Here is a 144,179-nt window from a genome sequence, read left to right as displayed (position 1 = left end):
CTGACAACTAAAAAACATTAAAAAAGAAAAAGAAAGAGAGAGAGAGAGAGAGAGAGAGAGAGAGAGAGAGAGAGAGAGAGAGCGAGCATAAAACTTAAAAATAAAAAATTTGACATAAAAAATCCCACACATTTGAGTCAAAACACAATGACCTAGAGCCATGCATGGCACAGTTGTCAGCCCAGAAAATCAGGTCAACCAAGCAAACGACTTGGACCAATTCTTCTTATCACAGATGCAACAGAACAGAAGTCCAAAGATTCAGGTTCTAGTCCTATTTTGCCACTGCAAGTTTAGAGTCAGAGACCTGAGAGGTCAAGTACAGTTCTACCATTTACTGACTTTGAGACTTAATTTTTCTGAGATTCATTTCTTCCTCAGTTTCTTCAAAGGGGGAGTATGTCATCTCATAAAATCATTTTTTAAGAATTTAAAAAGTATCTTTAAAGCATTTATGACAGGGATTTTTTGCCTACTTCTTTTCCTCTGTGATGGAAATAATGCTTGCCCTGGGTTCCTCATAGTATACTGAGAAAAGTCAAATGAGAAAGTTGGAATTATGTAACATGAAAATTATAAAGAACCAAGTCCTGTAAATTTTAACCTTTAAATCTTTTTCTTGCCCTTCTACTTCTTACCTTCTCTCCTAGCACACCCTAGTATAGGCTATTTCTCATCCTACTATAATGACCTCCTAGTCAACCTCCAAATCTTCTCTTACCTTTCCAGCCTCTCCCTACTCTACTACTACACAGCAACAAGACACATGTGCACTCAGAATAAAATCCAAACTTCACAATGGCCTTCAAGATAAAAAATGGCCTGAAAGGCTCAAATTAACATTTGCCTCTTTCTCTCTTGCTCACTTCAAGAGGTTCATTTTTCACATTTGGTAGTCACCCTCCTTTTTGCCTCTGGACTTTCACATGCACTGTTCCTTCTATTAGTTAATTCTTTTTTTTTTTTTTTTTTTTTTTTTTTTTTTTTTTTTTTTAGTTGTAGATGAACGCAATACCTTTATTTTTATGTGGTGCTGAGGATCAAATCCACTGCCTCACGCATGCTAGGCAAGTACTTTACCACTGAGCTACAACCCCATCCCATAATTCTTAACTCTTTTTTTCAAAGCTCAGTTAAAATATCACTTGCTCAAGGACCAAAGTAAGTCAGGCCCCTCTGTTAATGCTGTCCCAGGCACTAGTACGTCTTCATAAAACTTATAACCACTGTAGTTTAATACTGAGGTTTCTAGTTAGTTGTTTAATGTCTGTCTCTTCTATTAGTACGCATGTTAGTTCCATAAGGCCAGGATCATGTTCTCCACCATAACCTCAGATCCTGGGATAGTGCCTGACACATGCAAGTACTCAATAAATATCAGCTGAGGAGTAAATAAAGGGTTATCTGGTCCAAATGCCTCATTTTGCAGATTAGGAAGCTATGGTTAGGACACGTCAAGTGACTTTTGCCTAAGGCTTAAGAACCAAGAGTTCTTACTCCTAGGACAATGTTCTTCTCACTACACTTAACTCTGAAGTTCCTACCAGCTCTAGCATTCGGTTACCTCTGAAAATTCAATAAAGGAGGTGAAAACATTTTACAGATGGAAGACAGTTCACTGCTCAACTTTCTGCTTCCATCCAGGGCACCTTCAGGGCACTTTTATTATACTGTTTCTCTCCTTCCATTAAACTCAACATGCGTTTATTGAATAATGGAGCAGGTGAGGCAGATAATTCCTGTAAACAAGGAATTATATTTAATAAGGTAAATGCAATGGTGAGATGGATGAGGTACAGAGAATATACAATTTAGCAATAATTATTGTTGTCAGGGAGTAGTAAAGAAGAGTATCACAGAATTTATCCTTGAGATAGGTTTAAAACCAAAAAGGAGTTTGCCAAGTGAAGAAAACAGTCCAGGCAAAAGGAACAGTACATGTACAGAGGTTCTGCATCCACTAACACATATTTAGTGTGCCTACCAGTACCAGGAGCTACAAGTCAGCTTCCCTACATACTTAAAAGTGCACGATTCACTTCACTCTACAAACGATATTGTTGGGGTAGCAAAAGAGAAAAAGGGAGCTGGAAATATAGTGGAAAAAAAGGTCATTTCAGAGAATTTTGTAAGCCATGCTAAATGGCACGTACTGTGATCTGTGAATGTGGAACGCCATGGAAGACTTAAACGAGTGATAACCTCAGACTAACATTTGTTTATAAATACCCACACAGTTGAGATCACCCCCCAGACCCAAGAAAAAAACAACAGCAAAAGTGCCTCCAAAATCCGTATAGGTCAAACCAAACTCTTGTGACTCTATTCTACATATCCAAAAGTCGCGGAAATGGTCAAACAAGACTCACTATCCAACTGCTAAAGAGAGCTTGCAAGACAGCTCCGCGAAAAATGTCTGGCGCTTAGGCCTGGCGCCATCGGGCTCGCAGACACCGCCCCAGGCCTCCCACCCTCCGACAAGGGCCCGCTCACCTCTGCAAGTTCTCGATCTCGGCCGGGATGCTCTGCAGTTGGTTGCCGCCCAGACTGAGGGTCTGCAGCGCACGCAGCTCCAGCAGCGAGGCAGGCACCTCCTGGAAGCAGTTGCCGCTGAGATTGAGCACCTGGAGGCTGCGGCAGAGCGGCGACTGGGCCAGGCCCTTGGGTAGAGCGCCCGGCCCGCTGAGTCTGTTGTTCCTGGCCAGCAGCGTGCGCAGACCAGTCAGCGCAAGCAGTTCTGGTCCCAGCGCGGTCAACGCGTTTCCGCTCACGTCCAGCAACTGGAGATGCTGGAAGCCACTGCCCAGAGCCCGTGGCAGCGACACCAGACGGTTGTGGGGCAGCAGCAGCCTCAGCAGCGCCTCTCGAGAGCCGCGCCGCTCCTCGCCTCGCGCCTCCAGTTCCGACTCAAGCGTCTCGGCGGACACGCTGAGGCGGGACCAGTTTAGTTCAGCCTCTCCGGCCGTGGCCACCGCCGCTCCGGCCTCCTCCATCCGGGCCGCCGCACGGCGCCTGGCTGGCGCGGACTTCCGCACAGCGCTGCGCGCGATCCACAGGCCTGGAGTTCGGCGGCGACCCGGAACCTGAACCCAGCGCTGAGTCGGAAGTGGCGAGGCGGGCGCTAACCCTGCGCGCCCAGAAGGAGTCACGCGGCACGAGGCGTCGGGTGCGCGCGCTGCTCGGGGACGAGCTCAGCCTCACGTGGCGCATGGCGCGGAAGGTCTACTACGCTCAGTTGTGGGAGACCCCGGGCGGGGTTTGAGCGAAAGGGCTTTATAATCAGTGGAGTCCAGTGATCTGTACCCGATTCCAGGACTACCTGGGTAAACAACCCAAGAACTGCTTATCTGGGCTTGAAAGGTTTGCGCGTCACGGTGCAACGCCCTGTCATTTCTCGGTTTAGAAGTGGGGCCTCTAGCCTAGGATTCCGTGAGAACACGGCCATGACAGCAAACCCTGGTAATTTAAAGTGGAGAAGAACAAAGTCCTCTTCGAAGGGTGCAGACAGATGGACTAGAAATCAGAACCTCTGGATCATCAAATTCTGTCCTTGGACAGGAATTTGATTGATTTCAATTGCCCCGACCTTCAAGAATGGATAATACTTGACTCTACTTGCTGTTCAGTATTTTGTTGCTTGTGGTGCTGTTTTGTGTAACTAGGAATGCATTTAGGAAATCAGTAGAGGCGTGTTCTTGATTTGAGATAGCTCAAATTAATTAATCAAGAATTCAGAAAGTATTGAGATTTTACTTCAAGTTTAAACTACAGTTTAACTGGGAAAATCCTGACTCTGGCATTAACTTAGTAGTTCCAACTATCACGTTTTCATCCTTGTCCCAAATTCAATCTTTTCTGAAATTACACTTTGTAATTTACAGAAATGAGAAAAAAGTTTTTTTTTTTTTAACAATTGTTAGGCATATGAAAATTAAGTGGTTATGTGTAATCAATACCATTAAGTTGCTTTCCTCTTGAAACTGAAATTAGTATTTTTTTTTTTTTTTTTTTTTTTTGGTACCAGATTGAACCCAGGGGTGCTTAACCACTGAGCCACATCCCCAGCTCTTTATTTTGAGACAGGGGCTCCCTAAGTTGCTTAGGGCCTCACTAAGTTGGCTGAGGCTGCCCTCCAAATTGCAATTCTCCTGCCTTATCCTCAGAGTTGCTGGGATTACTGGTGTGTAATACCATGCCCGATGAAGATAACTTTTTTTTCTTGTCAGTCATTTGTATAATAAACTAATCCTCCTGCTCCATAGCCAAACTTTTAATTTCCAATCGAGTTGTAGTCATGGGAAACTATACTTTGCCAACACTCCATTGATGTAATGTTTTTAAAAACCCCTAAGTGCACTACAGGTAATCTTTTTTGTAAGTGTTCTTTAAAGAATGTACCTTTTTTGGGGTCAGACTCACATTCTTGTACGAACCCTAAAGTATGAAATTGAAAATATTTCAAATAATAGTTTTGTGCTTAAAAATAATAAAATTACATCTCAAGTATTTCATAAATTTGATATAATTTATAAAAAGGAACTTGTATCCCCATTTTACAAGGAAGGGAACTCATTAGAAATTATGATGCCTTGTATCACACAGAGTGACAAGCAAAGTAGAAATTCACTCTTAGGTGTATGTGACTCCAAAGTTCATGACCTTTACATTACACCACACTGGTCTCTTGCACCTAGTTTATTCTTTATTTGAAGCAATAAGATCTTACAAAAATGTGTAGGTAGTATTACAAATGGCATTTATCCATTCGTGGTACTTAAAAATAATGTCATCATTAGAATCATAGAGCACTTGCTTTGGGGATTGGGAATTTTGTGGACTTGGGACACAGAACCGAGATAGAAGCACTAGTTGAAAGGCACTTGAACCAAACAGAATTTGGGGCGCCATGTTTGCACCACATGACCCTATTTTAGGACCACAGTTGATTAAAGCCCTGGTGGGCATCTGATCAAGGTGAGCCCATCAACTGACTTCCTGGTGGCCTACTACTTATAAGACAATGCCCAAATGAAGAGAAGCAAAAGTGTGTGTTTCTCATTCTTTCCCAGGAATGTAATTCAGGGAACCCACAGGGAAATTGCAGTTGATAGCAGACCAGGAAGAGACAGATGTGTGGAATATGACTAGTTTTTGTCAATTGTGGAACATAAGTATAAAAGATTCATAAAATACAGCTGCTAAGGTCTAGGACTGCCTTAAATCCAGAATGACCTTCAGGTTCAGCTTCATTTGAGACCAGTTCTGATAACAGCTGGATTAATGTGAGAATCTCCTAATCGCTTATTTTAATAACCCTCTCTTTCTGAGCTACCATGTTTGTTTCTCTCTTCAGTGCAGCCAGATATGTCTACATTAAACGAAATTCCCATGCCTACAGTGTACCTTGAAACATCCAGTCAGCCTAGATACTGCTAAAAACTCTTAGGGGAGGTGAAAGAACTTTGGTTGCTTGTGGGCCCTCACAGTGTCAGGTGGGTGGCTAGCTGAAGGAAATATGAGGGAGGGAAGTGGGAGGGTTGGAGAGTGTGAAGGACCAATGGGACAACATAATGCATTACCTAGGGTTAAAGTTTAAAACCCATCACTGCAAATCCTATTTCTTTTACTTAATCTTGATTTTGTCAATCTCTAACCCTTGATTTCATCATCTGTATTATGCAGTATATTATGTTTTATAGGGTCATTTTAAGGCTTAAATCTAAAGTGCTTAGCATACTACCTAGCACAAAATACCCCATAAGTAGTGACATTATTATTATTAGCTGTAATAGTAGTCAGTGTTTTTTTTGTTTGTTTGTTTGTTTTGGTTTTGTTTGGTGGTGCTGGGGATCGAACCCAAGCACTCTAACGACTGAGCTATCTCCCCAGCCCAGTAGTCATTGTTTTAACAGTTACTCTTTCCTACGCATTAGATCATGATCAGGTTAAAGAGAAAGTTGAAATAATCTTTACTTATGATTCCACAATTTCTTAAATAAACCATAGCTCTCTTCTCCTTATTATTCCATGCTTTAGGGTTAAGGATTTGAGAGGTTGGTACAAACCATCCTTGCCCCAGATTTATTGTCCTCTCTGTCTCCAAGTTATAGCAAGACCTCATACCTCCTAGACTAGACTCCTCCCTCTCTTCTAGCCACTTCCGATTCTGATTAGCTTTCTAAAGCACTGCTTTTTTTTTTTTTTTTTTATTTCAGTCAATCTCTTTCCCTTCTGCTTTGACCCCGTATCTCTTCATTGCTTATCAAATGAAGGCCAGTTGTTTAGCCTGGCACAAAAAAATTTTGAATTATTTCTATTGCTCTCTCACTCTGACTTATTCATATTTCTTGAGGATGGTTTAAAGTTCTTCTGTGTTCCTACCATAGTAGGAAAAAGAATATTGATTTTTTTAGTTCAAATCTCAAAAACAAAACAAAAACAATAATTATCTGTTAAGGCAGCATTGAAGGCAGAGGGAGCTCTAGGCTTTCAGTCTATCATGAGGAGTCATCTTTTGTGTTATAGAGGCCTAAGTTAAGTTTTCAACCCATTCGTTAAGATCTACCAGTTTGGTTACCAGCAGTTCCTTCCTTTATCACATTTTGCTCTTATAGAATTGATAGATTAAGATGGCTTCCTGACTATTTTTATCCAAATCAGGCTTCTTTTGAAGTTTGGACTCTCTCTATTTTGAAGACTCAAATAATAATGATATTTTTTGGATCTGAGTGTCTTTAAGTATATGTTAGAGCTGTAAAACCATCCTCATGACTACTCCTATTAAGTTCCTTTCATTTAGGGACTTTTCTAAGACATGGTGAAGTCTGGTTTTGGGTGTTGGAGTGACTGTGTGTCTTAATTTTATCCCCTTGCTCAATTTATGTTCATAATTAGGTTGTCTGACTTTTCGTAAAAAGCTAGTCATAACTATAGCAATAAATTACTAAAAAATTTAGTCCCTAGCTTTGTTCACACTAAATACCTAAATACTATACTAATATACTTTTATATATTATATATAATATTTATATATTTTATACATTAACATAAATTTATATTATAATAAATGCATATTATAAATTCATAATAAAATTTTAATTGTATTTTGATTATAATGTATTATAATTTATATAAATATTAAATACTAAGTTCTCACTAAATACCTATCGTCTAAGAAACTGAACTAGGGGGGTTTCAAGATGGCGGACTAGAGGGCGGCTGCATTTCATGTTGCTCCAGGACGTAGGATTCAAAAGAGGAGATAGTGAGAGACGTGGGACCAACTCAAAGCCGCCGGGTGGGGCGGTAGCCCCGGAACGCAGAGAACTTTGTGAAGTAGAGTAGCTCGGCGAGATGCCCCTCCCCCCACAGGAGCGGTAAACACGGACCACTGGGATCATCGTAGAGGAGGCAGCTCAGCACAGTGCTTGGACTCAGAGCAACTACTGGGGCCCCGGGCGGCTGCCTGAGGAGGAGCAGCGTGGCGAGCTGTTTAGACTCAGAGTGATTGATTCTGAACACGGGGGGGGGGGGGGGGGGGGGGGGGGTTGCCCGGAGGAAGAGGAGGAGCGCGGCGGGTCACTTGGTCTAGGAGTGACTGCATCAGAGCCACAGGCGGTTGCCAGAGGAGGAGGTGAGTGGTGAGTTGTTTGGACTCAAAGCGACCACTCCTGAACACCTGGGGGCTACCCCGAGGAGGAGGAGGAACAGGGTGGGTCACTTGGACTTGGAGTGACTGCCTAGGGCTACGGGCGGTTGGCGGGAGGAGGAGACACGAAGTGAGTTGCTTGAACTCCTAGTGACTGCGTCGGAAACCGGGTGGCTGTCCAGAGGAGGAGGTGTGTGGTGGGTCTCTGGGTCTCGGAGCTATTGTACGGGGCTCCAGGTGGCGGCTCAGAGGAGGGGCCACATAGCCAGGCGATTGGGTGCAGAGCAGGGTCCCAGGACCGGCTTCTTTGGGGAAGAGCCGCACAGAGACACGCCTAGGGGCGGAGCGAAGTTTCCAGGACTGCGGGCAGATTCTCTGAGGAGAGGCAACCTAAGGAGACTCATCTGCAAAGGGTGAGGCTCCCAGGCCCAGGAGGTAGGTCCGGGCCCATGGGAACATTGCAGAGGAAGACAGCCCAGCCCAGGCGGTAGTTGTAAATCGAGGGGAACCTCTAGGAGGGGAACTGACCAGCGAGACCTCCCCACTGGGTGAGTCTTCCCTGCCGGGTGAGGTTTCCCCACAAGGACGGTAAAACCAGAGACACAGGCACAAACAGACCTTGCCTCAGTCTGCAGCCTAGTTCCCCTTTGGATGACCATTGGTCAACAAGTGGAGGCACCTCTGCCCACTATCAGGGAATATACCCCACCTGAGGGTCACCATCCCTAGAGAGGCAGCTTCCTTGTGGAGCACCGCATTATCAACTTCCTCCAAGACTTCAGGCTACTGAAGGATAAGAGGGGATATACTAGCAATCTTCAGGGACATTATAAGTCAATAGAGGAAATCTGCAATATCTTAAGGACCCACTGATTCCTGAACAATATGAGAAAACAAGGGAAGAAAATGCCCCAAACAAATCTAGATGTTACATCAATAAAATCCAATGACAGCATGGCAGAAGAAATGACAGAAAGGGAGTTCAGAATGTACATAATTAAAATGATCAAGGAAGCAAACAATGAGATGAAAGAGCAAATGCAGGCATTGAACGATGAGATGAAAGAGCAAATGCAGGCATTGAATGATAGCACCAATCGACAGTTAAAAGAGCAAATACAGGAAGCAAAAGATCATTTCAATAAAGAGTTAGAGATATTGAAAAAAAAAAAAAACCAGAAATCCTTGAAATGAAGGAAACAATAAACCAAATTAAGAACTCCATAGAAAGCACAACCAATAGGATAGAACACCTGGAAGACAGAACCTCAGATATTGAAGACAAAATATTTAACCTTGAAAACAAAGTTGAACAAACAGAGAAGATGGTAAGAAATCATGAACAGAATCTCCAAGAACTATGGGATATCATGAAAAGGCCAAATTTAAGAATTATTGGGATTGAGGAAGGCTTAGAGAAACAAACCAAAGGAATGAACAATCTATTCAATGAAATAATATCAGAAAATTTCCCAAATCTGAAGAATGAAATGGAAAATCAAGTTCAAGAGGCTTATAGGACTCCAAATACACAAATTACAACAGACCCACACCAAGGCACATTATAATGAAAATACCTAACATACAAAATAAAGACAGAATTTTAAAGGCTGTGAGAGAAGAGAACCAAATTACATTCAGGGGGAAACCAATACGGATATCAGCAGATTTTTCAATCCAGACCCTAAAAGCTAGAAGGGTCTGGAACAACATTTTTCAAGCTCTGAAAGAAATGGATGCCAACCAAGAATCTTATACCCAGCAAAACTTACCTTCAGATTTGACGATGAAATAAAATCATTCCATGATAAACAAAAGCTAAAAGAATTTACAAAAAGAAAACCAGCATTACAGAACATTCTCAGCAAAATATTCCATGAGGAAGAGATAAAACACAAAGAAGCAAATCAGCAAAGGCAGGAATTATCCTAAAGGAACTGTCAAATAAAGGAGGAACCAAGTTGTGTAAAAAAAATAAATAAATAAATAAAATTTTAAAAATGAACCAAATGACCGGGAATACAAATCATATCTCAATAATAACCCTGAATGTTAATGGCCTGAATACATCAATCAAAATACATAGACTGGCAGATTGGATTAAAAAGAAAGATCCAACAATATGTTGCCTGCAAGAGACTCACCTCATAGAAAGAGATACCCATAGACTAATGGTGAAAGGATGGGGAATAACATACCATGCACATGGACTCAGCAAAAAAGCTGGAGTATCCATCCTCATTTCAGATAATGTGGACTTCAAGCCAAAGTTAGTCAGAAGGGATAAAGAAGGACATTTCATACTGCTTAAGGGAAGCATAAATCAGCAAGATATAACAATCATAAACATCTATGCCCAAACAGTGGCTCATCCATGTATGTCAAACAAATCCTTCTCAATTTTAGAAACCAAATAGACTGTAACACAATAATACTAGATGATTTTCACACGCCTCTCTCACCACTGGACAGATCTTCCAAACAAAAATTGAACAAAGAAACCATAGATCTCAATAACACAATCAATAATTTAGACTTAACAGACATTTATAGAATATACCATCCAACCAAGAGCGAATACACTTTCTTCTCAGCAGCACATGAATCCTTCTCTAAAATAGACCATATATTATGCCACAAAGCTAATGTTAGCAAATACAAGAAGATAGAGACACTACCTTGTAGTCTATCAGATCATAATGGATTGAAGTTAGAAATAAATGAGAGTAAAAAACAGAAACTACTCCAACACCTGGAGATTAAACAATATGCTATTATATGATGAATGGATAACAGAAGATATTAGGAAGGAAATTAAAAAATTCTTAGAGGTAAATGAGAACAAAGAAACATCATATCAAAATCTCTTGGACACTATGAAAGCAGTACTTAGAGGAAAATTTATTTCATGGAGCGCATTTAATAAAAGAAGTAAAACTCAACAAATCAACAACCTAACACTACAGCTCAAAGCCCTAGAAAAAGAAGAACAGACCAACACCAAAAGTAGTAGAAGACAGGAAATAGTTAAACTCAGAGCTGAAATCAACGAAATTGAAACAAAAGAAACAATACAAAAAATTGACAAAATAAATAGTTGGTTCTTCGAAAAAATAAACAAAATTGATAAACCTTTAGCCACACTAACAAAGTGAAGATGAGAGAAAACCCAAATCACTAAAATTCAGAATGAACAAGGAAATATCACAACAGACACGACTGAAATACAAAACATAATTAGAAGCTATCTTGAAAATCTATACTCCAAAAAAATAGAAAATCTCGAAGACATCAACAGGATTCTAGAGACATATGAATTGCCTAAACTGAACGAGGAGGACATACACAATTTAAATAGACCAATTTCAAGTAATGAAATAGATGAAGTCATCAAAAGCCTACCAACAAAGAAAAGTCCAGGACCAGATGGGTTTTCAGCCGAGTTCTACAAAACCTTTAAAGAAGAGCTCATTCCAATACTTCTCAAAGTATTCCATAAAATAGAAGAGGAGGGAACCCTCCCAAACTCATTCTATGAAGCCAATATCACCCTGATACCTAAACCAGACAGAGACACATCGAGGAAAGAAAATTTCAGACCAATATCCTTAATGAACATCGACGCAAAAATTCTCAACAAAATTTTAGCAAATTGCATACAAAAACATATTAAAAAGATAGTGCACCATGATCAAGTGGGTTTCATCCCAGGGATGCAAGGTTGGTTCAACATCAGGAAATCAATAAATGTAATTCACCATATCAATAGATTTAAAGTCAAGAATCACATGATTATTTCGATAGATGCAGAAAAAGCATTTGATAAAATACAGCACCCCTTCATGCTCAAAACACTAGAAAAAATAGGGATAGTGGGAACATTCCTTAACATTGTAAAGGCCATCTATGCTAAGCCCATGGCTAATATCATTCTAAATGGTGAAAAACTGAAAGCATTCCCCCCTTAAAACTGGAACAAGGCAGGGATGCCCTCTTTCACCACTTCTATTCAGTATCGTCCTTGAAACTCTAGCCAGAGCAATTAGACAGACCAAAGAAATTAAAGGGATACGAATAGGAAAGAAGAACTCAAACTATCCCTGTTTGCTGATGATATGATTATATACTTAGAGGAACCAGGAAATTCCACCAGAAAACTTTTAGATCTCATAAGTGAATTCAGTAAAGTAGCGGGATATAAGATCAATGCACATAAATCTAAGGCATTTTTATACATAAGCGATGAATCTTCAGAAAGAGAAATTAGGAAAACTACCCCATTCACAATAGCATCGAAAAAAATAAAATACTTGGGAATCAATCTCACAAAAGAGATGAAAGACCTCTACAGTGAGAACTACAGAACACTAAAGAAAGAAATTAAAGAAAACCTCAGAAGATGGAAAGATCTCCCATGTTCTTGGATAGGAAGAATTAATATTGTCAAAATGGCCATACTACCAAAAGTGCTATACAGATTCAATGCAATTCCAATTAAAATCCCAATGATATACCTTACAGAAATAGAGCAAGAAATTATGAAATTCATCTGGAAGAATAAAAAACCCAGAATATCTAAAGCAATCCTCAGTAGAAAGAGTGAAGCAGGGGGTATCGCAATACCAGATCTTCAACTCTACTACAAAGCAATAGTAACAAAAACGGCATGGTATTGGTACCAAAATAGAAAGGTGGATCAATGGTACAGAATAGAGGACACGGACACAAACCCAAATAAATACAATTTTCTCATACTAGACAAAGGAGCCAAAAATATGCAATGGAGAAAAGATAGCCTCTTCAACAAATGGTGCTGGGAGAATTGGAAATCCATATGCAACAGAATGAAACTAAACCCATATCTCTCATCATGCACGAAACTAAACTCAAAATGGATTAAGGACCTCGGAATCAGACCAGAGACCGTGCATCTTATAGAAGAAAAAGTAGGTCCAGCGCTTCAACAGACCAGACTTCCTCAACAGGACTCCCATAGCACAAGAAATAAAAGCAAGAATCAATAACTGGGATAGATTCAAACTAAAAAGCTTTCTCTCAGCAAAGGAAACTATCAGCAATGCAAAGAAAGAGCCTACAGAGTGGGAGAAAATCTTTGCCAATCATACTTCAGATAGAGCACTAATCTCCAGAATCTATAAAGAACTCAAAAACTCTACACCAAGAATGCAAATAATCCAATCGACAAATGGGCTAAGGAAATGAATAGACACTTCACAGAAGAAGATCTACAAGCAATCAACAAACATATGGAAAAATGTTCAACATCTCTAGTAATAAGAGAAATGCAAATCAAAACCACCCTAAGATTCCATCTCACCCCAATTAGAATGGTGATTATCAAGAACACAAGCAACAATAGGTGTTGGCGAGGATGTGGGGAAAAAGGTACACTCATACATTGCTGGTGGGGTTGCAAATTAGTGCAGGCACTCTGGAAAGCAGTATGGAGATTCCTCAGAAAGCTTGGAATGGAACCACCATTTGACCCAGCTATCCCACTCCTTGGCCTATACCCAAAGGACTTAAAATCAGCATACTACAGAGATACAGCCACATCAATGTTCATAGCTGCTCAGTTCACAATAGCCAGATTGTGGAACCAACCTAGATGTCCTTCAATTGATGAATGGATAAAGAAACTGTGGTATATATATATACAATGGAATATTACTCCGCCATAAAGAATGATAAAATTATGGCATTTGCAGGCAAATGGATGAAATTGGAGAATATCATGCTAAGTGAGATAAGCCAATCTCAAAAAAACAAAGGACGAATGATATCACTAATAAGTGGATGATGACACATAATGGGGGGTGGGAGGGGTTAGTGTTAGGGTTAGAGTTAGGGTTAGGGAGGGGGGCAAGAATGGAGGAAGGAAGGACTGTAGAGAGGGAAAAGAGGGGTGGGAGGGGTAGGGGGGAAGGGAAAAAATAACAAAATGAATCAAACAGCATTACCCTATGTAAATTTATGATTACACTAATGGTATGCCTTTACGCCATGTACAAACAGAGAAACAACATGTATCCCATTTGTTTACAATAAAAAAAAAAAGAAACTGAACTATACATTAGAAGGTGTAAGTATTACAAAAAGTAATAGATAATACCTATTATTTTATTTTCTAAATACCAAATACTGTGCTAGGAGCTTTATAGTCATTATTTTATTTAATCCTCACATTCATTCTATAAAGTAGGTATTATTATCCCCATTTTACAGACAAGAACACCAAGGTATGGGAAAATTAATTAACTTACCAACTCAGCTATTGATGGAGTTGGATACCAACATAGTACAATATAATAGTGTTTATGGTTTTATACAGATAAAAATATGCCTTCATGAGATTCACTGTGTAAGAACAGAGCAAACATGAAAACATTGAGGAAAAAATACAGTTTTGAAAAGGAAAAGGAACTGAATGGACATTTTTCAAAAGAAGATAATACAATTCAGCAATGATCACATAAAAAGATAATCAGCATCTTTAACCATCAGGAAAATGCAAATAAAAATGCCAGTATGGTACCACTCATACCCACTAAGAGGGCTGAAATAAAATGGGTCAGGAATGCTTGTGCAGATGTGAAGAAATCACAACCCTTGTGAACTGATGGTGAGATGAAAAGTGGAATAGTCACTTTGGAAAACAATATGGCTGATCTGAAAATGTTTAAATAATGGAGTTGCCATATAACCCAGCAGTTCTATTCCAAGATACAGACCCAAGAAAAATGAAAATTGTCATCATGAAAATTTGTGCATGAATGTTCAGAATATCAGCTTTTTCATAGCAAAAAAATGGAATCAACCCAAATACCCATCACCTGATAAAGGATAGATGAGATGTAAATATTCATACAATGGAACATTATTCAACAATAAAAATAAAATACTGACACATGTTACAACATGGATGAATCTTGAACACATTATGCTAACATACAAGTGAAAGAGACCAGTTATTAAAGAACTCATACTGTGAACTTGGCTTGTGGCTCAGTGGTAGAGCACTTGCCTAGCACATGTGATGCACTGTGTTCTATCCTCAGCACCACATAAAAATAAATAAATAAAAAATAAAGGTATTGTGTCTATCTACAACTTACATTTTTTAAAAATGAGCTCATATTGTATGATTCTATTGATATGAACTACCAAAACAGGAAAATCTGTGGAGACACAAAGTAGGTTAGTGGTAGTCAAGGGCTAGAGTGAAGGGAAATTGGGGATTGAATGCCAGTAGGTGCAGGGTTTCTTTTGGGGGTAGTGACATTGATCTTGTATATTTTGGTGGTGATTATACTATTACACCAAAACCCACTGAATTTTGCACATTAGGTAAATTGTATGGTATATTAATTGTTATTTTGAAAATTAACCCTAAGTAACTAAAATATAAAGTAGCATTTGTAACTGTCATACAGCGTCAAAACCAAATACTATCAAAGTTCAGAGAAAAAGAACCATTTGGACTGCTACAATTAAGAAGGCCTTCAGGGGATGGTGGGACTTGTGTAGAGGTAGGATGAGGCATGCAGAAATGAAGGAAAGAAGAAAGGCATTTCTTTTTCCTTTTCTTTGTAAACAAAAAAATAATTCAATTTAGTAAAACACTCATAATGGAAAATTTCTCCCAACACACACACACACACCTATCACTCCCCCTCTTTTTCCTCCAAAAACTACATCCGTGAAACATGAAGGTCCTTAGTGTCTGATCTGCAGTTACCTCTTGGAAAAGAAAGGGGAAAGGTAAGTAAAAAATGTTGGAAATCACTTTTGTGCTGCAGTAGTGTGAGCAGAAGGGTCAACTGTAGTGGCTGCAGAGTAGCACCACAGCGAGGTCTTGCCCAGTCTCTCTCTCTCTCTTTCTCTCTCTCTCTCTCTCTCTCTCTCTCTCTCTCTCTCTCTCTCTCTCTCTCCTCTCTCTCTTTCTCTCTCTCTCTCTCCCTCTCTCTCTCTTTCGTTTGTTCTATTTAGTTATACATGATAGCAGAATGCATTTTGACTCAGTGTACACAGATGGAGCACAACTTTTCATTTCTCTGGTTGTACACGATGTAGAGTCACACCATTTTCTATAAGCCCCCTAACCAATGAGAGAGGCTATCCCAGAAAGGCATTTCTTGAGAAAGAGTGGCCAAGGGAGAAAATTATATGTCTGAGAAAGGGTGAGGGATCTGAATTGGCAGCCATACTTAGTACTGGTGATTATAACCACTAAGTTTTGTTACTCTTGGGAGAATGCAAGAAAATATTTAAAATTGTAATTTTGCCCCCAAATCTGAAGTATACTGGTATGATGTGGTATTGAAGAGCAATAGTAGTAAACTTTGAGACAATAGGTTTGTATAAGCCATGGAGAGAGGTACGAGTTCCAGGTGAGGGATCACCTCCAATTCTTTTCCTAGGAGCGCCAAATCCCATCTCCGTATTAGCTCATGTAGACATTGCATGGAAAGATTTGGGGGAGTCTGAGGAATGTGGCTCCTATAGAAATAAACTTATATGTCTGCACAAAGTATTCTTCACAGTTTCTCAATACTGTTTGAATCATGATGTTCCTCTTGTGCCTCAGGGTAAGAGTCAAATGTATATCAAGCTTCCAGTCCTGTAGCAGGAATTTGAGAAGTGACACATATTGATTGCAATTATTTTCGTTTCACTCTTTTCTGCAGTTATTTTGGTAGAAAATGTACTGGATGCTTTAGGAGCTAGACAAAACCAAAACATCCTGATGCCAATTCCCAGTATTCTTGCCAATTCCAATTCCCTATTATTCTTGTCTCCATTTTATTTGCCCTATTCTAATAAGTTGATTTACCAAGAACAGTGTTCCCTCAAACCCTTATCTATAGTTAACCTGGTCTGTGCTAAGTGTCAGAACTATGCCAACCTGTTAAGATCCAGATAGTAATCTATGTGCTGTGGGAGTGAGAGAGGGAAAGATACCCTAATGTACAACTGCCCACTACTGAAATTGAGCCTCAAAGTTAATAGGGCCTCCAACAGGAGACACAAACCATACTTATCAATAAGAGAAAGAGAATAAAGAATAAATCTTGTTTGCTCACTCCTTCCTCTACCCTCAGTCTCTGTATCGTATAAGGTCTGTCTTTTCCATTACTTTATTTCTCCAATTATAAATTATTTATTATAATTAAATGTATAGAGTTGCTGTAGAAAATTCAGAGATATGTAATAAGAACACTAAAATCACACACAATCTCACTTTTCAGAAATAACCACTATTAACATTTTGGTGTATTTTCTTCCTTTCCTATGCACATATTTTTCCACAAAGTTGAAATCATACATATATGTACAAATATATTTATATTGTGATTTTTTTCAAAAATTGTATAACAAGCATTTTCCCATGTTATTTAGCTATTCCTCAAGAATGTGATTTTTTAAAAAATGGATGCAGAAAGATTTCCCAGCATTGAATATTATGTTGTTCTTCTAGTTCCCGTCTTCTGGAGCAGTAATACCTTGTAAGCACTTTTTTTTCACCTACAAATACAGCTGTAGACATATTGTCTCATCGAGCTCTTTGCTAACGGTTTGAGCAACAGCTTGGTAATCACATTATCTCCAAGGCTTGTCCCTGAGGACTGTCACACAACTGTCCCTTCAAAGACATACTGACTCCACCTCACTTGCTTCTCACCTGACTGAATCAGAGGGACAAGCTGTGATACAGGTAATTTCTTTCCATAAAGGGAATATTTGTTTGGGAGATATTGATGGCCATGATTGTGAACAGGAGAGTCAAATGACTGACAATATGACAGAAGTGTTGAGGTACCTAACCGTACCTGGTTCTTTATGCTTATGTCACCTCATAGAGCTAGTACTTAGACTAGCCATTGTTTTTCTGCAAGCCAAAGATGAAAAGGGTTTAAGCCCTAGAGGCAAGGGCAGGAATTTTCTGAGTTTACATAATTTATACTCGTCTTGAATAGTGTATGAAATTCTTTTATGTTTTTGACTTTTGTTGTTTTTCTTTTGCCTGTTATATAGAGAAACTTTTTGAGAATCTTTTACAAGATTCATTTTAATTCAGTTAATTCAAGAAACACTTAATGGACTTACAATCTATGGAACACCATGATGGATATATGAAAGACGAGGAGGACCTACCCCTGCCTTAGGAAACTTATATCTTCATTGGGGTGATAAGTTGTGCAAACAAATAACCATAAGACAGAGTATATCATGTTATAACAATATTTAATATGGAGAAATACTCATCAAATAGTGTTGAGGAAAATTAATCTGAACACTAAACTGTATATACAAACTGATTTGTTTTAAAAGGTACTGATTTGAAAGCCTGAAAGGATATTCCAAAATGGTAATAGTGGTTTTTTGTATGATGATTAAAAGTGATCTTAATAGTCGTTTGTATATTTTTCTATTTTTTCAAAAGAATTTGTAATAAACCTGTTTTACTATTAGGATCATTATATGTAAAATTTATTAAATGAGTGAGAATATTATATAGCAGTAAAAATGCAGTAGAAGTATAGAGGAGCAAAGATTATATCTGACTGTGATGGGGGAATCTGAAAGGACTTTGGATTTCTGTCTTTTACAATGATGAAATTTTTTCATATCTTAGAAATAATGAAATTTTATTGAGTTGAAATTCATATTTCTACAACTTGTTTTTCTCTATGACTTTGTAGTCCTCTCAATTAAGTTTCTGTAACTCTAGTAACTGCTATCTGCCATATTTCCTTTTACATTTGTATTATTTTAGATAAATCTTTAAAATATTTTAGTATACCTGCCATGGAGAAGTATTCTCTAAATAAATAGATGACATCAAACGGTAGTCATATTCCTAGTTAGAGTATGTAGACTTGCTAATAAATCTTTCCACTTGTACCACTGACCCTAGAAATGCTTTTTTTGGTCATTGCCTGTCAAGGGCTGCTCCTTTATTCTCCTGTTCTGAGATTTCTGTATTTGTTTATATTCAACCCACAGAGCACATATTTTCCAGGGTAGGAAAAAGACTTACTGTAATATTCCAAAAAATCATCTGCTGAATCAGCCCGTGAACTTCCTGTTCTCCTGGTGGTCACCCTGGGAGAGGGGGCTCCTTGCAGTGTATGGCAGAGGTTTGTCAGGACAGAGCTTAGGGAGAATGTACACATTTTAGCTAAAGTGTGAGAGTCTTATCTCTGTGTGCCCCTACATGAAAATGTTATGCTCAAAGCCTTAGTTTCCTCAAGTATAAAATGGAGATAGTAGTACTTTACAGTCTTATTTTGAAGATTAAACTTGGCATGAGTAAGCATTTGACATACAGTTGCTGTTATTATGATGTACCCTAAGTAGACTTGGAGGATTGTGGTGGAAATTTTCCCCCTCCATAATAGATAATAGGAAGAAGAGGAGGCAAGAAGATATGCTGAGAAGGTATGACTATCTCACCTTTCTTTCTTTGAGGTGACAATGGACAAAAGAACATGTAAAGCAATCATTGGTGTGTATTGCTAATCATGCAACAATAAAAGTATGTTCAAGGTAAAAAAGGAATGATTAACCGCGTATGGGATTGGAAGGGCTTTGAGAGGGTGACTTAATCAGAGTTTTTGAATAAGTAAGTAGTGGTGATGCAGGATGTACCTGGCCTGAAGGGTCTGGACTGCACTGTGACATTGGAATGTACTGGAGGAACGTACAGTGTGGGAGATGAGGCTGTAGAGGGAGGCTGGTTTCAGCCTGCAGGTATCAGTGGCTTTACCTCCATGTAGCTGTGCATTTGGGTTAGAGCTTCTCAAAGGAGTTGAGTGTTCCCTGCTTTTTTTCTCCCACCCCATTTCAGAGCTGTCCTAGGCCCCTTAATATCATTCCCATTAAAGTGCAGCCTTGGCTGAGCAGTCTCGTTTAGTGTTGTCACATGTTTTTTGTTTGTTTGTTTGTTTTTCCTGTTTGGGAAACATTGATCCCTAACTTCCCAGATACACCTGTGTATCTACTAGCTGTTGCTCCTCCACCTCCACTTGCCCCAGCAACATCCAGAGAGACCAGTGACCATTGCTTGGGATGCTGTCAATGGTCCCTCAAATATCATCTTCAGGGCTGATCTTGGGTCCAAATAATTCAACGTGACACATCTATAGAGACAGAGTTACATATTATAGAAATAAAGTTCCAGGTTCATATAGCAAAACAAAGTTGCACAGGATCAGCTGGAGTGAACTTAGGTGACATTCCCACATGGAACACTGAGGTGCTGGAAGTGTCTGTTTGCTGGGTGTGCCCCTGGTGGGCATGGGGTCTGGAAGTAGTGCCTAGGAGGGCCTTCCACCCACCCAGCAACATGTGGCTCTGCTTATGGTGGTCCACACTCTTAGCTGAAGCAAATGTTTTGCCTCTCTCTCTCTGTCTCTCTTTTTTTTTTTTCCAGAATGTCTTTCTTTTTGATGTCTGTCAACCTACTTCTACATCTTCATGGTGCAGGTGAGTCTTTTTTTTAAAAAATGGTGTGGGTATGTTTGAAATACCTTTGAGGATAATGAGGAAAACGGTGGTTTGGAGATAATAAATCAAACAAATCACTTATTCACTTCAAACATCCAACTTTTGTTTGTGAAATGCAAATAACTTGCTATGCAGGACAGGAGAAGAGCAGATGGGAGAATAACAGACACATATTTTAAAGCATTATTGTTGGTTCTTCCTTCCTCCCCCACCTTCTTTTGTAGATTTGGAAATTGAACCCCTGAGCTACATACCCAGTCTACTTCTTTTTTTTCTAAGAGAAAAGTTGCCAACTCCCACCCCAATTTGATTTGTCCATTTCAGGCCATATCTGCATGACTATCTTTATTCACACCTATACTGTGATCCTCCCAACCAAAAAGAAAAACATATCTACCTCCCTCTTCATCACCTTCAAGTGACTCTGACAAGTACCAATTAATATAGTATCCAGATCAGGTCTGATCTGAAAAATCAAAATGAAGAGTCAGCACTGGGTTTATGTAACTCTTACTTTTTTTTTTTTTTTTTTTTTGGTACCAGGGATTGAACCCAGGGATGATTTATCACTGAGCCACATCCCCAGCCCTTTTTATATTTTGTTTTGAGACAAGTTCTTGCTAAATTGCTTAGGGCCTCGCTAGGTTGCTGAGACTGGGTTTTTTTTTTTTTAATTTTTAGTTGTAGATGGACACAATACCTTTATTTTATTAATTTATGTGGTGCTGAGGATTGAACCCAGTGCCTCATGCATGTAAGGCAAGTGCTGTATCACTGAGCTACAACTCCAGCCCTATGTAACTCTTTGTACTCAATTCTTCAAAAATGTTGATAATGAACAAGATAGAGATGTGAGAAATGGCAACATAATTCAGCTAACCAAAAGTCTATAAGCAAAAGTTTCTAAAACTTTACTAGGTCTCCAAACCCTGCAATATAACTGCTCTACACAGTATCAAACATATTTACAGTCTTCAGGCTTGGGCCTCCTCTCAGGAACCTTCGGCAGTTCCCATCTTTACAGGTGGCAACAGCTTGAAGACATCCTCAGGTTTGAGATAATTCAGGAGTTAGTGCAAGACCTGCCCAGCTAGGCTACCCTTACTGGCTTTTCTCCTTTTGCTCAGTTAGTGTGTGTGTGTGTGTGTATGTGTGTGTGTGTGTGTAAGGGGGCAGTAAGGTAAGATGAGTTGGTAATCATTCATCATCAGGAAGAACCCAACCAAACGAATAAAAGGAATGGGTGTATATGTAGGTGAGAATGAGAAAGGTGTGTTGGTTTGTTCTAATAGCATTATATTTTATAGCAACATCATCCACCTAATAATATGTGCTAGGTACTATAGCAGGTGTTTTAGACACCAAGTTTTCTTTCTATGATTTTCAAAGTGTTTTCCTACATTATTAGATTTTTGTTGAGCTTTTGCCTCAGACTCTTAGGCCTTGGGAAGCTAAGGACACAATGGTCTAGAAATAACAGAATGAAATTGACAAAGGTGTTATTTAGATTGAGGTAGGCCCATCTGCAGCTACAGCCCTCAGAAGCTGGCTTTTGTATTGCCTGTTACAACCTTCATAGATCATGTTTCATTATTCATTGACTAGCATCTTTGGATTCCTGAATCTGAGACTCTTTTCCCTGGGGCCAGAAAGGGTACAGCTGCAGCAAGACCTGCTGGGTAGAACCTGAGAAGTTATAATTGAGGAGCTCTCATGAATAAACTATATATTCTTGTGAGAGAGATTGGATACTAAGTATTCACCCATCTGCTCTCTTCCTTCTGTCCCTCTGGGAAAATGATTGAGCCCTGTCATATAAAAGCAGTTCCTAAGATCCCAAGGTATTTCATAGCAATCCCGAGGCAGGTTCTATTATTCTAATTTCATATGAGGAAACTAATCCAGAGAGATTAAGTACCTTGCCTGATGCCAAATGATTAGTAAGTGGTTACTTGGAACTAGAATTTGAATTCATAACTCTTTAGACCGAATTTTCATTAAAGTTAAAGTCAAATCAAATCAATTTTTATTTAAGTTTTTTGGTATTGGGGCTGGAACTTGGGGGTGCTCTACTGCCGAGCTACATCCCTAGCCCTTTCTTATTCTTTATTTTGAGAAGACAGAGTCTTGCTAAGTTGCTGAGGGTGGCCTCAAACTTGCAATCCTCCTGCCTCAACCTCCAGAGTCACTGATATTACAGGTATGTGCCATGGTGCCCAGCTAGTCCAGAATTTTTAAAACACCATTTTTTTTATTATGACTGCAGCAGAAAAAATTAATAATTTGAGCAAGAAAGCACTTGGTTTTTTAATTTGCAAATTTATCCTTATAAAGGATAGGTTATAACCTAATAAAGATTATGCAACCTGTTTCTCTTGGCCTCCTTTTTTTCCATCCTGCCTTCCTTTATATTCATTCATTAGTCATTGATTTGTTCATCAAACAAGCAAACTTGGAATTAGTGCCTACTTCAGGAGATGAAATGCATGTTTCAGATGGAGAGTCTTGGAGTCAGACTCTAGGGTTTCAGTCACAGTCTACTTCTCACAAGCTGTGCTCCCTTGAGCAATTTATTTCACCTCAGGTGCCTTGGTTTTCTCAGTGGTAAATTGGGGTTAATAATAGTACCTACCTCAATGTAGTATATAGATTAAAAGAATTAAGACCAGAAAAGCTCTTAGCATATGTTTAGCATATTGTAAACTCTCAAAAAATATTGCCCAATGTAGTCAGGATGAGAGAAAGAGAAAAATTATAAGAAACTGACGTATTCAACTATGGAGGCTGATAAGTCCCCAGATCTGTAGTTGGCAGGCTAGAGACCCAGAAAAGTCAGTGATAACAGTTATAGGCTGAGCCAAGGGCTGGAGACCCAAGAAGAGCCTGAGTTGCACTCCAAGCCTGAAGGCAGAAAAGGATCTCTTGGATGTTCAGGCAGGAAGGCTTCCCTCTCATAGGAGGGTCAACATTTTTTGGTTCTCTTCAGAAATTGAATTGACTAGGGCCACCCACATGAGGAAGGGCAACTGCTTTACTCAGTCTATCCATTTAAATGTTATTCTCATCCCAAAACATTCAGAGACAAACCCAGAATGAAATCTCACCAATTATGTGGGTGACCCCAGCAACAGTCATGTGACTGCTGCTAAGGAACTGTGTTATTCAGCTGCAATCCTTTGCTGGGTATCTTTCCCCCTGCTCTTTTCTGGGCTGGTGTTTTGGACGCATCCTTGCTCACTAACTTTGATCATTTGGATTTGCTCTTAGTACTTCACTTGTTTTTAAATTCTATTTCTTTCATTTCATTGTATCAAACAACATCCTTAGGCTCACACCGACCAACTCTTTCTCCTTCCTGCTGCTTGTCACCTGCACAATGTCTCTAGGAGGAAAAAAGAATATTCTTCTCACTGGAGTACCTACTTTCATAATGCTTAAGCCTTTTTATTCTCTCACTGAAGTTGGGAATTTAATTAGTCATATAGGCTTAAAAGTTTGGTAATAGCTTGGAGATGTAACTCAGTGGTAAAGCACTTGCCTAACACTTGTGAGGGATCTGGGTTTGATCTCCAGCATGATTTAAAAAAAAAAAAAATGCCAGATAACCACAACCCTAAAGGTCTTTTTTTTTTTTTTTTTGGTACCAGGCATTGAACACAGGGGCACCTAACCACTGAACCACATCCCCATCCCTTTTTTATTTATTTATTTTGAGACAGGGTCTCTCTAAGTTGCCTAGGGTCTAAGTTGCTGAGTGCTGGCCTTAAACTTTCAATCCTGCCTCAGGCTCCCAAGCCAGTGGCATTATAGGTATGTGCCCTAACGGTCATTTTTAACTCTGTAACTGAGAGAGCTTGTTTCCTTCTGCAGTGCTACTGATATCTTTTTTTTTTTTTCTTTTGGTTGTAGATGGACAACTAAATTTTTTTTAGTTGTAAATGGACACAATACCTTTTTTTATTTATTTAATTTTTATGTGGTGCTGAGGATGGAACTCAGTGCCTCACACATGATAGGTAAGCACTCTACCACTGAGCTACAACCCCAACCGTTACTGATATCTTAATATGTGACCTTGAGCAACTTTGCTTCCTGGGAATCAATTTTGTTTTTTAATAGCAGAGACATCTGATAGAATTCTGATTTGGAAGTCTTAATTTATAAGTAAATTAGACAGGGATTGTTCTGGTTGAAGAGGTAAAGGAGTAGAGATCCCACTGATTTAGCCTTTACCTGGCCATTGGTAGCAAACTCTGAGATGAATTCTGGGGAAAATAGTTTGAGAACATTGAACTAGGTGGCCTCTAAACTTTCTTCAGCTATAACATACCAGGATTCTAATCCATATTATGATTCTATGCATGTACACGGTGTATGGCTATATTCCGAATAGCTTTTAGATTTATTTACTGAACATCTGTCTCTACTTTCCAGAGTGCCTTTTTGGATTACTGAAGCTGGAGGGGAAAAAATTGCAACATTTCCATGATTGCTTTACCCTAGAGTTTTGGGAGTGAGTTGAGCTCTGCCAATCAGCTACATTTGTGCAAGGATTAAACTGGCACCTGATCGAAGTGGGGAGAAAGGTTATAGTGCATGGGGCATCCTTTCTTTTGCCAGTGTGAATCTGGCAGGTGTAGCTTGACTCTGAAGCCACCACCTGCAGTGACATTTTCCTCATTCACCAACTTCCTGATAAGGCAGAGGCAGCACCAACTGTGGCAGACCAACTGTGCTGTGTCATTCTGAGCAAAGCATGATGCCAGGGAGGACAGAACAAACATGTTGCAAGTCTCAACATCCATGCCCTTCTTTAGCCTCTTTCCTCCAGCCTTCCAGTAATTTTGTAAACATCTAGTTCCCTGTACTGAATCCTTTTCTGCTAGAAACAGCAGGAGTGATTTCTTGATTTTGGAGGCTTACCTGATGGTGTGGTCATCAGTCTTTACTAACCCCATTTCTTCTTTGACATTCTCAGTGTCCACAGAAGAGTTACGGGCCCACCCCTTCACTGATGTGACCCTCTCCTGCCATTTCTCCTTTGTGGAAGGCACAGAAAATCTTGAGTTTTCTTGGGAAAGAGAAGATATCACAGAGGAATATGAGGTAGAGACTGATGAGGAATATTACCGCTTTTTCAGATACTATGATTTCTTTGGAATTTACTCCAAATTGGTTTACCAGTTTCACAATAACAGAGAGCAACTAGAAGAGCAAAACTCCTTGTATGAGGGAAGAGTCTCTGTAGATTGGGCTGAAATTTCTGAGGGGTCTCTGTCACTTCTTCTAAGAAACGTGGATTTCATGGATGAAGCTATCTACAAGTGCTCAGCCATCACACCAGATGGAAGAGGCGAAAGTACAATTAAGCTAATAGTAGAAGGTAAAGGAATTTAACAAATGAACTTCATTTTAAGCTCTGTCTCTGTTCATAAATATAATCTATAAGTTTTCTCTTCCAATGTTCTCCCTTTCCTTCTTCAATTCAAATGGATTCTGGTTCATTTTATTTCTATCATGGGAGCCAGGGGCTTGGAATGTCAATTTAGCTAAGCTAAAAATGTTGCTCTGAACAAAAAGTGCTGTGTCTGTACCTGTGTGCATCATTCATTCATTAGTACAAATGAAACAGTAAAGGTAATAAGAGCACTGGTCCAATCCCAAACTCTCCAAACAAATTGTGACACTAAAACCCCCCACATTTGATAGGACATAATAGTCCTTCATGAACCCTCTGATATCTGATACGTGGTTTAGTGAGAATAGGTCTGCACTAGGAGGCAGAAGGCCCAAGTTCTTGAACTTGGGCAACTCTACTTTGAGCAGCTCATTTAACTTCTCTAGGCTTTACTTCTCTCCCTAGTAAATGTAAATTGGACTGAATCATGGATCGCCATTGTGCCCCAGGTGTCAGTACCCTTCACAAGACTACATGGACAGCTGTCTCTTTCTTACCAGTGACCTATGGGGATTGGCAGTTCTGCATGGCAGAATTCCTCCAGGATTAAAGTTGGAAGAGGTGGGAAGGTGGTGGGTGGTGAGAATCATTTGTTATCTTCTGTGATTCTCAGAATCTGAGGTCAATGGAGAGTGGAATAAACCCACACAAGAAGGGAAGATTTCAGCATTAAAGAGAGCAGCGGGTAGGCGAGCCCTGGAAGGCAAGAGCGTGATGTATCTTGTTCTTCTCTTCCTATGCTTGGACTAAAATTTTACCTCAGTAAACCTTAAGATGTGTTGCCTTCATAAGGGGTTAATGTAAAAACTGAGGGTAAGAGGCTCGAGGTGACAGCCTCTTGGGGATGAAATAAAAAAGAAACTAATTGTTTTGTTATTTTTTTCCAACTAGACTCTGAAATGCCCCAGGTGCAGTTTGACAAGATTGATGATGAGGATGTAGTCACATGCGTCTCTAAGGGCTGGTACCTCACACCCAATGTGACTTGGTTGGACAGAGCAGAGAGGGACCTGAGCAACCATAGTACTGTGGAGGTCCTGGAGGAGCAGATGAATGGCTTCCACAGGGTGTTCTCTGTCTTGAGATACCCAGTCAAGTTAAACGATAAATATGTCTGCCAAATAACAGAGACGGATGTGAATAATCAGCCCTTTAGAGTTATCCACAAGTACCCAAGTAAGTGCAAATTCAAGAAGAGTGAAAGCTGGGTGCATTTCACCATAAAGAAGTCATAATTCACTAATATTTGCTGAATGCCAAATGTTTCAGATACTCCTGGTACTTTGGAGATTTAAGGAAGAATCAGGAACATAAGCTTGTAGCCTGGGGCAAAAGAGGGAAGTGCAGTGGAGTCTCTGTGGGTTCAAAAAAAGACCATACTTCAGGGACTGACAGCTTTTACTCTGATAGATGTGACTGTTACCATTTATAAGACTTCTATTCCTCTACTAAGAGCATCAGCTTTATGATGTGACAGGCTGAGTAATCACAGCAACCATTTATCAGCCTCTTAGCGTATGCCTGGTACTTCACACATCATTTTAAGTCCTTTGCTCAACCTTGCAAAGTAATTGTTATTACCATCCCCCTTTTATAGAAGGAAATCAAGAAGGTAAATGATTTGACTAAGAACATAGCTAACAAGTACACAATTTGAATTTCAGATAAGCAACAAGTAATATCATATGTATGCTAAATAATTGTTACTTACTGGAAATTCATATGTAACTGGGTGGCCTAAATTTTACCTGCCAACCCTGTGGGTGGTAAAGCTCAGGAGCATTTAAACCTCTCTGGAAGAACAGAAAGAAGAAACTAAAAAACGTCTTGCCTGGTTAGGAAGCTAGCATCGTGCAAGAGAGTGGTTTTTCACATACTGTCCCCAGACCAGCAATACTGATACCACCTGGGAGGTTGTTTGGAAATGCAAATTCTCAGGTTCCCCTAAACCCTACTGAATAAAAAACTCCAGTTTGCTTCAACAAGGCCTCCAGGTCATTTTGACACACATTCAAGTTTGAGAACCATGTGAGCTCTTAGTGAAGACACCCAGAACATTTCTATCCTATACCTCCCTGTCAGGTTGGGGTGCCATCTCTTCTGACCCATGTCCAGCAGGTAAGGAAAACAGAGCTCCTGGCTCCTTGCCCTAATACAGTAAAACAAGAATAACCAGGCAGACTCATAACTTTAAATTTCACACTTTAGTTGTCTTTCCTTCAAAGAGGGGCTTACTTTTTCTCCCAGACTTTTAAGTCTTTCCCACATATTCAGGAGTTGTTAGAGTTCTTTGAACATTACAGTGGGCCTCAGAATCTCCTGAGAACACCCAGGGTATGTTATTAATGAATTGACTTCAAAGAAATCCTGTATTTTTATCACCTTGGATTTCAACACCTTGAAAAAAAAGTCCCAGAAATACTTAAAAGACCCCTGTATTTTACTTTTCTTCACCTCTTTTTATGTTCTTATTTATATAAGGCCTTTGAGATCTGGCATCTGCTTGTTTTTCTAGCCATGTAGCAACTGTTTCTCAGCACGAGGCCATTGCTTATTGCTCTGAACTTGCTGATGCCTATTATTTCTAGATCACGATAAGTTTTCCATATTGCCTTTATACAGATTCCACCACTCTTAGAAAGTCTTTGTTTTCTTGATCTGCCTCATGAGCTCCTCCTGCCTTCAAGATTTGGCTCAGACTTTAAACTCTTATTAACCCTCTTACTTTCATTTTTATTTGTTCAATATCTTATTCATTCATGGGTCAGATATTTGTTGGGCTTCTATGCATTGAAGATGCAACAGTGGACAAAATCAAACCTCTGCCCTTGTGAAACTTAAATACTAGTTGTGGGGAGAAATAGGAAGTAAATAAACAGTTTATTAAAATATATAGTATGTCACTGTATGAGTCTATTTATGTGAAATACAAAAAAAGAAAAAGGAAAACTTAACCTATGCTGTAAGAAGACAGGGTAGGTTATCCTTGAGATGTGGGAGAGAGAATAACTGGAAAAGAACACTGGAGGTTCCTGGGGTGTTGGTAACATTCTGTTTCTTGGTCTGGGTGCTGGTTGTATGGTTGTACTCAGTTTTTGAAAGTTAATTAGGTTGGAAAAAATTAATTGGGTTGCGTGTACTTTTATGTATCTATGTTATATTTCAATATAAAGAAAACATTTATGTAATGTATCAGATGGAGAATAGTTGTGTCAGATGGAGAATAGTCATATAGAGAAAAACTAAGCAGGGAAATCAGATTAGAAAGAAGAGTGAGGGGAGAGTTGTAATTTTAAATAGGTTGTCCAGACAAAGTCTCATTGAGATGTTAAACTTAACAAAGACTTGAGGGAGGTAAGGGAAATAGGCCTATAGATGGGACTGGTGGATTGGAGGAAAACCAAGGAGACCAATGACTGGAATAGAGAGAGTTCATCAGAGAGTGTAGGAGTTAAGATCAAAAGATAACAGGGGGCTAGATTGTGTGGTGCCTTGTAGGCCATTGTAAGGGTTTTGGATTTTGCTCTGACTATGGGAATAGATGCAAGGCTATTAGAGGGTCTTGAAAAAAGGAGTGAAATGATCTGACATGTTTTATAGGGATTTTTCTGGCTACACTTGAGAACAGACTCAAGAAATGCAAGGGTGGGAACAGAATAACCAGTGAGGAGAAAGATGGTGGTTTGATCCAAGGGGTTAGAAGGTTAGTAGTAGAAATGGTGAAAATGGTGAAAAGGGATTGGGTTATAGATGGACACAATACCTTTATTTTATTTATTTATTTTTATGTGTTCCTGAGGATGGAACCCAGTGCCTCACACATGGTAGGCAAGCCCTGTACCACTGAGCTACAACCCCAGCCCTATGTATACATTTTTGAAGGTAGAACAAATTGGATTCCCTGAAAGATTAGATGATGGATGTGAAGGAAAGAGGAGTCAATGATGATTAAGCCTTTTTCCTTGAGTAAATGAAAGAGTAGAATCACCATTTATTGTGATTAAGAAATTCCGGAGTTTGTTTTAGGACATCTTGAATGTAGAGATACCCATGTGAGACATTTGAGGGATAATGCTGAATATGTGGTTTGATATGAAATTAGAGTTTAGGAGAGAGTTCCAGAGTTGAAAAATAAACCTGGGAGTTCTCAACCTATGGATGATATTTCAAATTATGAGACTAAGATGGACTCTCTAAGCGAGTAGACATTAATAGAGAAGAGGCGGCCCAGGAACTGAACCCTGGACCCTCTCAACATTTATAGGTTAGAGAGATGGAGTGAAACCAGCGAAGGAGAATAATAAGAAGGGACAGTAAAGTAGACAGGAAACTAGGAGAGTGTTATGACCTAGAAGCTGAAGAGAGAAAGAATTTCAGGGAGGAAGGAGTGTTCAACTGTGTTGAAAGCTACTGGTGAATAGCAAGTAAGATGAGGATTGAGACTAGATCATTTGAGAGAAGAAATATGAATAACTTTTGGAGCCAAGAATAGATCACTGGAGTGCTAACATGGAGGACAGTTTGCTTCACAGAACAGCAGTGGGGAAATGTACACTAACTGGAAAAGCTCTAGAGTCTCACTTTTCATTTTCTTTTGGATATCTGTTTGTTGATAATGAATAGGTAGAAAGAGTAAACTGAGGATGCAGAAAAACGGGGAGAAGACTGAGTAATGTCTTATGTTAGATAGAGGGATGAGGTGTAATATACAAGTAGAAGGGTTTGTGTTAGATAAGATTATTTAAAAGAAGATAAGACAGTATGTGGGACAGGATGCAGAAAGGTGGGTAGTATGGTAGTGTGAACGTGTAAAAATTCTCTTATGTTGCTTCCTATTTTCTTAGTGAGATAGGGTGTAAGTCATCAGTTGAGCATAAGATTAGGGATGGCAATGTTGAGGAGAAAGAATGAAATACTCATCTAAGAGAGTAACTGAAAGCTATAACAGGCTTCTTGGGTAGTATTAAAGGCACTTCTGAGGTCCATGGTCATGAAATTAAACGCACACATGGTTGTGTGTTTTTCTGCAGCCTCACTTAACTGCTTGAGCATGGACACATAATGGGAAGAAAGTTGGGTTAACCAGATGTTGGAATTTTGCAATGCGTGCATGACAAAGGAGATAGTTGTGAGTTAAATAGTGCTTATAATGATCAACCCTGGAATCCGAGCTGGGTTAGGGAAGATGAAGGATGCAAAGTGGAAGAAGGACAATGAAAACATGAGAGGAGAGCTGGGGGTGTAGCTCGGTGGTAGAGCATTTGCTTAGCATTTGTGAGACATTTGTTTAGTCCCTAAAACCAGGAAAAAGTGTAGAATCACTGGATTTTAAGTACTGATTACAGTTAAAAAAAAAAAAAAGAAAAAAGTTACAATTGGGATACTGGAGAGAGTGTTAGAAAGCTAGAAGGGCAGGTTCATGGTTGTAGAGTAAGATGCTTGCAATTGAGATAAGGGGGAGGTTGTTATTATTATTTTTTAAAAATTTTTTAGATGTTGATGGACCTTTATTTTATTCATTTGTTTATATGCAGTACTGAGAATTAAACCCAGTGCCTCACACATGCAGGCAAGCGCTCTACCACTGAGCCACAACCCCAGCCCTGGAGGTTGTTATTATTGCTAATGATATAACCTAAGTTCTAGCCATGGGGAGGTGACTATGATATAGAAAAACATCCCTGGAGAAGAGGTCAAGGAACAAAGGAGATCAAGGGATGGATCATACATGAGATAGTGACATCAAGAATTAAGAAGTAGTGATAGAGATCTTGCCAGAGCCAGCAGCTAAAATCATGGAATGGTGAAGGAGCAAGAGGGACAAAAGAAGACTGTAACATTGAAGGATAGTGGATGGTGGATTTCAATGACATTCAATTTTAAGCTAGAGGTTTTGTAGACAGGAAGGAGGGAGAATGATCTGGAAGCCATAATGAGAAGCAAGAACTTTACCTACCCCCAGTGTATGAAAGATGCTGGAAAGAAAAACAGCACATTTGAAAAGACTACAGAGGATGAAGTGTCCTTGGAAGAGATCCAGGTTTCAGTTAGAGCAAGAAGATAAAGGAAATGTTAATGGAAGGCAGAATAGAAGGGATTTACTGGTGATTGATAGCAGATTCCAGAGGTGTAGTAGAAGACTTTCAGAAGTTGGGAATGTTGGAGGTTGGGGTCAGAAAAGGAAAGGTTCAGAGCCATATGGGGCTCAGGATCCATGAGATGAAAGTAAACAAGGGGGCTTAGGATGCTTGTGGTTAAACGTGTAAAGGGAAAAGAATACACGTGATAAAAAACACAGAGGTCTAAAGACAGACTGTGATGGCAAAGTTGTCAGTGTTGTAGGGGGAAGGGATGAGGGTATGGATGGGGTCACACAGAGTTCTGAGCTTCCCTCTTCACTTTTGGTGATGGAGGTGCGGAGGCCATGGTGAAGTGAAATTCCCTGTGGTAAGTGGTCTTACTCCCTTGTGATTCTTCTGGGATATAGAATGGAAACCAGAAAAAAAAGAAGCAGGTCAGCCACATAGAGCAGCTCAGGTTGTATTACAATTCAGGGGTGCTCTATTTCTGTAGGATCTCATAAGACTGGCATCCTGGAGGAGAGCAATGTGACTACCTTGGAAAAACACTTTCCATAGCACCTTGAACACATCTTCAAATTTATTGCATTGCTAGAATTCATTATTATTCATCTTGTCACAGAACTGTGACTCTCTCACTAGCAAGGACTAAGTTCTCCTATTTCTCTTCTGTGGCTCCTGTGGCTCCTCACATACAATACGCTCCTGGAATAGGTATTAGTTCTTAACTCCTGAGTCTTATCATCATTGCCTGAGAGATGCAACATGACTTAGAACCTTGAAATGGAAATGTCCAATCTCTTGATTCCTTTTAAGGAACATCAGTAATATTCTCCTAACTCCCACCCCATTGGGCTCACAAGCTAACAAGCAGACTCTGCAGTCTTTCCTTGGCTGGAGATGATTTTCTTCCAGAGCAAATTGGAATCTGGTGGGATTTTCTGAACTAAAGTCAGCTCCTCCTTTGAGTGGCTCAGCCCCACAGGCCTAACAGACACCTGCTAAGGCCCTGGGCTTGTACCACTTCTGTTTTCCTTTCCTCTCTTTTTGTAGGATATTCCAGTCAGTCCCTTTCCTTTTCTATTCTCTAATGGTTCTCCAAACAATATCTATAGAATGAGTGAATGGATAAATCAGAATTTCCTTTCACAAATGAAGGAGGATTGTGGAATAATGAATAAGTTCCCCTAAGGGAATTAACCTTAGAGGGTTCTTAGCCTTAGAGGACTACCACTCTTCCTAAGAACAAAGAACTCATTGTTTACAACTATTCTTTCTTGTGTGACTTTAAGGAATGCATTACAGCTGACTGCAGGATTGCCTTTAACACAAACCTCCTATTTTTCATGTTTCTTTTATTTCTCCCTTTTCTTCTTTGCAGAGAGAAAGTATCCTCCAGCATATGACTTCTATTAAGAGATTTGAATAACATCTGCCCAAGGACCCGTCTTGCCTTTTAGCCACTGACGCACCTGGTTTCTCTTGTGAATGACACTCTTTTTCTGTCCAGGACACCTACCTATCATAAGCAGAAAAAAGTAAAAAGCAGGTCCAGAGTGTTGCATATTGATTAAACCTATGGGAGCTCACATATTTTACCTCTCGCAGGTCCATATGTTGAAGTCTTGTTTGTCTCAATTTCTCTGTTTTATTAAGATTTGCTTTTATTTGATCTCATGCCTCTCATGTGTTAACATATGAGTATAATTAAAACATCTTAAGTGCAAAATGAAAGAGGATTAAAAACTTGGCGAACTGTCTACTTTGTGTATATTTCATGGTGTGTGCTTCAGTGATGGAAGACTTATTGGAGAGTTCAGAGCACAGAAAATCTGCTCTGTGTCTTCTCTAAGTCAGATTTTGTTTTGTTTTTGCTGATGATGTTACACGGGCACTTTGCTGACACAAAGGAGAACCTGAGAAAGAGGCATCTTCCTAACAATTACTATGGATAAAGATTATTATATTTGTTAAAGTATTCTTTGGGCATTATTGGAGAAAGGATATAGAAATCTTGGAAATTCAAAAAGATGAGCCTAGCCCTTGAAATTTTGTGATTTGTCCAGTTGATTTTAGAGTCTATATTATTCTTGTATCTCATCTTCAACATTACTCCCATCTCTATGCTTTGTATCCACCTATATTGTGTCTCCCCAAATTCATTTGTTGAAATCCTAACCCCCACAGTGATGGTATTAGGAGGTTGAGCCTTTGGGAGGTGATTAGGTCATTAGGTTAGAGTTCTCGTGAATGGAATTAATACTCTTGGAAAAGAGGCTCAACAAAGAGCCCTCTTTCTTTTCACTATGTGAGCATGCAACTGAGAAGATGCATCTTTATACCAGAAAGGAGGCTCTTACCAGACACCAAATTCATCAGCATCTCAATCCTGGACTTCCTGTCCTTTAGAACTGTGAGCAATATATTTCTGCTATTTATAAGCCATCTAGTCTATGACATTTTATTACAGCAGCACAAACAGGCTAGGCATTCTGCTTCGTTCCTTTTTGGAGTAAGGGGGTAGGATATCTTTCCTAATGATTTGGCATGTAGGAATCAAGCCTGGGTTACGGAAAAGAGGAGAAAAGGATCATGGGATAGTAAGGGAAAAGAAAACAATCTAGGAACCAGAAATTTTAATTGGTTCGAAACCCAAGATTTTTGAATCATTGGATTCACTAGGGCAAAGCATATGTCTGCTTCAAAAACCTTCACATAAGATGTTACAGGAAGAAGGCATACCAGGGAGATTTGTGTAATTGTACATATCTGATGTCTACATTCTTAAAGTAAGTTTTCACCAGGCCAAAACTTTGAGGTGTGCACTAAAGTTCATAGGGGAATCCACATGGGCTGGCATGGCTCCCAGATGTAGCATCTCTGGGGAGACCAAATTGAGTTGGGGATCCTTTTGCCGGGAACTTCAGAGTACTGGTCTGAGTTCCACTCACATATCTACTTAAACCAAAGTGAGAGGAGGTGCAGTTGTTAGAATTACATAAAGGAATTTGTAAATTAATTATATATGCTCAGCAATTACATTATAGAGTACAGTGATTAGAAATTAAGGGTTCATGTTAATGTGACAAACTTTAAGGAAAAATATTGTGGAAAGGTAGAATGGGCACACTTGGAATTGAATCCTTTGTTCCTTGCTAGTTGTGTAGCCTTGGACAAGTTCCTAAACTTTATGAACTGCATGTTCCTTATCTGTAAAATATCTTTTCACAGGGTCATTGTGAGCATTAAGAGAATCAGTGAAAAAAATTGGGAAAATTAATGATGCTTGACACACAGCACTTTCTATGTATCAGAAACTACTTAAAAAGTTAATATACATTAGCTTATTTCATCCTTAAAAAGGGAACGAATGAGGTAGTTACTATAATTATGCCACTCTGAAGAGAGTGACTTACAGAGAGGCTAAATAACTTTGAGAAACATGAAAAGGTAGAAGAGCCAGGGTGTAAGTGGAGGAAGCCTGGTTGTGTAGTACTGTTATATTCCCTCTCGCTGTTTTAACAATCACAATAAAAATCATGTTCTGATGTAGGTCCATTATGAAGATGTTGAAACATGAAATTCAGAATGACTGACATTTATGAAAGACAAAGAATTTATAAAGATATAAAAATTACTTGAGCAGTCACTGTATATGAGGGCCTTTACATATGCATTTCATTTAGTGTGTACAGCAGTGTCATGAAGTATTATTATTATCTTCAGTTTGTAGAAAAGGATAGCAACAACAAAGGCTTAGTGCTTAGTATATCAGGCACTTTAAAAACTTTTAAAATACTTTAATACTAATTTATAAATTTATTTCATTTAATTCTCATAAGAGCCCTCTGACATTTGATTCTATTTTTTGAGATTCATATTTTTTTCTATGTTGCCTAGACTGGCCTTGAACCCCTAGGCTCAAGTAATCCTCCTGTCCCAGTATCTTTAGTAGCTGGGACTATAGGCATATGCCTGGTTCCAAATTATTATCATCTCCATTTTTATAAATGAGGAAACTTAATCAGAGAGAATCTGATTTTCCCAAAGTGGTACAACAGTAAGTAACAGAGTGGGATTCAGACCCCAGGTCTGGATCTAAAGCTCTTATTGACTCTTCTACATCCCTGAATCTCTACATTTGCTGCTCCCACTGAATGTACTTTAGGGAAATTCTACTTGTTCAGATTTCGGGTTAGAAAATTCTTCCACAGTCACTGATTCCACAGCACTGATCTTTTCTTATAATATGTGCTGTGTTCTTATCTTATGGTCACAAACACCCACACAGACTACTGACCTATTTCCCTGAGAGAAGTTTGACTATGCTTGTAATCCTAGTCCCCTTCCCAGGGCCTGGCACAGAGGATACAAAAAAAGTTTGTTCAATTCCATATGTTCCCTTCATCTATTTGGGCTTCCCAAGTCTCGCCTGTTAACCATGTGTGCATCCATATTTCTTTTTTACATATTTGACTGGTATTTACACACCTAAAGTTCTTCCACAACATGAATTTAATGGTGTTTGCTTTTGCTTATTATGAATCAGAATCTTGATAGGGTCCACCTGGTAGGTAGCTAAATGAACCATTGCATAAGGAATGGCATAATCAGGTTTTCATAAGGTATTAGTTTTTGAGAATGATTGGGCACACATGCAGATAGAATCACCTATGGTTTACCCTACTTATTTTTCATATAATAACTTGTAAAGGCTTTTATTTCACTCAGTAAAAGCCAAAGTCCCTATGTAGCCTTTTAGGACTACAGGATATACCTTCCTCCTCTCCCAGTCCCTTAACCTGCTCTATCACTTCTTTGTCCTTGTTTCTACCACTCCCACCTTCTTCACTTTAGCCCTGAAGTGACACTCCAGCACTGTGTCCCTGTTGTTCAGACATCACCCATCTAATTCCACTTAAAGTCTCTGTTGATTTTTTCAGTGGGGCCTGTTCTGACTACTCTTTTTAAAATTGCAAACTGAGGCATTTCCTCATCCACACTCTCTCAATTTCCCTTATCTGAAGGCTCCTTATCACCTTATCACCTTCTAACATACCATAAACTTTACCTACTTATTTTGTCTATTATCTATCTGTCCCTGTTAGCATATGAGCTCCACAAGGCAGAAATCATTATCTCTTTTCACTGGTCACAGATGAGTTCAAGTACTCAGAATAAACTCTTAGAAAATGCCTGGAACAGGGCTGGAGTTGTAGCTCAGTGGGAGAGCACGTGTGAGGCACTGGGTTCGAACCTCAGCACCACATAGAAACAAATGAACAAAATAAAGGTATTGTGTCCATCTATAACTAAAAAAATTTTTTTTTGAAAAAGAAAATGCCTGGAACACAGTGGAGACACAAAATATTTGCTAAATGAACATAAATGGTGTTGATCTCCACTTTGCCTTCACTGAAGAAATAGAAATCGCCCTTAACAAATCATAGAACAGAGCATAGAAAAATTGTAGTTCAGTTTGGATCCACCTCTGTACTATTCTTGTTGCAGTTGGAATACTCTGTTCTGGAATACTCCCTGAATTGTGACCTTAGATTTAATTTATATACTCCCTAATGCTGGCAATGACTACAACATACCACTCTTGGACCCTTGAGTACACATTTTCTGTGTTCTTTGTGAGGCCCTTGAAGTTCTGCACTGGCTATTTTCTGTCCTTAGGCTTCAATAATGACAGAGTTTAAAGTTCTTTTGTCTTAAAGACAGAAAGAAAAGATGGATAAATTAGGTTATATAAATAGTGAAGCTTTCAATAAGACAAAGAATACTATAAATAAAGTCAAAAAGGGGAAAATAATTGCCACACTCTTAACAAAAGGCTAGTGACATGAATCATCTTAAATCAATAAGAAAAAGGCCAACAACAAACAGACAAAATGAGCAAAGGAAATGATAGGGTGAGAACTATCATTATATTAATGGAAAGGTGCTCAATCTTACAAAAGAAATAATACAATCAATAAATTAAATGCAACAAGGGCCAGGTGTGGTGGCGCACGCCTGCAATGCCAGCGGCTCAGGAGGCTGAGATAGGAGGATCGCAAGTTTAAAGCCAGCCTCAGCAAAAGTGAGGTACTAAGCAATTCAGTAAGACACTGTCTCTAAATAAAATAGGACTGGGGATGTGGCTCAGTGGTCCAATGCCCCTGAGTTCAATCCCTGGTAATAAATAAGTAAATAAATAAAACAACAAGGAATTCCATTTTTCTAGTTGCCAAAAAGAACTGTGTTTGTGAAAATGTAGGGAAATAGAGACACTTAATGTAGGTACTTTTGGTGGGAATGTATATTGATACAACCTCTTTGAAGGACAACTGGCAATTATAAGCACATTCATGAATGTATACACCCTCTAAGAGGATGATTTTGTTATATTTTCTTTGATACAACTTGGGATTTTTATTGCCAGGTGTGCATATTACTTTTTCAAGTATAACATGTTAAATAATTAGAAAAAATTTCCTTCTAATTGACAGGAAAACTATTTAGATGGCAACATTTTCTTCCTATACCATGCCATGAAACAGTCCCCAGGAGTAGTAGCCCATGAATATGTGCTCCAGGACTCTGAGAGCATCTGCTTAGATCTACTCATTCATATTCTATTTTTCTCTCTCCCCACCCTTATTTCAGAAATAACTGGAGGACTGATGGAATGTGATACTGCTGCTCTAAAACTAAAGCTAATCAAACTAATTTATACTTATATTATTATTATGCTAGTCTAAATCATAATATTAAGATTTTAATTATAGGAAACATCTTCTGAAGTATGTTGTTTTGGCTATTTCAATAAATTACTTTCTGAACTCATATATGCTTTAACAGTAGGAAAAATGTTCACAGAGCCTGGTGGGAGGTTGGGAGAAGACAGCCAAACATGGTCATGACCAGGCATGGTGACACCCATCTGTGATCCTGCATTTGAGTAATTCCCCAAATCCAGTCAAGTTTACCTGGTTATAATTTTACAGAAGCAAGGTTTATACAGATATGATGATATTAAGAACTTTAAACCTTATCAAATGTGTTCTTTGAGAAATACAGAATCAGTGGATCTGGGGGATGCATCATATCCACGAAAATGGCAAGTTGGAAAGCAAGTACTGCTCATGTGTTTTAAAGGAGGAGCAGAAAGAAGTCTTAACCACTTAAGATTCAACCAACCAACATTTGGTCCACTTGGAAATGTTGATCCCAATTGAAGTATGCATGAAGGAAGTCATTAGGGTTATGCAACCCATTTCTAGCAACGATTCCATGCTCCTTGTTTCACCTTCCCAAGTTTTTTGGTTTCTCATACAGTTTTACCAGTAGTCAGCCTCATTGGATGCCATTCCAGTCTCAGAAGACCCACAGGGCCTTTGGGAGTCTTTAGTTTAACCTCTTCCCAATATAGGAATGCTTCCTGCCAAGTTCTGAATGTTTGTGTGTCCCCGCCACCAACTTTCATAGATGGCAATCGACTGTCCAGTGCAGTAGCATTAGGAGGTAGGGGCCTTTGGGAGATGATTAGGTCACGAAAGCTCCATCATCAGGAATGGGATTAGTGCCTTAAAAAAGGCACTCCTTCTGCCATGTGAGGATGCAACAAGAAGGCACCATCTGAAGCAGAGGACAAGCCATCATCAGACACCTAATCTGCTGTGCTTTGATTTTAGACTTACCAGCCTCCAGAATGTGAACTACAAATTATTTACCCAGTCTAAGCTATCTTGTCATAGTGGTCTGAATGGACCAAGCCACTCCTTGACTTCTCATCACACTTTACCCCAGATCCACCATCCTATTAGCCCAAGTAAACTTTCCCTTCCAATGGCATTCCCAAAATGCCTTTTTTCAATTTATTTATTTAATCGGTATATGATAGTTATATATAAAATTAGAATGAATTGTCACATATTCATACATGCATATAGCATAATTTGGTCAACTTCATTCCCCAATTCTTCCCCTTTGCCCTATCCTTGGTCCTATGCTTCTACTCTACTGATTTCCCCTCTATTTTTGTGAGATCCCCCTTTTAATGCCTTTTTCTCTCTAGTTTATGCACGATAGAAAATATCTGACCCTTGATTTTGAGTCTGGCTTATTTCATTATATACTCAAGATATCTTTATGACAAACTCTTCAGCTCCTTTCAAAAGGTTCCTGAAACTCAAATTTACTTTTGTGAGGTAAGTGGTTATTGTTTGTTTGCACAATTTTATTTGGCCTTAACTGAAGGGAAGGAAACCAATAAAATTATTTTATTTTCTTTATTTATCAATAGTAACCAAAAAAAAAAAAAAATCAGGAGTTACAAAAACAAGTTAAATGCAATATGGAAGCATACTAAATACAAATACATTTTCACAAACACACAGGCAACAAACCTGTTAATTGTTTCCTGAAGTGTGACTATTTAAATCATAGGCTAAAGGAAAGACATTCAGACTGGTTCATATGGGCTTATTAGCAGGTGGAGGAGCCCTGCTTTCCAAAAACAGTGAGCGTCCAGAGTCATGGCATGTGGGAAGGTTTCCATGGACACTGGATCTTAGCAGACACTGTTTATAAAATCACACACACACACACACACACACACACACACACACACACAGAGAAAGCCCAAGAAGCTTGCAGCCTATGCCTCATATGCTTTTAGAGGGCTGAAAGAACTGAACCTGATTTGATCCTGCATGTTTGCTCCATGCGAAGCTCTATGCAAGACTCCCCAAACTAGGCTATTTAGCAGCTTTCCATGAATGGTCCTCAGATCATGTGATCCCATGGAGCAGACAACAGCTGCCCTATTTACACAGAAGCAGCAGAACTCAAGAGGAATGTGGATTTGCTCTTGGGAATTCAATGTTGCAGGGTGGAGTAGAGTCTTGGATGGTAACCATGGTTCTAAATGTGACCAGTGGAATAGACACTGTGGCTTCTTGCTTTTAAACCAACTGGGACTCCTGCCCTCTCCCATCGTGTCCAAGAACTGGCAAAACTTCTTTTAATTAAGGCATGCTTCTGTGAGTTCTCCAAGGCACTTGGACAGGGAGTTGAATTTCAGACTGTACAAGGGGGGTTCAAAGTGTTTTTAGATGGGATGGTACATAAAAGCTCAGAATTTGAAGCAAAGTGGAATTTTGTCCTTTCAAATGAGAACAAGGAAAACCATTTAAAAGGAATTCTGGCAGACTTTCTCACAGTTGCTAGTGTAGTACAAACTACATCATATGTAATTTAATTTTTGCAAATGAGTTCTTCGAATGTTTGATCCTTGTTTTGACAAATGCATCTAAAACAGGGTAATGAGGGGGTATAATAATCTGAGGTCAAAAGACACAGGACTATGAACAACAACGGACTTGTCCCCAAGGTTCAGTTTAAAAATTCCAACTCCATTTTTCACCCCTCACATCTGAAACCTTCTTTTGTTCTCATCTCTAAAGGGAAGTCTTTCTGACTCCAACAAGAAATTGCACATGCACAGTTGAAGACAGAGGCGGGGTGGTTCTCTCTCTTGTACTCTCCTCCTGGGCATGCTTTCCCATGGAGGCCTGCAAGGGTCATTCAGCTGAGGTCAAACTTGGTCATCATATTTTTGGCTGTCTGACTTTTCTTGTCAATAAAGTTTCATTTACTGCAAGAAGAAGGAAAATCACAGGAACCTGCCTGGCTCTGGACTAATTACCAGAACCACAAAATTTGTCAAATCAAAAGGCTAAAGCATTCTTATTAGCTCACTGAGGAAACTGAGGCCCGGGAACAGGAGACAGGGCCATATCACTCTGCTAGTTAGTGGGATAATGAGCATGTTGGAGGCATTGTAAACCTCCAGTCTTTCAAACACTGATTTGTCTGAACTTCTCAGAATAAACGAAAACAAATAAACTTTTTGGATCTTGAAAGCTTTATATGAGGATGCTTCTTTCCCTGGCTTCTGTCTGAGGAATGTTCTGCCCCTTGTGGTACCCAGTTGACCTGCTAGAAGCCAGAGGTGCCAACTGTGGGGTACATCTAGTATGCGGTAGGGTGGGGGTGTCGGGTTACAGAAGTTCCTGTACCAAGAATCCCAAACTCCTTTCACCTCTGAAATGGTAGTACTGGAAAATTATTACAAAAGCTTAATATCTAGTCAAGAAAATAAAATATTATAAAACAACAACAATAATATAATGATAATAATCAAAGAATGAAGTCAACTTGCCAAAAAAAAAAGTGTTTTACAGAGATATAGCACCTTTGGTAAAAAGTATTTGAAAATTTTGGTTAGATCTCTATGGGGCTTGAAGTCTACAAGTATCTGCATCATTTGGGTCTACCCTCCCAGAAACTCCATCCAAGCCTGCAGGACACAGGTAACTAACAGGGTGGCTGTGTAGCTAAAGGCAGGGTTGAGACCAAGAGGAGAAGCAGAGATGCTGGAGGTCTGTCATGCTGACAACAGAAACAGCATGGGCTGAAAGCAGAATGCATTCCTCTCCACTGTCCTCCTGCAGGGACGGCCTGCTCAGTCTTCTCTGGCACTGCATGCTCTCCCTGCAGCCTGCACACAGCTGCGGTGGACTCAGAAAGGCTTCCCATCTAGGTCTGCTCCCTCCCACCCTGATGCAGTTTCTTTACTTGCCTCTAGCCCCAGAGCACTGTTTACAGTTTCTCGCAAAGCACTCCTAGAAATGAAGGCTATGGCCCTTCCCCTACTAGCCAGCCACCTCCATTTCCTTTATTGCAAAACAAATAAACGAAATAAAATTCATTGCTATATAAGCAAATACTGGTGATTTGGCGATTGTAGCAGACACTTGCGTATACTGGACTCAGCGTTGAAGTGGAAGAGAAGGTGCTGGGTTCCAGACACTGTGTCTAAGTGTCTCTTCTTAGATCTCTTTAGTGCTCACCCTCTTGGTCTTTTCAGCTGTTTCCTTTGAGATGCAAGAGAAAATAACCATCAGGGAAGTATGACAAAATCATTGGCATTTATCTAGGTCTCAAAACTTTATATTGCTGTCATTGATAGATACATTCTTATGCTGAATTTGAATTCTGGCAAGGACCATGCCCTATTCATGACATGGTCATGAAGGGGTTATTTACTGATTCACAGCTGACTCCATCTGTACTCCTCTGAAACAAGATCAGACCTTATTATTCCCATTTTAAGAATAAATAAAAAGGATACTAAAGGGAAGTGCTGCAAGATATTCTGAATCCCACAAGTCCCAGAGAAGTGGTAAGAGCAACACAGGTTCTGGAGGTAGACTGTCTGAGCTTGAATTTGTGCTACTTTCTTGGTGACCTTGGGCATATTGTGAAACCTGTGCCTCAATGTCTTCCAGCAGTAGAATGAGAATAAGAAAGTACTGGTTTTCACAATAGTGCCTGGCATTTTTCTCCAAAGAAAATACACAAATGGCCAATACAGACTTAAGAAAATGTCCAATATCATTAGTCATTAGGGAAATACAAATCAGAATCACGAGATACCACTTCACATTCACTAGGGAAGCTAAAATAAAAACAATAACAGCTATGTGTGGTGGTACACACCTCTATCCCCAGCTAGCAGAAGAGTTACAAGTGTAAGGCCAGCCTGCACAATTTAGCAAGGCTGTCTCAAAATAAAAGAAAAAAGATTGGGGATATAGCATAGAGGTAGAGCACTTGCCTAGCATATCCATGGCCCTGAGTTTGATCCCTAATAACAACAACAACAACAACAACAACAAAAAAAAAACACAAAAAACAAACCAAACTACACAAACAAGCAAAAAAATCAATAGCAAATACTGACAAGGATGTGAAGAAATTAGGACACTGTTGATGAGGATGTATAGTGGCGTGGCCACTTTGGAAAATAGTCTGGCAAGTTCTTCAAAGGTTAAATATAGAGTTACCATATGACCCAACAATTCCACTCTCAGGTAAACAGATGAATTAAAAATATATGTTTATGGAAAAACTTGAAAACATACACCCACATAAAAGCTTGTACAATTAATATTCACAATAGCATCATTGATTAGGATCAAAAATTAAAATGACTTAAATGTCCATCAACTGATGAATGGATGTACAAAATGTGGTAGTTGTGCAATGGTAAGCAGCCACAAAGAGGAATGAAGTACTGATTCGTGCTGTTAAGAATGAACCTTAAAACACCAACCCAAGTTAGAGAATTAGACAAAAAATGCCATGTAGTGTACAATTTCATTCTTATGAAATATTCAGAATAGGCAAATCTATAGAGTCAGAAAGTAGATTTGTGGTTGCCAGGGACAGAGGGAGAAGAGAATGTAGAATGACTTTTAATGGGTATGCGGTTTCTTTTTGGATACTGAAAGCATTCTGGAATTAGTGGTGAGAACTGAATAGACTAAAACCCACTAAAATGCATATTTTTTAGGGGTGAATTTTATGGCATGTGAATTATACCTCAATTTTAAAAGAATTAATTAGGAAAAACCATTGGTCATAGTGCTTAGTATTGGCAGACACAGCTGGTCTCCATCTCCAGGCCCTTGCTTCAACTGTTTTGGTGGACACTGGCATTGCTTCTTACTGCCACACCCGCACCTCTGCCTGGAGGCTTTCTCTACCTTTGGAAGCCTAAACTGCCTGCATGTGCTGGTAGCCAGGAATGCCAGGGAATTAATGAATACTGGTAGTCCTCGGTCAAGGGCTAATGCAAGTTTTTGTTGAAACACCCCAGCTCCTGTCTCAGGCACAATAACTCTGCTCCCAGAGTTCCCCAAAAGGATTAAGTTTTGTGTGCCCCTGGTGGTGCCATGCTGAATATTCTTCTTCTTCTCCTCCTCCTCCTCTTCTTGTTCTTCTCTTTCTTCTCTCCCCCCCCACCCCTCCTCCTCCTCCATTTTGGTCTCCCTAAGTTGTTCAGACTGGCCTCAAATTTGCAATCCTCCTGCCAAGTAGGTGTGTGTTTCCATGCCTGATTTGAATATACTCTTGATTGCTTCCTTCCTGGGTGCATTTCCCTGTATCTCTTCTGCTGTTTTATGGGATTGCCTCCCACATAAATGCTCTACTTGAGTCCTTGCTTCTGTGTCTGCTTCTGAAGAAACTCCCATAAGACAGAGAAAAGTAAAAATTTTAGCTACTGTAATTCACTCCGCACCACCTGTCCCTCCACTGTAACTTGTTCACACTAGATGAAAAGAATTCCTGTGAAGTTTATTCTCTACCCCCACCCCTTTAATGGGGCTGAACTCATTTGGGCACTCAAGACTGGTGAAATTAGGAACAGCAAGACTAGAAGCTTCTGCTTAAACAATAGACAAAGGATTTCAACACAATCGGTGACAATAAGTCGAAATGCATGTAAAGAATGATCAATAAATATGAACAAAAGTATTTTTTTTTTTTTTTTTTTTTTTACTCATGTTAAACATTTCATCTCAGTAGTACAGCAGCCATTATATTCCTTAAAAACTCAAACGTCAGGGAGAAGGCTTGTATTATTAGATCAGGTCTACAGACAGGTAACGTAAGGAGCAATATCCTGTTAAGACTACACGACATGGTGGTAGAAGGATGGGCCCAGGACCCAACACTGCCACAGTACATCAGTGAATCACTACTCTGCTAAGAACATTTTCCTTAAAGAAGTTTTCAACATAATGACATACAGTCAACTAATCTACTATCTTCTTGAATCTCCAGGAAGGAGAATTTTCATCAATCACACATTTTTCTCTGACCAGATGGGTATTTAACTTAAATCCTTTTTATTGTGGTATGAATCCACTCATTTCTCTCTCACTGAGTGTCTGCTGCATACCAGGCCCATTGCCAGACGTAAGGGTACAATGACAAGCCAGTTATGGAAGCTGCTCTCCAGGAGCAGTTTTCAAACTGGGGCTGGGCACTGCATGGAATCACTAATGCTTCTTTAGACCATGCTCACTTACTAACAGCCATCTAGCCAATTCTTACTTACATAGTCACTCACCAAGTTGTAACTCACATCTGCAGGGTCTTGCTGGACTCTTAGAGGACTTTACCAGAAAACTGTGTCACAGTTTGATAGTGCAGGTGAAATGCTATTATGCAGGATCTACTGTATTGAACAAAGTGTGTCTCCTTGGTCTCCTGGGGCACTGGGCAGTGACTGAGTGGTGTAAGGGTCTGGAGGCCAACACAGTGGCCACCACTCACCTGGTGCTTTTGGAGCTCCTGGACGTATCTGGTCACTTCCTCCTCTGTCTGGGTCTGGGTCCCCTTCTGATTCTTTCCTGCAAGAAGAACCAAAACTCAGACAGTGGCATCTGGGGTACACCTGTGAGGAACCCATTAAGATCTACCGTATGTGTTTCGACTTATTGCCCATTTAACCTGTGGAGGGAGAGTAGATCGTTCACATTTTTCTGAGTAGGAAGCCATAAAGGATCTTGTGCAACTGACACCTCCAACACACTACAACCAGTAATCTACCAACTATTCTCTGGCCTCTGTTCCTACTGTCTCCTTCAACTGCTCAGCACATCATGCCAGGGGCTAACCCAGCAGAAAAGCTATGGTGAGAACCTGGGTCCTGGCTAAGGAAATTCCTCTGAGGCAGTGATTCTGAACCACTTACACACCCTCAAAATGCTCTGAAGAACATTTAGATATGTCATTGTTGGAAGAGGGAGAGCTCAGTGGTAAAGCACTTGCCTAGTATGTGTAAGGCCCCACATTTGTTTTTGATCCCTTGCACCGCAAAAGAAAAAAAATGCCTAGCTCTTACCTTCAGAGATTCAGGTTTAATTTATGTGAGGTTAGGCCTCGACACCAGTATTTTTTTAAAAAGGCACTTGTGGTAAGCAGCCAGGGTTGTAAGTACCGCATACAGTAATGTTTCCCAATCTTGCACAGCAATAAACAAAACCAGAAACTATACAGGTTCCCAGGCTGTTCTTTTTGCAGATTCTAATTCAGTACTATGGGATGGCACTCAGGAATCTGTGTATCAATCACAATGTTTACTATTAGGAAACACCAGGCAGTGGCATCAGTCTGCCTCCCAGCAGTTTCACTTGGCCCTAGCTCCATGGGTCTACATCGTCTTGATGACCCTGCTTGCTTTCCCTTTGGGATTTGTGACCCAAGACCAGCTTGCTAACTTTCGGTACTACCCTAGAAATGCCTCTGAATATTGCCTCTACGATTTCCTCTTAGACCAGGGCCTACACAACAAGACATGCCAAGACCCCTGGGGTACCACCAATGGGATTGCTCTTTGTTTTCTGTGGTGCTGGGGACTGAACCCAGGGCTTCAGACATGCTGGGCAAATGCCCTACCACTGAATTACACTCTGGGTCCCTGAATTGTTTATTTTATACCCACAGAAATCTGAATGGGGACTTCCTGGGAGGGAGAGCAAGCAGTCCAGACCTGTGTGGCTATGGAAATGGGCAAATGATGGAGGTGATCATTTGGATTTTATCTGATACATGTGATGGGGCTTGATGTTTAGGGTTCTTTACACCAGCTGCATGCTGACTCCTGCATCTTAGAAAAGGAGGGCTAACTTTAAAAATCCAGAATGAAAGCAGTTAGGTATAGAGGTATACTGGAGGTGTTGGGGGCAGACAAGCATAGGGCCAGGTTGAGGCAGGCTGGGTCACTGTTTTAAGATGTTCTCTGCTGGCTTTAGTAGCTACTGTGTGTGTGTGTGTTCTGGCAGTCCCAGCTCGGTCTTGACTTCCAGCAACTTCTAGAAATTGCTAGTCTTTATACTTTCCAAGCCTTCTTACCCTATGTAGAATTAGGTTGGCCTCCTGCCCTCCCAGAGTGGAAGTGGACTTGGTCCGGCAGAGGTAGGCTAGTGATCCAATGGGTAACACGAGCCTGTTTCTACTGTTGGTGCTCCATAGGCTCCTTGTCCAGGAGAACCTCTTCCTAGGCCCTTGAGCTCTTCTTCCAGTCACTATTTTACCTGATCTTCCTGATACAGTTTTAGTTACTAGCCCACTTCTTCTTGCCTCAGGTTCACTTTTTAAAATATAATTTTAGGTTCACCTTCTCTGGTGGGACTTTTAGGTCTGGTTCCAACTGACCTTTCTACTCAAATCCAATGTGACTCAATTCCATTCAAGACCTGGTTTCAGCACCCTTCTCTCCAAACTGAATGGTCCCTGATTCTTTGCTAGGGCTTGGCTTTAAGTCTCTCCTGATTTCTGCCATCACTGTAGCCCAGGACTGCAATGGGACCCTATTGGTTCCAACACATCCTTTAGTCTCTGCTCTGTCCCCTAAGCTCTTTCTGACATCTTAATCTCCCCAATCCTCCCTGCCTATATCTCAACTACTTCAACATTATTTAAAAAATGTCTTTTTTTAGATTATTCAATTCTGTAGTTCAGTGAAGGTCTATAGATATTTTTCTTTCTTTCTTTTTTTTTCCCCCTGCTGAATATTTTCCATAATAGGAGTTAAAATGAGGAGTTATTTTGTCTTCTAATCACCTCAGTCTTTTATATACAGTATTTCCTAAAGCGTCACGAGGATTAGGTGCTTAGAAGAATGCCTGGCAGATGATCCTAAGTTGGCATTTGCTTTCATTATGATCAGTCCAGCCTGATATCAACATCCACACATGGCCTTGGTCCCAGTCGTCTCTTGTTTGAAGGTGCTGCTGATTTTCAAACTAATGCATTTGGGCCAAGTGCTTCACCTACAATGCTGCCCCTACAAGTAGCACCTACATTGCAACTTGTAATGTCACCCTAACTCCACAAGTTCGGGTCTGTTACTTGCTGCCTGGGCTCCTTGTTCCCATTCACTGTTCTCTTTCCCATGTCTCCTCCTGCTCCTTCTTTCCACCAGGGACACAGCTCACCATCACAGGTCATGGCTGTGCAGACCCAGTTCCCACAGGCACAGACACAGCGGTTACAATCCACCTCGGTCTCGGCTCCATCTGCATACCTTTCATCCTCCAGGGCGCACTCTATTGGACAGGAAATAAGACCACAGTTTGGTTGTGAAGGTCCTTGTTGTAGTCTGCACCTTCCCCTTTTCCCAGACAAGGCCTGCCTGTCCTTCAGAGGCACCATGGCTGAGCAGACACCCCCAGTCAACAGCGACCCTTTTGGACCTTTACAGCATCATGGAAATGACAAGCTGGGGCTCAGCCCAGAATCGTGGAGAGGGATTTCCTTGGCTAGCTCTAGAGAATTCCACCGACCCTCTCTATCTTGGCTCCCCCCAAATGCCTCCATCCCCAGGAGCTCTCAATTTCTAGATTAGGCATACTCTTCTCAGGAGGGTTGAAAGATGGGTTGAGGCATTTGAGGAACTCTGGGAAGCTCAGTTTCCAGTCAGCATTTTCATCAGACAGTTCAATGAGTGCATCGACACAGAGTCCTCTGCAACAAAACACAGGAGAAACGCATCAGCAAGCCTTCAGCCTCACACCCAAGACAACGGAGAATCAGGCTCACATACAACTGGGGCCTCCAGGAGGCCAAGAACAGGAGTGTTCATTGACTAGTTTTCCTTCTACACTGACCTGTCTCAAGTACAACCCAGCCTAACTCCTGTAAGCACCTAACCTTCAGTTTATTAAACCTGATGCCAGATCACTCAAGCTTGTTCTAATGTTCTCCCAAGACAACTAAAGTTTTGTAAATGGTTTTGTCCACCATGATTGATGTTTTCCCTGCCTGTACACCCTCCACCAGTGATAGCCTTTCCACTGGTGTAATTGTCAAGTCAGTCAGACCAGAACAATCAAAATAGAAGAGATGACAGATGATATAAGAAAATATGGGACTTGAAAGAATATGGCATTCAAGCAAGAATCACACTACCACCATTCTAGAAATAGATCTTTCAGAAGAGTTTTATAGAACCGCAGTTCATTCATACCACACCTGGCTTGGATGTGAGCACTGACTTAATTTACTACCCAAATGGTCTTGAGTTAGTTATTCAACCTTTCTGAACCTGTTTTCTTATCTAAAAAGGAAAGACAACTCTCCCTCATTGGGATGTTGCAAGTTTCAAACATTGAAACTGTAAAATCTTATCTGACTTCAGCTTAACAAAATATGAAGGATTTGTAGATCCTATACTTTAAGGTCATGGACCATTTTTAGGAAGAATCCTTCCAGAAGCTGGGCTTTGCACTTCTTTTGAACACAAGAGAGGAGTTTTTAATTCTCACTAAAGTACTGGAACCACAGTAGAAGTCTCTTGAAGGTTGATTTTTATTAATATTTATTTTTAGGATAATACCAGAAAAGGAGAGGGATATGCATTTGCAACAATTAGAACAATCTACTTGACACAGCACTGATGGTTTTAAAAGTCAGCATTGAAGCACCTTTAGACACACAAATCATGAATCAGTGTAATTCCTTCAGAAAATTAACCAATATAATATCACCTAAATCACTCAGAAACAACTTTGCTCTGATGTGACCTTGATAATTTAAAATTACATTTTTTTCCTTGTAAGTTCTGGCCTAAAACAATAACTATTTGATCAGGTATCAGTGTTGCTCAATATATTAGTTCATAGTGTTCACAGGGTAGAACAGGAGAGACTTTCTATTTTCAATTCACCTTGGCATGGGTGGCTCTTTACATGTAGGAAGGGACCTGAGTCCCCTCTTCTTGTAGGCAGCCTTCCCCTTATCTCACCTGAGAAGCTTGTTGTTCTCCTGGTCTGCATAGGTGGTGATGTTGATGGCAGTTTCATTCTGCTCCACAAATTTCAGAAACTCACTGGAGTCCAGGCGAGAGTCACCATTATCAAAGTTCTAGAAGGTATGAAGAGATTTTCAGGAAGGTTTGTAGAGCCCCAATTCCATCACTGCCTCCCCCTGACTGACTCATCTCTGATTCATGCCATTCTTGACATCTTTCAATCCTACCCTGGCTTGGTCTCAGGAGCTATGGCAATAAAGGCTGGAATCACTGTACACCCAGAGAAGGAACTGGTGTCCCAAGATGAACAAGTGATAGAGCCTGGACAGAAGCTACCAGGAGGCCTTTCAGTCAAGACCTCCTCAGGAGGGCAGCCTGGACAGAAGTCCTGAGCTGTCCCCAAAGCCTGGGGTACTTGAGTGTGCTCTGTGCCAGCCCAGTCCCGACACTACCCTGCAAACATTCTCAGCTTTGCCCTTGCAGCCACCACACCACATTCTCAAACCCTGATGCACACCTAACAGCAGTGTGTAAAGTTGCATGTGGTGAATCAGCATCTGTGAAGTCCAAGTGCTTTTAACTCGCTGCTCTGGAGCAGCAATGCAAGAGACCTTCCCTGGGGAATCACACAATTCTTCTTGCTGTATGATTTCTAGCCCCTCTGCCATGATCTCAGGGTCTAACTTTCACACTCATACCTGTAATGACCACAACAGTGATAAGTCAAGGCAAATCAGTAAGCTGCAGGCAGGGGTGGTGCAGAGACCCCCATCTCTGTGGGCCCACTGCAGATGTGTGTCCAGGTCCAGAGACTACTCTGTGCAGGCTGTCCAGACCACCCAGCTGACAGCCTATGAGCGTGAGGGGAGGGTGTGGTGAGCTTAGGCATTGTCCCTCATGGCAAGATACTAAACTGAGACCTCAGACATCTGGGACCACTCAAGAGGCCCAGGCCCCAGATGCAGAAAGGAGTCTATTTCAAAGTTCTGATCAAATTCCAACATGGATGCTGTTGCTCTTCTAACTAGTTTGAATGGTATTCCCTCCATAAACCCCCAAATTCTGTCCCTGGGCTGCCTCATACTGCTGCCCTGGGAAATAATCAGCATCCCATGTTATTTTCAAGGTGGCTCCTCAGATGGTACAAGGGATTCTGGAAGGAACGTTTGCCCAGGTTTCCAGGTAATAGAGACAAATGTCACCACTGGCTATATCTATGATGGCCTGTGCCACACGTACTCCACTCTCAAGTTATAAACCTATCCCTGGCACGTGAGATGACAGGTTATGAGGCCCTTGCTTCCACCTAGTTATAACTCTTGTCCTGATTTCCAGGAACAGGTCTTAGATACTCTTTATTCACTGTATATTCTCCCTAAGGAAACTTCCCTGTAGTTCACCTTGTTAGGTCTTGATTAATTGAAGAAGAATAATTAAATAAGCTTAGCCAGGAATATTCTTAAGAGCAAAGGACTTTCTGGAGTTCAAATGTTGCATGTGCTGGGCAGACAGCGAATGTCTACAGGGAGGGGAGCAGTCCCACACCGGCTGCACACTCACTATCAGAGGGACCCAGGGAGTGCCGTGAACCTGGCAACTGAAGTCCAGGTGGCTCTCAAAAGGCAGTGCTGTATACACACATTTCAATGTCACGGGGACCAGAAGACAGGCCTGAAGTTGAGGGGACATCCCACTCTGTAGTCTTAATGAGGGTCTTGTTGGGCCTCCACAGGCCAGATCTATATGTAGAATCCATAGGAACACAGATCTCATATCTGCCCCAGAAATAGCATGAGAGGCCTGTGGGGTCTTGATCCGGAACCACAATCCAACATAATTCACTTGGCCTCTGTTCAGTCAACCAGTTACAAAGACAGGAAGAAGAATGTTTGGAGACTCATGGTTAGGGCACATGGAGACTGTTCAGAGCAGATGGGCTGAGGTAGACGCTGACCACACACAGCAGCTGGGGCCCTGGGGTACATGACACCAGGGTAAGGGAGACAAGAAGGCTGGCTCCAGCGTCAGCCCTGCCTCCAGAAGTCAACCTGGAGTCACAGGGTCTGTGTGATGTGAGCAAGAAAGATGCCTCCTGCTGGTCTTCCCTTCTCCATCCTGTAATACTTTCAGCAAACAGTGAGTGAACCACTGATGAGGTGAAAGGCAGATTTTAGCCTCATTCAAATGGATTAGATTTGCTTTCCCACTATTTTGATGTATGGTATACCACTGGGGCTGGAGAGCAATTCATTGCTTTAGGACATTCTCTTGAGATGTCATATCTGTCACAGCAAGTGCCTGTTGACCTAGTGGGAGGGAGTCTCCCTGAGAAGAGACCACACAGGCCTCTGATAGTCATAGAAAAAAACAAGTAAAACTCAATTTTCTCCTGGAAGACACTGCCGGCCAGTGTGTCTGGGAAGAAGAACGTTGTGTTTGGCAGCAGCAATCAAGCTCAGTTGGGAGAACATGCTAGAGAAAAGCTGCTTTCTCAAGGGGCCCTGCGGTTTTCAGCTGGGAGCCTACAGGAGTGTTACTGCTGGGATGTGGGGACGTGTCAGGGGCGGTGTGGCCTGGATGCTTGGGAATCAAACTGAAGAGCAGGTGTCAGAGACGCCTGAGGCAGGGTGCCACAAAGGGCCACTACCAATAGTTACAAGGTCCCAGGAGGCCCCTTGGAAGGAGCTTGCTGGGCCCCACAGCTCCATGCTGCAATCAGAGGGCAAAGACACTGCTCACAACAGGCCCTGCAGGTACCACTTGCTTGACTTTGGAAAGAGCATTTTCTTTCAGTTACTTTTTGCTCTGTTCAACTCTTCTGCTCAGCAATGTGACATGTTTGTCTATGAGAGAGGAAACAGGCCTGCCAAGGGTTCTGTCCTGTGGGAGTAGCTAAGAGAGGACAAAGTGAGAGTCGAGCTTTCTTATCTTGGTGAGGTCTTTAGAACTTGGAATCCAGGGAGATTTAATCTCTGCCACAGAGAAGCTTCTATCTAAAAACAGTAACACAAGATAAATCTTAAATGATCAAATATCTATTTTAACTTAACTCAGAATTTCTCCATCTGTGGGCTCCATAATAGTTAAAAAATAAGAATCCATAGACTAGGGGCTGGGGTTGTGGCTCAGTGGTAAAGTGCTTGCCTAGCATGTATGAGGCACTGGGTTCACCACATAAAAAGAAATTAATAAAATAAAAGTATTGTGTCCATTTGTAACTAAGAAAATTATAAAAAAAAAAAAAAAAAAGAATCCATAGACTTAACTGGTGTTGAGCATGCTGGGGACTCTCAGAGCTGCTAAGTAGTCCCTTGGGCATTGAATCTGCTCCCAAGTCATGGTTTATTAGCTCCAGGAATAGCAGGTTGGGGAAGCAAGTGAAGAACCCACCTAGAAATCTGTGTCATAAAGTGAAGGGGGCTTTGGTGCTTCTGTGGGAATGTGGGTCCTGGAATGTGTGTGTCTGTGTGTAGGGTGTCTTTGTGGTGTGTGTATTTCTGTGGGTGGTGTGTGTATCTGTTCTATTGTTGCACATGTGTGCATATGTCTATGCTTCTGAATGTGATATGTTCATCTCTGAGTGTGATGTTCCTGTCAATTATCTGGAAGAGTGCCCTTACCTGCTTTCTATCAACCATCAGGCTCTCTGAAAGATCTCAATGCCAGGTAGTACAACATGTTGCCAAATTCTATTTCCTCCTTCATTTTCCCTTTTGAAACCAGCATTTCTCCCTATCCTAATTAGAATTCCGTTGCTTCAACTAAATATGGTGGGCAATGGTACTGCCTCGGTTCATGAGGAATCTTTGACCCATGAAATGCCAGTCCATCAGAGGAGGAAACTCAGGGTTATGGATGATGAAGTCAGTGACAAGAGTAAAGTTAAACTGGGCAGGTAAAAGGTTGAAGTGTTCAGGTCTGGGTGAGATCAAAAGGTCTATGTATCAGCAGCCAGTTCTGTAGGTATCACACAGGGTAGGGGATAGAGCTTAGGCATGTTTCTCACTGACAGCTTCTCCAAGACCTTGGGTTTAACTGCCCAAAGTGGGCAGCACATGTGTGCTGGATCCCATTTATGCAGGGGGTCACAGGGCAATGCCACATCTTTGTGGGATGGTTGACAATGTGGAAACACCCAGGAACTCTAAGCAGCTGCATATTTCCTCCTGGGTAGCCAATGGGAGAAGGAAGCTTCCCTTTCTCTGGGCCTGAACAGTCTTGACTGCAACACTGATTACCTTAAAGTACTTGTCTAGGATTTCACTGTAGTTGCTGCCTTTAGAGAACCAGCCGTCTGGAATGATCTCAGCTTCCAGCCACTGGATAATGCGACGCCGAAGCTCATCCCGGTTGGCCTGATAGCAAACGACTGCAGGAAAGAGGAGGAAGACAGACAGGTGATGAGGGAGGACCCCAGGGTCATCTGGCACCGGCTGCCTGGAGTGCAGTGCCCAGGTTGTGACTGAGTCATCCCATCCAATGTCCACAGCACCCACAGGAAACAGGATTATCACACCAGGGTACACAACCAGAAAGTATCTAACCAGGGGGTCAAGCTAATCTCGCTAAAGCATTTATTAAGGTTGAGAATGTTGAAACAGAGAGCTGCTTAAGTGAGGAAAAATAGAGCAGAAACATACAGAACATTTTCATTAACTTTAGGAAGCAGAGGAGAAAAAAATCAATCAGTAGAGCAGCTCTTTTGGCTCAAAGATAAGCTGAAATAACACATGAGTACATGAGAGCGTTATCATTCATTATGCCACAAGTTTTCTGATTTTCTCCCTTCTCATCAACCAGATCTATCCAAACTTTCTCCCATTTAAAATTTTATACCACCTAGGTGCAGTAGTGCATACCTGTAATCCCAGTGACTCTGGAAGCTGAGCCAGGAGGATCACAAGTTCAAGGTCAGCCTGAGCAACTTAGGGAGACCTTGTCTCAAAATAAAAAGGACAGGGGATGTAGTTCAGAGGTAAAGTGCTTGACTAGCATGTGGTAAGCATGTGCCAGGCCCTGGGTCCTGGGTTCAATCCCCAGTAACACAGGAGCGTGCATGCGCGCGCGCACACACATACACACATACACACACACACACACACACACACACACACATTACACCATCTTTAGCATTCTCTTTTATGAACAACAGAAACCAGGCCAAGGAAGGGCTGTTAAAGCCTTGCTCTGGACAGCTGTTGTAAGTCACGCAGAAGCAACAGGTGGGATCCAGAGTTGGGTGGATGGGGAAGCAGAGTAGAGAAAGCCTTGGCAGAAGGAAATCCTTGGAAGATAACATATGTTGGGATGTGAAAGGGGCACAGGGTCAGGGGTATGAACAAGTGGGCATTCTTCTTCACTCTGTCTTTCCTAGCTGTGTGATATGCAGAAACTCAAACTCTCAGTCTCAATTTCTTCTTCTGTAAGGTGATTACAGTAAGATCTACCTCACAAGGATATTGTGAGGACCTAGCATGTGCTAAAGGGGTCTATGACTATAATTCATGACAAACTTTTAATCTGTATCAGAAGAAAAACCACAGAAGTCTAACTAGCATTTTCAGTTATCTACTTTCAAAGGGGCTGGGCTTCAGAAGGCCTGACAGGAGCATGCTTACAGAGTGTTGAAGGAAGTACTTGGTGGCTTTCCTGTCTACACAGTGCAGTCACTACTCAGCGAAAATGGAAAACAGCTAACATTCCTCCCCAACAGCTGCCTCAATTGGCAAGCACCCAAAAAAATGCAGTTTTGCAGCTTTTGTGAGCTGTGTTCTGGGTCACAGGTTCTGATAAACAGAAGAGCTTGTGTGCTCAGTAGGCTCAGGCAACACAAGATTTCCTCATAAGATGCCTGCACACTGCAGAAAAAAACAGGCACTCACCTGGGCTGGCAGATGGACTTACAGATTTCTTCTCTGCAAGACAAAAGGAAAAAAAACATGAAATGCAAAGTGAAGAAAAGGAAGAAAATTTCTGCATATTTCTAGGACTAAAACTGCCCCACTCAAAGAGGACTGTTTGTAAGCTTTCCATCATTTTGTCTTAAATTCTTTTCTCTTTTTCTTCTTTGGGGGTTCAAGGATGGGATCTTTTTTTCCCTGTTTTGTTTGACATTTTGAGGCCACTGGGTTGCCCTCCTGATCTCACACCTCCTCCTGTTGGTTTGAAGGTTCGCTGGGATGTTGAGAATTCATGTGGAGAATCATTCTGGTCAGGGACTACAGTGGGAACTTACACCCGAGAAACAGTTTCTCATTACTCCAGGGGAGGTCAAGGCTGGGAGTGCTAGGCAGGGCAACGGCTTGGCAGGAGACTGGTTCTAATTAGTGACAACCACAGGATGCCTTCCCTTTTACTTTAATGGCAATGGTTTGAGTGCAAAAAAGAGGAAACAATAGTACCAGGGCTGAGAAGTGCCTAAATTTAATTTCTACATTCTGAAAAGTTATAGAATTCCTTTAAGGACTATCTTAATATTGCCGATTATTTATTCGGTCACCTTAAATATTGTCCAACAGCAAATACGTGCTGGAAGGTCTCTGGGACCTGATACACAAAACCCAGGGTTACGACCTGGGCCATTCAGGGCAAATCTAGCAGGCTCCTGAATGTTCGGAGGGTGCATCTCCAACTAACTGGGTGGTCTTCTCAGCTTTGGATGGCTGTGGCCATGGTGGAAAGGTCTTATGGTCAGCCATGGTGGAAAGGTCATATGGTCACACCACAGCTCCCTGTCTCTCCACAGGTGGAGTTACCATGCTGTAGTGATGGCGTGCCTTACCCTTGCAGTGTCCATCATAATCAACCTGGATTTTGGATCCAGTGAGGCAGGCGTCTCGATGCAGCTCACAGTGGTTGAGGTAGGTCTTGCCATTACTGCCACATACAGGCCTCTTGTGAGGTTTGCATTGCTGAAACAGACCCATGAGAGGGTGTTTGGTGGTTATGGGCACCAACGTGCACTCATGCACACACACATGCCTGCACACATACACAAAGCCATCTCGTGAGGGAACTCCCCACTAGCAGAGATGGAGTCTCTATGCCACCATGGGACAGGGAGCCTTAGGCAAGGCCATCAGTGACCCTACCCTACTTGATGTTGAAGGCACTCCATCACTCAATCCTTCATGGCCCTCTGTGTCCATCCTGGTTCAGAGTCATCTCTTCTATTCAGTGAAGAAATGGACATCCTACTATGGCTTAAATATTTGTGCCCTCTCCAAAACTCATGTTGAAACAATTCCCAATGCAACCATAGTATTAAGAGGCAAGGCCTTTAGGACATGATTAGGTCATGGAGTTTTTTCCTTATGAATGAGATTAAAGTCCTAATAAAAAAGTTTTGCACAGCATTAGACCCTTTTGCTCTTCTGCCTTTTGCTAGGTGAGGATGTTCACAGTGCCAACTCAGAAGCAGAGACTAGGCCCTCACTGACTTCAAACCTACTTGTGATTTGATCCTGTTCTTTAGTCTTCAAAACTGTGGGAATTAAATTCCTATTATTTATAAATTACCCAATCTCACATATTTTGTTGGGGCAGCACAAATGGATTACTAAATTAACAGAAAGGACATTTTATTAGGAGTCAGGAATCTGGATTATTTGTCACTTTGGAAAAAAATCATTCAATGTCTTGTTTGGAAGATCTAAGATCTCACAAAATTCCAACATTTTATGGCCCAAAACAGTCAGAGCTGGGAATGTGATCAATGGGTGGAAACAAATGTGCACATGCATGTGCGCACACACACATACACATACACAGACACACACACACATTTTGGTTTTTCTGGGGACTAATCATCTCTTGCTTTGTTAGTATTTGGGGACCATTTTGTTTTCCTCCTAGTTTCACAACCTCTGTTGTGAGGCTGGGGTGGGGGTGGGACTACCATAAATCATTATGGTCAGGAATATGGAATAAAGTTCATCTGGCAACCAAGTTCTGCTTTGCTTACTGAAGGTGAGAAGATCACAGGCGAGCTTGCTTTCTTCAGACTTTTGTGATTTTTGAAAGGGGAAAGGAAGAAGGGGAAAGCAAAGCAAGAAAGAGCTGATGCAAAACAAAATTTAAACATTGGCTCTGTCTTCATGGCATCTCATGGGAATTAGTTCACTCAAAATCACATAACTATGTGTGGCTGAGCTGAGACGAGACGCCAGGCTTCCAGATCCTAAGTCTGGGCTTATGCCACCACATTGTGGCCAGTATACTTCTAGTGAAGGTCTCACAACAAAAGAATCCTCAGTAGGATGAGGTGTTTAGATTTCCAAGTTGGGAAACTTTCCTCTCTGTGGCAATGGATCAGGGTCCTGAATCTGGGGACCAAGTTAGGTATAGTTATTTGAGAAAAGACCTGTGTTGCCAGATTATAGGTTTGTTTGACAGAGAGAGGAAAAAAAGAGCACATATCCAGGGTATTTATGTCTATTTTGGAAGTGAGAATTTACTAGAGTCTTGCTTGTTTCTTGAAGGCTCACTTTTCTTTTTAGATGTCATCTAAAAACAAAATTGCAAAACCTGCATTTCTGCTCACTATTTAAAAAACCTTGGCACATCTTTTGACCTAGTAGCCTTGGTGGTTTGATCCTACAGAAACAAAGGGAGGATCATGAAAGGAAATTTGTACAAAGAATGTTATTGTTTATAGTGGTAAAAAACTCCAAGAATCACCTAAGTGTCCATCTATGGGAAAATGATTTAATAAACCTAGTTCTTTTATATTAATAAATATTATGCATCAGTTTGAAAAGGAGTTAAAACTGTATGTGCTGTTCTGAAATGTTGTCCTTGCATATATTGATGAGTACAAAATATAAATTGCATATATTTTTATCTATAAGAATTATAACCTCATTTTTGCATAAAACAGAGGGAAACACTTGGTTTATTTTAGCATACACACCAAAAAAAAACCCTGGAACAGTAAATACCAAACCAATAATACCAGTTATCCAAGACTAATGGGATTGGACAATTATAGGAAAGATTATTAATTTTACGACTATATAAATGTCTATACTACTTGGCTTAAATAAAGTGATTGCTGGGTTTTGTTGTTGTTGTTGTTGTTTGTTTGTTTGTTTATACTAGGGATTGAACCCAAGGGTGACTAACCACTGAGCAATCTCCCCAGCTTGTTTTCTTTATTTTTTATTTTGAGATAAAATCTCCCTAAGTTGCTAAGGTTGGTTTTGAACTTGCAATCCTGCCTCAGCCTCCTGAGCTGCTGGGATTACAGGCGTGTGCCACTGTGCCCAGCAATGGCTAATTTTTTAAATAAAAAAAAAAATCTTATATAAGCTAAACATTTTTTATTAAAAAAAAAATCCCTACATTAAAAACCAGGCATCTGATTTTTAATCCTGGGGGAAAATTCTACATGTCTTTCAGATAGACAAGGTGTGTTTTTATAAAGATGATGAAATTGTTGGCACTGCTCTGCTAATTGGCAGCTCCAGCAAGGCAGCCACACTGGCCTTGGCCACTGTCCTTTGGCTCCTGACATCAGCACCTACCTCGATGCAGAGGCAGGTTGGCTCTCCCTTCTCTGTGACTGCACATTCCCGGCCGGCTCCACAAAACACATTGGCACAGATCTTGGATTTGCTCCTTAGTTCTTCCTAAAAGACAAATAAATGAAACCAGGTACTGAGATAAGACTATCACAGGATCAGCCAATGGTGATGATTATCTTTCAGGCTTGGACTTTGGTTTGGAGTTGCAGCTCATGGTGCTAAAGGGTTTTGATTAGCCAAAAGTTGTTACCCATAATCAGCACCATACTCCCAGGCACTGCTCTGGCTCAGGTTCAGGTACCTCTAAGTCCCTAAGATTATTTCTCCAAGAGTAAGAATCCCTTCTTTCACGCTTTCTTTCCTCAGAAAATGATTATCCAGCACTTATTGTATGCCAACACTACCCTAAGGGCTGGAGATACAAAGGACAATGCTTATTCTCAAGAAGCTCTACAACTCTCAAGGGAAGATACATTTAGAAAAAATATATATGTAGATATATGTTTTCATATATATACATATATATGAAAGTGCAACAACAGGGCCCCGGGGAACTGGAGGGTAGTAGAGAAATGCAAGAATCAAATAGAACTTTCTGAAGATTTGAGGTCTCAAAGGATGAAAGACTTGAGGTCTTAAAGGATGAAAAGACTATGCCAGGTAGTGATAGGAACACTGCAAAGAAATAGGAACATCTCATGGTCCCAAACCTCATCAAGTGGTGTTAAACACAATATCATCTCAAAGGACAAAAGAAGATGGCTAAACCATGGAAACATGGATGTGCTATTATTTGATATTTGGCCCCTATGGATGTCTGCTCTTGCTTTAAGAATAGGAGGGCCAAACCAGCTGAAAGAGAGTAGAACTACCCTCAAGCCCCTTGCTGGTTAGGAGTCCTGTTCAGATGTGTACAGAACTGACAAAGCAGGGAATAGCCTCAGTTATGCCACCTGAAAATATGGGTACTGACAGGTGCTAATCTGTTCATGGCACATTCCTTTTCTCCCATTCATTAGTGGCAGAAAGCCAACTCCACCTCACTCACCACTCAGCCCAGTAGCAGAGGTGATTAAACTAAGGAGAATGCGATTTCTTTAGCCCCTCTCCTTGACTGGCTAGGCAGACAGTCACCAAAGGCCTCCAGGTCTAAACCCAATGGGCTGGCGCTGACTGTGAAAAAAAAGATGGCAGGAGGCATGCTGGGTTCATAGGACCAGCTGTGGCAAAGACAACAGTCCACACTGCAGGCCACAGTAAGGCTTTTGTTGCTGGTAAATAAGTTACATTCATGAATCGAAGAAAAAAAAAAAAAAAAAAAAAATAGAGGCTTGAGAGCTGAGGGACCAGTGTCTAATACAGCTGGTCTGCTGCCACCCTGAGGCTGCTCTGCAAACTCCAGGTTGTTCTTTTCTCCCAAAAGGGGGCTTGACAATCATGGAGAGGTCTCCTATTGGTCTAGAAGTAATTTGCATGTTCACGTTTCATTGGTTCACATGCTGTTGCTAAACCAATTCTTTTTTGGATGTTGCTAAGGCAAATTCAATAAAGCTGGCAAGCAGGGAAGAAAAGAGGAAGTAATTCCCAGAGGACTAGGTGGACTGGAGAGCTGTTGTTTCTAAACAGGGAATGCAGATAAAATCAAGCATGTTCTTCAGACAGGGCCCTCTTGGGAGAACTCTGGGAATGTAATGCAATATTGAGGCTATTGCTGATCAGTGTTAAAATAAAAAAGGATCTCAGGATACCCTTCTCCTCACCCTCTCCTTCATTAGATGCACTAATCCCTATGGGTGTGTCCCATGTCCTTCAGACACACAAAAGCATGCTCAGACACATTTGCACTCAAGGACACAGTTCCACAGGCAAACACCCACAAAATCCCCAGCTTGCTGTGCATCTGTAACTAGTCACTTTAATTCTCTGAGCCTCATGTGTAAAATAGGAGTAAATACCAACACTTTCCTGTGAAGATGAAATGAGATATATCTGGAAGTGCATCATAGTAAAGCAAGCTGCCCATGAAAAGTGTGATTAATGCAGAATAGCAGGTGGCACTTACAGAGCCTCCTTCTATCATACGTTGTTTTTAGTGGGGATTAAAAATAAAAGTTTTTCCTTATAGATTGAATTCAATACAAGTTACTTTTCAGAAATACTTGCAAAAATCTTTTTGGAGAGAATACCTTTGACTCACATTTGAATAGTGCAGTTAAAATTTACAAGAGTTTTCCTAAAAAAATTCCTCTTACTGTGTGGGCAACCCTGCAAGAATGGGTATATTATTATTATTATCCATTTTATAGATGAGGACATTGAAGATCTGAATGGCCAAATAACTTGCCCAAAGTCCCAAAGTTAGAAGAGAGAGGAGCTAGGATTCAACCCAGGTCTCCAGATCATAGATAACTAAGCTTCTATTTATAAATACCCACTCAATGATTTATTATAGTTTAGACTTATTTTCATATCCTGATGACTTAAAATTAAGGAAACTAAATGGGGATGTAAACTGTGTAATTAATGGGTGTGTAAGGAGAAAGTGTCAAGGAATGCCTCAGCGATTTAGATTTGGATTACTCACATCCCACCTGTGTACCTTTCTTGCAAGGTACTCTCTGTAAACCTCAGTTTCCTCATATGTAAAATGGAAATACAGACCCTTAGAGGTTGTTATGAGGATTTAACAAGACAATTGCATGAAGCAGAGTGTCTATCACACAACAGATACTACAGCGGATAATTTATTTTCAGTCATTGTCACCTTCGGCTGTCATGACCCTATTCTTCCCTGTCTTCCCTTACAGTGGAATAGTAATACTGAAAGGAGGAGGGCTGAAGGAATGGAAAAAGCAATGGGCCTAACAATCCTGGAGTCCAGTTTGCAGAGCAAAGAGAGATGGGTGAAGTCACTGGTTACACAACCATTCCTCTTTGCAGGTGACATATCTGTCAATAGGTGGCAATCTCTCTCTTTGTCTTCTACAGCCCAGAGCCGCAATGCAGAAGTAGTCTTGGCTCCTGCAGCTCTGCCCAGCTGTTTTCCCAATGAAAAGTGGTGCAGGAGATGAGGAAACAGGACAGACACCCTACAAGCATAGGCAGGAGAATCAGTCAACTTGGGAAGAAGTGTCTTCACTGTAGCCCTCAAAGCCCTCCCCAGATCCCCATTCACAGGCATGCTTTAATGCAGAAATAAAAATCAAGGAATATTTATTTTACCAGGTAAAAACTTTCCCTGGGGCTGATAGCTCAGTCGGTAGAATGCTTGCCTTGCAAGCACAAGGCCCTGGGTTCGATCCCCAGCACGGAAAAAAAAAAAAATTTCTCTGAGCAACTGTCAGCTACTACATGGAAATGATACTTTATACTTGTTCAGCAATGTGTGTGTGCGTGTGTGTGTGTGTGGTGCTGGGGATTGAACCCAGGCCTTGTGCATGCAAGGCAAGCACTTTACCAACTCAGCTATATCCCCAGCCCCATGGCTCAGCAATTTTAATGAATGTGTTTTTTACTATCATTTTTGACTCTCAAACCCTTTCAATATAGGCAGGCAGGAATTATCTCTAAGGATCTTCCAGATTTAAGATCCTGTGATGAAAACAAAGCTGAGGCTCACAGTCAAATGTGACTGGTCCAATATCTCACAGTTGCAGACTGCAGAGCTGGGGCCTAGTCGTAGGTCTCCAGACTTTTAACACCAGCCTCTTTCCACTCAACTACTCTTGATTCTTTACAAATGAAAGCCAGGAAAGGTGTTATCTTGAATCCAAAGTCTAACAAAAAGGAAATTATTTTGGCAAGCACATGCAAAAGCAAATTATTTGCAAAATCACCAGTGGAGGTGATCATGCATCTGAATCTCTGGACCAACCGGCATTAGGTTTGAGCATAAAATATACTTTGAATGTTTAAAAGAAAGTCTTCTGAAGTAAAACAATTTCTGGAAGAACAGTATGTTTTGGCAGGGGAGGAAGCTTATAAAGCAAAGCCATAAAACTGTCAGTTTAATATACCGTCATTTTACTAACATGAACTGTGTCGGCTCTGTCCCCTCCAACCTCTTCTTCCTTTCCACTTTATTTAAAAGAAAAAAAAGGCCCTGCTTTTGCCAAGGTGGAATTCTGGCTCCACTTACCACTATTCTGTGACAGAGCGGCTTTGTTGACGTGAGAAAAGCTCTCCTTGCTTTGCCAGAATTAGTCATGGAAACTTCACAGGAACATCAGGGCCCCTCAGAAACAGAGTACTATGGAGCTGGGGACAAAGGAATTCACAGAACTGGGGAGAGTGGGGGCAGGGGCCCTGGGGTGTGGTGCCTAGGGTGGGATGCTGGCTGCTTCCAGGGAACTGTTCTGGAGTGGAATCCTGCAATAAAGCCCAAGGAAGCCAAGGAGAAAGAGCAAAACTGCTTCAGGCCCTGGGAATCTAGCTGGAACACCGGAGACTTGTTCAATCTCTCTGACTTTTGCTTGAAAAGAAATGTGTTAGTGCGTCCTGCATAAGCCAGGGAAAGAGGAGGAAGGAGGTGTGATGATTTTAGCAGTAGTTCTGAAGCACTTGGCAGTAGGCACTGCATTTGTGCCAATCCTACCATAAGGGCCCCTCCCTTAAATGTGTTCACAACCAATCCCTCATCTCAAGGTCCAGGTTTTGTGAGACCTGAAGTTTAAACAATTTGGAGGCCCTCTGTATGGAAAAAAAAAAGCATACAACTTTGAATGCCCAATTGGGCACAGGGCCCTGCAAGAAGCCTGGCAAGTAAAAGGACTAAAACTTATGCTTAATTAGCTTAACTGTGATTCCAACTCTCCATTTGCCCTATTATTTTATTCATAAACAAGATCTTTCCAACAATGGCTTTTGGGCCCTCAGTCTGTTAGAGCCTTATTTAATATTTTATGTACATATAGTTCATCTCCAGTATATTCCAAGTGACTTTCACCCTTCAGCTTCCCAGACTCACTAAGTGTCCTGTCTGAGAAAATATTCAATTAACAGCTTTTACATTAAATGTCATTTGGTGATATAGTTTCATTTATACTGAATAATAAATTCGATTACCTTAGTAAATTAAAAGTATCCATGATGGTATAGTTAGCATGGGTACTTCTAATCTGCTAAAAGAATAAATCTACACATACACTGTAACTGTAGAGGAAATGGATGTGTCAAGTAGCTTGATTATAGTGATTGTTTCACAATGTATACAAATACCAAAACATCAAGTTGTATATTTTCAATATGTAAAATTTTCATTGACAATGATAATTCAAGAAAGTTGTTTAGAAATAAAAAGAAACTGGGGGCTGGCCTGGGAGGCTTCACAAAGATGTGGTCTTTGAGCTGTCAAGGACCCCGACCTCCCACCCCCAAACCCTCGCTGATCTACTACAGTAATAGAGGAACTTTACAAGATGCAGATTCCCTGGTTCCTTTTCCAGAGACTGATCTCATAGTTTTAGGATGGGGCTGGTATTCTAGTATGAAAAAAGAGCAAGAAAACAAAATGTTCTGTGGTTCTGATGGTCAGCCAGGTTTGTAGCTCACTGGTACAGTGCAGGGGCAAGCCCAAATAACCTGTGGCACCAGTGTGGCGTGATGAGGTGTTGGTCCTCTGGGAAGGAAGCACGATACAGGCTGAAGGGTTTACCCAGGGGAGCAGCAGGGGTAGGGCAAGGTTGTAGCAATGTGGGTGCAGAGGCCCAACCAGGAAAGCCCAGGCTTGGGCAAGGAGCCAAGGATGGTTCAGATTTGAAGAACACTGGGAAAAGGGTGGGATGAGGACTGTTGTAAAGGACTCACCTTGAATATTGTGCTAAGGAATCTGGATTTGGTGACGGAAGTACTGGCAAGCCAGTGAAGGGTTTTGCTTTGCAGTGTTGGGGACTGAACCACAGCCCTGGCTCTTGATTTATTTATTTTTAGTTTTAAGACAGGATCTCACTAAGTTGTCCAGGCTGGCCTTGAACTTGTGATCCTCCTGCCTCAGTCTCCCAAATATCTGGGATAACAGGGGTACTCACCAAGCCCAACAGCCCTGTGTAATTCCTTAAGGATTCTATATCTGCCAAGTGATATTTAAAAAAAAAAATTATTTGTTCTAATTAGTTATAGCAAGTCTAAATTTTTATGAACAAAATAATATACTCCATAAACATAAGGGGCAAAAACTGACCAAAGTATAAGAATTTATATAATTCTTAATGATAGTGGGATATTTCAATGTACATCTCAAAATTTTTTCTTTTTTCTTTTCTTTTTTTTTTTTTTGGTACCAGGGATTGAACCTAGGGGCACTTTACCACTGAGCTACATTCCAGTCTTTTTCATTTCATTTTATTATTTTTTTTTTATATTTTGAGACTGGGTCTTGCTGAATTGCTGAGGCTGGCCTCGAATTGCTATCCTTCTGCCTCAGCCTCCCAAGTCGCTGGGATTACAGGTGTGTGCCACCGCACTCAACCTCTGCTATTTTGAACCCAGAGAAGACAGCAGTAAATAAAACAGACACACCTACCCTCAAAAAGCTTCAATTTTAGTGAGAAAAACAGATAGTAAGTGAAATGTGTGCTATGTCAGGTGGTGCTATGTGTTATGGAGAACAATAATACAGGAGAGGATGGTGTGCAGTGCTGGGGAGCTGAACAACTGAAGTCACGATTTTAAATAGAATGGCAGGGAAGGCAGCACTGAGGAGGTGACAGCTGACCTGTGAAGCAGGAGAGAGAGGGAGTTTGGAGCTATGCAGAATTGCAAAGGGCACTGTTTTAGTTAGCTATTTCACTACCGTGACTAAAAGATCTGATCAGCACAAATATAGAAGAGGAAAGGTTTATTTGAGGGCTCCCAGTTTCAGAGGTCTTAGTCCATAGAAGGCCAACTCCATTCCTCAGGGCTCAAGGTGAGGAGGACATCATGGCGGAAGAGTGTGGCAGATGGAAGCGGCTCGCATCATCAGGAAGCAGAGAGAGGCTCCACTTGCCAGATACAAATACATACCCAAAGCCACGGCCAGTTCCCACCTCCTCCAGCCACACCTACCACTTCAGTTACCACTTGGTTAATCCCTATCAGGGGATTAAATCACTGATTGGGCTAAAACTCTTACGATCCAGTCATCTCCCCTCTGAACCTTCTTGCATTGTCTCACATGAGCTTTTGGGGACACCTCACATCCAAACCCTAACAGTAACTGAGGCTGGTGTGCATCCAGGTTCAGGGAATAACCTAAGGTGCAGTGAGCTAGAGGAACAAAGGTGAAGGCCATAGCAGAGAAGTAAAGGTAGCAGTGTAAGTCTGTAGCCATTTACCTTCCTTTCTTCTCTTGTATAAATTAACAAATAAATCAGAATGCAAGCAGATCTGACCTAATTGGCGAGATTAGGGCCAAGTATGAAGAAGCTTGCCTAAATCTGTCTCTCAGCTGGATATTTAAAAATGCATTTTAAACCTGGACTCCTTGTATCAGTCTTGCCTTTCTCCATTTGTCCTCCTTGCTGATTCTGTGAGGTGTAGAAAACTGTTTGTCACATACTTGCTTAAAATATTTCAGTGGCTCCCTGTGGTCTCCACTCAATAAAGTTTCATTTTAGCCTGGCATGCACAGGGTTCTTAATTTGGCATCTTAGCTATATAAATGAGGAGTCTTGGTTTTTTATGTAAACTAATTGAAGTTAGCCTAAGCAAAAAAAATTTAAAAATTAAAAATGTTATTTGGCATACATTCAAGTTAGTTTGTCAGTGGCTGGTGACAGCAAGACTCATGATGCTTCTGGGAAGGCATGGCTGGGCTCTACAACATCAAAATAAGGGGTGTATCACACCAGAAAGATTAGCTTTAAGGTACAATCATCTATTGTGGACTTACCAACTTGCCAACTAAGAATTATTTACATCTGCTGGGTGGAGTGGTGCATGCCTGTAAACCCAGCAACTCAGGAGGCTGAGGCAGGAGGATGGCAAATTTGAGTCCAGTCTGGGCAACTTAACAAGGCCCTGTCTCAAAAGAAAACTGTGGTAGAGGAGCTCTATCACAGTTTATGGGATATAACATGTTTTTGACACTCTACTCATTATGTGATAATGTACTATGTGCCTACGAGTTACTGTGTTCAAATTTCAAATGCGACAATGCTGTTTACCGTAACTATCTTCTTATTTTACAGAATCTGTCACACTGACGATGTGTTTGCCTTTTCAGACTGAAGAATCCAAATTGGCTCAAGATCTTTGACTCCTTCCCTGGAGGTTTAGAGGAGTGTCTGTAAGAGATGGAGCCCTGAGAAGGGTCAAGTGAGGGAGGGGCAGGAGGGAATGAGTCAGGTATGAATGAGTCTATGGGGACACATCCCAATGATAGTCGAAAATAAAGGCTAAAGATGCACATCCAGATGTCACCTGTATAGGAGTGAGAAATGGAGACAAGAGGAACAAATGAGCTTAGAAGCAAATGGTGGATAGAAGGCTGAGGGGAGCTGGGCAGAGGAAGGGAAAGGATGAGCGGACGGCACAGAGAGAGCAGGAGGAGTCAGGTGTTTACACTTGTAAACCGAGCAACTCGGGAGGCTGTGGTAGGAGGATGGCAAGTTCAAGGCCAGCCTGGTCAATTTAGTGAGACTCAGCAACTTAATGAGATCCTGTCCCAAAATAAAAAATAAAAAGGGCTGGGGATGTAGCTCAGTAATAGAGCACCCCTGGGTTCAATTCCAAGTTTAAAAAATCCTCCCCAGAGAGAAAGAGAGAGTAAGCATGTGTGTGTGTATGCACAGGAGGAGCACAGACTGCTTCCAGTCCACAGGGTTTCTCTGTACAAACCAGAAAAAGCACCTTGCCCTCGGGGCAGATGTGGCGCCAGGTCAGGTTAGAAGGCTTGGTAAGCAGCATGCAGATTGGATTTCAGGCACTTACCTCCTTGGGCAGTTAATTGCCCGCACAACCAAATGAGGGCTCAAGGCATAGCAGCCAAGAAAGGAGAGGAGAAGCACTCAGAAACCTAGAAGACTAGTTAGTACAGAGAGCTCCAAAGGAATGAATGAATGGATGATGAATACCATTGCACCACTGCATGAGAAATAACCTGGTTAACATTGGGATGAAATAGCAAAAAAAAAAAAAAAAAAAAAAAAAAAAGATAGTTAGAAAAAAAATTTAAAAATTCTTCAACCTTCAGTGAAGTCTGAGACAGTAATGCAGATGGGATGGAGGCAGTGAGGACTGATGCAGGAGGCTGGAGAGGGGCCCTGGACGTGTCCCTGCCTCTAGTGCAGTGTGACTTATGGAACGAGTTTGAGCCTCAGTTTTCCCACCTATAAAATACAGAGGTTGTGAATGTTAACCAAGTCCCTTACACTGTTAGAATTCATGGGGCAGGAGAAGTAGTTCAGTGGTAGAGTTGCTTGCCTGGCGTAAGTGAGACTCTGGGTTCAATCCCCAGTGCTGCGAAAACTAAGAGCTCTTGATGGTGCTTCAGGAGCTTTGCTGGGGGAAATAAAGTTGGTTGTTATCGTCCAAGGACATTCACAAGCAATGCCTTTTCACTCCCTCCTGGATTACGGCAGAGGAAATCAGGGAAGCAGCAACTGGACACCAATTGAATTGTCTCCTTTACTCTTGGTGAGCTGGCTGGACCCTCTACTCCCCTAGAATGCTATTAATAAAGTTTTTATTCTACTTGTGTTTGCCTTGCATGAAAAAAGGGAAGAAAAGAAAGGAGAGAATCCCTAAAGGAAATTCACAGGAGATTCACAAGTCTCCATTCCTGCCAAGAACCTGTCACTGAAGTATGTCTGGGGCTGCCAGAGCTCACATTTACTCAGCATTCATGCTCTAATTATTTCCACATGTAGTTCAAGGAAAATGGCTGATCAAAAGTTAAAAAAAAAAAAAAAATCCCACACACCTACATCCCAATACCCTCAGCTCAGAGGGGAGAAGGCTCTAGGGCAGCTGTGGGAGAGTCCCAGATAGTCAGTTTTAGATGCGCCCCCTGCAGCGCCTGACGCATCTGGACCAACGTCCCTGCATGTTCCCAGCACTCCATCCCAAGCAAGCCAACCCTCCACCTCCCCATGCTTCCCGTGCCCGGAACCAATTAGGATTCATTCTTTAGAATGCTGAGTGGAATGCAGGATTTATTGCCTTGCTCTGGTGGAAGACAGATGAGAAACGGATAGACCTTAGAGGCATCTAGTTCTCTATTCCACCAGCTTTGCCCTGGGTGCTATTGAATTTGGGCAGCCCTGGGTGGTTCATGACACCACATACCTGCTAGGGAAGGAATTCACTGTGGCAGAGAACTTGGGTAGCATCCCTAAGCTGGGGACTAGTCCCTCCACCACATCTGTGCTCCTTTCCATCACTGCAATTTGCACACGCCTCCCTCTACCTTGAAAGTAAAGTTGCTGTCCTTCATTGACCTAGCACTGGGTTAGATGTCTGACAATGTCATCTACCAGCATCTCCTTGGGTGCATTCAACAAGTTGTTCAACATATGGCCTGGAGTCTTTCCTCTCTCCTGGGTGACTTCATTGTTTATGTGACCTCAAGATCCTTGGCCTCACCTCCAGTAACTCTCCACTTCTCAAGGCCTCTGGCTATAGAGTACTGTGGGAGGTGTCTGCAAGCTGAGCAGGTAGCCACAGAAGATTGAAGTTGCAAGTAGATTAAAATAGGTGAAGGGTATAGGGCTCCTGAGTACATTTTGAAATGAGAACTCATTACCCTTTGAAAATGTCACCACTGTGAGGTATTGTTAGATGCTTCTTTAACCTTCACATGGGCAGAGAATGTCCCACAAGATCAACTAAAAAAATAATGTCACCATCTGGGAAGTCTGATTTATTGTCTGGCTTGCCAGAATTCTTCCTGTCCTTCAAGGCTTAGCTACAGTTATACCATTCCATCCTGGCTGACATTTTTTTTTTTTTTTTTTTTTGGTTAGTATTAACTCTTCCTTCATTTTCTGACCTTTGATTTTCTTTATATGAACTCATTTAAAAAATTTGATTGTCATATTCTGTCTCTCCAGCTAACCTATAAGGACAAAGACTATTATTTTAGAGTCCTTTCATAGGTCCTGGAATAGCATCCTGTGCCACTCAATCAATCTCTGTTGAAAGCACAAAAGAGCAAACTGAGCCACACTTCCCTGGGACTGGGTGCGGGGACAGGAAGGCATAGTGCCTCTGCCTGCTCCTCTCCTGAGGCTGCTCCCTCCCAGTATGGGTCTTTCTGGAGAGCTTAAGGACTCCACCCTTCCCTAGCACATCAGAAATATTCAGACTGGAATTTTACTAATTCGAGATTGTTTCAGACCCACAGGAAGATATATTGGTGTGTGTGTGTGTTGATGAGGTGGACAGAGGGCAATGGGGGACTGAAATGACTTTCAAGCATTTTCTTTGTCCACAGTTAATGTATAACTTAGCTGAGACATGAACTTGGCTGAGACATGCGGAAAGAATATGAGTTTGATGGAGGAAAGAAAGTGAAAGATAAGGTAACGTGGGACGTGAGGTAACCCAAAATAAGACAAAAACTGGGTGGGACTTTTGGGATGTAGGACTGGACAGCCAAAGAGTAACCTGACTCCTTGGTGACCTACACATGGGAAAAGCAGGGATGAAGAGAAGTGAGAAAAGGGCAAGAAAACAGTGAAAATGGGGTTACTATCCAAGGCAGCTATTTTGTGTGAACTCAACTCAGAATCTAGAGCCTGCATTGTCCTATGAGGTGGAGGGTGGCAGGTGGTCAGTCTCCTTAGACCAGAAAAAGAAGTTTCTTGCCTTGCTCCTGCATTCCCAGAACGTTCCGGGCCGACCACTCCCCTATCCACTAGGTTGACGTTGCAAGGAGCTGGAATACACTGAAGAGTGGATTGTGAGGGCAGGGCGAGGCCTTAACTGTGCCAGGTGAGGTACTTCCCCAGGGATGGGCACATTCAAGGAACCGTGACGCCCAAACAAGACTGAAGCCCTTTGATAGAATTTCAGGAGTTTGGGAGGCGGGGGGCAGGGAGGTCAGGATTCCTGGAACAAAGAGCAGGAGACCCAGCATAGCAAAGCAGTGTGACTCTCCGCTTTAACAAAGTCCTGGGAATCTTTGGGGGCAATATGGCTGCAAAGCAGCTGTCAGGTTTCCAGAATCCTAGCAATTATTCTCTAGCCCAAGGATGCAGAAGGGGTTAAAACCCAGCAAGAAACTACAGTCTAAATGAAGTCTCCATATGTGTGGCTCGGTAGGGTTCTAGGAGAGGCAGACAGATGTAATTAGAAGTTCTCAGACACTGTGTTGCCATGGCAACTGCTGGCCAGGAGAAAAGAGGGGAGGAAACCTGCAGCCCCAGGAACAGTCTTCCAAGGAAAGTGCAGCGGCAGGTGGTGTCCCTCAAGCTCAGGCTTCATGGCTGGTTCCTCCAGCTTGCCCACTGGCAGGCTCTCCAGGACCCTCTCAGTCTAGCTACTCCTCATTTCCCATTCCAGCCCTCCAGATCTACACCTGGAGCAATTCCAAATGCAAATCAAGGGCTCCCTTCTGCAGCATACAAAGGAAGGATTTCAGGAACTCTTGGGAGAAGAGTTTTTGCAGATGATCTCATTACCTGGGCAGTGCCTGCCTCCAGGGGCTTTCTGAATCTGAGTCTGAAGGTCTGGGAGGCTGCAAGCTTTATTGCCCAGCTCTTCTGCAAGGATGGTTCTACAGGGCAGGTAGAGATGTGTGGTTGTTGCCTTCAGCCATATATTTTATCATTCAAACTTGGGCATTTGGAAGAAAAAGGGAACCTTTTAAATAGATACACTTGGACAATAGGCATAAACTGACACCTGGTCACCTTAATTATTAGGAATAATTGCTATTTTGTTATTTTATTTTATAGAGTGGAATTCTAACCTAATGAATATGGGCTCCCAGAAACCCAGCTATAGTTTTTGGAACTGAATTTTCAGTGGGACCTGCATATTTAGATAGCCACAAACCAAAACCCAAACCCAAAAAACTAGAAATGAGACACCCAAAGAAATTACTGCCTGCGGAACGGGCTACCTCCTGTAGCCTTAATCTCCTTTGACTCAACAGTCACATGAGAATTTGCAGGGTATCTGCTGCTGGGAAGCCAGGAACTTGGGCATATGGGATCAACTTTGTTTCTAGATTTTGATGATTATAAATCCTTTTGATTACTCCTCTAAAGAGAAAATCATTCACTTCACACATTGTCACCAAAGGGAGATGGTTCCCTATGAATCATTTATGGTGGTAAATTGGTCAATGGAGTGGGATCATTCCCAGCAGTGACACCTAATAAATATGCCTCTGAACACAGGGGTGCCAGTTTTGCACATTCCTTAACAAGGGAACCAAAACCAGTGGCTCAGGGATCCTGTGGTCAGGAAAGGCAGAGGAAGGTCAGACACTCTCAGGGGACCAGCAGAAATAACTGTATTTTAGGCATAATAGCGCCAGTCTAGATATTATGAGCATGTGGTTCAGCCACAAAATTGTAGGATGTTTAAAGGGTCAGGCCCACCCAGGGTGCATCTTCTAGCGTTTTCTCAGAGACTTTGGGAATCCTGGTCATCAAGTGGGAGTTCCTGACAGTTACTTGGCAACCATGGCTGGTGGCGGCCTCTTCTGTCCCCTGGTTTAAGGTTGGAAGCCACTGAGCATCATGACTTATTTACCTCGTCTACTCCCAGATGGGTCCTGGAAAGTGGAGTATAAACCTCCACCGAATTTGGAACTTCCCCGAGTTTTCCAGGGGAGTAGAAAGAGGTTCCTTGAGATCTGTAGGCATCAATTTTAACACCTGTGCTCTTTGCTGGGTTCTTTGCTGGTTGTCAGGAAGTTGTGGCACCCTCTGCAAGTCCCCTGGATTTTAACAGCACAATTTAGAGAAACAGTAATCTTCTTGGGACAAAGTAAGAACTAAATAAAATCAGTTCCTTTGGAAAAAAGCAACACTTCAGACAGAATTTAACCTACAGTTCCCTAATACTGCCCAAAGTGGAAATTGATGGAACCCACTTCTGAGCAAGTAAGCAACATACAGGACAAACAATAAAATACTAAACATGTCATATGCTAGGGGCTCAAGGACAAATAAAGCCCCATCTACGTCTCTTGTTAGAGTTAGTTTAGGTGAGGAGATGGGGACATAAATACAAGAAATTTCAAGTACCAGAACACCATGATCTAACAGAGACAATGTAAGACAAAGTGTAGCTAGCTGCAATGCATGGTCAAGTGACAATAGTCTAGAACTGCTTGATCCAACAGAAACAGAATGCCAGTCTCACAAAGAAGTTAAAATTTCCTAGTAGTCACATTTTTAAAAATCAAAAGAAATACGTTGATTTTAATAACTTAAGCCAATATGTCCAAAATATTACTACTGAACATGCAATCAGTATTACTAGACAGTTAATACATTTTTTCATACCTAATCTTTGGAATCTGATTACACTTAGGGCACATCTTAATTGGACTAGTCATATTTCAAGTGCCCAACAGCTCTAAACAGTGAGTCCTCAGTTCTGATCTGAATTGGCTAGAAAGAGTAAGACTTTCTTTCATTTGTGATAACATAGAAGTGTTGTACATAACTGTTGTACATATTATTAGAAACAATGGGCAAGGCAGCATTCTGGGCTCTATCTGGGACCAGGATACCGAAGTAAAGAATACTTAGATTTGGTGATATATTTAATTATTAGGATCTTGCTCTGTGGTCCAGGCTAGCCTTGAATTGTGATAACTCGTGTCTCAGCCTCCAGAGTAACTGGGATAAGCGTTTGCCACCACACCTGACTTACCTAGTACTGTGGAAAGGGCAGATGTCATGGTCATTTAAGCCTACTTCTAACTCTGCTTCCAATGCCCATGGACAAGTCACTTCAACCTTCTAGTCTCTATGAGATAAAAGTATCTGCCATTTCCTACCTTTAAGACTTTGTATGGCTTAGCTTAGAAACAAGGACAAAGGGTTAATTAAACTGAACATATCTGAGCTGCCACTTAACTTTTTTTTTTGGCACAAATATTCACGGATCAATTTGGCAATGAGGTGGCTATATTTTCTCAAACTTCTTCCCCCCACTTTCTTAATTCAACTGCTTTAACTCTCTTGCTGTCTGATTTCAACATTACACACTTTCACATTTGGGGCCTTGAGATTCAAGTCAATGAAAACATGCACATTCTATTCTTCCTGAGTCATTCCTGCCATGCATTCTTTCCTTTGAGCCCTTGGGATGTTACGTTGTAGCTGGGGGTGGGGTGTCAGGAAGAAGCTATAAAGCCTAGTTGTACAGGCCAATCAGGCTTTAGCTGATAGGAGGCCCACCAATAAGCAACTGCCAGGTATTCTGTTCCACTGCAGCAAATCCCCCTATTTTTGAAGAGATTAAAATCACATGAGACCCTCAAGCTGAACCAACAATGCACAAAGACCTACTTTTCTGTTCAAAAGGGTAACAGGGAAACTCTATGCCCAAATCTACTAGTTTAGTTGCTATGGATAGATTATCATTTCTGGCAAAAATACCCCCAAGTACTATGTGACAGGAGAGTTCTCAAACTGCTATCATTTATTTTAAACTAACTAAACACCACATATTTAATTTTTTAGGTTATCCTGGGGGACCCCCAACTTCACTAAAAAGTGGAGCAACGTGCTATAGGAAATCAGGAAACTTGGTTTATGGATCAAGTGTAAGAAAGTTTGGAGAGTGAAGCTGGCAGGTGAGTGGGGTGGTCTGCTCCTGGGAACTCTACCCAATGCTGATCACTGTGGTATAGTGTGGAACTTACCCAGGAATAAATGTTCTCTAAGATTTGATTTTGCATGAATCCATCAACACTGAATGCTTTTTTTTTCTTTTCTCTCCCTTACCCACATTGGAGACATCATAGCTGCTGTTAAAATGACACAGGAGGGGCTGGGATTGTGGCTCAGTTGTAGAGCACTTGCCTGGCATGTGTGAGGCACTGTATTCAATTCTCAGCACCACGTAAAAATAAATAAAATAAAGATCCATTGACAACTAAAAAATATTTTTAAAAATGACACAGGAAAGAGCAAGAACAGAAAGGATCCAAAAAATAAAGTTCTCAGCAAATGGAAGGTCATTAGACAAAGTGACTTGTGGCTTTGAGCAAAGAATCACCAACAACAAAATTTAATGCTCTACTTTATATTCCTTAGGACATTAGATTCCTCTGGGAATGGTGCCTAGTTTTATCAGAATTGCTGATCATGAAAGGGAAGAATAAAAATATTTACTATTCAGCTAGCCTCTCCTCTCTTTTTATTTTGTACTGGGGATTTAAACTAGGGGCATTTTACCACTGAGCTATAACCCCAGTACTTTTTATTTTAAGGCAGGGTCCCACTAAGTTGCTGAGGGTGGCCTTGAACTTGCTATCCTCCAGCCTCCTGAGTCACTGGGATTACAGGTTTGTGCTACTGTACCTAGCTCAGTTAGCCCCTTTTTAAATTCAATTTCACCTAGACCTAAAAAATTAAAATACTGGCATCTGATTAAGCAAGTTCAGCATTACTACCATATCCAAGATTAAGCAAAATGTTGATGATCAAGGGCTGTCACCCATTTTCCCAGGTACACATTATAATTGCAGAATCTGGCACTGAGATGATGACCAGGATACAGGATTACAGGCAGGACACTATGCATCTTCTCATATGAGACATCTGACCTCATTAATTAATCCATTTAGCTAGGAGGATTGAGTCAACAGATATTTACTAAGTATGGTTCTAGGTTCTAGGTGCTGGGGACCTATTGGTAAATGATACAGACAAGGTCTTTGTTTTGAAGGATATTCTAGAGGGAAAATAGTGAAAAACAAACAAAAAACCAAGTTCACTGCAGACTGTGATAAATTTGGAGGGCAAGAGTACAGATGGTAGAAATCTGGGAGAGGCATCTTTATAGGTTGAGTGGTAGGGGAATGCTCTTGAGCTGAACCCTGAAGCATGAAAGCAGTTCTCAAACAGAAGAAAAATGCAAAGATTCTGAAGCAGGGTAGAATTTATTGTGTTCCAAGAACAGAGAAAACACCAGTTGGCTGTGGCTTGAGGTCTGCTAGGGAGAGAAGTGTGAGGTTAGGTGGGAGAAGCAGGCAAGGACTAGAGCATGCAGGGCCTTGTAGGCACTGAGAAGGTGAGTACTTCATCCTTAGTGCAACAGGGGACACTGGAGGGTTTCCCCAGGGAACAGATGTGTTTTACAAGACGACCCAGGCCACTGTGTAGAGAAACAGACAGCAGGGAGACGAGAGGGGAAAAGGAGAACGCTGCTAGGGTGCTACTGCAACAGCTGACCCGATGGTGGCTTGGACCAGAGTATTGGTAATGGAGACAGAGAGCAGTCAATAGAGAGGTGACATATTCTGAGACTAGTGCCCACAAGACTTGCTGAGGGGCTGGGTGGGGTATGGGAAGGAAAGTGAAATGTCAAATAGAAAATTCTTGGATACTTGAGTGTGATACCCCACAGTCCGTAGATAGGTATGGACATAGTCATGCTGATGGCCCAGACCAGAGTCATGCCCAGAAGGCTCTTCTCTCAGCCTGGCCTTGGGCTCCGGATGAATCCCAAGCCTGATGAAATGATGAAATGGGATTAGTTCAGGAAGTGAGCTCAGCAAGGCCCAGGGTCAGATGCAAATAGATTCTGTGAAAATCTGTCCTTACTGGTACACACAACACTAGAACTGAAATATTTATATTTTTAAATGTGTTCCATGGTGAAATGGCTGGGGACCATTGCTTACTGAACTCTCCTCCTAGACAGTCATAATTAATGCACATGAATATTACAAGGCTCTGAAAAGTCCTGCAGTAAAAACATTTAAGCCAAGCTCAGTGGTGTATGCCTGTAATCCCAGCAGCTGGGGAAGCTGAGGCAGGAGGATTGAGAGTTTTTCAAAGCCAGCCTCAGCAAAAGTGAGGCACTAAGTAACTCAGTGAGACCCTGTCTCTAAATAAAATAGAAAACAGGGCTGGGGATGTGGCTCGGTGGTTGAGTGATCCTGAGTTCAATCCCAGTACCAAAAAACGAAAAGAACCCATTTAACCCAGCATACACATTAACACCACTCAATACATGACACCGGTGTAGGTTCTTTATTTCTCTCCTATAGTCCTACTGTTGTCTGGAACTCAAGCAAAACCAAGAAGAATAGTAACTACCAGTAATCGAGCACTTTATATACATCATCTCCCTGGCTACTTACTATATACTGGTGCTATTCTAAATATTACATTATCATTTCTCTGGTGAGTTTACTTATAAATCATATATTTCCTTTGCAAACAGTTATGTAACTTTTCACTTCATACCCATCAGCAGGGTTCACCGGACAGTATTTCTTTAAGAAGCATTTAAGATAAAGATCAACAGTTCTTTACTTCATCACCTCATCTTCATTTGCTTAACTTGCTACAATTTACTGTGAATTTCCTACCTGCTTTAGGGCCTCCCTCCTCCCAGTCCTCATCAGCACTATTTTCTGGCTTCCTATTCACTCCACCCATTTCTAGGACAAGAACCACTTTGTGATTGTTCATGCTTTGAATACTAGCAGCCTTAGAAATCCCTGATTTTTGTTTTTCCTTTAAAGAGAATGTCATGGTGTTCTGAATGTGGCTACTTTCACATCTGAATCCACAGACTGGCAGCCTGGAGCCTAAAATAGCACTTGGCTACCTGACAGCCAAACACACACATACAGAGGCACAGACACACGCATTTCACCAATCTTACCAGCACAGGCAGAGAAAACACTTTTTCCTGGGGTTAAACAAGTCACCAGGGAATGAGGAGGTCTTTACATCCCTGGCCAGTGTAACATGAGTAATTACGGTCACTCAATGACAATGCCATGTATACTGGGCAAAATGATAGCATTACCTGGAAAAATAACCCAATCAGCCAAGTGAAACACAGCCACTGGGGAGTAAGCTGGCTTCTCTCTAAGCCACACTGTAATTTGGTAGGCAGGAAACAAAAAGCCTTCTGTTTGATCAAACGTCTAAGGGGAATTTCAAGGGAAAATGAGATGATCTAAGCTACAAAATGACCAACCCAGTAGGGTTACTAATCCTCAAGCATTGTTGTTCTTATAGGGTTTTATATCACAGCATGGTTTCTTTATTTTGTGTTTTAAAAGCAACTAAACCAGATTACAAAGTTATGTTGTGTATCGTGTGCATGTATGAATATGTGACAACAAATTCCATCAGTATGTACAACTATAATGTACCAACAAAAAATGTGGGAAAAAAAGGGAAAAAATGTAATTGAGATAATGAGGGGGAAACACCTAAAATTAGGGCATGGAATAAACAAAACAACCTCAACTCTTATATACCTTATCCAGATTAAAATATAGATGTTCTTTGGCAGAAAATGAACATGAAGACTTTTCCAATTGTTCCTCTATGAGAAAGCTGTTAACTTTGTAACTGTCCTTTAAACAACATGGCCCATGAATAGTTTTGGGAATTTTATTAAGAAACAAGTCTGCAGTGACTACTGAATTTACTATACCCAACCTTTAGCAAAGACTGACTGGTCTCTATTCAACACTTCCAGTCTCACTCTTCTCCTAGTCCTATCCTCCAAGAAAGGAAATTGAGAAACGCAAAGTGAGCTCACACCTGAAGTGTTCCTCATGCTTGGGTTTTCTTTGATCATTATCCAGTTTTTGATGCCAAGCAGAAAATTACTCTTCTGTTGAACATGATGTAGACACCAATTAATGCACAAAATGAAGGTTTTACCCTTAAATACCTAAACCAGGAAATCTTTTCTGTGTGTAGCTGTGGGCAAGGTCAAGGCCATGGTCACACAGGATGAAAAAGGAAAGAAAATAGAAAATGCCAAAGTGGAAAGACCAGAGGAGAGGGGAACAAAGCATCACCATCCCTGAAAGGTTCTTGGAACTCTAAGGAGAAGTCAGGTGAATTTTCTGCTTCTGATGTACACTAATTAGAATATCATAATTATAATACATGATTACATGACCTGTGCAACTCTACACCATGTACAACCAGAAGAATGAGATATATATTCCATTTATGTACGAGTGTCAAAATGCATCTTACTGTCATAACTAATTAAAACAAATTTAAAAATTTATATAAAAAAGAGTATCATAACTATAGCGTATAGCAAAGACTCAGGGTGAAGATGCCCTCAAAGAAGGAAGTCAGCATTCTGATCATTTATGGATGAATGGTATGCATAAACTTGCCTCCATTCCAAAGTAGCTTTTGTGAATTGGGCTGGATTACCAAGAAGCCACAGGAAGCCACCCTGGGCTCTCCAGATAGGGACTCCGGCAGTAAAGTGTGCTTGGGTATGTCTGAGTCTATGCTCAGGGGGGCATCTATCTGTAGTTCTGCTTTACTAGATCTAACTGCTCCAATAGAAGTTCCATACGTATCAATTTCACATTAAAGTTTCAATGAGCCAAGGACCCTTGTGAGAGTAATCGGGATTTCCTTGGGACAGTCTGAGTTTACCATCCATTTCCTTTTTCTCTGTCACAAATGTTATGCCACAAACTTTGGTCCTTCTTCCTGAAAATATATTTATTTAGCCTGACCCTTACAGAATGAATCATAAAGGTTGGCCATGGGATTTGAGAGAGAAAACATGGTTTTTATTCTTGGAATAAGGTACAAATAAATAAGTGAATAATATACATTTTAAGTTTGCTAATAGTAAAACTAAAAAAATCATAAAAATAAGTACTAGTCTGCATGTCTAAGCTTAGGAAGATATCAAGGTAATCTAACAGAAGTCACATATAAACAAAACTAAATTAAAATACAATGGTTAAAGGAAATTTAATAATATGTGTGCTTCTCCTCATTTGTGTCCGTAGGGATTGTTTTTTGAGGGACGTCTCACTATAGGAGATACAGGTAGATGGCCCAGTTCTCCAAGCAGTGAAGTCAGTGTGGGTGCGTGTGTGTATGTGCCCGTGTGTATAATCCACACGCATGTGCACAAATATATAGTCTACCCTGGGACACAGCCAATTTGAATCAATTGTAATCTGTACAAATACCCTTATTGGGAAAGACATATACAACCCTGGGCTCACCCTGCCCCGATTAAGGAAAAATGGTTGGCACAATTTTGCACCCTGGGATTATCTAATGGAATTTGGGAACAGGAATATAGGCAAGTACCAAATATTTTGGCAAGACTAAAACATCTGTATGAGCCTCTGCTTCCTTACTGAGCTCACCCCAGCAAGTCACTTGATTTAAACCATGGAGATCAGAAGCCAAGACAGTGTTCATGCATAGTAAAATAAGAGCTTATAACGGATTTAGAGATCAGGGCCAGGGGACCAAGGCAAAAACTTCATCAACACCTGTTCAGGAGATCATGTAGGAGACCCCGACCAGGCAACATGGTGAGAAGCCAGGATTCCAGAAAACAAAATTAGAGTTTACCCAATATTTTCAGATAGCTATTTTTGTAAGCTGTTTACAATACTGCATCATTATTTTTAAAACAAAATGTGAACATTTGAAGTTGGAAGGAACTTTTGTTTTTTGAATAAGTTCAATAAATTTTGAATTGCACACTTTGGATTTTGGGTTGTCTTTTTTTTTTTTTTAAGACTCTTCACTCAACCCCAGGGGAACCCAGCATCCTTCATGTCTTGCCCAGTGTTGTGCAGCTGGCTTTTGAAGTGGAAAATTGAGCGATTCCTTTCTGTAGTGTAAACAGCATTTGGGATTCCTGGTGTTCAGGTGCCACATGCTGTACTGTTTATATTGCACTCAGTACACGCAGAGGAAGTAAGGGACCAAAAGGGCCACCTGCTTTCATTCATTCTGTTTTCTCATTCCTGGGTCAGCCTCTCTTTCCAACTATTATGTCCTAGGCTGTAAATTAAGACAAGAGCTGATCAAATATCTTAATTCCATTAACTAGAATATTCTGACAATATAGCCTAGAGTGTCTGCCTTCTTTTAGATGGACAGGATTTCAGAGCTGTGTTTTGGAGCTTACCCACTCTCACTTGTAGTTCGAGGTAGGGAGTCAAGTGATTTGCCCGAGTCCACATGGCACGAAGCTTATACCTGGGGTGTTGCTGCCTGCCCTGGGTTACTTGCCCCAGTCCTTCTCTGGCCAATAAGTGGTAACTGTTTGAAGCCAGCTCCCATCAGGAATCTAATCTCAGATCTGACATTATCTAGCACTGCTCTTGCTTCTTGACTCTGAACATCTCAAGGCAGCTGAATCCTGGCAGGCTCATCAATTCACTCACCTACTTCCTATGTGTGAGGCTCATGCCAGTCCTCTGAGACAGCTGAAGGTTGACCAAGAAAACTGGGAAAATGAGTGAGGAGGGACAATCAAAGTCAGAGCTGCAGAGACAAAGTCAGAGCTGCAGCACTGTGCAGATTGTGCTAGAAAGGCACAGTGCCAAGTAGACACTGTCTAGACGTTAACCGGCCTCTCCCAGCAGAGAGGCAAGCAGGGAGGAGGGGAGGCCAGGCCGGAAAGCTTGCTCACTTTTTGTTCAACTAATGCAAACACATGACACAACCTCCAACAGGCTCCAGGCTGGGGGTTCACTCTGTCTAAGATATTTCTTCCCAGGGGCTGGAATTCAGTTGTGTGCTAAGTAAGGGAAGTTCTGCTAATCCAGAAATCAGAGGGGAGCTGGGAACTCTTTTCATTCCTGGGGAATCGCAGTTCTCAAACTAGACTGAGCTGGGCAACAGTCAAAAGTAGCACACTGTGGGGGCAAAAGAACAGACTTTTAAAATTTTCATTTGTATAATCTTGGCTAATCCATTGAGGAAAGGTCACAAAAACCAAGAACAGGTTTTTGATGGAAGACTGAATGATATCAGTTTGTAAAATATATAGCTGTAGAAATGGTCAGAAGAGTCCAGGCAGCATCACATAACTCAGAGCATTTGAGGAGCTCTGCACATGAGTTAGAAAAAGGGGCTCCCTTCTTCTGATTGACAGAGAAGCCCTGTAATAGGGCATGTGGCTTGCTGAGCATAGTGCAGGATGGAGTCTGCCTCACTTACCCCTCAACTGGGTACATGTGTGCAGTAAACAATGTGTACAATCACACTCAGTAACTAGGCTAGAGTTCAAGAGTCATCTTGCAATTTGTCCTTATTTAATGTGAAACAGTTGTAAACACATCTGAAGAACAAAGAAACTGCCTTAACATATCCCCCGAGCCACTGACCATTAGCTGCAAATGATCTGACAAAAACTACCCTCCAATATACATCAGAGAAGTAGGTGAAGGTGAGTCCAAGTGGAGACCACAGTCCACATCCATATGGCCAGAATGACCAGGCCTGCCTATCAATCATGGCACTCAAGTCATTTAACAACTGATGTAACTTGAAGGCCAGTACAGTGACGAGTCCATGTTACTAGCAAAAGAGTTTCTGGTTTATTTTCAAAGTCACTTTCAGAAATAAGGTACAGTGGGTAAAATCACTGAGCTTTTACCTTGGAATTTTAAGTAGGCCACTTACTAGGTAGCTGATTTGGGGTAACTAACTGAATTCTCTGAGCCACAATTTCTTCATGGATAAAATTAAGATTATAATAACTACTTAACTGGTTGTGAGAATTAAATAATATATGGCTCTTTCTCTCTCCTCCTACCTGCTGTCTAGCTAAGTACTAGTCATTTTTCAGAGCTCAGTTTGATGGCCACTTCCTGTGCTCAGCCCTGTTCTCACACTGTTCACATTAGACCACTTTGAGCCAGTGTCTCTGTCTGCCACTCCAATGAACTGCAAGTTCCTTGGGGACAGGTTCTGGACCTTATTCACTAGCACAAACTCAGTGATACAGAACAGATTTTTGAGACCTTCCACTTGGCTCTTCTGAACTGATGTTGAGAAAATATACTTGGTTGCAGATGATTAATGAAAACTAGTGCTTTGTGCAATTCTATCGCCATACAAATGTGAACATGGGGGTTCACAGATATTTTGGTAGCTCCTAATGCAACCCAAACACTTTGGGATGACCTCTCTACAATGGCAGGAAGAGGAAGATGAGAAAGAAAAGGACAGCCAAGGAAGAGGAGAAAGATGAAGAGGAAAGTAAAGAGCAGTGCCCAGGGGCTGGGGAGGAGTGGTGTGGGCACAGGAGGCTGGAGGCAGGGCTGGCTACAGCCCTGGCAGGGCCTTTCCAGTAGGATTGAATGCAATGAGATTTGAATGCAAAGTACCAGAAGGTACAGTCTTGACTCCTAAAGGGAAAAATCCCAGCCTGCTCCAGAAATACTTTCTACCCTGTCTTTAAGAGTAGCTGGTATTTATTTTGAAACAATGAAAACAAGGGGCCCCATTTATGTGAACATATTTTCCCAAACCAAACGTTAAGATTCATTTCCAGGTAACAGGCCATGCTATGGGGATTACAGCAAGACTATATGGAAATGGCCATCCACGATATCTGGTGGTCCCCTCACAGGTACGTGGAAAAATTCCAGAGGAATTTCACACCTCTCCTTTGCCTTTCTTTCTCTTCCCATTCTGGTTCCTTCCTTTCATTTACTGCCTTGGGGAGAAACTCATTGCCTACACATAGGAGGGGCTCCATAAAGGTGAAATTCTTTCTCTAGAAGGACAGAGTTGTCATTTCACAGAGGAAACACTACATAGAAGTTTACGGGCAACTCTGGCTCAGTAGAAGCAACATTTCTTATTTAAATATTGAACATCAAAGTGTCCACAGAAATAATTACCTCAGTTTTCTATTTAGTTTGTTTATTTATTTATTTATTTATTTTCGTGGTGCTGGGAATCACACCCAGGGCCTGGACCATGCTAGAGCAAGCTCTCTTACCACTAAGCAACAAGACCAGTATTTTTAAATTTTAGTTTGAGACAGAAGCTTACTAAATTACCCAGCCTGGCCTTGAACTTGGGATCCTCCTGCCTCAAACTCCTGAGCTGCTGGTATTATAAGAGTGTGCCACCACGGCTGGTGGCCCAGTTTTCTTTTTAAACCATTTTTTCCCATTGTCCCAGATGTGGAAACTCTGTGAAAATTTAAATTGAGCAATACGCTCAATTTAAATACGCTACTTATGGTAATTTTGAAATAATTATGTTTGCAGAGTTGAAAACTTGGATTAACAAAGAAGGCGATAGATACTTAAACTCCTGGAGAGAACAAATCAGAGGCAGGAGAATTCTGCATACTATTAGCACACATAAACATGCGTGTGCACACATGTTCTATCTTTCATACACACACACCCCATGGCTTTTGGAGTTCTTACTAGTAGATATGCTTCAGAATGGTAGTAGCTAACACACTATGGGCCAACTCATTTTTAACTACTTTACATGTAGCAGCTTATTTGATTCTCACGACTAATCTTTGGGGTCAATACTTCATATTAAGCCCATTTTACAGATGGTGAAACAGGCCAGAGATTTTAAGTAACTTCCTCAAGACTGCATGGCCAGTGAGGGCAGCACTAGGATTTAAACCTGAGGGATCTTTAGCTTCAAGGTCTGAATGCTGAGCCATCATTATTATATGTCTTCTCAAGGATAAACAGGTAAATGAAGTAATAACCCGAGCCAGTGCACGTGCTCTACAATAAGAGACAATGACTTGTGGATATTTCTGTGTAAAGTGAGAATTTTCTTGTTGACATTATAGAGCCAAAGTTTTTTGGTGACTAGTGGGGAATGGCAACCGCACTTCATCTCTCTGGCAGGACTTTGTTTTTGGTGTTGATTTATGTACCATGAGTCAAGAAGCCCTTTCCATTACCTAATGGAAGAGACAGGCAGAGAACAGCATCATTCCCATTTTACAGATGAGGAATGTGAGCTCACAGAAGATAAGTCACTTTGCACAAGGTTTCACGTCTGGACAAGTCTAATCTAAGACTTTCACATGGTGACATCAACTAGAAAGGGTAAGAACAAGACTTCTAAGTCAAGGATTTTTCATTATTTACAATTAATTGCAGTTAATAATGAAAATGTTTGGTAACAGAGTTCATATAAAAGACAGACTTGGGGCTGGGGTTTAGCTCAGTGGTAGAACACTTGCCTAGCAATGTGCAAGGTCCTGGGTTCAATCCCCGGCATATGAAAAAATTTTTCTCTTTTGAGACATCCAGATATGAAAACAAGAGGAGATAATGAAGGAAGGAACTCAGAGGAAGGTTTGAATGTCGTGAAAATGGGAAGCAAAGGGAAAATGCCAGAGACTAGGGACAGAAATTTTCAGGTAAAGTCCATGCAAAAAGCTGTCACCTACTGGATGTACTAATAGGGGGTACAAAGTGGAGGCTGAAAATAGCCCCAGCTGCCCAAGTGGAGCCTCAGAAATTCTGAGAAGGCAGGGGCCACCCATCCCACAGCTGCATTTCAGGATTTCCTGAACCAGTAGAAGAATGGAGTAGTAATTTCTACTAAAGCCATAGACTTGGCCCTTGAAGGGCGGGATCCATTTAAGCTGTATAGTAGCTACAGTGGTGGTAGCTCCTGCATGCAGGGACCATAAGTTATCGCCCTTTCATCCCACAGTATTCCAGTGGTAGGATATGTGCAAAATGACTTGCATAATGTCAGAAGCTTCTGTAGGAGATTAATAAATTACACTTAATAATGACTGTTGAGGGGTACAATTAAAGACTGGGGAAAAGACAAATTTTGCCTCAGACACAGAATTTAAAACTGGAAAACAGTAAAAAGTAGAGAAAGACAGACTCATTCCCTACATCAATTCAAGCCAATAACCCATGGAAACACACACACACACACACATTTGGGCCTGCAACATGCCACAGCTTTTGCCATGTATCTTATGACTTGTTTGGCAACAACTTGATTGCTCACAAATAGTGGCTGGGATTATTCAGGGGACACATTGGGGGTCATAAATTTAGACTTAATCCTGGAAATAGCTTAATGGTGATGGCTTCCAAACAAGGAAATAGAAAGTCTGTTAAGAGATTATATGGAAATCCTTCAACCACAGCAGAAAATGCAAATTTATGGGATATATTTTGTACTTCAACTACCCAAAGAGCATTCTATTAGCAAGTTATTGCCAGATTCTGCTAATGTAGAGCTGTTATCTATGATAGCAGCAGCGCAGCCTTAGCAATAACAACTATTTAAACCTTCATTGGAACAGCCAAGAAAATTCTCATTATCCTATATTTGTTGGTGGCCAATGTAAGAAAGTTTGGCTTAATTTAAAGTGATCGGATTCATCTAAAGAACTTAGAAGCCTGGGCCAGAAAGTGGCAAGCAGTGTTTTCCTGGGATTTTCATCCATTTCAAATCTCCATTCTATCACCTATTACCCCATGTGGTCTTTGTCAGTTTCACACAGACCTGAATTCTGCCTTCTAATTATCCTAATTTTGGCTAAACATTTGTCAGTGTTTGTCAAGCTGGATTGATTTTTCCAGCTGGAATAGCAAGTAACTTTGATCTCACAGACAGACTCTGATTTATTGCTCATGACTATCTAGAACATTGCTGAGTAGGATTTTCAAACCTCCTCCAGGTTCAGTAGGAAAGAACTTCATGATTGATTAGCACTGTGTGTCATGGATAAGGGAGGGGCAATGGTGATGTATATATCATGTTTGTGCCATCCCTGTAGACCATTTATGTCATCGCGTTGAGAGATACTTATTTTTATTTTCTATCGTATAAAATAAGCTCATTGAATAGTTATGTTGATTGGCTTTATCATTTCTCTAGAAGGGGGACGAACCAATAGTGGCTACTATGAAACCTCACTTCTCCTTCTCCTAAAGTGATTCTTAGAAGTTCTATTCCTTGGGTATTTCATTCAGTGCCTGGACAACATGGGAATTTCTGTGAATCCCTTTTTTTTTAAAGAGGAATTCATCCCTCTAATATTTTATTTAAATAAAAAGTTGTTATTTTCTGATAAAACATGAAAATAAAGTATACCCATAGAGAGAGGGCATAGAAAAGATGAGAGCAAAGAATAATCCCAACCCTACAGGTAGTATTTTGTAAACACAACTTTCAGTGGCATGCATGGCTACACCATGATTTATTTCACCTTTCTCCCACTGGATATTTAATCAGTATTAAGTTTTTTGCTGTCATAAATCACATGATGGGCATCTTATGTACAGTCTCCTTAAATGAAATAATGACCAGGGCAAACTGGTCATATAGAATGATTTTGCCCTTTCCTTAAGTTTCTCAGTGTAAATTATAGTAGCCCTCGTGTATCCATTCACAAAATAGTCAAGTAAGCTCCCCCAAAGTTGCTCTAAAGTTTACTAAAAATCAAATTCACACCAGTGAAGACTGCACTTAACTATTTGCTGTATGTCCTTGTACCTAACAAAGAAAACAATTTTCTACTATAAGCACTGTTAACTACAAGTTAAAAGCTTAAAATAATATGCAAATTGCAAGTCTCATAGAGGGTTAAGTTACCTTTTCATTAATTATTAAAGGATCACTACTGCTAAAGCATGGATTAAAAACTTGCCAAGTGTGACTAGGTTGAGACATCAAGAGACTGGATTGATAAAGATAATACTTCTTCTGTCTTGATGGGTGATGGCTACCACCTGGGTGTATCACATGTAAAAGTTCATCAAGCTATACCCTAAAGATTTGGGTCCATTTTACAAATGTAGAAGAATCAAATTCAAGGCATGTAACAACAAAAATTGTAATAACAAAAATTACAAGGATATTTATTCACCATATCCATGTAATATACATTGTAGGTGCCACCATTTAAAGCTCCTGGTCCACCACTAGACTGTAAGCAACCTGTAGACAGAGATCATGCATGAATGCTATCTGATGGGCAAAGAGAAAGGAAGACCTGTGCTGTTCATGGCTCACTACTGGAGAAGGCACATTTGCCAAAGCTAGGGTCAGAAATGGGTACAATGGGAAAAAGTATGCATTTGACCTCTAAAGATATTAATCATCTGGCTTACAAAATGAACTATATTATTTTTTCAGTCTTATAATATCTGATATTAGTTTGAGGCAGAATCTCACTGTGTTGCCCAGGCTGGTGTCACTCAAATGATCCTCTTGCCTCAGTCTCCTAAGTAGTTGGGACTACAGGAGTGTACACCAACCTGATAGCTGGTATTATTAAGCCAATAAGATGTATGTCTGTTAGAATGTTCTGTTAGATGTCCAGTTATTTGAAGACCATTAGAAAAAAGAAACAGTGACATTTTCCATTCTTATATGTGACACTGTATTCACAGTTCATCCTTTACTTTTGGTTCTTGTGCAAGCATGTGTTATTATGCCTAACAGACCTTATTTTCTTCTTTGGGACATTTCCTCTGGGGTCATTATATCCAGCTCGGCCCCTACCCTCTAACTTCCCCTCACAGTTCTTCCCCAACTTGCTCCTGAGAGACTGGGAACTGATGCCTGCTTTTGGTCACCTAATCCATAAACTTTTACAGGAATTGTAATGTGGGGGTGGGGTGGGGGTACTGGGGATTTAACCCAGAGGTGCTTGACCACTGAGCTACATCCCCAGCCCCTTTTAAAAATTTTTAGCCAGGGCTTTGCTAAATTGTTGAGGCTGCTCTTGAACATGCAATCCTGCCTCAGCCTCTCCAGTCACTGGGCTTACAGGCCTGTGCTACCTTGATGGCCAGGGCCTTGATTTGCAGGAACTTTCCCCTCTGTTTTTGCTTTTCAGCTGCACACCTGCTCTGTTTTAATATTTGAATTTCTAGTGGTGGTCTTTAGAACTACAGCAACCTTATTTGCCAAAGGGTAAATAAGAGATCATTTTAGTAGCAAATATATAAGATGCAACTCCAAGAAGTAGCAGTCAGTAGATGTAAGTTCCACTCTAGCCCTACCTGAGTCACCTAAGAATGTGGAGGAGCTCCCACATCAACCAACAAAACCCTAGTGGTTAGCCATATACAAACAGGGTATAAATGAAAATTAAGTGTGGCTTCTGAGGGATAAAACCCTGATGTACTGCAGCATGGCCAGCTGAGAGTGTAGTGACGTTAATCTTTCTGTAAAATTGTTACTGCATCTCCTTACCATTCTCTTAAGTAACATACTCATAGTTCAAGTGTGGATTCCTTATTGGAATGAGCAATCTGATTTGTAAATCTGTTCCCTTTATGTGTGGCTCCTAAAGAATTTCTAGATCTAGAATGCTGGGAATCAATGCCAGCAAAGGCAACCACTAATAGCAAGTGTGGGAATACTTGGGCACTTGGTAAGCCTGTCCTCCTGACAGCCTGGTTGGGCCACAGAATCCTCTTCAACTTGCCATGCTCGAGTGACAGAGATGATGGACGCAAGGAGCAGGCAAACCAACTTCCGGGTTCTCCCCACCATGTCTCCATCTCCAACACTTCTCAAGGAACTGTAGTCACACCCAGTGGAGGGAATGAGAAAGGGAGAATGGACAGGCTCTGTGGGGGTTGTTAGTTGAAGCCCTTGCTCTGACACTGCCCTGGTCCCATGTTCAGCCCTGGCCAGAAGGCAATATTATGTACATCTAGAGACATGTGCCACATTCAACACCCTCTTTTAAGCAGGGACTCTTATAGAGTACAGGTGTTTGCTCAGGCAAATGGGACAGAATTCAGATGGCAGCTAGCTTGAAGGAATATGCTGATGATAGAATAGGTAATGAGTACGTAAGAAAGCAAAGAAGCAATCCAAAAGCAACTTGGAAATGCCAAGTAAGAGACTATGGAAAACTAAAAAGAATGTAACTCTTTCCTTAATGTGATCTGTTAATAGTTTCTCAAATCTAACCAAATGGTATTTACATAGACTGCCATGAACAATGATGACAGTCACCTTTCCCTAAGCTTGGAATACCTCCAATTTTGAAGGTTACTCCAACAGCTTTGGCTTCTTCAAATAGTAACATGACTTGTAGGTAATTATATTATTATTTTTTAAATGCTGAATTAAATCTTTTATATATTTCTTTTTTTTTATCTTTATTTTTTAAAAATATCTTTATTTTTTCAAACCCAGGGCCTCACGCATGCTAAGCGAGCACTCTACCACTGAGTTATAACCTCAGCCCTTGAATTAAATCTTCATATTCAATCTTGGTGCAAAAAGCACTGAGAAACCTCACTTTACTTTCTAAATTTCATTTTTAAAAAAGTTGAACTCTATTTGCACAATTTTAACTAATCTAAAGTCTACTAAAATGGATTTTTGCCAATAAAGACTACAAATCCCACAGTTGAGTGTGTTTGCTGAATGTCCTTAAAGGAAAAAGATTTCTACTGTAAGCACCATTAACTGTAAGACATAATGCTTAAAATATGTCTGAAGTGCAAGTCTTTCATGGAGAGGGTTAATTTACCTTTTCATTAATAATTAAAGGTACATTATTAACACATGGATTAAAAATTTGCCATATATAACTTTTAGGGTTAGATGCCAAAGATTGACTCAATTAAAAGATAATGATCCTTAAAAAACTGAAGTCATGAACTGTAACCCCTCCTTCTTCATTGTAACTTTCTGCACCAACTTCCTCAATTTCCATGCCTCAGCACTTCTCCATTTTGCCTCTTTCCCTGTAGATTTTGCCTGGGAATTCTGAGAATACTGGATGCTCTTGTACCTCCAGCAGGAAATTGCTGCTGGGGGAACTTCCTACCAGGGCAAGCTTTTCTCTGCATTGCAGAGGGGTGGGGAGGCGGGTGTACAGTACAAGCTGCCTAGAATAGATCTCAGACCTTGGGCCACACCGCCTTGTGCCTTGCGGTGAATGAACCCACAGCTTCCTCACACCTCCTATTTGCATTCCAGTTCACAGAGCCATTTCACACACTAGCTGGCAATTCTTAAGCCTGCTGTAAAACTAACCCAGGATTCACCTCATCCATCACAGAACTATAGCTGTCTTTTGAGGGCTACAGCAAGGGATGGAGGACTGTTCTTTACTTAGGACTAAATCTACCAGTGAAGGGGGATAGTTCCTCAAATTTAAACTCTGGAAAACAAAATGGAAGAGAAGCAGGCCTGGAGTTGAAGGTGGGTTCCAAAGGCAGAGGGAGCTGGGTTCAGATCTTTCCTCTTCACTAATCAGTTACATGACCTTGGGCAAGTCTCTTAAATATGTTCCCTCTTCTGCAACCTATGTTACAGGATTTGGGGAATTTTAAAAGAAATGATGCAGTAACACATACAGCCAATGTCTGGAATACAAAATACCTGGCATATGCTAAGTCGCCATGTTTGGAAGTGGGTCTGGAGCTTGGGTTCAAATCTCACTGCTAGCATTAAGAGCTGAGGGTATCTGATGCCTTACATAAAGGTCCCTGACTCACTTTCTATACCATGAAATGGAATTTTATTACAACCCATAGTAGATATCTAATAATTATTAGCTATTCTTGTTTCATTGGGAGTAAAAATAGCTTGTGTTTCTACATCAACCAATGATGTAGTGAATTAAATGAGATTTCAGTACAATGTGTATTTTTTTAACTCATGAAGACTTTGTGTGCATTTACGAATTCTGGGACAGAGTCAAGCTGTGATGCTAAGGGTGGGGCTAAACTGTAATATGAAGAAAAAAAGTCTAAGAGGGAGTATAAACCACCCACCAGGGAGCTATTTCTTTTGTAATGTGCATTCCATTTCTTCTCCCTCATGCTTTTTAATTCCTTCCACATTTCCTGCCATAATTATCAAATGTTTAGTTTCTGACCTCACTTTTCTGGAGACTAGAGCCCAGGGAATTTAGAATTGTTTATTTTCTGTCCATAAACCTTCGAGTTAATGGAGGGGCTTGTTAGCAAAGGGTTTGTTGGTTTGTTTGTAGTGTCTCAGGAAGGTCACTGGAGTTGAAAAGAAAACATTACAAAAAAAAAAAAAAACAAAAAACGCTGAAATGCCTTAACTGGAAATGCAGAGCCCCCAAAGGGCAGAGCCATGGATCTCTCACACTTGCGCAATGTAAGTCCAAAGGAAAACTTAAGATTTTTAAAATGCCCTTATATGGCCCAGATAATACCACAAAATCCCAGGGCACTTTGTAAAGAAGAAAATAAATTTCAGGGAATCATAATCTCACTTTATAAAAGAGAAAGGGAAATTTATTTGCCCGGAAAGAAGAATCTCTTGGTTCCCCCACCCCCACCCCCGGAGGAGACAGACTTGGAAAAGTCCCCAACTATTCTCAATTTCCTCTAAAGTGAAGGGAAGACCTCAAGGAGCCTTTTTGAACTCGACTGCTGCTCCTGTCGCCGCGTCGGTCCCAATCCGCTCGGTTCGTGCTCTCTCCCCCTCCCCACCCTCCCTCCATATTAGGCGCGGTGGGGCTCCCGCTTATGGCCCAAACTTCTCCTGATTTTGAGATTGAAGTTTGGTGAGTAGCATTTCTGCTCCGAGCGCCCCCGAGCCTCACCCCACCCCACTCCACCGCAAGTGTGGAAACTCCCAGTCCCACCCTGGGAGCATCCCCAGGACGTACGCCGGCCGCCAGGCGCGCAGAGCCCACTGGCCTGGGGCCCGCGATCCGACCTCCTGGACCCCTCACCTACCTCGGCATGGACCCAGGCGACGGCCACCAACGCGAGCGCAAGCCAGTGTTTCCACATCTGCGGAAGAGAGAAGAGAGCGAGACTGAAGGCGCCGGGCCCCGCGCCGACCCGGGAAACTTCTTCAGGACCCGCAGGTCGTCCCCTCAGCCCGGGTACCCCAGGCCGCCCCGAGGGGTCGAGCCACCGCGCCCCGCGCTCACCATGGTCGGGTCCGGGGCTCCCGAGGGCGCGGGACAGCACGGCCGCAGCGAGCTCAAAGCGAAGGTGGGAGCTTCGCCGTTCGGCAGCCTCGGAGGAAATCCGACCTGGGCTCGCCGCCCCTTAAGACCCCTCCTTTCCCGACTGCCTGCCCCCCAGCTCCTCCCATTCTCCGCCCACTTCTGCAGCAGCGGCCCCCGCGGCTCCACTCCCCTCCCTTCCCTTGTCCCCGGCTCTGGGGAACCCTCGTGCGTCCTGGCTCCGCCTGAACCCCTCTCGCCGCCCGGCCCTCCGGCAGGCACCCCTCCGGCCCCCGGGACGCTGCGGCTGAGGCAGTGGGGGCTGTCCCGAGGGGCGCTGCCACAAAGGCGGAGAGGGGAAGCGGGCGCGGGGATTGGGGGCAAAACCCCTCCCCCGGGAAGGGCGGCTGGCCTGCGGCAGCCGGGGTGGCCGCGGGAGCTGGCTGCGGTGGTGGCCAGGTGGGCGGTACCGCTGGGAGTTCCCGGTCTGGGCCGGGACTGGAACCGGGGGAAAAGGCGCCCCTCAGCCTAGGCAGCCTGAGCCTCCCTACTGCTGAAAGGGAGAGGATTGGGGTACAGAGAAGCCACCTCAGCCCGGGAACGGGGGTGTCGCTGTAGCCAGAGCACCAGGAAGTGGGTGCAGTGGTCGAAGACCGACCGGCGCAGGGAAGGCTGCTGTGGGTGCAATCAAGGGGTGAGGGCGCGGCCCCCTGCTTTGCTGAGAAGATCCTGAGTCCTGCATATGCTGGCAGCCTTATTCTGCCCTTCCCTCAGGTCTAAGAATAGTGTCCGCCTCCTCTTTTCGGCCCATGCCTCACCTGTGTCCCTGTCCTTGTGTCATTACGGGTAACTGCCATGCTCATGCCTCCAATATCCACCAACTTCTTCCTAGCAACCTTCAAAAGTGTCTTCCCTCTTTGAAGGTGCTCCCTACTCATTTAAATCTCTGCTTCTTTCCTGCCATGAGTCCCCTGTGGCTGGTGTAGAGAACAAATCTTGGCATCTTAGATTTAACATGCCCAAAGCTAAATCCCACTTCTTACCCTGGCTCTGGAACCTGCTCACCTACCTCCTTCAGTGGTTGCCTTCTAAATGTATCTCCTTATTACAGAGCTTGTTTGTCACCATAGCCTGGCAGTTTTCCCATTTTCCCATTGAGATCGCATATGTATCCCTCCCCTCCTATTTCCACATGCCCACCTTCCTAGGCCAGACCTTAATCTTCCCTCATTCAGAAGTTCTGGAAACCACCTCTGGTTGCCCTCTGGCTCCAGCTGCACCCCCACTCCCAACAACCTACCTTTCTAGTTCCACTGCAACACGGGGCCACATTCTCTCACTACCTGACTTAAATTCTACCTTTCTCATATTTTTCCTTTATTAAGAAACTTTCAGCACTGTTGCCCTGCATTGTATCCAAACTTCTTCCTTCTTTGTGAACCCTCCATTACCTGGCAGACCTTAACCCTCTCTGCATCTACTTCAACATGTTCCCTCTGCTCAAATCAGGCATCTTTAAATTGTCCCCTGGACTTGTATTCTTCGACCAAGGTTTGCTGAGTGCCTACTAGGAGGGCTTCGAAATAATGCCCAGATCCCCTATTGATGGCAATAGGAATCACACTGACTAGGGAGCAAATATCAGCTTTGTTCTTGGTGAAAACTGGAATGGTGGCTTTAGAACTTAAGGGACAATGGACCTACTAGTAGTTCCTCACAATGACAGGCAGAATTGGAAAGCCTACTTGTATTAAACCCACTGCATGGAAAAGCAGAAAACACTGCTTCCTGGGGCAGGCCTGCTCCCTAAACTTGAGAGTGTAGAGGATGCATGACTACTTTGGATTTCATCAGTCAGAAAACTCCCTCCTGCTCCCTCCTTGTGGAAATAAGAGGAGTAGAAAATAGATTTTCCCCCACTAGTTACCTTTCCCAATCGTTGTGCTAGAATCAAAGAAGGAAACTATGATATATGAAGTTTTGTTTCTGCCCTTTTTAAATCACAATACTTTGCATCCTTTGTATAGCACTGTATCCCCTCAAAACTGGCATTCTTTCCTTCTGTCTATTGAAATTCTCTTTTGTTATTGTTGTTTTCAGAGCCCAAGTCAAATTTCATTGCATCCCTAGCTCTTTTCTAACAAAACTTTGCCTAGTGGAAAGTATGTGAGGTTTAAGGTCAAACTACCCTTAGTTTGATTCCTGTCACTGCCATTTACTAGCTGGGTGACCTTCATCAAATTACTTAATTTTTCAGATCCTAGGTTTCTGCATGTGACAAAAAAGCAGTGATAACGCCCTTCAAGGACTGTGAAATTTAAATAGATACATTACAAAAAATGCCAGGCAGGTAGCAGGCCTCTATAAATGGTGACCATTAGTTTTTCATTGTTCTGCTTTGCATCTAAATTGCAGTTAGTACTACGTGCCAGGTTCTTGAGAATCATTCAACTTGTCTTATTTTATTTGTCACAATAAACTAAAAGGTATTTTTTATTAGTTCCATTTTCAAATAAGAGAACTGAAGCTTAGACAAATTTAGATACTTTTCCAAGGTTATATAGTTGGTTATTCAGCTTTATAGCTTGGCATTTTATTGCATACTGCTATACAATGTTTAACACTTGTTTACATAGTTCTTGATTCGGAGTATGGTTATCAGTGAGGATGCTTTGGTTGCAAGTGACAGAGAAGCCAATTTAAATAAATGGTTCTGAGATCAAATAGAATGCATTGACCCACGAAGCTGAGAAGTACATAGATAAGACTGGATTTAGGTAAGCCTTCATTTGGTAGTTCAAATAAGGTCACCAGAGATCACTTTCTTGCCATCTCTTGCTTCCACCTTTCAGCAGTGTTATTGCATTCCTGAGTTCTATAGGGTGATTCTTGGAACCTCAAGTCTCTGTGCTCAGTGTGGTGACTGACAGCATGGCTAATCTCATCTGGGTGAGAGAGAGCCTCTTTCTGGAGCTGCTACAAAAGTCATAGGACATACTTTATTTTTCTTTTACCCTATTGGGGATTGAACCCCACTGAGCTATAACCCTATCCCTTTTTATTTTTTATTTTGAAACAGGATCTGAATAAATTGCACAGACTGGCCTCCAACTAGCTATCCTCCTATTTCAACCTCTGAGTCCTTGGTATTACAAGCATGTGTCAGCATGCCCAGCCAGGGTATACTTTTTAAAGGCCAAATTGAGTTTCTTGACCTCTCCAAACTGATCACTCTGGTTGGGCAATTGGCTGGCTTAAGCCAATGAAGACCCACCCTTGGAACATCCAAAAGAAGGTAAACCTAATGTTGGCAAGGAGAAGCAGGGAATGGATGCTAGAGGAGCCAATGTCCACTATAGCCTCCACTGTGAAATCACAGTTCTCCAAACAGGGGTAAAGCGTCCCCAGAAGGCATGGGAAAAGAATATTAGAACTTCTGTTTTTACTTATTTCCTATCTAAAAATAGAAATTGGCTTTGCAAATATGAGTTGACTCTGGTGTTCATATTTGGTTCCTGTGTCAGTCATGAGTTAAACCTCATTTGCCAGACACCATGAAGAGTGGGTGTTCTTCCAAACAAAGGGACTGACAGCAACTTGTCCTTTTAACAGATTGTGATGTGCTGTAGTGTGCCCACTTCACTGGATTTACATATAATAGCATCTAGTTTAAACTAGATTAAAACTATTTCAGCTACAAAACCATAAGTGGGGATAAAGCTTTTTCCTAATAGTAAGGAAAAGGCTAACACATTTTCTACTTCAGAAAAGAGTTGCTGTCTGCTACATCAACACAGTAAAAGCAATGACAATCAAACCTGACCATAAGTCAATCAAAAAATTCAGAAATAACATTATGGCTATTTAAAATATGGATTCACAGTCATTATTATGGCCTTATCCTAGGTATGCCTTGAAATACTGGTTAAAAGTACGTAGGATAACCAAGACCTTTAAAAACCAGGTATCTGGAACATAAAGACAAATCCTGCTTTTTTGTGTGAGTATATGTAATATTCAATTTAGTACTTCGGAAAATTTCACTTAATTTAATACTAAATATTTAGAGACTTTATTTTAGATTTCTTAATGACAAAAGACATACTGCTGAGGACACACTTGTTTTCCTGCTTCAATAGGAATAGTACACGAAGAACAATATGATGGCAAAATGTGTACATATATTTTGTGTTTTGTATCCATGGATTCAACTAGCCACAAATAGAAAATATTCAGAAAAAATTTTGTTTGTTGTAAGTATGTACAGACTTTTCCCCTTGTCATTGTTCCCTTAATAATATGGCATAACAGCTACTTGCATAGAATTTACTTTGTATTGGGTATTATAAGTAATCTAGATATGATCTGAAGTATTTGGGGGAAGTACAATAAGTTATGCACAAATATAACTATTTTACATAAGGGAGTTGAGCATCCTTGAATTTTGGTACCTTTGGGGGTGTCATGGAAACAATCACTGAGGATTCCAAGGGATGGCTATATATATTGCTGTAGATTAGCAGAAAATGAAATAAAACAAGTATTAGAACAAATTACATCATGTGGGAGATAGCTATATAAAGAATAAATATATAGATGTCTCAAATGTTCCTTAGATTATTATATTGGCTAGATTCTGTTTCAATAATGAAATGCACAAAGAATTGCTTTTTCTGTGTGTGCAACCTAGGAAGGGTACTGAGAGAGAAACATTCTTAATAATACATTGCATCCTTAATGAAAACAATATTTTTTGGAAGAACTGTGCAAGTGAAGCCACCTAGGAGTGGAAGAATTTGGGCAAGTTTCCATATTGAGGCTCACACATGAAATCTTCACTGCACATCCATAGAGGAGCTGCCACAGCAAAGGCACTGGGGTCAGAGCTGCACATACTGTTACAGACAGTCACTGATATGGTTAATAAGTTTTATAAATTAAGATATAGCAAAATATTTCTAATACTTAGTACTGACATGGGCAATGACTCTCAAAATATTTTATATTTCATTAGGCTCAAAGGTGACTTTGAGACAGAGTTCTTAAATGTCATTGAATTTGAAAATATGCATCATTGTTTGACCTAAAGAGAGCTGTGATAACAAGGAGAATGCTTCCTATCGATTAAAATTCACACACAATCTGTCACTTCAGGATGAAATGTGATGATATTAAGAATTAATAAAATAATTGCTCTTTAAGAGAAGAATGCTATGGATAAAATATTTTGAAATTAAATAATTTGGAATGTTTTATCATTAAGTGATTTTGTTATTCAAAATAATAAAAATGGAACACCTATAAACCTTTCATATATGCACATTTGAAAAACACAATATTCTAACCTGTTTAAGAATCTTCCAAGTGCTGTGCTGTATTCTGAAGCCTATTGATATGTATACTGTACTCTGCTTTAATTAGGATCAAGGAAGAGATGGATAATGCATTACTAGAATCATGAACTTGCAGAGCTCTACTCTTACTCAGGATATTATCCCTGTTATTTCGCATGTGAAAAAATTGAATTGTATAAAGTTGAAGACATGTCTCAAAGCCACACAGCTATTTTGGTCTGAAAATTAAAGATGGAGAAGATATTGTTTAACAAAGTTGGTACTTCATTTATATGAAGGGCAAGGCTGAAAGTTTTACAAAGCAAGCTTTAGTAATATCTACCAGTTATTGAGCACTGGTTATGTCCTGAAGACTTTGAATACATTTTTATTATCCTCTCAAAAAAAAAAAAAAAGAATCTTCCAAGAGTTCTAATGGTTTATTTACTCATTTTTTAAAATATTATAAAATACGACAACTTTAAGGTAATTCTGAATAAGTGATTTACAAAGCAGATGTAAGTTCACTAGTCAGATTTCAACAAAACCTTTGCAAGATTGGTTTTTAGGACCAAAAAATGAAACTGAAAAATGAGGTCATGATTTGGTAAGTGAACCAATAGCACACGTCTTCCAGCAAGACCCATGTGTGCTTGTGAGTGCATTTATTTTCCAGAGCTGCTGTAACAGAATACCCCAAACAGTGACTTAACTGACATATTTATTATTTCACAGTTCTGGAGACCAAGGTGCTAGCAAAAGACCAAGTTTCTTGAGGCCTCTCTCCTTGGGTCACATGGCTCTCTCCTGGGTCATTATGTGGCTTTTTCTCTAGTGTCTCTTCCTCTACTTATAAGAACACAGGACCTATCTGATAAGGACCCTATTCTTACAACTTAATTTAGCTTTAATTATCTCCTGTCCTCAAATAGTCACATTGGAAGTTTGAGTTTCAAAGTATGAATTTTTTGAAAAATATTTTTGGTTGTAGATGGACACATCTTTATTTATTTACTTTTGCGTGGTGCTGAGGATTGAACCCAGTGCCTTGCACGTGCGAGGCAAGCACTCTACCACTGAGCTACCCCAGCCCTCAGATATGAATTTTTGAGGCATGCAATGCAGTCCCTAACAATTAGTTATCTTCGTTCAGCTCTTAAAGCTATAAAACCAAATATCAAAATAAATTGAACCCAGATCAGACTTTCAACTCTTCATCACAAAATTTTAAGCAAATAATTTCTAAATGAAGTAATGCCATCACACTCAGTAAATTTATTTTTCCTATTTTTCCAATGAGATAAAAAGATTTTTTGACCATTAATAAGTAAAATTAACACTATATTGATCATTTTATCTTTAACTCATCTTCTTTATAAAAATTTGTGTAATTTAAAAATTTTTGTCTAATGGGGATTGAGCCCAGAGGCACTCTACTACTGAGCTACATTCCCAGTGCTTTTTAGTTTTTATTTTGAGACAGGGTCTTGTCCAAGCTAGTCTTGAACTTGTTTTCCTCCTGCCTCAGCCTTCAGAATCACTGGTATTACAGGTATGAGTCACTGTATTAGTCTACTGGTGTTGGTAGGAGTGCAAGACATTTGAAAATCACTGCTGCAGAAAACCATGTCTATAATATTTATTATGGTTAATTAATCATTCATTATGATGTATTGACTAATCATTGAGAATAACTGTGGAAAGATGCTTTCATCAGCAACTTGGGGAAATCAAGTATTTACTAAATATTTATTGATCGATGTATCCAGAGCAATTTAATGTAGCCTACTCCATCAGGTCTAAAGATCTTAGACCCACACAATAACTTCAAAGTTAATTTTAGAAAATTCTGTAAATCAATAGTATAAATTTTCACATTATATTCATACACTATGATTTCTGTTATTCCATCTATTTATCATGAGCTTGATAGCGAAAGGATTTTACAGGTTTTTTTTGTTGTTGTTGTTGTTTTTGTTTTGGGGATTGAACCCAGGGCATTGCACAGGCAAAGCATGCACTTTACCATTGACTGATATATCCCCAGCCCTGACTTCATAGCATTTTTCAATGTCATGATATTCAGTACACATCAACTCCTTTTGCATCCAGCTTGCTTTCCTGTATTTTAGGTAATGACACTAGTTTCCTCCTACAATACCATTCTTCTTCCACTCTTTGTTCATGTGTTCCACCCCACTCTAGAGGTAAAGAAGTGACTCAGGATAAATCAGTCAGTACATTTCATCCCTTGGCACAGTGATTATTACTTCAGAGGAGACATTTGATTGAAGTTAGCCCAAGAGGGCTACGAAAATCCAATTCTAAGACTTTTGTCCTACCCATCAGGGAAACTGACCTTCTCTGCTACTGGGTGCCAGAAGACATGAGTCTGAAGCTGTAGGGGGCCTCCTCCCAGGGCCTGAAATATACCACACTGGAAAAGGCAGATCCAGAAGATGGAGACCAGGAATATTATCAGAGCCTCAACTCAGGCTGAACCTGATTTAGCCCATCTTTTTAGGTTTGTTGTCTTTTTGTCTTTGTTCAAATCTTTTAGGTTTTTTTTTTTTAACACAATTGAAAAAATCTCAACTGATCATCAGGCTATAAATATTATTATAGAGCTTAACAAAAGATAATATAAACAAATGCATTCATCCCTTAAGCTTAATATTTGTAAAGTTTCTAAAAAAAGCAGAGCTGGATAAGAGGAGTGATTTTCTCAAACATTTGCAGAAGAGCAGATGTTCTGTCCATAGCACCATGTTCCTTCTTCCATTGCCCAGTTGCTGCAGACACGGGGACATGTATTATTTAAGACATCTTTAATATGCATCACTGAAACGATGCATGCTAGCCTAAGCCAGGAGGGAATTTATTGATTAGTGAGGAGATTGGGGAGACTCCTGGGACTGAAGGAGGAGCTGCAGGAACTTGGGAAAACTTGATTGGGACTGGTGGAAGACTTAAAAAATGCCCACCAAGATATACACTTCCCGAAACTTATAAATGTTACCTTGTATGGCAAAAGAGTAAATATGGCCAGGATGTGACTAAATGAGAGATCTTAAGCGGAGGAACTTCTCCTGGATTATCCAGGTGGACCCTAAAAGCAATAGAGGCAGAGGGGAAATTATATGTAGATGGAACTGGAGAGGAGACACCAAGAGGAGAAGGTGATATGAAGGTGAAGATGGAGATTTGACAATGCAGACACAAGCCAAGGAAAACTTTGGAATGTTTGCAGCCACCGGAAGCTGGAACAGGCAGGAAAGGAATTCTCCCCGAGCTTCCAGAGGGAGTGCTGCCTTGCTGACACCTTGCTATCTGGCTTCTGGCCTCCAGCACAGTGAGAAAATGAATTTCCATTGTTTCAAGTCATCAAGGTCATGGCAACCCTAGGAAACTAAGGCAGGGGTTAATGTTGTCTGTCTGTTGGTCTTCCAGTCTCTCTTTCACATGTGTGTGTGCATACACACACACACACACACGTACACACACATCAGACTCTCAAGTTTATTCTGACGTTTGTTTTTTCCACATGACTGAGACAATGACTGGTGCAAGTCTCAAATCACATCCTCTAAACTTGAGAACTCCAGTAAGAAAAGAGATTCTATTCTCCTGAGGCCTGTGGATCCATCCCAGGGCAGGGTTCTGATTGGTCTTGCTTGTGTGTGTGTCCACCTCTTGGACAAAGCATATCATTCTGTGGTTAACTGTGTTTGGGTCATGATACCATCCCACAGCAGGCTGCGTACTCATCAGTAGTTTCAAAATTCTCCAAAGAAGGGACACTGTGCAGATTAAAACTACCAATGTCCACTTCAAGGCAGTAGTTCAGCTTCCTGGACTATTTTCCAGATTTGGGACACCATGAGAACATGTAGGATTGTGGGCAAAAGAATAAGAGACTTGTCCCTAAGTATAGGATATTGAGTATTGCCTCCTCTAGAACCAGATGTAAGAGTAAGATTTGGAATTTACATGGAGGTTGCAAAAGCTGCTTGTTTGATCACAAGGATGGGGCTACCCTCCTATAAGTTTCTGTCGGAGTGGGCCTGGCCCAGGCCAGCTGAGAGGGTGGTCTCAGTGGCACCCTGAAGTATAACTGGTAGCATTAAGTTGTGGATCTGGAGAAAAGCCTGGGGACAGGGTTTCCATGGCCAGAGATCCACAGCTGAAGGGAGCTTTTGCCTCATTCTCTGGCAGTTTTGTTTCCCTCTTTCCCCCATTTTAGTCTTCCTCCCTCTGATACCTTTCTTCTTTCTTCTTTTTTGCCCGACTCCTGCTCTTCAGAGAAGAAGCAAGATACCAATGCACCATCATTGGGCTTTGTAGAAAGCAGTTTATGCTCTTTCTCTCCACTGAAAAGAAAATGCCTTCCCTTGCCTAGTTTCAGTGGAACACTCTATTATCAGCATAATCACTGACATTTATCATAAATCCTCACTGGCGAAGATTCTCTCCAGGTCTGGGATACTCCCTGGGAGTAAATCAGCCACTTTTGAGCAATGACAGAGCTTCTTTCAGAGCCTCAGGTATTATTTTTAATTCATCAGTGAAACCTAAAAATGGATGGGAATCAATGCAGCTGCTCTGAAGAACTGACCTGCATGCAAAGGTCATACAGTAGGAGGATTTGGTTCATTAAATGTGTGAATGTGGCAGAAAATGCTCATTTTTGCTGGCTTTTCATGATATATAGAAAGGCTGCCACTAAGCTGCTGAATCACCACTCAGAGTGAGCCCTTCAGATGGCAGCCTCCTCCTCCTGGCTCTTCCCTCTCCCCTGTGTCCTCTTTGTCCTCACTACGAGTTGCTTATGACAACTTCCAAGGAAAACTGGCTCTTTCACCTTACTGACTTAAATAGCTATAATGACTGTATAGCTGTAACAAATGCATGCGAAAGGTGGGATAATATCTCTGCAGGGGAGAAACCCATGGCTTTTTAATTTGAGGAAATATGCTATTCTAATGTGAATGAAAATCTAGGGATCCAGTGGGCTCTGTTTGGGGGTCCCCGAGACGACTTCCCCAAGTGATTCGCTAGCAGGATTCACAGGACTCCGCGCATAAGTGTGCTCCTGGCTATGATTTATTACAGTTCAGGGTCACAAAGCAAAATCTGCAAGGGATAAAAGCATATTAGGGGAAAACCAGAGAAAACAGGTGCAAGCTTCTGAAGTCTTCCCCCATTGCAGGCACCCAGGATGCTCTTCCCTCCTCTAGAAATAAGTTGGCACACATGTGAAGTGTCAACTATCTGGAAAGCCTGTGAGAGACTCAGTGCTCAAGGCACCTTCACCATGGACCAGAATTCCAGACTCCCCGAGGGCAAGCAAGTGGTAGCATAACTGTAGTGTTTGCACAAACAGTTCTTGGAATGATGGAAACACTCTTGAAATCCAATTTTCCGGATCCTAACCATAGGCTAACATTGCAATCAGGGCTTTCTAAGCATAGCAGTCTTGAACCTGCTATGTCAATTCTTCTGCACAAGGTGACAATGGATCTTTCCAATTTTTATCTTCACAATTTACCAGTAATCATAGCATTATTTTTAAAGGAAATTCTAAATTTATAGAACAGAATTTACAATATATTAATTAGGAGATAGAGTCTGAAGACTTAAATGTTAGTTGTGCCTCCAGCTATCTTCTGGTCATAGATGGTAGACAAGGAATTTCTTCTTTTTTTTTTTTTTTTTTTTATTTTTTTTTTTATTTTATTTTTTTTACGTTTACATAGGGTAATGATGTTTATTATATTTTTCCCCTCCCCCCCACCCCTCCCACCCCTCCCACCCCTCCCACCCCTCTTTTCCCTCTACACAGTCCTTCTTTCCTTCATTCTTACTGCTCTCCTTAGCCTAACTCTAAACCTAACCCTAAACCTAATGCTAGCCCCTCCCACCCCCCATTATATGTCCTCATCCGCTTATCAGCGAGATCATTCGTCCTTTAGTTTTTTGAGATTGGCTTATCTCACTTAGCATGATATTCTCCAATTTCGACCATTTGCCTACAAATGCCATAATTTTATCATTCTTCATTGCGGAGTAATATTCCATTGTATAAATATGCCACAGTTTCTTTATCCATTCATCAACTGAAGGGCATCTAGGTTGGTTCCACAATCTGGCTATGGTGAATTGAGCAGCAATGAACATTGATGTGGCTGTATCTCTGTAGTATGCTGATTTTAAGTCCTTTGGGTATAGGCCAAGGAGTGGGATAGCTGGGTCAAATGGTGTTTCCATTCCAAGCTTTCTGAGGAATCTCCACACTGCTTTCCAGAGTGGTTGCACTAATTTGCAACCCCACCAGCAATGTATGAGTGTTCCTTTTTCACCACATCCTCGCCAACACCTATTGTTGCTTGTATTCTTGATAATCGCCATTCTAATTGGGGTGAGATGAAATCTTAGGGTAGTTTTGATTTGCATTTCCCTTATTACTAGGGATGTTGAACATTTTTTCATATATCTGGTGATTACTTGTACATCTTCTTCTGTGAAGTGTCTGTTCATTTCCTTAGCCCATTTGTTGATTGGATTATTTGTATTCTTCGTGTAGAGTTTTTTGAGTTCTTTATAGATTCTGGAAATTAGTGCTCTATCTGAGGTATGGTTGGCAAAGATATTCTCCCACTCTGTAGGCTCTCTCTTCACATTTCTGATAGTTTCCTTTGCTGAGAGAAAGCTTTTTAGTTTGAATCTATCCCAGTTGTTTATTCTTGCTTTTATTTCTTGTGCTATGGGAGTCCTGTTAAGGAAATCTGATCCTGAGCCAACAAGTTGAAGATTTGGACCTACTTTTTCTTCTATAAGATGCAGGGTCTCTGGTCTGATTCCGAGGTCCTTGATCCATTTTGAGTTGAGTTTTGTGTAGGGTGAGAGATAGGGGTTTAGTTTCATTCTATTGCATATAGTTTTCCAGTTTTCCCAGCACCATTTGTTGAAGAGGCTATCTTTTCTCCATTGCATATTGTTGGAACCTTTGTCTAGTATGAGAAAATTGTATTTATTTGGGTTTGTGTCCATGTCCTCTATTCTGTACCATTGATCTACCTGTCTATTTTGGTACCAATACCATGCCGTTTTTGTTACTATTGCTTTGTAGTAGAGTTGAAGATCTGGTATTGCAATACCCCCTGCTTCGCTCTTGCTACTGAGGATTGCTTTAGCTATTCTAGGTTTTTTATTCTTCCAGATGAATTTCATAATTGCTTGCTCTATTTCTGCGAGGTACATCATTGGGATTTTAATTGGAATTGCATTGAATCTGTATAGCACTTTAGGTAGTATAGCCATTTTGACGATATTAATTCTGCCTATCCAGGAACATGGGAGATCTTTCCATCTTCTAAGGTTTTCTTGAATTTCTTTCTTTAGTGTTCTGTAGTTCTCATTGTAGAGGTCTTTCACCTCTTTTGTGAGATTGATTCCCAAGTATTTTATTTTTTTCGATGCTATTGTGAATGGAGTAGTTTTCCTAATTTCTCTTTCTGAAGATTCATCACTTATGTATAAAAATGCGTTGGATTTATGAGCATTGATCTTGTAACCTGCTACTTTACTGAATTCACTTATGAGTTCTAAAAGTTTTCTGGTGGAATTTCCAGGTTCCTCTAAATATATAATCATGTCATCAGCGAACAGGGATAGTTTGAGTTCTTCTTTTCCTATTCGTATCCCTTTAATTTCTTTGGTTTGTCTAATTGCTCTGGCTAGAGTCTCAAGGACGATGTTGAATAGAAGCGGTGAAAGAGGGCATCCCTGCCTTGTTCCAGTTTTTAGGGGGAACGCTTTCAGTTTTTCACCATTTAGAATGATATTAGCCATGGGCTTAGCGTAGATGGCCTTTATAATGTTTAGGAATGTTCCCATTACCCCAATTTTTTCTAGTGTTTTGAGCATGAAGGGATGCTGTATTTTATCAAATGCTTTTTCTGCATCTATTGAAATAATCATGTGATTCTTAACTTTAAGTCTGTTGATATGGTGAATGACATTTATTGATTTCCGAATGTTGAACCAACCTTGCATCCCTGGGATAAAACCCACTTGATCGTGGTGCACTATCTTTTTAATATATATTTGTATGCGATTTGCTAAAATTTTGTTGAGAATTTTTGCATCGATGTTCATTAAGGATATTGGTCTGAAATTTTCTTTCCTTGATGTGTCTCTGTCTGGTTTAGGTATCAGGGTGATATTGGCTTCATAGAACGAGTTTGGTAGGGTTCCCTCCTCTTCTATCTCATGGAATAGTTTGAGGAGTATTGGAATGAGCTCTTCTTTAAAGGTTTTATAGAACTCGGCTGAGAACCCATCTGGTCCTGGACTTTTCTTTGTTGGTAGGCTTTTGATGACCTCTTCTATTTCATTGCTTGAAATTGGTTTATTTAAGTTGTGTATGTCCTCCTCGTTCAGTTTAGGTAGTTCATATGTCTCTAGAAATTTGTTGATGTCTTCAAGGTTTTCTGTTTTGTTGGAGTATAGATTTTCGAAATAGCTTCTAATTATGTTTTGTATTTCACTCGTGTCTGTTGTGATGTTTCCTTGTTCATTCCGAATTTTAGTAATTTGAGTTTTCTCCCTCTTTCTCTTTGTTAGTGTGGCTAAGGGTTTATCAATTTTATTTATTTTTTCAAAGAACCAACTATTTATTTTATTAATTTTTCCGATTGTTTCTTTTGTTTCGATTTCGTTGATTTCGGCTCTGATTTTAACTATTTCCTGTCTTCTACTACTTTTGGTATTGGTCTGCTCTTCTTTTTCTAGTGCTTTGAGCTGTAGTGTTAACTCGTTTATTTGTTGATTTCTACTTCTTTTTTTGAATGCACCCCATGAAATAAATCTTCCTCTAAGTACTGCTTTCATAGTGTCCCAGAGATTTTGATATGATGTGTCTTTGTTCTCGTTTACTTCTAAGAATTTTTTTATTTCCCTCCTGATGTCTTCTGTTATCCATTCATCATATAATAGTGTATTATTTAGTCTCCAGGTATTGGAGAAGTTTCTGTTTTTTATTCTGTCATTTATTTCTAATTTCAATCCATTATGATCTGATAGAGTACAAGGTAGTATCTCTATCTTCTTGTATTTACTAACAGTAGCTTTGTGGCATAAAATATGGTCTATTTTAGAGAAGGATCCATGTGCTGCTGAGAAGAAAGTGTATTCATTCTTTGTTGGATGGTATATTCTATATATGTCCGTTAAGTCTAAATTGCTGATTGTGTTGTTGAGATCTATAGTTTCTTTATTCAATTTTTGTTTGGACGATCTATCCAGTGATGAGAGAGGTGTGTTAAAATCGCCTAGTATTATTGTGTTGTGGTCTATTTGATTTCTGGAATTGAGAAGGATTTGTTTGACGTACGTGGATGAGCCAATGTTCGGGGCATAGATATTTATGATTGTTATGTCTTGCTGATTTATGCTTCCCTTAAGCAGCATGTAATGTCCTTCTTTATCCCTTCTGACTAGTTTTGGTTTGAAGTCCACATTATCTGAGATGAGGATGGATACTCCAGCTTTTTTGCTGTGTCCGTGTGCATGGTATGTTTTTCCCCATCCTTTCACCTTTAGTCTATGGGTGTCTTTTTCTATGAGATGTGTCTCTTGCAGGCAGCATATTGTTGGATTTTTCTTTTTAATCCAATCTGCCAGTCTGTGTCTTTTGATTGATGAATTCAGGCCATTAACATTCAGGGTTATTATTGTGATATGATTTGTATTCCCAGTCAATGGATTCATATTTGTTTTTGACATGATTTGGTTTCTCCTTTATTTGGCTATTCCTTTAGGCTAGCGCCTCCTGTTGCTGATTTGCATCGTTGTTTTTCATCTCTTCCTCATGGAATATTTTGCTGAGAATGTTCTGTAATGCTGGCTTTCTTTTTGTAAATTCCTTTAGCTTTTGTTTATCATGGAAGGATCTTATTTCATCGTCAAATTTGAAGGTAAGTTTTGCTGGGTATAAGATTCTTGGTTGGCATCCATTTTCTTTCAGGGCTTGGTATATGTTGTTCCAGGCCCTTCTAGCTTTTAGGGTCTGGATTGAAAAATCTGCTGATATTCTTATTGGTTTCCCTCTGAATGTAATTTGATTCTTTTCTCTCGCGGCCTTTAAAATTCTGTCTTTATTTTGTATGTTAGGTATTTTCATAATAATGTGCCTTGGTGTGGGTCTGTTGTAATTTTGTATGTTTGGAGTTCTATAAGCCTCTTGTACTTGGTTTTCCATTTCGTTCTTCAGATTTGGGAAATTTTCTGTTATTATTTCATTGAATAGATTGTTCATTCCTTTGGTTTGTTTCTCTAAGCCTTCCTCAATCCCAATAATTCTCAAATTTGGCCTTTTCATGATATCCCATAGTTCTTGGAGATTCTGTTCATGATTTCTTACCATCTTCTCTGTTTGTTCCACTTTGTTTTCAAGGTTAAATATTTTGTCTTCAATGTCTGAGGTTCTGTCTTCCAGGTGTTCTATCCTATTGGTTATGCTTTCTATGGAGTTTTTAACTTGGTTTATTGTTTCCTTCATTTCAAGGATTTCAGTTTGGTTTTTTTTCAGTATCTCTAACTCTTTATTGAAATGATCTCTTGCTTCCCGTATTTGGTCTTTTAACTGTTGATTGGTGCGATCATTTAATGCCTGCATTTGCTCTTTCATCTCCTCCTTCAATGCCTGCATTTGCTCTTTCATCTCCTCATTAGCTTCCCTGATCGTTTTAATTACGTACATTCTGAACTCCCTTTCTGACATTTCTTCTGCTGTGCTGTCATTGGGTTTTATTGATGTAGTATCTAGGTTTGTTTGGGACATTTTCTTCCCTTGTTTTCTCATAATGGTCAGTTGTCAGTGGGACCCTGAGATGTTGCAGTTTTCCACTATTGGCTTATAGTGTCCCAGTAGATTTCCAGTGTATCACCTCCCAGCCTTCAGTAGCCTGATGTCTTGGAGGAATCTGATAAAGCAGCTCATTCGAAGAATACTGCCCCTAGCCCCCTACTGGTTCCACGTTTTGGAACTGGCTCTGTGCGGAAATGCTCTCACTGTGGGCCTGCACCGTGTAGCTGGCCGTGTGGGAAGAGCCCACTGCCGGAGTGTGGAAGACTACCTTGGGAAGACTCAAGCTGCCCTGCCTGGCTCTGCTAAGCCACCTCTATCTGGGCCTGCCACCCGGGCTGAGCTTTACCCAGTGGGCAGACTCACCCGTGGCTCCACTTCAGTCCGAGTCTCTCAATGCCTCCCCTTCTTAACTCCTGGGTTGTGGAGCGACCGGAGGTGCAGTCTCCCTCTAGGCCGCCATCTTGGATCGCCCCGTGAAGAGAGCCCACAGCCGGAGTGGGCAGAGCCGCCTGAAGAGGTCTCCGGCTGCCCTGCCCTTATCCCTGAGGCTGACTGCAGATCGAGGCTCTCCGCTGGTTCTTTGCAGGAGTACACTGCACTGCAGGGGCTCCGGGACTCGGAGCGTGCTCTGTTCAGACAGGCTCTCACTAGGGGGCCAGTTCCGTTCCGAGAACCTGGAGAAGCTGGCTGTGTGGGCGGGGCCCACCGCCGGAGTGCGCAGGACTGCCTGTGGATGACTCTAGCTGCCCTGCCCGGCTCCGATAAGCCACCTCTATCTGGGCCTGCCACCCGGGCCGAGCTTTACCCAGTGGGCAGACTCACCCGTGGCTCCACTTCAGTCCGAGTCTCTCAATGCCTCCCCTTCTTAACTCCTGGGTTGTGGAGCGACCGGAGGTGCAGTCTCCCTCTAGGCCGCCATCTTGGATCGCCCCGTGAAGAGAGCCCGCAGCCGGAGTGGGCAGAGCCGCCTGAAGAGGTCTCCGGCTGCTCTGCCCTTATCCCTGAGGCTGACTGCAGATCGAGGCTCTCCGCTGGTTCTTTGCAGGAGTACACTGCACTGCAGGGGCTCCGGGACTCGGAGCGTGCTCTGTTCAGACAGGCTCTCACTAGGGGGCCAGTTCCGTTCCGAGAACCTGGAGAAGCTGGCTGTGTGGGCGGGGCCCACCGCCGGAGTGCGCAGGACTGCCTGTGGATGACTCTAGCTGCCCTGCCCGGCTCCGATAAGCCACCTCTATCTGGGCCTGCCACCCGGGCCGAGCTTTACCCAGTGGGCAGACTCACCCGTGGCTCCACTTCAGTCCGAGTCTCTCAATGCCTCCCCTTCTTAACTCCTGGGTTGTGGAGCGACCGGAGGTGCAGTCTCCCTCTAGGCCGCCATCTTGGATCGCCCCGTGAAGAGAGCCCGCAGCCGGAGTGGGCAGAGCCGCCTGAAGAGGTCTCCGGCTGCTCTGCCCTTATCCCTGAGGCTGACTGCAGATCGAGGCTCTCCGCTGGTTCTTTGCAGGAGTACACTGCACTGCAGGGGCTCCGGGACTCGGAGCGTGCTCTGTTCAGACAGGCTCTCACTAGGGGGCCAGTTCCGTTCCGAGAACCTGGAGAAGCTGGCTGTGTGGGCGGGGCCCACCGCCGGAGTGCGCAGGACTGCCTGTGGATGACTCTAGCTGCCCTGCCCGGCTCCGATAAGCCACCTCTATCTGGGCCTGCCACCCGGGCCGAGCTTTACCCAGTGGGCAGACTCACCCGTGGCTCCACTTCAGTCCGAGTCTCTCAATGCCTCCCCTTCTTAACTCCTTGGTTGTGGAGCGACCGGAGGTGCAGTCTCCCTCTAGGCCGCCATCTTGGATCGCCCCCGGAATTTCTTCTTGAGTCAAAAACTGATATGTGTAGGATGAAAATGATGGAGACGAAGGGTCACCAAGTCAGACCAGTAAGAGGAGTGCCATAACAAGATGGTGAGAAGCTGACCCGATCCACTGTTTTTGGAAGAATAAACATTGATGAATGAAAGTGGGAGACTAGAGCTAGACTGAATGAGAACAGTATCTCATCATTGTCTCTGTGAAAACCATTGTGATCTTTAATCTTGAAGGGCCATGGTTAAGACAGAAATGATGCCACCTGGTTCACATTTTCAGGATTCCTTGAAATGAATGCATTTCCTGCACCAATACTGTTGTGTGTTTTCCAAGTAGCCTGAAAGAGCCTTATAATATAGGGGTAGATGTTCCCTTCACAAAGGGACTTGGCAACTAAAATGAGAATAGTTGTACTAGAGGACATCAAAGGAAACTTGAAAGAACATAGTTGAGATGGATAAGAAGTGACACCTTACACTGCAAAAAGAAAATTTGGAACACATTCTGTGGGAGTTCTCTCCGCCATGTTCCACGTTGAGGAGAAAAGGGTTAACTGCTGGAGGAGGATGTGGTTGGTTTTTCTATCTATTACCCAAAAAAACTCATCTACTCAATGAACACACAAGAGCCAATACTCTTTTTATGGGAGGGGGCATGATGGGTCTGGCCATACCAGTTCTGGCCTCTCACAACAACAACTCTCCTTTATTTATAATATACAGGTAAAGGGGGCAAGGACCAGGAGGAGCTTCTTCTGTGATGGACAGGATAGGGTGGAGTTATGGGAGCCATCCTCTGAGGGAGAAAATTCCAGCAGACAGGAATTCACTCCCATGCAGTGCCACATGATTCTCTGCAGTTCCTAGAAGCCAGGCCTCTGCGTCCCATGGCTCAACCTAGTCTGATTCTGCTAAATAAGGACGACTTCCCACAACATTCTATCCTGTAAATAAAAAACATAGTAGGTGTAAGAAATGTCTTAAAAATTATGCATGATTGAATATTAGGAGTGACAATGAGAAAAGCTCAAAATGTTGGGGCTATTTCCCCTTCTATGAGGTAGCTGTCAGGAAAAAGAGTAATACTCTCCTCCCATGTGACTCTGGCATCCTTTCCACATACAATCCCTTGGTGGGATCAACCCAGCATGGTCTGGAACAAGGGTTTCTCTCAAAGAAGCTGCCAGCAGGTACTGTGGAATTGAGAGAATCCCTTGAGAATTTGAACCCCAGAAGGCCTGAACCAGACTGGAGTATTGAGCTGAACTATCCTGGAGGGCTCAAAATTTAAATCCTGTCTCTGAGATTGGCTATATATAAATTCATAGAGTAAAGGATTAAAGAACCAATATTCTGTGACTCTGCAGGGGCAAGGATAATTAAAAGTGTATCTGATGGGCGCTGCTTAGCTCAGGGTATCACTGTAAAAAGATCCTCAGGACACCCAATTGGTGTGTGGGAACATCCCTTCTGCCCTCTGACTCACCCACAGAGAACCCCATTGATGTGTTATTGACTGAGGCAGGAATGTGATTAGAAAGGAGGGTTTCATTTCAATACCATCACCTTTTTAGGAAAGGATAACCTTTCTTTATTGGGCCTGCGACCTTTTGGCTGAACTTTCAGTATCTTGGGACTGTTCAAAGATAGCGCTAAATGGCACAAGAGTACTCATTCTGCAATGATTAGTGCCCAGTGAGTTTCCTGTAGTAAGAGTGATAAGGGTTGTCTGAAAGTATCCAGTTATAGTTTTGGAGCCATTTCCATCCTTTCTTGTTAACAACGGGCTCAAGTTTTCTTCCCTAGGATAGCTGAAAAGGAAAACAAGCTTTCTTAAGATTCCAGGGCAGGGCTGGGGATATAGCTCAGTTGGTAGAGTGCTTGCCTCATAAGCACAAGGCCCTGGGTTCAATTCCCAGCACCACAAAAAAAAAAAAAAAAAAAAAAAAAAAAAAGATTCCAGGGCATGTTTATGCTGTTGAATACTGGATCTTGCTTAAGACTACAGCTTCAGGACCATGAAAGTCTTGCAACTTGCTAACTGCTCAGGTCAGTAACCTAAGCTCTTTGCTCCTTAGTTTCTTCTTCTGCAAAATATGAACAATAAGAACAATAATATCACACAGGGTTTTTGTGAGAATTGGATAATATACATATAAAGTAATTAGCATAGTGCCCAGCATAGACTGAATACTCAATCACTTTTAGCTATTTAACTATTTTATTTGTTCATGGGTACTGAATCATCCATATGCTTATTTTATTTCTGAACTTTGCAAGATCAGAATTCTACCACTCGAAGTGGTCAAGAGCAGAAAGTTTTATAAACATTTAGCAGGGATAGATTTGGGTCATTTTTAAAAGATAGTAGGCTTTGGGCATTTGTGGGTTTCAGTTTTGCAATTTTAGTTATTCATAGACAACCTCAAGTGTCCATGACATGCTAAAATATATATCATTTTAATCTAAAAGGGATAAAAAATAGTTAGGAAGTAGTAACATCATTTCAAGAATCTGGCCAGCCATGCTATTCTCTGAAAACTGCCCCCTGCTCAGAGAGCTTGATCCCTGATTGGACCAAGGATACCTGACCCAGAGAGTCATTTTGGTATTTGAGGCAGCCCAATTTTCTCCCCTAGATTATTCTTGCTTTCAGGAGATATAGGAAGAAGAAATTGGGACTAATATACCATGATATCTATAATTTATTTTCAAATGGTTTAGAAAAAATGTGTATGTCTCTCTGTATAGTATACAGAGAGGGAGAAATGATAGAGAGAGAAAGGAAATGTTACACAGTGTTAACTGGTAAATCTAACTAAAGGATATACAAGTGTTCCTTGTACTGTTTTTTTAAGCTTTCTTTGGCTTACACATTTTCAAATTAGGAAAAATTTTTAAGGGAAAATAAAAATATCCTTTAAAAAATAATATTAGAATTTTTTAGAGGGTTCATAGTTCAAAGTAACGAGTTAGAAATTTGCTCCAGAGCCACTAATTATCTCTCTTGGATTTTGAGCTGAGAAACCACGTTAATCCGGGGTGGTAGTGGCCAGATACACATATAGGAGAAAGCCATATTTCAGAGATAGACAAAGAAGTAGCCATACAGAGACCAACAGAGGAGAGGGAGCTGGAGCCTGTTGGGGAAGGGAGAAAGCAGGGTTGATTCTTGATCAGCTTTCTGCCTCTGAGTTCCATGAGATACCCTGGAATCCTTCTAATACCTTCTTTAATTATTATTATTTTTTGCTCAAGATAGCTTGAGTGGGAGTCCTTGGGATCTAGGGGTCTCTGAGTAGAGTCCTGCCAGCGTGTTGTTACGATTGCACTGAGGCACAACGTGGACCCTTCCCCTCAGTTGGTGAAGTACGGGTGGTAGATGCATTGCTTCGCTTATTATCACTGTAACCAAAATACTTGACAAGAACAACTTAGAGGAGGAAAAGTTTATTTTGGCTCACAGCTTTAGTTCATGGTCGGTGGACTCTATGGCTCTGGGCATGAGTGAGGCAAAACATCAAGGCAGAAGAGCATGGCAGAGGAAAGCTGTTCAGCTCATGGCAGCCAGGAAACAGAGAGAAAGTGCCAGGATCCAGGATCAAGGGCACCACCCCCAGTAACCTACTTCCTTCAGCCATGCCCTACCTAACTACAGTTTGCAATCCTTTAAATGGATTAATCCACTGATGACATTTTAACTCTTAATTATTATCTAAAACCTCTACCTCTGAACCTTGCTGTATTGGGGATGATGCTTCCCAAACATGAGTTTTTCAGGAGACACTTCTAGATCCCAACCATAACATTGGATAACTGACTTTTCTAGAGCATGGGCACCAAGACTGTGTACTTCTGCTGATCACTGGTGTGTATGCAACATGGAGTACAGGTGTAACTGAAAGAATCACTTTCTTTTAAAAACTTTTTTTTGTAGTTGTCGATGGACAGCATGCCTTTATTTTGTTTATTGTTATGTGGTGCTAAGGCTCCAACCCAGTGCCTCACACATGCTAGGCAAGTGCTTTGCCACTGAGCTTCAGTCCCTACACTGAAAGAATCACTTTCAATTGTATTTTATAGCTTTTGAGGTCAACCCCATGAGCATGGGAACATATTCCTCAGGCCACAGACTTGTGCATGTGCAGGGGGAAGCAGCATTCTTTCCTTCCTTCTGCTAACAGAATCCAGGTTTGCTTACTAGCTTCAGTGTTTTCCCGCCTGTGGAGGTGAGGTTCAGCGAGGAACATGGAGAGACTGGGCTCTAATCACTGAGTATCCTGGCATCTGCAGAGCTGTCTCTCTCACATCTGGTCCTCCTGGCTGTCAACATGAGCCTCTCCTGGTCCACCTGCCTAGGCATTCAGGAAGCTCTGAGACAGCCTCTGACCCCCCCTAACCCATACCCCATCTGGGGCCAGATCATTCAATCCTCCACAGTGGTGGAGTCTTATCACTCCCAGAGCTCAGATTTCCCCAACACAATTCTAAGAGTGCTTCTATTCACCTCCTCCCTGGACTCAGCTTGAGGGGGAAGGGGCCAAAGATCTTTCACAAGTGACCTATGTGACTATTTCTTCTTTCCCTCCTGTGCAGCCCTGGAATGGGAAGCTAGATCATAGACCTCTTGGAATTTTCAATGACTATTTGTAGCATAGTTGCTTTTAAAACTTAGCTTTTTTGTTTTTGTTTTGTTTTGTTTTTCACTTATTAGAGTACATACCAAGAAGTAGCATCTTTTTTTTCAAAATTATAGAATAACCAGCAGCAAAGAGACTTCCTATATGGCCTTTTTAGAAACACAGGACTCAATAATAATACAAAATACAGCATGATTTTATGCCCTGAGTTTTTTTGAGTATTAGCCTTTGATATCCAAAGCCAGCTTTTGGATATCAAAATCCTTTTATTTCTTTCAAAGCTTATTTTGAAATCCAAAAGCAAAGAGCTAACTTCTTTTTTTATCTGCATTTTGTTGTAACAGACCTACCCTGAGACAATACAACTTCAGGTCTGGGTCACAGATTAGTCAAGCAGTAAAAGGAAATGTGGGGTCTAGAGGGTGGGCAGGGGGAGAATACAATGGGTGATATTTTCCCACCCTGTGGTTATTCCTCCATATCCACGGGAGATCAGTTCCAGGACTCCCACAGATACCAAAATCAGTGGATGTTCCAGTCTTTTATATAAAAGGCACAGTAGTTGTATGTATTCTACATAGACCCTCCTGTATATTTAAAACATCTCTAGATGACTTAGCAATATCTAATGCAATGTAACTGCTATGTAAATAGTTGTTGTATTATATTGTTTAAGAAATAATGACAAAAAAGTGTTTGAATGTGTTCAGTACAGACACAGTCATTATAGGCCTAACTACATTTTTTTTTTTTCTTTTTTGCAGTACTGGGGATTGAACCAGTGCTAAGCAAGCACTCTGCCACTGAACTACATTCCCAGCTCTTTTTACTTTATTTTTTGTCAGGGCTCACTCAGTTGCTCAGGCTGGCTTTGAACATGTGATCTTCCTGCCTCAGCCCTAACTACATTTTTAAGCTAATTTTGGTTGAATACATGGATACGTAACCCACAGATGTGGAGAGTCAACATACACCATTGAGTTATTCATTAATTTGGGGATTTAAATAGATCCCAGGATTTCCCATGCCATGGAAGGTAGGAGAATTTTGCTTGCCAGGATACTAGATAATGACATCTCATTTACTTGAAACGGACATCATTTTTTTTTTTTTTTTTTTTTTTTTTTGCAGTGCTGGGGATTTGAACCCAGGGCCTTGTGCTTGCAAGGCAAGCACTCTACCAACTGAGCTATATCCCCAGCCTTCATTTACTTGAAACTACTGGGTGGGGCAACCTTAGCAATCTAAGTACAGTTAGGGATTGGAGGTAGCAAGCAATATCTACAAGCCACTAAAACTGGTATGGCAAAGACCATAGACCAAAAGTTCATTCATAGGCAAGTCCCTTGAGCTGTCAAATAAAACCTGTTTATATTTATTTACAGAAACACCTCAATGTTCAATTTCTGGGCCAGCATGAAGTTGGTGACAAAAGAATCTGGCAGCATATTGCAAACAGAAGAACTGTTGAGAGCATGCTCGCAATGAAGGGATCAGAAGTATAACAAAAATCAGGTGCAAACTTTTAAAGCTTAGAGAATTTAGTGTAAATATAATGTGGCTTAAATTTCTTATTTGTTTCTATATGCGGCAACTTAGTGAGATCCTGTCTCAGTATATAAAATAAGAAAAGCTAGAGCAGTGGAGCATTCCTGTAATCCCAGTAGCTTGGGAGGCTGAGGCAGGAGGATCTCAAGTTCATAGCCAGCCTCAGCAACTTAGCCAGGGCCTGAGCAATTTAGCAAGGGCCTAATTATCTTTGCAAGACCCTGTCTCAAAGTAAAAAATAAAAAAAAGGCTAGGGATGTGGTTCAGTAGTTAAGCTGAACCCCAGAGCTATCTGGTTCCATCCCTGGTACAAAAAAAAAAAAAAAAAAAAAAAAGGTTAAATATGTAAAATACCTAGGTTGGGCCTAGCCCACAATAGGCAGGTAACTGCGAGTGTGGGCCTCCAGGGGTGGACTAATAACTCATTTCACTTCACAAGTCACTTACAGAAGGTATTTCTGATTTTTTAAAACTAAAGGGCATTTACAAGTCATTTTCTAACTCTATCATAGTCCAACCTCTTTACAGTAGAATATCCAGATGTAGCAAAAGTTTTCTTTTAAAAGGTTTAGGGAAAATCGAGAGCAGCTTTTTCATCTCATATACACAGGCCTTCTTCCCAAAGGGTGGTGGGCACCGCGGCTGGCCACGTGTGTGCTGCTCTCGGGTTTCTCTGATAGAACCAAGACCTACCACCTGGTGCGGGCAGCGCTAAGGTCCACCCACTGTCCCCCAGGCTTCGCTCACCTTCCCCGACACTACGCTCTGTTCTGGCTGTGGACAGGGTGAGGTCTACTCCGACCTGCGCGCACGCAGTGCCCCCGCCATCCCTGAACGGCCACCCCGTGTCTAGTGTGGCCCACTTTCCAGTGTCCACCGCCTTCGCGTGTCCTCGACGCCTGTGCCACCGCGGCCGCCCCTCTCCTGGCCTTGCCAGGGCCCCCGCAGCCCAATGGCGCCAAGTCCTTGCTGGAAGACCCGGCACTGTGGTCTGGGCTCCTACTGGCCGCGGTCGCCCTCAGTTCACCAGTACGCAGCTCTGGCGTCTGCAGGGCGGAGACCTGGGGCACGGTCCCCAATGGGCCCCAGGGGGTGCTGGGCCCTCTGCCGGTGAATGTGCAACCAAGAAATCAAGTTCCATGAAATCCACCGGGAGATCTACAATGGAAAGAGAAGCAAACAGTGAATTTGGTCATTGTCCGCCTCAATGCAAGGCGTTGGAGCGCCAGGGATAGATAGCCAGGTGGTGGAGTGACTGCAAAGGGAGGAAGTAGAGATATTTGAGAATGAAAGCATGAAAGAGCCCGGTCTGGGGAAGCCACATTTGAGTTGCGGAAAGATTCCCCAAGAGGGCGAACAATCCAGGCCAAGGTAGAGGCCGAAGGGATCAGGTCTAAGGCACACCAGGGGAGAAGTTAGCCTTGTCCAAGAGAACTGGAAACGATTCCCCAGGGCAGGCGGAAAGTCAGGACCTTGTAGGTAAGTTTAGAAGAAGAGTGGGGAGGAGTTGATGAGTTCCTGTCTTGGGGGAAGATGCTCTGAACTGCTGAGGTTGAGGGGACTGGCAAGAGAAAGGACTTAAGAAGGGAGCTGCTCACGTGGAGAGTGAGAAAGGACATGAATCATGGCTGGTCAGGGCTGGGCCTGGCCAAGTGGGAGAGAAAATGGTGATACATGGATAACTGTGAGTTACTAAAGGGTTTCAGAAGAAAGTAATGTGAAATTTTAAGAAGTGATAATATACCTGATGGCGCAAGTAAACTTTGTCAAATTCTGGGCTATTGGCTGTGGAGCTGAAGAACAAGTTTTGAACAGGGTCCTCTCAAAGGAAGACCACCTAGGCCTTTATATAAAGGGATTGTCACCAAACCTTATTTCTCCTTGGCCAACCGGTTCCCATGACACTGTGAGCATGAGGGATGTGAAAGGGAGACAGGAAGGCTAGAGGAGATTCTTGGAGGATTTTGCATTCCATTCCTGTCAGTGTTATCCAGTAAAGCTTCCGGTGATGACAAGTGGTTTTGGTTTCCATTGTTTCCACACCTCTGAGTCAACCTCATAGTGTCTCCTCGGAGTCAGGCAGCCCACCAGTCTGTGAGCCTGCTCAACAGGGCCTTCTCCATTAAGCCCCCAGATCTTGACAAACCTGGTCTCTTCTCTTGGCTTGCCTAACTCCAGGGATGGCAGCTGCTTCTGTATGTTACCTCAGTCTTCCACCTTTACAGACGTTTATTGTCTGGTGTTTCTGGAGGCCAGAAGTCTGAAATGAAAGTGTCCACAAGGTTGGATCCTTCTGAGGGCTGTGAGAGAGGGATGGCTCTCTTCGGCTTGTAAATGGCTATCTTCTCCCTTGGTCTTTTCATGCTATCTTCCCTTTATACCTGTCTCCCTATGAATTTCCCTTTCCTTAAGGACATACTGGATTAGCACTACCCTAAAGATCTCACTTGAACTTGATTACTTCTATAAAGACCCTATTTCCAAATAATGTCACATTCTGAGATGCAGTGACTTAGGAGTTTAATGTAAATACCAGGGGTGGGGTGGGGATGGGGTGGGGACTGGTGGTGGACACAATTCAACCCATAATGAACAGACATTAGAGGAAACTATAAATTTTGGTCACTCACTTCTAGCTTTGTGTCCTTGGGTAAGTAACTTAATCTCTCAAAACTTCAATTTTTAGCCTCACTACTAACTGGTGATAGTAATTAAATTGCTTCATATATTAAGTTAGATAATATATAGAAATCCCAATTCTCTGTTTTCCCCTCTTTTAAAAAACTTTCTAGGAGAGGACAGAACCAGGTTTTCCTCCTTCCCTGGCTCATTCTATTTTCTTTACTCTGTTTAGATGAAAAGATGGAGTTTGCTTATAGTACTCAGACTTGACTGACAAGGGTTTTATTGATGATCACTGGAAATCCATACCTAAACTCTCAGTTTTCTGTGACTTTTATCAATTTTGACCTCAAAGCTGGGTCTTTTTTCTCCCTCAGAGTTGGAACCAATAACAAGGTCCAGAACAGATTGAGCAGCAGAGACTTTTATTCTTGGTCAAAAACAGAAGTAGTGGGAAATAAACTCACAAATCAACTTACTACCCATTGAGAGTAAGGAGTGTATAGATATAGGGTAAAAAAATGAGTAGGGGGAGGATAGCTAATACTAGGAGGAATATTCATGTATTCATTATTATAATGAAGTTAGAGGTAGGTTGTCTGGTCACAGCGGCAGCCATCTGAGACACAACCAGCTTCTCCCAGTCAACATGAAGAGCACTTCTGTCCTTCAGGCATCCAGTACTCAAAGATAGGCAAGATAGGGTGGGGTAAAAAGTTCAGCTAGACCATCCAGGCTGTACAAGACCAGGGTAAGGGGCACTTGACCACTGAACCACATCCTCAGCTCTATTTTGCATTTTATTCAGAGACAGGATCTTACTGAGTTGCTTAGCACCTTGCTTTTGCTGAGGCTGGTTTTGAATTCTCCATCCTCCTGCCTCAGCCTCCCAATCTGCTGGGATTACAGGCCTGCACCACTGTGCCCGGCCTGACCTGCCTTTTTATTCAGTAACTCATTTCTGCCTTCAGTTTGGCAAGATCCACATGCCTCTGTTAGAGAACCCACTTTCCCAAGCAAGTCTTGGTCAAGTTTCTAACTGCTAATCATACTCCTGCCTCTCAGGAGAGAGTGATTTTCCACACACTGTTTTGTTTAGAAAGCCTTGTTCCTGGAAACTGACAAGCTGTGAGATGCTTAAAATATAATGGCTTACCTATGAGCAGCACTACTAAATATAGTCATGCAATATGCAGTATTTAGGAACAGAAGATCATTGTTTAAAAAGGTTTCCACCATGTAGGGGTATGGTGAATGACCTCAGTAAAACCTGCATTTATATTTTGAAAATAAATAAGATTTTTTTTTGAGCATGAAAATCACTTTCAGCAGCAGTGCATCTTGAACTTTAATATGAATAAGAGTTACCTGGGGATCTTGTTAAATGCAGATTCTGGTTCAGGAGGTCTTGGGAGGGGCCTGAGATTGATTCTGCAGCTCTAAAAAGTCTTTGAGGGATTCTGGCATGTCTATCAACCACATTTTGAATAGTAAAGCTTCAGAGATCACAGGGCAGAGATTCTCAGTCCTGGCTGCATAATAGAATCATCTGGAGAGCTTTTAGCAGATGTTAATGCCTGGTTTCTAACACCCAAGGTTCTGATTTAATTGGTCTATGGTAGAACTCAGGCATTACTGTCTTTTTTTTAAAGCACTCCAGGTGATTCTAAGGTGCAGCCTGGATTGAAAATCATTGCTCTGGTTCATTTTAAACATTAATATGTATGTGAATTGCCTTGGGGATCTTGCCCGGGGAGTTACTGATTCAGTAGCTCTGGGCTGGAGTCTGAGATTCTGCATTTGTAAATGCTTCCGGGTCATGCTGTGGCTGCTGTTTGATGGGCCACACTTTGACTAGGAATGGTCTTGTTCCAGAGCAAGGCCATCCACAGAACCAAAGTGACCAAGTCAGTCACCAGTTCTTTGCGATCACACTGAAAGGTTTCAAGTGAATTGCTCAGAGTAGCAGGCATGAGTTTATTAGGAAGGACAAGAAAAGAAAAAAGGAATACTCTCAAAAGAGAGAGTAGGTCATCTCAGAGAGGAAAGGGACCGTGTGCTCCTCCTGTCCACCTGTTTTATTGGGGATACAAAGGAAGTTTCTAGAGAGTCCCACCCAAGGCCAACTCTTGACTTTTGACTGATGGCAGGATTGCATCAGACTTTCAAGTCCCCTCTGCACATGGTCTTACCCTCTGGAGGGGAGATTTTACTATTATAATTACATGCTGAAGATTCAAGGCAACACTGAGTAACCTTGACCCACACTGACCAATTCTGATTGGAACTTGTTCTTACAGATTTAATGGCTGGGAGACTTTGCCTCTATCCTGTCTCCCTGAGTCCTGGAATCTGGTCTGTGTAAAGGTCATAAAGTCCCCCTCTTTAGGGTAACTTACACTCTTCTTATCAGTAAGGAGTAGCCCTTTTGGCCTAATTCCTTCTGCTGAGGAATGTAGCATATCCTATTGACTTAAGTCAAGCAGGGCTAGAGAAACCTCAGGTAAATTCCCCTTCAAAAGAAAGCATGTGGGGGTCAGCACAGTAGGCCCAGTCTACAGAACCATCTTCCCAATCTCATATTCCCTTTGCTCACATCTGTCAATCTACCCATTGGCCACCTGACAGTCTACTGACAGGTACTAGTGACGTTGTGGGCCAGATAATTCTTTGTGGGGGGGAGGTGGCATTCTGTGCATTGTCAGATGTTTAATAACATTGCTGGCCTCTACTCACTGGATGTCAATAGCACTCTATCATCACCACTGCTTGGGACAACTAAATATATCTCCAGACATTGTCAAATATATTGGAGGAGGGGTCGTGGTCATACAAATTCACCACTATCGTCACCACTATTACCTACTGTGGTGGCCTAAACCAACTTCATTTTAGTGGAAATGGAAGTCCAGAAAGCCCAGTATTCCAAGGTCCCCATAGTTTAGGGATCTCAGAGCATCTGGATATTTTAATACTGACAGATGACAAAGTTGGGTTGGTAGACTGAATAATATTGTGCCAAAGATGTCTATGTCTTAATTCCCAAAACCTGTTGTATTAGTCTGCTTTGCATAATGAAATACCCAGGGCAATTAACTTATAAAGATAGAAGGGTTATTTTGACCCACAGTTCTGTATTTACAGTCCAAGATTGGGTGGCCCCATTCTTTGGGCCTCTGACAAGGATGGCAAATCCTGGTGGAAGCATATGGCAGAGCAAACAGCTTACATCACAGCCAGGAAGCACAGTGACTAGGGTCTCACAGTCCCCTTCAAGAGCACATCCCATTGTCCTAAGGACCTCTCATAAGGCTCCACCTTCTAGGTCCACAGCACCTGCTAATAGTGCTACTTGGGCAACCAAGCCCTTAACACATAGACCTATGGGGAACACTATCTGTATTTGAATCATAGCACCTGTGAAGTATGTTATGTTACATGGCAAAAAATGATTTTCAGATATAATTCTATTGTTCCTCAATAAGCCTAATGAAATCACAAGGGTCATTATAAGAGGGAAGCAGTAGCGTCAGAATTAGTGTAGGGGATATGACAATGAGAGCAGACATTGGAGAGAGAGGGAGAGAGCTAGAGATAGATGTCAGAAAACTCTATGCTGTTGACTTTGAAGATGGCAGAAGGGGCCACAAGTCAAGTAATGCAGGCAGTTCTGGAAGCTGGAAAAGGTAGGGAGTAGAATCTCTGTAGAATCTTCAGAAGGAAAATAGCCTTGCCTATACGTTGACCTGAAAGAAATCACTGTAGAAAAATGTAAAATCCAATTCAGATTTTTGACCTTCATAATTTTAAGATAGTGAATTTGTGCATTTTAAGTCAATAATTCTGTAGCAATAAGTAGCAATAAGCAAACACACAGGAGAACATAAACAGATTGATAGTCCTCTGTTATGGGGGAAGCAGAAACTAGGTGGCTTTTGGTTAGGGCAGAGTAGATGTGCAGGTGGTTAAGGAACATGAACAGATTCTGATTTAGAAGAAAGAACCAATAACATTGTTCCAAGAAGGAGTAATAAAGGTGACTGATTCTGTGAATGCCAAGGCAGGACTGGTGGGAGCAGATGGACAAGGTGGGCACCCAGCAGATCAGGAAGGCATCAGGTGCACATGTGTGCAGCATCAGCTCACTGCTTCTGCCTTCTGCATGCTTGGACCAGGCTTTCTGGTCCTAATCCTCCTCAAATTATTCCATGAAATAGAAATGGAAGGAACACTGTCAAGCTCATTCTACAAAACCAGTATCACTCGGATACCAAAGCCAGACAAAGACACATCAAGGAAAAAAAACCCCAGGCCAATATTCTTGATTAACATAGATTAAAAAATTCTTAACATAGATAAAAAAAAATACTGACAAACTGCATACAAGAACACATTAAATAATGCACCATGATCAATGGGTTTCATCCCAGGGATGCAAGGTTGGTTCAACATACAGAAATCAATACTTAGAATTTACCACATAGAGTTATGTGTAATTTACCACATTAATAGAGTTATGTGAGATCGCATAATCATTTCAATAAATGAAGGAAAAAATTGACAAAATGCAGTAGCCATTATTCATGTTTAAGACACTAGAAAAACTAGGGATAGAAGGAATTTACCTCAACATTGTAAAGGCTACATAGATATGACAAACCCAACATTATACCATATGGTATTTTAACTGAAAGCATTTCCTCTAAAAACAGGAACAAGATAAGGATGCCCACTTTCACCACTCCTATTTAATGTAGTCCTTGAAACTCTAGCCAGAGCAATCAGGCAAGAGAAGGAAATTAAAGGGATATAAATAGAAAAAGTAACTCATATTATCTGTTTGCTGACAACATGCTCCTATATTTAGAAGACCCAAAACTCCACCAGAAGACTTCTAGAGCTGATAAGTGAATTCAGCAAAGTAGCAGGATATGAGATCACCACTCATAAATCGATCATGTTCCTATGCTCCAATAATGAATGTGCTAAAAAAGAAATTAGGAAAACTATTCCATTCACAATAACCTCAATAAACAAACTTGGGAATCAATCTAACAAAAGAGGTGAAAGACTTTTATAATGAAAACTACGGAACACTATAGAAAGAAATTGAAGAAGACCTTAGAAAATGGAAAGATGTTCTGTGTTCTTGGATAGGCAGAATTAATATTGTTCAAATGGCCATACTACCAAAAGCTCTATACAGATTCAATGCAATCCTCATCAAATACCACAGAACTAGAAAAAGTAGTGCTGAAATTCATTTGGAAAACTAAGAGACCCAGAATAGCCACAGCAACTCTTAGTGAGAGGAGTGAAGTGGGAGGCATCACAATGCTGACCTTTAGATTATACTACAGGGCTATAGAAACAAAAGCAGCATGGCGCTGGCACCAAAACAGTCAGGAAGACCAACGGAACAGAATAGAAGCTACAGAGACAAACCCATATAAGTAATTATCTGATATTAGACAACAGTGCCAAAAACATACGTTGGAGAAGAGATAGCCTTTTAAACAAATGGTGCTGGGAAAACTGGAAATCTGTATGTAGAAGAATGAAATTTGACCCCTATTTATCACCCAGCACAAAAATTAACTTAAAGTGGTTCAAACACCTAAGAATTAGACCAGAAACTCTGCAACTGCTAGAAGAAAACATAGGCCCAACACTCCAACGTGCCAGCACAGGAACTGACTTCTGTAATTAAGACTCCTAAAGTGCAAGAAATAAAATTAAAAAAAAAAATTAGTGGGATGTCATCAAATTAAAAAGCCTCTGCCCAGCAAAGGAAACAAGAGCATGAAGAGAGAGCCTACAGAGTGAGAAGATCCTTGCTATCTGCTCCTCAGATAAGGCATTAATATCCAGAATGTACAAAGAACTTAAAAAACTTAACACCAAAAAACAAATAACCCAGTCAATAAATGGCAAAAGAACTAAACAGATAATCTCAAATGATGAAATACAAATGGTCAACAAATATTTGAAAAAAATGTTCAATATCTCTAGCAATAAGGGAAGTGCAAATAAAAACTACACAGAGATTTCATCTCACTCCAATCAGAATGGCAATTTTCAAGAATTATTTGTGGAACTGCAAATTTGTGCATCCATTCTGGAAAAGCAGTATGGAGATTTCTCCAAAAACTAGGAATGGAACTACCATATGACCCAGCTATCTTACTACTTGGTATTTATCCAAAAGATTTAAAATCAGCATACTATAGCAATGCAGCCACATCAATATTTATAGAAGCACAATTCACAATAGCCAAGCTATGGAAACCTAGGTGCCCTTCCACAGATGAATAGATAAAGAAAATGTGGTATATACACACAATGGAGTATTACTTAGCCATAAAGAATGACCTTGTGTCATTTGCAGGTAAATGGATGGAACTGGAGACTATCGTGCTAAGTGAAATAAGCCAGTCTCAAAAAATCAAAGGCCGAATTTTTTTCTATGATATGTAGGAAGCTAATTCAAAATAAGGGGGGTGAAGAGAGAGACAGGAAAAAAAGAGTGGAATCTCATCAAAATAGAGGAGAGATCAGTAGAGTAAATGAAGGGGATTGGAAGGGAGGAAGAAGGGATGGGAAAGGGGAAGACAATGAAATGAATCTGACCAAACCTTTGTATGTACACATAGTGAATCCCAATATCAAGTATATGTACGACGCTGATTTAAAAAAACAACTATAAATATTGCCGAAAGATCAATAGAGTACAGGGAGGGGAGAAGAGGGAAGGAGGAAGTGCTTGGAACTAAATCAGAGAAAACTGTATTCCATGATTTTGAGATTATGTCAAAACATACCCTAATGTTTTATATTTTAAAAAAGGAAAAAAAAATAGATTATATTACTGTTTACATAAATTTGATATGTGATATGTGCTGTAACTATGATTTTTATGGAATATTAAGACTTTGTAAAGGAAATAAGAAATCATTTTTTAAAAGCTGCATATTAGAATCACTTAGGAAGAGAGTGACTACTAACTAATTCTAGGCATCCAGAGAAATTTACAGAATTCACACTTATGCTGGACTGAAATCAGTATTGTGGACAAAGGAGAAAGTCTCCCGGAAGCTGTGAACCACTGCAGCCTTTATCTTATTAATATTCACTATTATTTCAGGGTATATCTTCTAGGAAACCTTCCCCAACCCCAAGTCTGAGTTAGTCTCCCTTTTTAAGCCTTTTTAATAGCCTGAACTCTAATCACTAGATGCCAGTAGAGCTTCCCAAGTTGTGACAGCCAAAATTGTCTTGGCACTTTGCCATATGTTTCCTGGGGACAACATCACTCCCAGTTGAGAACCACCAGTTTAGAGAGACAGGAAGTACTGAAAGGGCGGCACAAGGACACCAGCAAGTCAGACGCGCTGAGCTGTCAGAGTTCAGTTACAGTTTACTCTTCATTGCCTCATCTACTTTCCATCTTCTTTCACCATTTCAGACTCTCACTTGGATGCTGGAAGAAGCAATGAGGCTTCTACAGAAGGAATAATTATGTCTATGCTGCTTAGAAAAAACTAATTCTCTCAGTCTGTTCCAAGCAGGAAGTATGCCTCCTTTCTGAGTGGGAGCTGCTCTCTGTGGGGCTCCATAAATCCTCTAAGCTTTTAGGGTCCTGCAAATTAGCTGAGACCCTTCAGAGAGTAGGTCTGCCTGGAACTGGGGAGGTGCTGAGGAAGTTGCTGTCACAGGTGCCCCACATTAAGACTTTACTTCTGAGACTTCTCACATCAACTTTTCTCTTTCATGCTTGGAAAATAAAATATGAGCTGAGCTAACTGAACAACATGAGCTTTAGGCCAATGAGTGATGTCTCACAGAATGAATTTAATCATTGGAGTACTGCACATAAGTTGAAGTCTCAAGGTGAATTCACTTTTCTTTCCAATCTGTAGTAACATAAGAAATAAAACCACAGAGAAACTTGGTAGGGAGCATGAATATATGTCATCCCATGACAGTGCTGGGAGAGTGTTCCAAGATCCTACCTTCAAGGTCCGAGTTGGGGAGCAGGAAGTGCTGGTTTTCCTCCTTATATCCCTTCCTGTATCTCCCAGAACATTGCCATGCTTGCAAAAACCTTGTTTAGGTTATCAGGGAATAGACAACTCATCAAAGAAAACATGTTTTCCACTGTGTTTAGGGTACTAAGTTTCTCATTTTTCACTATGCCTCAGGGTGAAATAGTCATCATCATGTGACAGGGATAGATCAAAGTGTGAAAGTAGGAAACATGGAAGGACCAGTGGTCTCTATTAGAAGAGCAGCATGCTGAAGGCGTACAGATGAGGCCCTTGGCCTCTCATCATTCCACGTTTATGGGGCTTCTACCATGTTCCAGGCTCTGTTCTAAGCACAGGAGATCTAGATAGAAACTACTAATTAGAAACTACTAATTGATGGACAGAGACAAAGGAGTGAATAACTGACTGCCAGCCAGAGTGACAAGGTTAGTGACGAGTAAGGAGTGGTGGAGGTATCCATAAAGGGCACCCTAAGTGAGATGGGGCAGGAAAAGGGTCCCAAAGGAGTTGTCTTATAAGCAAATAGAAGCTATCCAGGTGAAAGACATGGATGGGTTGGAGCAGGAATCCAGGAAAAGGGCAGTTTAGAGGCTTAGAGGGGAGAGAGAAGCCATGGTTTAGAAGCAGTTTAGTGTGGCAGGCATAGGAAGGGTCTTGTGGTGCTTGTGGTGTGTACATAGAGGAACCCGTGCAATGCATTTGACTGCTTTTTTTTTCACTGGGAGCAGGACCTAGTTCAAGGCCAGATCTAGAGACACAGATGACCCCACCATTGAAGCCTAGCTTGGTCTCAGCCAGAAAGCCCTGGGCTTCCTGCTGATTCCAAACCCAGGGATTCAGGTCAGTAAGAAGCTAGCAGCCCTAGAATGTTTTAAAATTTTTTTTTTGTCTTGGCAGGGGCAGGTGGTGGAGTTGAATTTCTTAAACTCTGCATGGGCACAGATATGTGAGTAACATTGTGATTTGAGGGCTGGACTGAAGTGACCTTGAAGAGGTGCTCTGAGGGAGTGGACATGGGGAGTTGGGAAATATAGTTCATTTTCATAAGAAAAAGTTTTCTTCCTATGAAATGGGAAGGAATGCAACTTTTATGGGTTATTGATGCTAATTAGAGATAGGCATTGACTGTAGGCAGGAGTTTCATGGTACAGAGTCAAGGAGGACCCTCTGGATGCCAGGTGTCACAGTCTTTGCCCATTTGGTCATGCCCATAATCTCAGCAGACCCCCTCAGCGATCCCAGCTTGGAGCTCCAAGTGTGAGACCCAGTCATCTTCCCTAACGTGTGCCTGCTCCCTCATGCTTACCACGCTCCACTCCCACTCCTCAGGATCCCTCCCATCACCCACAACACAGCACTTGTAAGAGAATTCCATCAAATTTCAGAGCCAGATGGAACTTGCATAGCATATTAGCCAACCTCCTCGTTTAACAGTGAAGAAACAATTCCCAACTGAGAACTGTTGGTAGACGCCATTGTCTGCTATGCGGGCTGAGTAATAGAAATCTTAGTGGGTGGCAAGAAGACAAGAAGCAGAGACACTGAAAGGAGCAGAGTAGCCAGGCGCTATGGCACACGACTGTAATCCCTGCCCGTAGGGAGGCTGAGGCAGGAGGATCCCAAGTTTAAGGCCCACCTTAGCAACTTAGTGACACCATGTCTTGAAATGGAAAATAAAGACATTCTGGGCTGCCTGGAGCTATATGTTCTTGGTGTCCAGCCACATACCTGCCTTCGGGCTTCATAAACAGTACTGTAGAGCTGGGGATGATGTAGCTCAGTGGTGATGTGCCTGCCTAGCATGTGAGCAGGCTCTAGGTTCAATCCTGAGCACCATTAAAAAAAAAAAAAATTGCTGGGCACGGCGTGGTGCACACCTGTAATCCCAGCAGCTGGTGAGGCTGAGGCAGGAAGATCGAGAGTTCAAGGTCAGCCTCAGCAAAAGTAAGCACTAAGCACCTCAGTGAGACCCTGTCTCTACATAACATACAAAATAGGACTGGGGATGTGGCTAAGTGGTTAAGTGCCCCTGAGTTCAATCCCCCATACCCCACCTCAAAAAAACCCTGTACCCTAATGAAAGGAATTTCTTTCTTTATTATGGTAGTTAAAATCAGTTTGTTACTTGATAGACATAATGAGTCAATTTGGAAATGCAAAGTCACCGATAAGAGCAAGGATAGCTTTTAAGATGAAACTATGACTATTGGTGTATGAGTTTCCTATAGCTAGGGTAGTAAATTACCACCAACTGGATGGCTGAAACAACAGAAATTCATTCTCTCACAGCTCAGAAGCCCATTAGTTTGAACTCAGTGCCACCAGGCTGAAATCAAGGTGCCAGTAGGGTATGCTTCTTCCAGAAGCTTAGGAGAGGATCCACATTCTGCCTCTTCCAGTCTCCGGTGGCTGCTGGTATTCATTTGCTTATGCCCACATCAGTCTAATCTCTGCCTCATGTTGCCATCTTATCTTAGGTCTGTGAGTGGAATCTCCCTCTCTCTTTCTTTTATAAGGACACTTGTGATTGCATTCAGGGTCACATGCCTAATCCAGGATAATCTCATCCATCTCCAGATCTTTAATGCGATCTCATTTGTAAAGATTCCCTTTTACCCATTAAGGTAACATTCATAGGTATTTGGAATTAGGATTTGGATATATTTTTGGAAGTCATTATTTAGCCTAGTACAACTGGAATATTTAAAAAACAAAGTTCCAATTAAAAAGTGTGTTAGCTGGCTGAGGAAGGATAAAGAAAGGCAGAACCAATGGGTATTTTGAGCAGAAGGCATCCAACCCAAAGAACACAAGGACCTGACTTTCAAGGTTGCTGGATCTCCTTGGAGGCCATGGAGGCCTCAGGTTGTTCTGTTCCACCAGCTGCAGTCACCCAGCTAGAATCCGTTTTTCTGACTTCAAGAAACTTTCTTATAGTCTGGCTGCATGTATACATTAACCTACAGTGACAGAATATGCTGATTTGTACAACAGATATCTAGTTTGTTAACTCATTTTATCTTTCATTGTAAATTTAGAGATCAGAATTTTGATTTTTTGTTGATTAATTTCTGAGTTTGGCTCACACATATCAGGCTATCAGATGAGGACTGTCCATCTACAAGTTCAGAAATATACTCACACACCAATAGTGAATTCATCTCTGAAGGGATAGTCAAACTGAATTTTCATCTCTCCAAATTTCTAAGCAAAGTGTCTAACGAACTAACTTGAATTACCCTCTCTCCCTGGAACAATCAACCATGGCTAAGGAATGAGGCCTCTTGAATGTGCTGCTTTTATTTTATAATTATTGGAAAGGATACGTTGTTTTCCTTAAAAGTTGAAGATCATGGCAAATAAATGAAATAATGATTCACTGTAGTCTTTATTATAGTTTAACTCTCAGAAGACATTCCATTTGGAAGTGTCACCCATCCCATCTACTCAGTCTAATTTCATGATTATTTGTGTATCTTCAGGATCCATGTTAAAACATTAATTTCTCCTCCTTCCAATATATCTTTATTGCTTCTCCCAAATTAATCTTTATAAAGTACCTTTGATTTACGATGATTGTTATTTATATCCACCTCTGTGTTTTTAGTCATACCCATATAGCTCATGTATTTTATTTCTAGTACTGAGGATTGAACCCACAAGTGCAGTACCACTGAGCTACATCCCCAGCCCTTTTATTTTTATTTTTTATTAAAAAAAATTTTTTTGTAGTTGTGGGTGGACAGAATGACTTTATTTTCTTTATTTTTATGGGTGCTAAGGATCGAACCCAGTACCTCACACATGCTAGGCAAGCATTCTGCCCACTGAGCTACAGCCCCAGCCCAGAGTCCTTTTATTGAACTTGAACTTGTGGTCCTTCTCCTACTAAGGAAATTGTGAAGGTCTGGTTTCATGATTTTTGAACTCCTTAGAGTCCAAAAAGATCAAGTGTAGAGAAAGTGGAGGATTTGTGAAAGATCTCTTAGGAGGGGACTTGTGTTATGCCAGAGACCCAAGAGAGGGGGTGCTGCCTTGTCCAAGAACTTAGCGTAAGAGGCCATCTTGGGGCCACAGGTAGAGCTGTGGAAGAAGGTACTCTCTGCATTTTGGGGACATAGAGCAATGGCACCTCAGTCTTACCTAGCGAGGGTAGAATTGCCTGGGTTAGGATTGGTTTACCCTTTGGATTGAGTGATCTGGAAAAACTCTAGCAAGAAGAAGCCAGAAGGGAATGCTGGAATTTAGCTTAAGCTAAGTGTCCTGTACCAGGAAATGATGGAAACTTCTCTCTGTGAATAATTAATTAGGAGGAATGATGTGGGACAAAGATAGTGTTTGTTAATTACTTACTCGTATCCGATGCTCTATAAATATCTTATTCTTTTCTTTCCTTCTCATTTATTATTTATTTCTTTGTTGCAGTACCAGAGATTGAACCCAGGGCCTTGTGCAGGCAGGCAAGTGCTCTACCTCTGAGCTACATTCCAATTCTTATTTATTTTTTAAAAATTAACAAAAATTGCATTTGTTTATGGTATACGACATAAGATTTTGAAATATGTAAGCATTATGGAATGGTTACATATGTATTACCTCACATACTTATCCTTTATTTGTGGTAAGAACACTTAAAGGCAGGCATAGTAGCCCACACCTGTAATCCCATCTACCTGGGAGGTTGAGTCGGAGGATTGAAATTTTGAGGCCAGCCTGGGCAACTTATCAAGAATATGTCACAAAATTTAAAAAAAAAAAAAAAATGGGTGGGCTCAGTGACTGAATGCTTGCCACATATGTGAGAGACCCTGGATTCCATCCTCAGTATCACACAAAACAGAACAAACTCAAAACACTTAAAATCTACTTTTTCAACAGTTCTCAAGTATACAACATATAATTGTTAACTATAGCCACCATGTGGCATAGTTGATTTCTTAAATCATTAAGTTTTAAAGGTTGGTATTATTGCTCCTTTCTTTTTTTTTTTTTTTTTTTTTTGGTACTGGAAATTGAACCCAAACGTGCTCAACCACTGAGCCTCATCCCTAGCCCTTTTTATTTTTTATTTTGAAACAGGATCTTATTTAGGTGCTTAGAGCCTCACTAAGTTACCGAGGCTGGCTTTGAACTTGTGATTCTCCTGCCTTAGGCTCTGGAGTGACTGGGATTACAAGCATGTGCTAACATGCCTCATATTGCTTTCTTTTTACATATAAATTGAGGCTTAGAGAGGTTCAAGAAATTGTTTAATGTTACACCTAATAACCGGCAGAACCCAAATTCAAATGTTAATGTGTCAAATTTGAAAATCTTCTGCTTTGCCTCCTGACTCTCAGGGAAGAAGGTGGAGCTTGGGGGAAATTGTCACACTTGTAATCTCAGTGACTCAGGAAGCTGAAACAGGAGGATCCAAAATTTGAGGCCAGAATGTGCAACTTAGCAACTTAATTAAAAAAAAAAAAAATCGGAATGTAACTCAGTTGTAGAATACCTCTGGGTTCAATTCCTAGTACAAAAAGAAAAAAGAAAAAAAAGTAATAGAGATGGTTGGTAAAGTCTGTTAGGTGGCCACAGAGAAGGGATGGGATTGGATCTCACTGTCTTACTTAGTCTTTCTTATTCTCACAGTTGTGATGTGCATTGCCCCAGAATCTGCAGTCGTCTCTCTTAAGATGCACTTTTATTCCAAGGGGAAAGGTTGGGTTGGGTTCTGCTCTCCAGTGGGTTCTGAAGGGAGTCAGCCAGGTCACCTCTTCCTGAGTGTACATGACTAAGAGAGATGGGAGGAGCCTACAGCAAGGAACCCATCGCCAAGAACATCTCAGGGTGGAGAGACCTCTGGAACATTTTTTCCATTCTGCATCAGACAGGGTAAAATTGATTAGCATTTAATTGGTTTCAGCTGTTCTTAACATGCTGCATAAAAAACTTCTATGTACTTTGCTAAATTCAATATTCCTTATGGTTAGCAGATTGAAAGTCAAAAATGTCCCTGAAGAATGCACCAGAAATTAGTGCTTTAGATCATATTGGGTTGTTTGCTATTGCTCATGCATTTGGAATGCTCTGGGAATGCTAAATACCTTGGATTGGGTATAAAAAAAGTAAGAAACAATTCTATGTCTAGTAAGACTCTTGGGTAGATCATTGCCTTAGATATAGATATCCATGTTGAGTTCCATCTTTCTTTGCACAGTCATGTGATTTGAGGTAGACCTTTTCACTTCTCTGGATTGCACTGGGGTACCTAATCTAGAAAATGAGGAGTCTGAGCTCAGTGATCTCAAAAGTTGCTTTCATCCCTCAATTCTATAATTTTTATTATTCTGATGTTTTACTATAATCCTGTAAAAACAACAGTATAGTCCTTACTTGGTAAGAAGTGTGAAGAATAGCAACAACAGATAGTGCCCTGGAAGCCAATGAGGAAGATTTCAAAGAATAAAGGCAAAGGGCCAGAGGCCAAATGAGAGGCTGGGAAAATCTGTTTTGCTGACTTCTTGGACAAGGATACTTCAGTTCCTCTGCCCTTTGTGTCTCTATCTATGAAAGGCAAGTAAGAACATCTACAAATACAAAGATTTGCTCAATGCTGGGAGTGTAGCTCAATGGTAGAGCATGTGCTTAGCATGCACAAGGTCCCAGGTTTAATTTCCAGCATCCCCCCCAAAAAAAGTTTTGGTCAAAAGGTGGGGTGCAAAAAGTGATATCAGACACTGAGGGCCACAGATGAATTGTGGCTTCTCAACTGTACTGCTTTCTCAGTCCTCCTTCCTTTTCTACCTTGCTTTCCCTAAATTTTTTGTCCTCCAACTTTGTCTTTTATTTTTCCTCCCTTGCTACTTTTCTTTGATTTAATTTTATTTATTTATTTATTTATTTTTTTTAGTCGTAGATGGACACAGTACCTTTATTTATTTATTTTTATGTGGTGCTGAGGATCGAACCCAGTGCCTCACATGTGCTAGGCAAGTGCTCTACCACTGAGATACAACCCAAGTCAGTTACTTCTCTCAATAAATCAACTCTTGCTGGGTTTTTTCCAAAGCTCATGGATGACCAAGGTGGCAGCTAGAAGAGTGAAAAGTCCTAGGAAGTGCTGCCCTGTGAACCAGATGCTTAGGAGACCTTGAGAGGGAGCCATGCTTGCTGTCCACTTGATTCTATGGGGTCCCAACAGTTTTTGGTCCATTATCACCAGATCTCAAGATAGCATTCAATTGATTAATTTGCAGCTCTAACCCTAACACCTGGGGACCTGTTGATCTCCTTCTAGCAGCACCAGGAACTTCCTCAATTGCCTCCAGGGATATAAGTATAAGTAGACTTATACTTGAGCAGAGAGAGATGTAAGGCACCTGCATTAAATTCCTTCCTGTCCCTCAAAGCTAAGGATTCCTCTACACCTCCATGAATAATAGCTTAGTGTTGAAGATATCTCAGACTGCTGGACTCACGACCGGTGCTGCTGCATCCAGGGTCCAGGACTTTAGGGTCATGGGCTTTCACTGTGGGTGCAGGGACATTTTTTACAGCCTGCTGTGAATGATAACAATGAAAGACTGTTGGTTTTGGTTGGGATGGTTCTCTGGGAGTTATGTCCCTCCTTGATTGGGTAGTTTTGTGCTAGCAATGCCAAAAACTGAGATACTGAGGGTAAAACTAGATATTGGATGTTTTGGGCTGTTTGTAAACCTCTAGGGTGGGGGTGTTTTCCCAGTGTAGAACTCTTTCCCAGGGACAAATCATGCCCTTGGAATCTGTCATGTGGTTGAGAGTTCAGTCTTGGGCATTTACTCATGCATTTGGTGATACTAGCTTTCCTAGATTGAAAAATGGACAAACAACATTCCCTCCCTTTGGAAAGGTCATGTGTTTACCTAGAGGGGATGAAAACTTGCAAGTAGTCAAGGCTTCCCAATGTCTTTACCAAACTCTGTCAGACTTGTCTGAACATCCCTGATTCATGAAAGCAGAACAAAATAGAGGCTACCCACTGAGCTCTTAGGAGCTGCAAGTTCATAGTGCTGCACACTATTGTGTGCTAACTACTATCTCAGAATCTGGTTCTTTCCTGATTTTATCAAATACCCTTTACTGGACCCTTTCCTGGCAACCTGAGAATTCCATGCTATTTCAGACAACATTCCTTTTGAGTTACCCATGGTTGAAAATCTTAGGAAGTTTATGTAATAGAAGTCAGAAAAAGAAGATAAAAGTGCTTTGTGAACTCTAAATGCTAGTGTTTATTATTTTGTTGGTATATAAACCCCCATAACACCTCCCCTTGGTTCTTCTCTATGTGCCCTGTTATCTTGTGACTGCATGCTGTTGTTCCTCAAGGAGAAGCCCAAGAACATCTTTCTAGCTTGGTCAGTCTTGGCGATAAGCCCAGTCCTAGGAGTCTTCATTCTGCTCTTCTACATAGTCATAGCAACACTCAAACATGGATCCCAGGCATTCTCCATAATTAATCAACTCCAATTCACCTTGAGTTACAACTGGATGATGGAAGGTCACCTAGTTTTGAAATTATTAAAAAGAGAACAAGGGAACTTTTATACTTGTAGTCACTCCATACTCCTCATGTGTTGCTCTGGCTCAGCTGTGGGAGAGGAGGGTGTGGTTGGAATCACTGCCAAGCCCCACAGGCTCTCTGCACAGCCTCTGTTTCTCCTCTGGGCTCCTCTCCCAGCACTTCTGAAGGCTGCCCCTTCTTTCTCTGGCATCCTATTAGACTCAACTAATGTAAGCAATTTAATGAGCCAGGCAGTTTTATATAATTTTTGCAGATTGAATGATAAAGGTTTATAAGGAAATAAGCCCTGGTTATGAAAGGTGCCATGAATATCAAGTTCCACACTGCAGCTCTTGAATTGACTTTTTTATTAAAAAGCTGATTATAATTTTGGCATCAGAACTACTAAAAATATTAGGAATTGATTTGGAAATTTTAGGCTTTCAATTTGCCCATTCTCCCCAGTTATTTTTTTTTTCAGGCAGGAAGTCTGGTATATCTTAAGATAACATTGCTTTTACTATAGGCCATAAACTTTATTCTCAGCTACTACACCCTGGAATCCCAAGACACTCAGAATATTGCTAGTTATATTCAGAAAAGATTTTCTTTTGATCAATCACATTGACTTTACCATATTTAGATCTGCTGAGGCAAACCTCTACTTTTCCAACTTTTTTAGTGGTGGTGAAATTATGAGAACTATTATACATCAAAATTATGCCTCGAGATATTATTCTTTCAAAATACAGATTAAGGAAAAACAATGAAAAGAAACAGATGAGTAGGAGAAAACTCTGTCCTTCCCCTGCCACCAGGTTCCTTCTGACTACTTGAGATTGAGCAATTTCACTATGGTCCAGTAGAGTTTAAATTCCCCTTCTCACTAAGGGTGACTAGGAAGAACTCCTCCCTAACTGAAGATTTTGTGTCCTGAAGTCATTGTGTTCTTAGGCTTTGGTCCAAAGTGACTTCATTTTCTGCCTACTGGGATTGAAGAGAGGCTGTTAATGTAAGAGCAGCAATTTTGTGGGCCAAAGCTGTCTTTCTTCTGACTCATGTTAAGTAAGAGTGAGCTGTGTATTAAGAAGTCCATCAAGTTTCTCCAGAATTTCATTTAAGCGTTGCAGAACTCTTCTTGGCCAACCTCACAGATAATTGAAATGTACATGATGGATCTGATAAACTTAATGAATGGGCATTGGGAAGGTATAGGAATAACTAATAAAACTCCCAAAACAGCAGTTCTCAATCTCACACTAAACTCATCAAAATGAATTTCAACTGCATCTAAAAGTCATGAGAGTCATGTGAGGGTTTGTGTTTTTAATTGGTTTGAATGGAATAGAAAAAAATAATTCTAGAGTTTCAAAAAGGAAATGAAGGATTTACTAATCATGAGCCCATCCATTAGGAGTGGCGCAACCTCCTTAGCTACTAACATCAAGACTTCCAGTAATTGACACCCCTGTGAACCTAAAAATTAGAATTCCTGAGAGACTGTGGGAGAAGAAAATTATCATTTGCAAGTTATCCTGCAAGGTAGTTACTCCAGCCTTCCAGGAAAAAAAGTTTCAAAGGCCACTTTAAAAGATAATTCAAAGCTAGACAGAAATAAGGGGAAAAAAGGGAAGAGATCCCATGAAAATAGAAGGGTGATCAGTAGAGTAGAGGAAGAGTAGAGAGGGATGGGGAAAGGAAGGAATGTTGGACCAAATGAAATTGACCAAATAATGCTGTGTACACATATGAATGTACCACATTTAATTGCACCTTTATGTATATCTATAAAGCAGCAATTTAAAAAAAACTACATATAAATAGAAGGAAGACCTATAGAGGAAGGAGAACGGGGGAGGAAAAAAGGGAGGGAAAAGGGAAGTACTGGAACTGAAGTGGAGCAATTCTGTTCCATGCATGATTATGTAAAATGAACCTCAACATTATGTATAACTATAATGCACTAATAATACACTTTATTAGTGCACTATAATATCCAACAAACATCAAAAAATAATTCAAGGTGTGCAAAAAGGGTTTTTGTAAAAGAATGGTTATTACAACATTATTTACCAAAGTGAGAAAATGGAAACAAATAGTCAAAAAGTAGAGAACTGGTTAAACAAATTATGATACACGCACACTGGAATCTTATATAATCATAAAACAATGTTATACTGTAGTAATTAAGTTCCTAAGAGAATTTTGTGATATATATTAAGAGAAAAAAACAGGTTATAAAATTATAGAGTCTAAGTTAACAGTGGTATCTCTGGGGTGATGCCAAAAAATCCTGAATTTTTTCTCTGCCCTTTTCTAAATTTTCTTTGTAATCAAAGAGCAATAACTGTCATAAGAAGACATTTCATTTGCAAATCTGCTGAAAAATGGTGCATACTTTAATCCCATTTGTACACAAGAACTCTCAGATAACTTAGCATGTCAGAGATGCATCTACTTACAGTTCTCATCAATTTTTAAAAAATACCCCATAACTTCCTCTCATGTATGGAAGCTTTCTGCTTTCTGTTTATGTAATGCATTGGGGAAATTAAGTTTGTTTGTGCCAAAGTCATCAGAAGTGGCCTTAATTTTGTTTCTGTGAAGTTTCTTTAGAAGTTGTTAGGTGGTGTTAATAGGCTGTTAAGTTGGTCAAGAGGCCATCAGGGCTGCAATAAAATAGCTCTTTATCACTACAAAAATCTCCATGGACAAACTCCATCCCTAAAGCAGCAGGCACAAATCAGAAATTGCAAAGAAAACCGACATGTTAAGCCAGGATGCTCCTGCATACACAGCACAGACCAAGCTATTTCACTAAATATGGAGGATTGAAGCTTCCAGCAGTAAAAGTGTAGGCCGGAAGAGATCAGTCCGAAGGTTAATACATCCTAGTGGGGGAGGAATCCTGTCCACTGCAGTGTCACAGAACAAATGAGAATGAGTCTTGGTTAGGCAGGAGATTCTATTAAACAGTATTATCCGAGCATGTCAGGAAACAGTGTCCATGTTCTAACTGCACCTGATTTAAGACTCATCTGTTGAAGGAAACCATGTTTTAAAAACTACAAAATCTCTGCAGTATTATCTCATCTCAGCCGTGTCTGTCTGTCTCTCGTGTACACACACAATAGGGAGAAAGATATTTTAAGATGGGAGTGTCTGGAATTCTCAGTGTTCCCTCCTGTCACATCTCTGCCTATGGCCTAGAGCTCTTCTTCTCCCCCTGGGTACTCATATTTCTTCCCTCCACCCCACACCATGTGCAAACCCCACTGCATGGAGGATAATTAAGTAGCATTACTCCTGTCCCCAGCTGCCCAGGTTACATGCTCTAGGGAAGGAGAAACTCTAGCCGACACTGTGACTAGAGTTGCTGACTGTGGGTAAAGAGGCCCACGAGAATGCAGTTGTTTGGTGCCCATGCCGCAGAGATGAGGAAACTGGGTCAGTGGAGGATGATTGAATTGAGGATGAATGGAGATGAAAGAGAAAGGGTTAATACTGTGAGCGAGATCAGGACACTAAAGCATCATCTAGGCGGGGTGGAGAATGAGGAAGATGTGTTCTCAGGGTGAGCTACTAAAGAAGGGTCACAGTAGGAGGTGTGATCAGTAAAGACTGGCTCTTGCAGTGGAGATCTGTGCATTGTTCATTGTCTTGGTTTTGTGTATCAAAAAATTTCTTTATTTTTCTGTCACTTAAGGTGTAGTCTTCCTGGATGTAACTCTACATTGACTCTACAAAACAGTCTTTCAACACTTCAAAGACTGCTTTCTCCATTGTTTTGTAGTATTTAGGGTTGCCGCGGAGAAGTCTAATAGCATTCTTATTTCTCCTCCTCCTCCTCTTCTTCTCTTAAAAAATAATCTGCATTTTCTTTCACGTGGGTTTAAGATCTTCTTTTATTCTCTGTGTTCTAAATCTTATTACAAAGTTCTTAGCTGGGTTTTTTTTTTTTATTTCTACAGTATCAAGAGTGAAGCTTCAATGTGAAGATCTGTGAATTTTGCTCTGGAGAATTCTTGGCCGGTAATTTCTTGTTAAGCACCTTGGGTTGCTTCTCTCTCATTCTTTTCACTCTCTTCTCCTGGGATGCATATTATATGCCCATGACAACTTTTTTGTATGTTTGAACTTTTTGTCTTTCTGAGTTGAATTTGGGTGTAAACTCTGCCCTATGAGCTTCCTAGTCACCAGTACTTCCTTTCCTGAGTCTAGAATTCATTCCATCTACTCAGCACTTTAATTAATTAATTAATTAATTAATTTGGTACTGGGGATTGAAACCAGAGGTGCTTTACCACTAAGCCACATCCCCAGCCCTTTTTATTTTCTATTTTGAGACAAGATCTTGCTAAGTTGCTTAGGGCCTTGCTAAGATGCTGAAACTGGCCTTGAACTTGGGATCCTTTTGCCTTGGCCTCCCCAGCTGCTGGGATTATAGGCTACACCATAGTGCCTGGCTACTCAGCATTTTTAAAATACCAAGAGACATGGTTTCACTTCCAAGAGTTCTGTTTGGTTATTTTGTGCATTCATCTGTTCTCGCTTCATTTATGCCTGTTTTTGTTTCATAATAGCTAGTTCTTTTTGTAACTATTATTTATAACTTTTGGGGCATTATTATTTTAACCAACTTGTCGTACATCATTAAAATTAATTTCATACCGGAGTTTTATTCTGATTTCGTATCCTACTGACTGTGTTTTTTAGGATTAGATTTCATGAATTTCAGAATTTTGATATGTAAGCTTTTTTTGAATTGAAGTATTGTTGATGTTTGTTTGTTTTTCTCTCTTTCCTCCCTGTGTCCATTTTTGTAAGTCCAGTGGTTCTGTGGTTATGTTTTTACCTGACTCTCTGGAATCCCACTTCAAAACTGGGCAGCTCAAGATTGTTGGCCATAGTGATATCACAGATATCTCAGGCCTAGTCACCAAGCCAACATGTGCCTGTGGTCTCTTCCTGGTTTGGAGTCTCTATCTGTGTTCTCTCGCCTGGCTGGGCACGCAGATTCTCCTCAATCACAGCTCACGCAGCCTCTGGTCAATGATTTTATTCAGGTCCCTTGTGTCAAACTCCCATGCCCAGCCCCCACCACCTGATTCTGGCCCTAGAGACCAGCAGGTTAGTGGCCTCAGTCCAACTCACTCTTTTGCATTATGGGTTTTTTAAAAAATAATTTGTAGACATAGTAATCTTTTTTTTTTAAACAGTTTATCTATCTTTGCCATGTGTTTGGGGAAGAACAGCAATTTCAGTGTGAACTTCCTGACTAATTTTTTTACACATTTTAAAAGTTTTATGCAAAATAATTTTGCATATAGTATGATACAACATGATATGATACATATGTTCAATGTGAAGTCATCAAATCAGAGTGATTAGCATGTATATCACTTCAACTATTTATCATTTGTTTGTGATAAGAACATTAAAAATCTGTTCTAGTTATTCTGTAATATGCATTAAATGACTCTTAACTATAATCACACTACTGTGCTATAGAACACTTGAACTTATTACTCCTAACTATGACACAAATTTTAACGTATTATGATTTCATTTTGATTTGGTTCAAAATGTTCCTTGCATATTCTTTTTTTTCATTTTTTTTGATTCCTTTTCGTTATACATAGCATTAGGATTCATTTGGACATAATTATATAAGTTTGGAACATGATTTGTCCTAATTCAGTGCTTAGTACTTCCCCTTTCTGTCTCCTCCTTCCTCCCCCATTCTCTTTCCTCTATTCTACTGATCTTTCTGCTATTTACTTATAGATTTTTTTTAAGTTAGTGTCTTGTAGATATACATGATGGTGGATTCACTGTGGTATATTTATATGTTTATATAGGAAAATTAGGTTAGATGCATTACTGTCTTCCCTTATCCTGTCACTCCTCTTTCCCCCTCAATCCCTTTCATCTAATTCACCAATTTTGATGGAATGTCCCTTACTTTTTTCCTATCCCTCCTCGTTCTTAACCCCTTATTTTGAATAACTTCCACATATCAGAGAAAATGTTCAACTATTGACTTTTGGGATCTGGCTTATTTAGACTGATAGTCTGGTTCCATCCATGTTCCAGTAAATGCCATAATTTCATTCTTTTTAGAGTTGAGTAATAATATTCTGTTGTGTATATATACACCACATTTTCTCTATCCATTCATCCACTGAAGGGCACCTGGGTTGGCTCCATAGCCTGGCTATTGTGAATTGTGTTGCTATAAACATTGATGTGTCTGTGGCGCTGTAGTACGATGATTTTAAATCCTTTGACTATTCTGAGGAGTGGGATAGCTGGTCTTACGGTAGTTCTATTCCTAGTTTGTGGAGGAATCTCCATACTGCTTTACAGGGTGGTTGCACTAATTTGCAGTCCCACCAACAATGAATAAGTGTACCTTTTCCCCCACATCCTTGCCAACATTTATTGTTACTTGTATTTTTTAAAAAATATTTTTAGTTGCAGATGGACACAATACCTTTGATGTATTTATTTATTTTTATGTGGTGTGGAGGATGGAACCCAGTGCCTCACACATGCCAGGCAAGCGCTCTACCACTGAGGCACAACCCTAGCCTCTGTTACTTGCATTCTTGATAATTGCCATTCTGACTGGATGAGATGAAATCTCAGTTAGTTTCGATTTGCATTTTCCTAATTGCTAGAGATGTTGAACATGTTTTCAAATATTTGTTGACCATTTGTATTTCATCATTTGAGAAGTATCTGTTTAGTTCTTTTGTCCATTTATCGATTGCGTTATTTGTTTTTTGGTGTTGTTTTTTGAGTTCTTTGTATATTCTGGATATTGATGCCCTGAGGAGCAGGTGGTAAAGATCTTCCTGTTCAATTTTATTAGAAGTCCAGCAACTGTCTTTAAACATCTACCTTGCTGTGCTCCTATTTTTCTTAGACAAATGACCATTAAAGTACATAGGATATGGGTTGTCATGCTTAAGGAAAAAGTGAGAATTTTGTATTTAGCAAAGCTAAGATGACTTGCTAA

The 144,179-nt window shown here is 41.2% G+C and overlaps 3 protein-coding genes and 1 non-coding gene across 4 annotated transcripts in view; 2 read left to right on the top strand and 2 right to left on the bottom strand.

Annotated features, from left to right (window-relative positions):
- Lrrc58 (leucine rich repeat containing 58) overlaps window positions 1-3,096 on the bottom strand; it is a 21,963-nt gene extending 18,867 nt beyond the window's left edge. Inside the window, exon 1 of the mRNA XM_047564473.1 lies at window positions 2,494-3,096. Coding sequence (XP_047420429.1) covers window positions 2,494-2,993 — 500 coding nt within the window. The 5' untranslated portion in view covers window positions 2,994-3,096. The remainder of the gene's footprint in view (window positions 1-2,493) is intronic.
- Window positions 3,097-20,106: 17,010 nt separating this feature from the next.
- On the top strand, window positions 20,107-26,872 carry LOC124993658 (V-set domain-containing T-cell activation inhibitor 1-like). The gene is made up of 3 exons (XM_047565486.1): window positions 20,107-20,158; window positions 25,158-25,562; window positions 26,529-26,872. Exons 1-3 carry the CDS (start codon window positions 20,107-20,109, stop codon window positions 26,870-26,872), a joined length of 801 nt encoding a protein of 266 aa, XP_047421442.1.
- Window positions 26,873-39,982: 13,110 nt separating this feature from the next.
- Window positions 39,983-94,163, bottom strand: Fstl1 (follistatin like 1). The gene is made up of 11 exons (XM_047563514.1): window positions 93,701-94,163; window positions 93,501-93,557; window positions 59,900-60,004; window positions 57,157-57,286; window positions 56,258-56,290; window positions 54,614-54,744; window positions 50,370-50,488; window positions 48,978-49,090; window positions 48,562-48,672; window positions 45,896-45,972; window positions 39,983-42,645 (listed from the first exon to the last, which is right to left on the bottom strand). The coding sequence occupies exons 1-11, from the start codon at window positions 93,701-93,703 to the stop codon at window positions 42,601-42,603; spliced, it is 924 nt and encodes a 307-aa protein (XP_047419470.1). The 5' UTR covers window positions 93,704-94,163; the 3' UTR covers window positions 39,983-42,600.
- A 19,466-nt stretch (window positions 94,164-113,629) lies between these two features.
- Window positions 113,630-113,703, top strand: Trnam-cau (transfer RNA methionine (anticodon CAU)). The gene has a single exon. It is a non-coding gene; the product is annotated as a tRNA-Met (tRNA).
- The last annotated feature ends 30,476 nt before the right edge of the window (window positions 113,704-144,179 follow it).

This window comes from Sciurus carolinensis, chromosome 9 (genome assembly GCF_902686445.1).
Source record: "Sciurus carolinensis chromosome 9, mSciCar1.2, whole genome shotgun sequence".
Classification (NCBI taxonomy): Eukaryota; Metazoa; Chordata; class Mammalia; order Rodentia; family Sciuridae; genus Sciurus; species Sciurus carolinensis.
Note: the sequence above shows the minus strand (reverse complement) of the source record. Positions and strands in the feature narration are given on the sequence as shown.

Coding starts and splice junctions, on each gene's coding strand:
- LOC124993658 (XM_047565486.1), top strand. CDS start 20,107: ATGTCTTTCTTTTTGATGTCTGTCAACCTACTTCTACATCTTCATGGT. Junction 20,159..25,157: donor TCTACATCTTCATGGTGCAG/GTGAGTCTTTTT, acceptor TGACATTCTCAG/TGTCCACAGAAGAGTTACGG. Junction 25,563..26,528: donor AATTAAGCTAATAGTAGAAG/GTAAAGGAATTT, acceptor TTTTCCAACTAG/ACTCTGAAATGCCCCAGGTG.
- Fstl1 (XM_047563514.1), bottom strand. Junction 50,489..54,613: donor TCCTAGACAAGTACTTTAAG/GTAATCAGTGTT, acceptor CATACCTTCTAG/AACTTTGATAATGGTGACTC. Junction 45,973..48,561: donor CACAGCCATGACCTGTGATG/GTGAGCTGTGTC, acceptor TTCTTCTTGCAG/GAAAGAATCAGAAGGGGACC.